The sequence below is a fragment of the Tetrao urogallus genome (assembly GCF_951394365.1).
Source record: "Tetrao urogallus genome assembly, chromosome: 5".
Taxonomy (NCBI): Eukaryota; Metazoa; Chordata; class Aves; order Galliformes; family Phasianidae; genus Tetrao; species Tetrao urogallus.
Window position 1 is genome coordinate 21504713 of NC_136818.1, and position 113786 is coordinate 21618498.

Sequence of the window (113786 nt, forward strand, 5' to 3'; positions counted from 1 at the left end):
CTGAAGAACAGGTATTTTAAGATGAAATTTCATCTTCTAACATCAAACTGTCTTGCACAAAGCTACTTCACAATTTCCAATATTTTAAGAATGTTTGTGATTAAAATACTATTTCCTTGGAGAAATCTATGCGTGTATTTGCAAATCACAGCCTCACAGACGTGAGCGAATGCTTTTTCTTTGACGCTGTTTCTCTTTATTTAACATAAAAGCCAGTCTTTTTGTCTACGTGAATATTCCAGTAAGTAGCAAGAACACTCAGCATGAATAGGTATTGGGACAAAAAGGATTAATACAGTTAAATTTTGCCCTTAGCATTTTAACTGTAAAAGAATTCATGCTGAAAGTACCACCATGACCTGAAAGTTCAAGAACATTTTGTTTCCAGAAGATAATTACTGTAGCAATGCCAGCCGCTGTAATGGATCACTTAGCGCTACGTAATTTTCTTTGAACTAAAGCCTTCAGGTAGCATAAAACAGGAAAAAAGGAAAAGTGTTATCTATATTTCAGCTAAGTCAGAACTTCTGCTGACAATTAGTCTGGATGCTCTGCAGACTTCCAAGAACCCATATCGTGTTCAGCACAAAGTAAATAATACTAGCAACCAATATCTGAGAAGGTAGTTATCTAGAGGAAAAACAAGGCAGAAGCACATGCTAAAGGCATTGAATTTAATTATTAAAGTGGAATGGGAAGAACTTTTTCTGACTTTAGGCCAAAGTCAGAGGTCCAACTTCTGCTTTAAGGAGAACACTGGAAGTCAACTCTGAATTCTGCTGGTGAAAGGAATCATGCCCACAGTATTTTTGGTTGGCCATAATTCTTTATGTTTACCTCTCAAACCAGGCACTGGTATTGCTTTCAAATGAGAACATTACTGTAAATGACCTCCAGTAACAATCTGACTTTTTGCCATTGAAACATCTCCCAGGTATACGCAGAAATATAAAATCTTACGTAGAAATAAGGATGTTGGCTATCCGCATGAATATTTCCACGCCAGGCAACAGGAATGGAAAATTCTGGTCTTTGATAATTCAGTAAAGACTGAAAAACACCGGTATCCCACTACCACAGGCATGGACAAGCAAGCACAGCTCAGACCTGCTCTGCACAAGTCTCTGGCCTGGCTACTCCTCAAGGAAACGTACTGCTATTGGCTGCTCTTACAACTTAACGATGCCTATTTTTATTCACTTCAGAAGCAGCCTTTGAAAGAACTGACAGATGAAATAATTAAAAAACTGACTTTACTGTGCAATTACAGTGAGAAACGAATTTGAGTGTTGGATAATTCTAGACTTCAATTACAAAGCGGGAGGGTTGCGAGCACAGCACAACAGCCACGAGGTGACGAATACTTTGAGAATGTCCGGTATTTTTATTGGAAGAAAGAAAGCAGTATAGGAAGGTCACGCACAGCTCCTGGGTGCCACCCACGGCTGATGAACAGCTGCTGCGGAGCGGGACAGCTGCTGGGCCCCAGGTTCGGATCCCGCGCCCCCGTCTCCTTCGTGGTAGCTCGTGCCGCTCCCACAAGCTGCAGCCAGCCGCTGCCCGCCGCTTCTAGCCCAGGAGAGCCGTGAAGGAGTGCTTAGGAACGCGTAGGAGACGCTGTAGCCGCCAAGTGATGTTACAGAGAAAACGCTATTTGTAGTGTGGAAGTTTCAAGTCACGCGCGCGGGGCAGCTGTTGAAGCAGAACGCCACTCGCTTTTTCACGGTATTTGAACGCTGGGGCTCCCCGCTGTCGGAGCAGCTGTTTGAGATGTCACCGCGCCCACAGCAGCCCACCAACCCAGCGCCGCCAGCAGCACGCACCGCAGCCCGGCCGGCAGGGGGCGCCGCGCGATAGATGGCATCGGCGCACGCTCGATAGCGGCAGCGTCGCTGCCTCCCGCCCGCTGGCGCGGGGAGCGCGGCTGCGCGCTGGGCCGGGACCCGGAAGCGGCGGAAGCGGTCGCGGGGCGGTGCGGTGCGGGAGCAGCGGCGTTCAGCGGCCGAGCGCGTCCACGGAGCGCCCGGCGTCGCGCTGGTGCGTGGGGCCGCGGCGGCGCGGAGGGGGCGCGCCGGAGGGCGAGGGAGGGCGCGGCCATTTTGTGCCTCTCTCGGCGGGCTGGGAGAGCCGGTGAGGGGGGCGGGCCCGAAGCGCCCTCTTTGCTCCCGGGCGCGGTGCCTTAGGGCCCCGTCGCCGTCCTTCGGGCGAGGAACCTCGGCCCGAACCGGGGCTTCGCGGCGGGTTTGCCGGAGGGGAACAAAGGCGGCGGGCCGGGTGGGGCCGGGCGAGGCGGGGAGCGGCCTGGCGTTGGCGGTGACAGGCGCGGGGACGGGGCCGCGCCCGGCGGGACGGTGTTGGAGGCTGCACTCCGTGCGGGGCTGTAATAATAATAGCGCACTTGGTGCGGTAAGAATAGCGCGCTGCCGTCGCGCAGTATTTCACGGGCTATAAGCGTCTGCAAGGCTGCGAGCTGGCCGCGTCGCCTCCCGCTTCTAATAATAGGCGGCAGCAGCGCGCTCGCTCGGAGCCGTGCGGTGTGGCGGCCTGCAGTGGGACGGGGCCGTCCGGGCTCCGAAAGTGCTTCAAGTGCATTTAGAGCTGAGTGCGGTGTGGAGGGCCTGAACCTAAAGGGAGTTATAGCTGAGTGCCGAATGTTGTTATTGTAATTCTTTTGCAGATTATGAAATTGCTGTTAGGAATTTTCTCGAGGAGGTCTGGCGTGGAAGCAAGTCTCCAGGGGAATTCTTTGTCAGTCACCTATGAAGCTCCTGGTTTTAAAGTTGTGCTTCTGCAATGAAGAAAAGGAGACGGCTCGCTGCAAATGTAAACGAAAAGGTTCGCCTCGGCCATGAGAAAGTTGCTTCGGATCAGATTCTTGTAGTAGACTGTGCCCAGGAAATTGTCTCCAAGTCTGCAGAAATAGCTCCTGCAGATCAGCTTGAATCTGCCCCAGAACTTTCACCCTCGTCAGAACAAAGGAAGCTCCTAAGCTCCTTACAGTACAACAAAAACCTGCTCAAGTACCTAAATGATGATAGACAGAAGCGTCCGTCATTTTGTGATTTGCTCATAATCGTAGAAGGAAAAGAATTTAGTGCTCACAAAGTTGTAGTGGCTGTTGGGAGTAGTTATTTTCATGCCTGCTTAAGCAAAAATCCAAGCACTGACGTCGTCACGTTAGATCACGTAACTCATTCTGTCTTTCAGCATTTGTTGGAGTTTCTGTACACCTCTGAGTTCTTTGTATATAAAAATGAAATTCCGCTGGTGCTGGAAGCAGCAAAATTTTTAGATATTATAGATGCAGTGAAGTTGCTGAATAACGAGAGTGTTTCTAGCATACAGTCCGATGTGGTAACTGACACACCTACACCTGTAGAAACGCTAACCGAGCTGACTGGTAAACTGTTGAATAGTCATCAGTGCACTTTCTGTGGTCGAAGTTTCTGTTACAAGAAGTCTTTAGAAAATCATTTGGCTAAAGCCCACAGATCCCTTTCGCTGGAGAGAAAACATGGGCTAAAAATGGTTGAGAAAGCAGGCTTTTCCACTCGACGGTCCACGAGAAACCGTAAGTGTCCGGTTAAATTTGACGATAGCGATAGTGAAAGTGATGATGCATCTGACAGCAATTTGGAAAAAGTCAGTTCTGACAAGGAAACATCTGATAGAAGTGAATTTGAAGACAGTGGAAGTGAATGCAATGCTGATGAAGAAGGACAGGAGGAAGAAATGTCAGGTGAAGATTCAGACACTGAAGAGCAAAGTGAAAAAGAACATGATACTGAGGAGGGTTCTGAGGTAGCTGATTCCGTGGCAAGTATTCCTGAAGGCTTAGCTCCGGTCATCATTCAGAGCAGTAACAAAAAACTGCTGCAGTGTCCCAAGTGTGACAAAAAGTTTGATCGAATAGGTAAGAACAAGCAAGTTGGGTAGCTCTCTTTCCATTATTCCATGTGGGAATGCTAATTGTACAGGGGATAAACAGAGCTGTTTCACGGGGTGAAGATCAGAAGTTCTGGGTGACACCCTTTAGATCACGGTAAGTGGGAAAAGGACCATTCCTCCTAGCAGCAGGACTTTTTTTCTTATAATAGCCGCGTTGTTTCTTTCATCATTTTGAAAGTTTATACAATGGGAGGTTTGTGGTATGTTCCTACTTAGAGCAGTGTGTTTAGCTTGCTCTTGTTCTAAAAGTTGTTCGATACAACTCTTAGAACTGATTTGTTGTCCTGATCTGTTTGTTTTCTTTTTAATTGACTATAGCATAAAAAACATACTTGTGAATTATTTTGACTCTTCTATGCAACTTGTCATTTTGAAAGTACTTTGGTTAGTTGAGTTTATAAACAGTTGTGTCTTTAGAGTTATCCACATTTTATAGAGGGGATACTGCAACTGAAGTGAAATTAATTTCCCAAATCCGAAGTTACGTAATAATAGCTGTTCAGTATTAGAATGTCAAGACTTAACCTGTACTTCAAATGCCATGTCTTAAAATTAAAGGAAATCAGGAAAATTTCTTGAGATGACACGTTTTCTTTAAATATTGAGAAGCTATTGTGCAGAAGTAAATGGCTTGTGAAGATGTAGTGTTGTGTGTTTTGAACTTTCGTGCATTGGAGGCTCTTTCTGCCCTTTTGTGACTAAAAATTCTAGGTTTTCTGCTCAAAAAAAAAAAAAAAAAGGCATGAGAAATAACATTAACTCAAGGGATATATACAGTATTTCTTTGTAAGCTTGTGTTTCCATAGGTTTTATTATTTGAAAATACCTTTCTTAAAAATACCAGTTTGCTGGTAAGGTGTTTCTTGTTCTGAAAAGGCACTTCACAGTCAGTGTAATGAAAGTACTCAGTACGTCCGGTGCTTGGGGAGTAGAGTAGGCTGTAGGGTTGAACTGGTGGGATTCAAAATTCTTGCACGTGTTTAATAGTAATACAGAGCAATTGTATTTTTACTTAGTTTTACAAATAGCTATGATGGAAGTGTATGGAGGAACCTTGCATGAAATCTGTAAGTGATCATCGTGCAGCTTTCAGTGGCATACACCAATAGAAATCTGTAGATGTGTGTGGGAGGTACCTAGACCTTGACTGAATTATTCTAGAATTTAGAATCAACCCCCAAGCTTTTTTACTGTACATGATACCTCTTATATTTATGCTAATAAATATATATTTTTTTTCTGTTGTTATGTAGGCAAATATGAGAGCCATACTCGTGTACACACAGGTGAGAAGCCTTTTGAGTGTGATATATGTCATCAGCGCTATTCGACGAAGTCCAACCTGACGGTGCACAGAAAGAAACACTCTAGTGATACAGACTTTCATAAAAAGGAACACAAGTGTCCCTACTGCAATAAGCTGCATGCAAGCAAGAAGACGTTAGCAAAACACGTGAAGAGGCAAGTATGAGCTAATTTGACACATGTTTCTGAGGAATTGTTTGTGCAAACAGCATTTTTTTTGCTTTATTTATATAATTGATTCTAAGTATCTTTTCAAAGGCCCTAGGGATTAGCAATGTCAAACTAACTTGCCATGAAGACTGCATGAGAACTAATTAAATAGCAGTTCCTCAGCAGTTCTGTAACTATTACAGTACCATAGGTTTTTAGGTAAGTATTAGAATGCTCAGATTAGCTATTAGAGTCAGTCAGAACACAAGTCTTCATAATTAATTATCTGTTTGGTTTTTTTTTTTAATTTGAAGGAAGGATGAAAGGCCATTGATTTTATATGTTAATACTATACTGTTGGTGATAATGGATAAACAATTTCTCCCCAAATTCTTTTAGATTAATAAATTGTTTATGACAAGTCTAATTAAAGGTGTTCATATTTATGTATCACTTTTTTCTCTTTCTTTGTAAATATCCACAAAGTGTTCTAGTTTAGATGTTCTTTGTATCACCAATTGTCCTGTGAGATTCTAAAGGTGTCTACAGTCAACGCTGTTTTCAAGATACTTGTGCTTTTAGAGCTGCTTAATTACGATTGTCCTGTTCTGCTGTTTGGCCAACTCTTATGGCATACGGAGTTTAGGAATTGATATTTAGTACTTGGGTGATCTTCATCTTATAAAGTTAAGAATGCTTTCTGCTGCTGTCCTTTCCCTAGGTTTCATCCAGAGAATGTGCAAGAATTTCTTTCTATTAAAAAGACTAAGAGTGAAGGCTGGAAATGCGATGTAAGTAGTACTGCAGTTTTTTCCTGTAGGTACTAAGCTGTTTTGTGACCTGAATGCTGAAGTGAAAATAAGGTATATGTTTCTCTGAAATTTCAGCAAGCTTTATAAGTATAAACTTCTTCTTTATGTGTGGATTTAGAGGCTGAATTTCGTTCTTTGTGTTCAGTTTGTGTCTAAATAGAGCACCAAGCTGAATTCTAAAATAGTTTGAAGGGCCTGTTTTTTCATGTGATTAGCTATTACTTTTATTGAAGTACATCAATTTGCGGATGATTAAACTTGAGAGTTATGAATACTTAAACAATGGAGTATTTGTTCTTCTGTTAATTACACACTTCAAGCACTGACCTTAAAGTATATGTTTTAGGAATGCTTTGAAGGTGTACGTTAAGTATGAGATGTTTTTTCATTTAGCTGCGCATGCATGTCAAGAGAATTGAAAATTTGTGTGAAATCTATTTCTAGATTTAAAATCATAGGATACTTTCCATCATTTTCTGCAAAAGTGTGTGTATGTGAAATGATATCTACTGTAAAAAGAAAAGTGCAGAATTTCCATTCATTTTCTATCTGCTGCAGATAACATTTTAAGGTTTTAAATGTGGTTTTCTGTTTTTAAGGTAATCAGTGTGCGTTCATTTTTGGTCAGGACAGTTGTTTTTGTTTTGCTAGCTGCTGTAAGCATCTATATGTCTAATACTAGGTGCTGTAACACGATATAATTACTAGTCTTGCTTTGTTTATGAACTTTGGCTTATAAACATACAGGAGAAGGTTGGGAGATGTTAGCTGTAGGGATCAGTAGTGTTCATTCTGCTAGTGACTGCAGCGTGGTTGGAGGTATTGCATGGCTGCCTGAGGGTGTGCTCTTCCAGACGAAGTTATGTTGTATGAACATATTACAGATTCCACTTGCTCCTAAATAAGAAACGTTTTAAGAGCAGGAATTAATTGTACAACTGGGTACAGGGAGATGACTGCCTATCTCTGCTCTGCCCTCGTGAGCCCCCATCTGGAGTGCTGTGTCAAGATCTGAGGCGCCCAGTGCAGGAAAGATGTGGCGCTATTGGAGAGTGTCCAGCGGAGGGCCATGGAGATGATGAGAGGGCTGGAGCACTTCTCCTGCAAATGACAGGCTGAGGGAGCTGGGTTTGTTCAGCCTGGAGAAGAGAATGCTGTGAGGAGATCTCATTGCTGCCTTCTAGTATTTAAAAGGGGATCATAAAAAGGAGGGAAATCAACTTTTTACTAGGGTAATCAGTGATAGGATAAGGGGGAATGGTTTCAAGCTCAGGGAGGGAAGGTTCAGATTAGATGTTGGGGAAGTTCTTTACTGTGGGAGTGGTGAGGTGCTGGAACAGGCTGCCCAGAGAGGCTGTGGATGCCCCATCCCTGGAGGTGTTCAAGGCCAGGTTGGATGGGGCCCAGGGCAGCCTGGTCTTGCACCAGATCTGGACATTGGTGGACCTTCCTGTGGCAGGGGATTGAAACTTAATGATCCTCGGGATCTCTTAGAACCCAAACCATTCTATAATTCTATTCTATGATTCTGAGAGAGTCTTACTTTAATAATAGCTAATAATTCTTACTCCTTTAGGCTTTGATTATTTTAAAGTTGCAGATATTCTGTGTCTCTAATGCATATTTTGAGGTTATATTTTTCTGTTGGGATTTCTGTTCTCTCTTTAAAAACATGCTATCAGACAATTTCCCAGTCGAAATAGGGAACAGGTATGACACTAGTTCTACAGTGGCTTATGCTGCAGAAGAAGCTTTTATCACTGTCCCACATAGGTTTGTGTTTTATTGTCTGAAAACAAACCAAAACTGTTTGTTTTGTGTATATATGTGTGTGTGTGTGTGTGTGTGTGTGTATATATATATATATACATTTTTTTTTTTTTTTTTAGTAGAGTTGATTTCTTTTCAGGAAAAAGAGTGCTAAACATTAGAGTTGGTAGAAAGAGGGGAGGGTGGAGTGTATGGCTGTTTACAGGATGCCAATATGTTAGTTTGATTTCATTTGATCTATGTCCTAATTTGCATAGCGTAATATATTAGGATTTATGTAGACTCAGGTTTTTCTCTGCAGAGAGCAGGTGGAGTAAACTGTTAAAAGTTGATAAATAAGGAAAAATCCTGATGATAGTGGAAGAATTTTTGATAAAATATATTATCGTTTTAGATTTGTAAGAAGTCCTTCACTCGCAGACCTCATTTAGAAGAGCATATGATCCTTCACTCTCAGGATAAACCATTTAAGTGTACCTACTGCGAAGAGCACTTTAAATCCCGATTTGCAAGACTGAAACATCAAGAAAAATTCCATCTCGGTATAGAAACCTCCTTCTGACATGTAAACAATAGATTTAAAGTAAAACTTCCTCCACCACTGTATGTCCTGATCAGCTTGGTTTCTAATTCATCCACCCCTTTCTTTTCCAATTCCTTCTCTTTTGGATTTTATTTTTTTTAACTTTCCGTTCAGCTGTCTTTTTGAGATGTTGTATTGTATCTACATCGTTTCTACTGGGGGGAAGGATTAAGTTTTCTTCTGTGTTTTAAGAGCATTTTCTTTATATTGGTTCTCGGCTGCTGAGTCAGATTCTCCCTGAAGTTTTCCAGAGACCTTACTACCAGATATTTACACCAGCTAGGAACTAGGGAATAGATGGTGATAGCAATGGGAATTTGGGTTTTGGAGCAGATAAAGTGAGCTTGAATATTTTGACTAATCATTCTAATTTTTGCTTTACAGTCATGATACTTTCAAAATAACTGGTATTAGGAATAAAGGGGTAATTCAAGGAAGTTTAATTAAACTGCACCGACTGTACTAAGCATCAATCAATTTATTAAAGAATTTTTTTCTTTGATTTGTAAATTGATCAGGGTTTTTGCAAGTCACTAATGTGTGTATCTTGTTTGGTTTAACTGACAGATAACAATACTGTGTGTGTCTGTTTACCATTAGGGCCTTTTCCCTGTGACATTTGTGGGCGACAGTTTAATGATACAGGAAATCTGAAACGCCACATAGAATGTACTCACGGAGGAAAGAGAAAATGGACATGTTTCATCTGTGGGAAATCTGTTAGGGAACGGTAAGGAAGTGCATGACATTACAGAAATACACAGCATAAGTTCTAGCTTTCACTTTTTAATGTAAAGGAAGCCATGTCAGAGGGCTAGTAGGTCAAAACTCAGTGTAAGAGGCACAGGTAACACGATTTACTGATGACCAGTGACAACTGTGCGTAATGTAGTTATGAAGCAGAATTTTATTAAAGATGTTTTACCTCTCACCCGCTTCAGTTAGGGATCCTGTATTTGCCAGAACATCTTGCATTTGTTTGGGAAGAGTTTTCTGCCATAGATCTCTTGGTAAATGCAGTGATGAGGACAGGAAGGCAATGAGCACTGGTGAGAGTGACTGAGAAGGAATTGGACTTCTGCAAAGAGTTTCAAGGAAGATGGAATAATAAACTGCAAAACCTTTGCTACTGTTTCTCTCAATGGAGAAGAATGTTGTTAGTTTGGCTGTTTGGCAACACTGAAGTCCCAAATGTTGACTAATAAATTCTATTTTTGTTCACATGTGTAAGTAGCATGTAGTAGCAAATGCCATAAACTTTTAAATGCAGTGCAGTCCCTCAGTGCCTTGTTTCCACTTGGAAACCATCGAAATTAAACACGCATTTCTGTTCCAGGTATATGAATTTAAAAATGTAAGTTTTCATTAGTCATTATCATTGCTTCAGTGCAGGTATTAATCAGTGCAGTTTTCTATGAAAGGATGTCATCTTCAAACGTTTCCAAATACTGACTTATTTGGGTTCTGAAACCAGTCAAATGAAAATAATTTTCATTTGAAAAAAGCAAGCTTCATGTCAGTGAATAAGATTCCAGTGAGTTTTCCATAGAGAATATCTGTTGAAAAGATCGAAGTTTATCTATGCTGGAGCCTGTTTTCTTGATTTATTTTCTTAATGTCTGATAAAGTTGTCTGGAATAATTACAAAAAGAATGTTTGTCCCTAACAGATTTTTGTGATGGTATGTGTTATCTAGTACTTTAATCAGTAGGGTATACACATGTTAAAACATTCTAATGCAATAATGAAACAGTGAACAAACTGTGAAAAACAGTTCTTTCTTTCAAGAAATTACAATTCTGTGAAGTTCAATTTGAACTGCAAGAGTTTGTTTTTTTTTTAAAAAAAAAAAGTCTATATATATTTATACATTTCAAGTTTCATTTAAGTTATGCAATGCAGTTGAATATTGAAACATTACTGCTTTAATTAGAAATAACTTTTTTTGTGTAAAATGTAGAATATCCTAGACTAATAACATTTTTAATTGGGAACTGTAATAGATTGAAGAATTTTCTTTTTTGTTTAATTCATACACATACCAGTTCTGTATACTGAATTTTATTTTTCAGTTCCTTTGCTGAAGAAGGATTGCTACCGGCATGCACTTGTAGTTCTTTGCTCTTTGCAAAGGCAATAGTAAAATAAACCTGCAAACATATGTACTTACCTATATACACAGAGTAACTCTGTACGTTTAAACAAGCTCTGTGAGGAATTAAGTTAATAGATTTCCATGATCTGGATGTCCTTCCATTTTGATAATAAAGCTTAGAGATATGTAGTGACATATTATTTAGAAGATACTGTCAAAATTGATGTTTTTTTCAAAGTATGTTGCCCAAGCATATGCTGGGATGATATTTTGTTTCTGTGGTGATATTGTGTCCAAACTCAGATGCTTCAGCAAACTGTAGAGGTCTGGGATACTATCTTTGGATGTATGCGTGTGTGTATTTGCATAAATTGAGACAGTTATTTGGGTATGTTTTGATCTATCCGAACTAAACTGAGAAAATGAAGACCTATTTTACTTCAAAGTGGCAGTGACACTGCTTAAAATTGAATTCCACTGCCTTTTTAAAACAGAACAACTTTGAAAGAGCATCTGAGAATTCACAGTGGAGAGAAGCCTCATCTTTGCAGTATTTGTGGGCAGAGTTTTCGTCATGGGAGCTCTTACAGGTACAGATTTTTATCAGATACAATGCTGAAGTGTCTCATCTGGTGATTTATTCACTTTGTCAGCATAATAATTTATACCGTGTTCTGATGTATTCTAAGAGCATTAGTACATGCTTTAATCGTGCTTAAATTTTGAGTGTGCATTAATAATATGTGAGAAATCATTCATTTTTTAAAGTACAAAACATCTGAGTGGTTTCAGCACGGAATCCCGTATGAATTTTGCATTAAAGTTGAGTATTGTGCATTTGTGAAAACACTTGAATCTTTGTTAATCAGAGAGAAATTAAGTGGAGGACTGAAATGTTTTGTTAATTAATTTTGAATGTGAGAGTTGAGCTTTGTCCTCTGTTGCTTTTTCAGAGTCATTAAGAATATTTCAACTAAATGTTATTTCCTGGTATTTGCGAGAAGCTTTAAAAAATTAATTTTCTGATAATTCTGCATTGAAGTAGCAGGACTGATTATATTAACAAAGTTGTGTTTGGTGGCTGTATGACTATAAGTTTCCTAATTTTGAGCAGCGACGTGAAAGTAAATTTGTCTCCGTTGTAATACAGACTTCACCTAAGAGTCCATCATGATGACAAGAGATATGAATGTGAAGAATGTGGGAAAACATTTATTCGGCATGACCATCTGACAAAACACAAAAAAATACACTCAGGTAGGCATGTGCTTTGAAGATAGTCTCAGAAACAGCTACTTTCAACTGAATGTATTACAGATTCTCTTCAGTGTAAATCTATGTGGTGGTTTTGACCAAGTGCTTTTAAGGTCTGCTTCAGTAGGGTTAACCTTACGTGTTCTCCAAGTTTATATGCTAAATGTTTCCTCCATGTTAACCTAGAAAGCCAAGGGACAGTCAAAAACATGTAACACCAAATTGCTTTAAACTATAATAATAATAAAAAAAGCAAAAGTGAAAAAGGAGGATTTTTTTTTAATGAGTTCAGATTTCTTTTTTTTAATAGCAATTTTGTGAAACTTTAATACCACAACAAAGAAGCTGTCACAGTCTCTATCATAGTTTGCACGCTGATCACTTTAATGTAAAAGCATCCAAGAGGTGTTTCTAAAGTTCTCTGTTGTGGAGAAGGAGGAAGAAAGGAAAGTGGTGGTTGTCAGCCCTGAGAATAGCCAGAAAGAGATTATCTGAAGGAAGAAATAGAAATAGAAATAAAAATAAAAATAAAAACATCTCCCAAATGTATGAAGTCAGGAAAGGTTACAGAATGTATAGGTAGAGCAAAAATTCACTAGGCACTTTCTTAAAATGGAGTCCAAAGGGAACATGGCCTTCTACTAGGCAAAATAATTCATAGGCAGCGTGAAATTTTGAAAGTGATCAGAGTCCAAGCTTCCTGAGCCTTTTCTTTGAAGGACGGCTTCTTTTTTAGTGTTCAAAATTATGTTTGCTATAAAATAAAGAAATCTTTTTGAAAACTCGAGTACAAAAAAAAAAAATCCTCTTTTCTACTCTATTTGCTTTTTCCCCCTCTAGAAAGTTACATTCTTTGACTGTCCACACTCCTCCTACTTACATGAGAAGAAACATTCTGCCACTATTTGGAAGATCTCAAGATGACTAAAAAGAATCAAGATTCTTTTAAGCAGCAGAATAAAAGAAAAAGGTAACTATGTAAATCAGGATAATAAGATAAATGCTGTGAAGCAATTCTAAGTTCTGAAAATTAGCGGCTGAAAATATGTTTAAATAAACTTTTGTAGCTTCTGATTTATTGAATATACTACATTTCGAACTGTAAAGAAGAGAGTAGATTCCTAGTCATTCGTTCGTACCTCTTGTACAGTGAGGTGAAGTGTCCCTTAACTCATTAAAATGAATTTGTATGTAGGAATGAGGATATGGTCAGTTATACTCACAAACAAGAAATGGTAAAAATCTTTGCTCTGATAGAAATATCCTACTTTTTGAACTTTGTTCTTTGATAACAGATAATCCTTTGGTATAAAATTCAAGGAAGGTATGGAAGAGTTTGATGTGGATCTAGTCTATTTGTTACAACTATAACTCTTGGACAGTTAGTAAGTTCCAGAAGGTTTAACCAAAATGTATTGAATTTTGCCTTTAAAGGTGAAAAAGCACACCAGTGTGAAGAATGTGGGAAATGTTTTGGCCGTAGAGATCACCTCACTGTTCATTATAAAAGCGTTCATCTAGGAGAAAAAGTTTGGCAGAAGTAAGTGTTGGCAATTCTAATAACTGCATAAACGCTTTTGTAACATAACTGGTTTTGTTAAGACTTGCATGTTTGTGCCGAGCTGTAGTTATCTGTGTGTCTGTTATGGCCATTACCTTTGTCCTTGGTAAAGATACCATTATGGTTTGAAATGGATGTCAGAAAATTGCCTTTGCAATTGAAGTGAGTCCTTTTCTTTGTAGTGTAATGAAGTGTTAAAAATAAATAAATAAATAAAAAAAATTTAAAAAATCAAATTATAATTCCATAGAAGTGTATCAGATAATTGTTGTTTCGGTGTTGTTCTAAATTCTGAATGAATGGTTTGTTGTAATATTTCTCACTATCTTTACATACTAATTAAGAGTGAATTATTAGACATCATTTAAGCACTGTGATAACTTCCACTCTGAGCTATCTAAGAAGCTGGAAGTAGACTGTTGATTCTGAAAGGAGGTAAATACTTTGAAAACCTACATATTTCTATACATTTAAAATGCAGCAGGGTTTTTAAATTATTGAGTTCCAAAAATGAGCTTTTCAGAGATGTCCAAGTAAACTGAAGTTATTTGTTTTTCAAATAATGTATTTCAGCTGCTTGTACACAGCAGTGTGTGGAAGCCTTTATGTCTATGTTGGAAGCACAGTAAATTGTCCTATCATTCTATGCTTTTTTTGTGAGGAGTTTTTTTGTCTTTTTTTGTTTTTCTTGGTAGCCTGTAGGCTGAACCATTCCTAATAATTAATTTATGGCATAATTGTACCAGAGTGAAAGCCTCGAGTGGGTGTTAGTCAAAAATGGTACTGAAGGATGTATTTGGGAAAAGGAAAAAAGTTTTAGTAGTCTTTGCTCCTTGAATGTTAGTTGTCAATCCCAGGAGAGAGTATGAGTTTTAGTTTGGGAGAGCTAATTGGCTTTACTGTCACTCAGATGATGAAAAATATGAATATAATATAATATGAATATAATATAATATGAATGTAAGGAAGTTTGGAAACCAGGATTTCCATCTGTTTTGCAGTTAAAGACTTCAGAAAGGACTGTGCACATAGTTTTTTCCAGAACTACTAACAGTAAAGCTATCTAACATGAAATATATATTTTTCTTTAAAGATATAAAGCAACGTTTCACCAATGTGAAGTCTGTAAGAAAGTTTTTAAAGGAAAATCAAGTTTGGAAATGCATTTTAGGACACATTCAGGTAAAAAACAAAAATGCATGGGAACTTATTTTTGTACTTCAAAATTAATGGTATTGCTTTAACTTACTACAATTGTTAAGCATTCAGAGTAAGAGTAGCAGAATGCTGCCGCACTTATTCTTCATCATATCTGTTGGCTCTTTCTGAGTACTGCCTTCTGAATACGTGTAACTTGAAATGTTGAGAATTCTCAGCACAGGTTTGTGGTATGTCTCCACACCCAGACTGCCTGATCAGTTTAGGGGTACAGAGAATACTGTGTTTCTACTGGTAATCTGAACAAGGATCTGAAATCCATTTGTAGAAGGGTTTATGTCTTCAGAGAAAGTCATCATCCTTTCAAAATGTGAAGTATAAACTAAGCTTGTTTAGTAGTGGTGCTATAACTGTTGAAAGACAGGTTTTTTTGGTTTGTTCTATTTTTTCTTTTGTAGTTTGCTTTATATTCTGATTGTTTTTATGACAGAAATCCCAAATATTGGGAGAAGGGTTTGTCAGTATAACTTCCAAACTTTCAAGGGCTCCCTTGATTTCTGAATTGTTGTTGAAATATGCTCTTTGTTTTCAGCACGCTCATTTTATGCTGGGTTCCTATGCTACGTACAGCTCATCTATTTATGTATAAGGTGGAATTATTCAGAGTCAATTATCTTTACATCTTTTCTTTGCTTCTTTGTAGGTGAGAAACCATACAAATGTCAAATCTGTAATCAATCTTTTAGAATTAAGAAGACGTTAACAAAGCACATGGTTATTCATTCAGATGCTCGACCATTTAATTGCCAACACTGCAATGCAACATTTAAGCGAAAAGACAAGCTGAAATACCATATTGACCATGTTCACGGAACAAAGGCAGCAGAAGAGGCACTGACATCTTCTTCAGAAGAAAAACTAGTCTCTTTACCAGTACAGTACACTTCCGATGACAAAGTTTATCAAACTGAGGCTAAACAGTATGTGGAACAGTCCAAAACATATCAATCGGAAGCCAAAACTTTGTTACAGAATGTATCTACAGAAGTATGTGTGCCAGTGACTCTGGTACCCGTTCAGATGCCTGATCCTCAAGCTGATCTAGTACAGCATACTACTCAGTCACATGGCATTCTTCCTCCACAGCATGAGCAGGCAGATTATCAGCGTGCGACAGATCTGTCATTTCTAGAGAAATATACTCTTACTCCACAGCCTGCAAATATTGTTCATCCTGTAAGACCTGAGCAAATGTTGGATCCTAGAGACCAGTCATATCTTGGAACTTTACTAGGGCTGGATACAGCTCCTACTGTACAGAACATTTCAAACAATGAACATTCGTGATCAGAGCATAACATTCCACCTAATTTACTAAGCCATTAGCCAACAGGAGGCTGATATGGCAATTAAGATTTATATTTTGTATTTTATTTGGACTCGTGAGTCTTCTGCATAGTTTTTGGAAAAACAGGTTTGTTTACATAATATTTGAACATTTAGGCACACTGATGTATACAGAGAGTGTTTCTTGTGATTTTAAGAGTTTATAAAATATTATAGATGGTCTTTTAAAAATTATGCTCTGAAATATCTTTTAAGGATAGTTGCTGAGAAAATGTAATTATGTACCTGCCTATTAATTTAAATTTTTTTTTTTGCCTTTCAGCATCTCACTGAGTTAAAGTTATAAGTGTAATAGAAAGCATACTGGAAGAAAAAGGATTGTATCAAATTCATTAGAAATGGTAAGCGTAGGCAGTAATACAAAACACAAACTTCAAATTATGTTTCACGTGTAAATTAAAATTGAATCCTCAGGCATCTTTGGAGAGTTTTTAAATTTCTAAAGACTCTGCAGCCTTTAAGTTAATGGAGGGAGCTAGATAATTCTGGAAAGTGATTTAGATATTTCAAGAACACAAAACATGGAACTGTAAAGAACGCCAGACGTATAATTAGGCTACCTACATTTGGTCTGTTACTTGTTCCTTGGTCTTAATATCGACTTATGTATGAAGATTTAGACAATACTTTTGTCTAATTTTCTGCCGTTAGCCCTATGCAATTTTAGTATACATTTTTCTTTTTCAGTCATGTTTGTTTTCTAATGTGTGTCCCACACTCTTAAGTTTGAAAGAAATGTCATGTAGCCAATTGACAGTCATAAAGAACTGGCATGACTTATCCTTGTTAGAGCATCAGTTGTACCAGGATCCCCCATGTTCATTTTCAAATTATCTGTGATGAAGAAGTTTAAAGACAGTTATTTCCAGTACAGCACTCAATTGTTTTCTTTAAAAAAGAGATAATCACCAATCATAAATCTTTTGTGAGTTGCTAGTGATTTTTTTCCACTGTCTTGTGTTGTTTATAAAGCAAAATCAAGCTCTAGAGAGTATGCTATTTCTTCAGTTATTTTTAGCTTTTTCTTTACTAGAAGTAAGATTAAAAAAAAAATAACCTATTTTTAACTATAAAGTCTAGTGTAATTTACCATGAAATCTAGTATAATTTAATCTAGTGTAATTTAAGATCATTAAGCTTTCTATTTTAAGCCTAATTTAAGTCTTTCTTCTTTGTTTGTATTGTGAAAATTATGCCAAAGAAGATATTGGATATCATTTTATAACCTTCATTATTGCTCACAAGAATTACAGTCTAAGGTAAATTTTTCCCCAGCCTCCCCAGTAATCTGCTATTATTAAATTATTATATTAAAGTATCTTTAAAGTGGGTAACTGGATCTATATGAATTATTGTAACTGTTGGATTCTTCCAGTGACCTGAACACAACCAGTCTGTGTTGAAAAGCTCTTCTATCGTCCCTTTTCTGTAAACTGTAAACGCCGAACCTTTCAAGTCCTATTTAAATACTTTGGTGTGAGATTATTTTAGTTCCCATTTACTTCAGTGTTGAGCAGTTTGCAGGAGAGGGGCCAGAGCTGCCTGAATGTTCATACTTTGAAGCTTGTGCCCTATCGGATTCTTAACACACCAAAGATTTCTGTTAGCTGTTAAGTAGTGGCAGAGTTATAGTATTTTAAGTGTTACCGATACTTAAATAGGACTTAGCCAAAGAAGCACAATGAAAGTCCTAAACTTTAAAAAGTTCAGTTTTTGAAACAGGACTATGTATGTTTAACTGTTCTATGTTTGTATCTCTGAAGTAAAATGTGGAGCTGTGCTCTGGGAATGTTCAGACTGACGTGCTGTAAATATATCTGTAAGAATCAGAATACTGGCAAATATACAGCAATAATGAGGCCTTTGAATGCCACTTTCTGAAAGGACACTATCAAGTACTATACTTCCTGCTTTCTCACTCCACCTTTATCTCCTTTCCTAAACAAATCATTTTTCATCTTTACACTCCATGACTTGGAAACTACTGTTTTATCTGTAGTTTTCAAGTTTACATGTATATGTCATATTACCATGTGTTGTGCAACATGAGTTCCATCATTTGTAATTGTATGATTAAAAGTAAACTGACATCAGTGGGGTCAGTGCAGTTCTCATAGTTAGAAGCCTATTTATTATTTCTTGTCTCTTCTGGCCTACTATAGAAGTAGGTATTGTAGGATTTCGATAAAACAATGACTTAAAATTGGTTGGTAACTAATTTGTTTTCTTTCAAAGTCCAGTTCTTTTGCAAGGCGTTCTAGTAAAATACTAAAAGAGAATTTAGAGCACGTCTACTTGATAATGTCCTTTTAATTTGTTTTGTTTTGTTTTTTGGTGATTGTGCCTTTTACGTATATTCTGATAATGGCTTTTTTCTGTAATTAGTTGATTATTCAGAAGGAGTTAAGGTCAATATCTTCTGAAGGGCTTCATGTTTTTGGATGCCCAACAAGGAACAGATTATAAAAATGACTTACTTTTCAGGAAAAAACGAGCTCTGTCTTCACTGTTTGGATGGCCAGAAATACTAGTCATTCCTGGAAAAGAAAAAACAACACAATATACTAGTTCTTTGACATTCTTTTGTTTGCAGATAATCAGACTAGTTAATGTTTTAACCTGCTGGTCAGGCTGATTGTTGCCAGTTGACAGTGAATAAAAATAGGAAATGTTACATTGTTTTTATTTTTAATATCATTAGCTGCAACTCCTGCAGCTTTACATCTATTCAGTATAAGCTGTGTAAATTATCATAGGCTGGTACTTCATGTGGTGGATGGAAGTAGCTGATCTCTAATGGCAGATGGTTCCTTTTGTTCTGGAGTTGAAGGACAGAGCTCTGAACCTCACATCTGCGTGGGTCAAAACTCCTTAGGTATCTAGTACCTCCATTTTAATACGTGTGTGTACTCTTAACAGTAGTCATATCCTATTAACCCAGAGAGCATTTTTACAATACAAGCTGTGTTGTATCTGACAGTAATTGAGTCAGTTGACTGTTAATTGCCAAAGAAGGAAGCAGGTCTCTCAAAATGTCTAAAGAATGATGAGTGGCACATTGAAAGATGATGGTCTTTTCCACGTGCTGACCTTTGGGGAGAGGGATTGGACTCCACAGCGGTGCTCCAAACTCGTACGTAGTTCTGAGAACTTAACTGCACTCATTCTGTAAACACTGAATTATGTGCATTTTGCTAGACAAATTTAGTAACTTTTAGCTGTTGACTGGATTGCTGTCCTTTCCTTAAAGTGATTTGTCTATTCAGTTTTATTTATTTATATTGAAATTTACTGCTTGAGCACTGACACTTTTCCTACAGGGTTATCGTTGTCATGGCTTGTTTTTGTTTTTTTTTGAGCATCAGTAATTGTAATGGTGATGATACATCTTCTGTAAGGTTCTGGTTTCCTTAAAATATTTAGTGCTACTTCAGTCCGCATTGTTATTTGGGTAGCTATTTTTAAAGATGGGTCAGGCCAAAACACTACTGCAAAAGATGGACTTGCCGTCATTAAAGAGCTAAACTTATTTTCATAGTAATAAATATGAAAGAATATTTGGAACGCTGAGGAATGACTCTTCAGTTCAATTAAAAATGGTAATAGTTATATTAGTGTAGGAACTCGCACAAAGCAAAATGACTGAATTTTGAGAAGGTTAATGGTGGCTTTTTTTTTTTTTTTTTTTTTTTTTTTTTTTGCAAACAACTGCAAAAAATGTTATGGTTTTTTTTTCCTATGTTGAGCATACACACATACTAGATTGCACTCCACACGTAGTACATTTATCATAGTGTATTAGTGCATTGTCCCTTTTTTTTTTTTTTTTTTTGGACTTTATCATCTCACAGTGATTCGGTTGTTTCATCATATGCATCAAAGAAGAAACTTGCAGAACATAGTGCAGGGCAGTCACTGTGTTAAGCCCATAGCGATCCTTTGCATAGTTTGTAAGAAATGGTTTGGTATAAAGGGATTTGAAGCATTAAATGACTTTTTTTTTTTTTTTTTTTTAATCCCCCGGTACCATTTTGCTCATATTTAAATGTTGGTTCTTTTATATGAAACAATAAGGTGAAAGAAGCTCAATATTTTGTCACTGGTATATGAAATACTGTGTTTTAAATGTGGTCTGTATAGGTTGGTAATTTAGGTGGAAGTCTTTAAAGTTGTGTTTTTAGGAGAAATTATTTGCTGTAAGGAAAAGTTAGAAAGTGTACTGTAAATGTAGGGGTACTCAGTCCAACGTGTAATTTTGTTTGTTATGGAAAAGTAAAGTTCTTTTGTCTTAACATTGCTCGCTTCACAGGGCTTCTTGCAGTGGTGCTTGCTCTGTTTCGCTTTCTGCCTTTTCACTTTGAGCAGCGTAGGAACACAGTATGGAAACAACGCTCTGCGTGTCTTTTTACTTTTACAACTCCTGGAAGATAAACAGAGATGAGGCAACGTTTTTGTCACTCTTGTGTGTGTTACTTTTTATTTTAAAATATTTTGTAAATTAAATTTATTTAAAAAAAAAAAAAAAAAAAAAAAAAAAGCTTCTGTTTGTTCGTACGGAGAAAGCGGGGGGGGTACTTTAATGTAATGTTTTGTCGATTTATTTCTGTTACTGTCCCATTTTTAATTAACCCCCGTCGCTGGGTCCGCCCTGCCCCCACGAGGAGGCGCCCTGAGGAGCCTCCCTCGCGCTGCGCTGACCGGCGCTGTCGGCCGTTTAAATAAAACGCCCGGCGCTCATTGGCGGAGCGGCGGGAAGGGCGGCGATTGGCTGAGGCGCCGGATTTGAACCGGCGGGCGGAGGTGCGGCGGTTGGGGTGGTGACGCAGCGCGGCGTCCCGTCCCCGGCTGTGAGGGGAGCCGCAGCCCGGTCCCGCTGCGTGACCCGCGCAGGGCATGGCCGCGCGCTCGTTCCCCGAAGCGGCGGCTTGGCAGCTGAGCCCCGCCGGGAACCCCCGGAGGCGGCGCTGGGCCGTACCGCGGCCCGAGGATGACTCGGACGAGGAGCCCGCCGTGCTGGTCCTCAGCCACTTCTCGCGGCCGCCGTACCTCAGTTTCGGCAGTCTGCGCGTCGGCTCCTCGCGTACTCGGCTCCTGGGGATCGACAACCCCAATGCGGAACGCGTCGAGGTGCTCGTCGATCGCTTTCCGGCCTCCGCCACGGGCTTCAGCCTTGAGCGCCGCCGCTTCTCTGTGGAGGTACGGGGCTGCGGGGGGCACGCGGGGGTTCCGAGCCGTGCTCGCGGGCGGCTGCAGGCGGAGGGGGCCGGGCTTCTCTTCACGGGAGCCTCCGGTCGGCGTGAGGTGCTCCTGCGAGTCGTGGACTCGTGCTGCCCAGGGAAGACAATTTTGTGATTCTGTGATTCTGTGAAGAGCTTCTTTTCCCACTCGTCATAGAATGGGTTCGATTGGAAGGGGTCTTAAAGAGTATCGAGCTCCGATCTGCTTGCCGTCTGCAGGGTTGCCAGCCCTCGGGCTGCCCAGGGCTCCATCCAACCTTGAACAGCTCCAGGGATGGGGTTTCCATTGCTTCCCTGGGCAGCCTGTGCCAGGGCCTCACTGTAATTCTTTGTCAAAATGTAGGATGTATTCTGTATTCTGTCTGTCTGCAAGATGCACAGATAGTTGATTTCGGAGAATGTGGCTTTTAAGACAGAAAAGACCCCTAACGTCATCACATCCAAATGTCCACCTATCACCAATGTTTCCTCACTAAACCATGTCCTTTAGTACACATCTAAAAGTTTCTTGAACGCCTCCAGGAATGGTGACTCCACCACCTCCCTGGTGAGTCTGTTCCAGTACCTGCCCACTCGCTCTTTGTGAGGGAAGAAGGTAGCTCTCTGAAGATCACCTGCAACAAGAAGCTTACAAAAGCAGACTGAAATCCTGCTGTGAAGTATTTAAAAGATCCTGTTGAAATTAATAAGTATTAACTATTCATAGAATCATAGAATGGCCTGGGTTGAAAAGGACCATAACGATAATCAAGTTTCAACCCCCTGCTACGTGCAGGGGTGCCAACAACCACATCAGGCTGCTCAGAACTACATCCAGCCTGGCCATGAATGCTTCCAGGGATGGGGCATCCACAACCTCCTTGGACAACCTGTTCCAGTGCGTCACCACCCTCTGAGTGAAAAACTTCTCCTAATCTCTAACCTAAACATCCTCTGTCTTCATTTAAAATCATTCCCCTTGTCCTATCACTATCCACTCTCGTAAACATCCGTTCCCTCTTCTGTTTATGTATTCCCTTTAAGTATTGGAAGGCTGCAATGAGGTCTTCCTGGAGTCTTCTCTAAGCCAGATGTGCCCAGTTCCCTCAACCTTTCTTCATAGGAGAGGTGCTCCAGCCCTCCGATCATCTTAGTGGTCCTCTTCTGGACCCATTCCAAGAGCTCTGCATCTTTCTTGTACTGGAGGCTCCAGGCCTGGATGCAGTACTGCAGATGCGGCCTCTCTCCCCAAGCAGAGAAAGACAATCATCTCCCTCTCCCTGCTGGCCACCCCTCTTTTAATGCAACCCAGAACAGAGTAGGCCTTACAGTCTGCACGCGCACACTGCTGGCTCATGTCCAGCTTCTCGTCTATCAGGACCCCCAAGTCCTTCTCCGCAGGGCTGCTCTCAAGGGCTTCTTCGCCTAGTTTGTATAAACCTGAGATTGCCCTGGCCCCATCATTAGGTTCACATGGGCCCACTTCTCCAGCTTGTCTAGGTCTCTCTGGATGACTTCTCTTCCTTCCAATGTATCAGCTGCATTTCTCTGCATGGTGTCATCTGCAAACTTGCTGAGGGGTCACTCAATGCCGTCTTCTATGTCATTGATGAACATGTTGAAGAGCACTGGTCCCAAGACTGACCCCTGAGGGACACTGCTTGTGACCGGCCTCCACCCTGACATAGAATCATTGATGACAACTCTTGAGCTGCAACCAGACAGCCAATTCCTAATCCATTGAACAGTTCATCCTTCAAATCCACACCTCTCCAATTTAGAGAGAAAGATGTGAGAGACCATGTCAGAGGTTTTGCGCAAGTCCAGAATAGATGACATCTGTCGCCCTTCCCCTGTCCATTGATGCAGTCACTCCATCATAGAAGGCCATCAGATTGGACAGGCATGCCCTTAGTGAAGCCATGTTGGCTGTCTTGAATCACCTCTTTATCTCATGTGTGCATTAACGTAGCTTCTAGGAGGATCTGCTCCATGCTCTTTCCCAGGCACAGAGACCAGTAGTTCCCCTGGTCTTCCTTTCTACCTTTTTTAAAAATGGGAGTAATATTTCCCTTTTTCCAATCACCAGGGACTTCACCGGACAGCCGTGATTTTTCAAATATGATGGACAGCTGCTCAGCAACCACGTCAGCCATATTGTTGACAGATCTTGCAGTATAAGCATGTATAAGCATGTGTTGAATTAGTGTGTTTTCCGGAAATGGATCTGCTTAAAGAGGCAGAACTCCTTGTTCAAATGCTCTAAAGATTGGTAGCTTTCACGCTGTTTTTGAATTTGATAGTGGTATAAAAGTGATTTGGTAGGGCACTCTGCATGAGCAATCTTTACAGCACACACAGAGCTCTGTGGCTTTCTTCTTTATTTGCAGATCAGACCCTCAGTGTTTTCACTTTTATTCAATGAATTATTCAATGAACTTGTCTGTGTAATCATATCTCTGCAGATCGTTTGACTTAAAAAAAATGATGATTGTGTTTACATTCAGCTAAGGTCCTGAAACTTAGCCTTGGATTACAAGTCCAAATACCATTCTCAGAAAATGACCTTATTAGATTAATATGTGCAAAAACATCATGTAATCTCTTCCATCTACCTTTACCCTAGTATTATCCTTTCTATTGTGTTTTACATTTATATGTGTTCTTGCTTGCTTTCCATTATAATTTCTTCAAGAATTATATGCCTCTTGAATAAAATGAAATTTTTGGTTGTTTACTTCAATTAATATAATATATTAGAATATATAAGGGTGAGCAGCTGACATTTAGAGATGGATTATCACTTCATAGTGTCAAAGCATGCGTTTCTTCTATATTGTGCTTTCATTTGGTTTGATTATTCTTATATTTGATGATAACAAAGTTTACATAAGCGCTTTACATTAAGCGTTTCTTTCCATTAGTCAGGACAAAGAATATTTGTTTGTGTAACATGGACCCCGTCAGAAGAAGGCAAGGTCAGAGAACTGGTAACATTTGTTGTCAATGGCATTGTAAAGCATCAGGCTGTGCTTTTGGGCGTTGCTGAACAACCTGTGAAAAAAAAGGTGAGTATGTTTTTATTGTCTTATCTCATTTCATTACTTTAATGTAGCTGAAACATACTGTTTTCATTAGTCAAAATTCAATGAAGGATTAAAAATTCTTAATTGTTGTTTGTGGGAGGCCACATTGTATTTCATTTTTTTCAGCAGGTTTGAAAAATAGGTACTGATATATTGCTGTTTAGAGAATAAAACCCTATTTTCAATCATGGAAATAAATTATAGTGAATTCTGGACTAAATGTGTTGACTTTGCCTTCTTTTTTGGACTATCTTCTTGTTGGTGCTTTTAGTACAGTGATGTATTTAGCTGCTTATTTTATGGCAATCTCAAAAAGGTTTTGATTGGAAGTGGTGAAAATTTTCTGTTCCAATCTTCTGCTAAAGGAAAGCTTTAGTCTAGCTTGTGTCGAGCCTTGAGCATTTGCGGTGAGGGAGATTGTAACTCTACTGTGGACATCCTATTCCTATGTTTAATTTTCTTCATCATGAAGATATGTGCTTTCCCCTACACATATACATAAACAGATTTAATCTTCCTCATAAGCAACTTGTGCCTGCTGCCTCTTGCTGTACTACCGTAGGTTCTTACCTCAGAATCATAGAAATATCTTGAGATAGAAGCGACTTTAAAGAGCATCTAGCTCCAATTTGCCTGCCATGTGCAGGGTTGCCAGCCACTGGCTCAGGCTGCCCATGGCCCCATCCAACCTGGCCTTAAATGCTTCCAGGGATGGGGCATTCACAGCTTCTGTAATACCTTCTTCTTAGGAGTTAGAAAACTGCAAGTAGATCCCTCAAGCTTTCTCCTTGCTAGCCTAAATGTTCCCCTTTCATCATGTCTGTGTCATATGCCTAGGTATTCTTTTTTGTAATTTTAGACTTTAAAAGAAGGTACTAATGTTCACTTCTATGCATAAATTTACACGGAAAGCCAACATACTAACGTTTATTTATGGTTCTTTTTCAGAAGAGTCTTTGGGATACTATAAAAAAGAAGAACAGTTCAGAAACATCCGTTCCAAGGAAAATTAATAAAAGAAATTCAAAAGCTAAAAACGTTAATAAAACCTTTCAAGTTTCCCAGGAGGCAGATAGACTGAGAAGCCCACTTCAATCATGTGAAAATCAGAATGCAGTGCAAAACAGTACATCACCAGTAAACGAATCTCCTGTTGGCTCAGAAAATAAATTGCCTATCTCTCCTATTGTACCAGTGCTAGAGGAACTTCGTACTACTGCTGGCACACCCCTTTCAATGAGGAGATCTACTACATTCTCAGATATTGCTGCTGCCGTAAATGAGGGGTTATTGCCTGTAATGGACAGCCACAACTTCAATAAATCAGTTGATGACCACAATGAACTGAAATCTGGAAGTGCATGCAGCTCTCCTGGATTAGGAAAACCACTGATTTCAAATGATGAAGTAATTCTCAATTGCACGCTCTCACCTGTTTGTACTCCTGAACATTCATCATCTGTGCCCTTTTTAAGTACAAGGAGATTTTTAAGTCCAGATTCTTTTGTAAATGACAATTATCAAGTTGATGGAGATATAGTAGAGCCACCCGTTCCAATTCTGTCACCTGATCAGTTTGTGAAAGACATGCAATTGTATATGCAGTCAAAGACTCCCAAACCAGAGGCAGCTTTAATATCTTGTACTACAGAGACTTACGTTGTGAAGCAATGTGTCCCCTCAAAATGGAAAAAAAATGGAGACAGACGGACAAGAACAGAGGTTCATGTAGAACGTGTGTTAAATGAAGCCTTTGAGGTGCATAGCATAGATTCACAAGGGCTTCATCATAACAAATCCAAAGAAAATCACTCCACTTGTCCTTCTATAGGGGAATTTCAAACACATTCTTCTCAGATAGAGCAACCAAAAAAGCGCCCAGTTCTGTCTGCCACTGTCATCAAAAGTAAGCCCAATGCTGATGAGAGGAAAAAAATGGGAATGCTTCCGCCCAAATCTAAGAAATGCCTTAATAGAGCAATAATGACATGTGAAAATATGGCGCCATTATACACAAAGGCCGAAATATCTGAACACCTTCCAGTCATAGGTCCAGTTTCAGCTGGAAATAAGTGTCCCAGCGACAAAATAAGCTCATCTACTGAATCAACGTCTTTGTGTCGTAAGAGGAAAAATGAATTATCTATGGAAAAAAATAGAGTTGTAGGCCCGGTGCACGTGGAAGAAGTGGAAAGAAAAAGAGCTCTTACATCCAGCATGGACAGTAAAAAGCACGCTACCGTGAGACCGTCAGCCTTCAAACATACAACCCGAGAGAGAATAGGGCAGAACAAGAAAGCTGGTGAGCTGTACTTTCATTTATCGCTTTTGGAAAATGCTTTTGTTTATAACATTTGCATAGCAAACGGAACTGTCTAGCAACAGTCAAGGATATTTCGTATCTCTGAAATGTGGGTCTTTGTAATTTCTTTCTGAGAAATTATCTGCACTGTACAAATTTGAAAACTAGATCTTTGATTATACTATTGGATTCAAATTTACTTCATTCTTTTCTAAATCTTGGTAATGACAAAAACTGGAAAAGTATTTGGCAATTCCTGAGCATGGTAATGCAAATTTACTAGAAACTTGCTCACTGTGCAATGTTGCTGTTAGGTGTACTCTTACCAGTGTGAATATTTGAATCCCTTTCTGCTGTAATGCACTTTCAAATAGTTCCTAGGTCTTACTTGTGCTGCCTGTTTTTTTACTGTCTGCACTGAGTATGATATCAGCTTTCTCCGCAGCTTACCAATACTTCGTTGCTGGAAGATCAGAACAAGCTGACTTCTTGTGTTTCAGTGTGCTCTTATGGTTTCAAAGGGTTCCGCTCCCAGATACATTTTGGAGTATGAGAGGAGTGGTAACTAAAAGAAGCATTTCATTTGCGAATCTTCCTGCAGTCTCTGTAATATAACTACCAGGAAAAAAAATTATCATGGCTTTGAGATTAAAATAGCATATGCTGTTTTCTTCAGTTCTTCAGACGACCCATTCTGTGATCTGGAATTAGTTTGAGGCTTTCAGTAATGTGGTTTGAGTTCAGGCTCTTTAAGACAGCCTTCATAAAAAGCCACTAGGTTCATGTCTAGCAGGAAAAAGCAATGCTACCCACCAGATTATTTCTATTCATCCACAGGTGTAATTGTAGATGACATAATTTTTGAATTGCGTTCTTTTTAGTACAGTTTATTTCAAAATATAACCTGTTATTTTAATTGCACGTGTAGATAGTGTAGTAGGTGCTGCTTCACAAAGAAAAATCATATTTCACTATAAAAGTTACCTTTGCAACCAGCCTCAGAATAATCCACGTTAAACCCATTTTTCTTAACAACCAAAATATGCTTAAAACTTATCAGAATAATAGGAGAGGTTGGAATAAGCACAAAAAAAAACACTTCAGCTAAACATATTGACACAGTCTGTAAACTAGCCTCTTTTTTTCTTCTAAGATAACACCTTGTCATTGGGTGTAAGCCGGGAACCAAAGTCCATTTGCAGCGTGATACCTTTTTTAATCCTTCATTTGATGTCACCATGACAAAGAGTTAGCTCTGAAAGTGTTTGTTTTCATACGTTCAGAAAATCTAGGTCTCTTAACCCTAGGTCACTTCATCTGTCAAAGCTCCATCAGGATCCGTTAGGATCAATTTTAACAGTACATTTCTTTGATGTTCTGAAGAACTGTGAAATAAAATCACCCTTCCATGCTCTTAACAGTTCTTCCCTTATTGATTGTAGACTAGATACTCTGCTTAACTTTCTTCATCATCGAGAGATTACTGCTATTTTATAGGGGTTGGGGGGAAATTACTCCAGTTCTGTGCTGTTACAAGAATTACGAATCCTAATATGGTAAGTTTCACTGACATTTTTAATTGATATTTGTGTGCTCTTTTTAGGTTCTTCCCTTCAGAAAGCATCAAAAACTACCAATAGAATTAACAAGCCCATTGCTGGATTGGCTCAGTCTCACCTGACATTTGTGAAACCGCTGAAAACAGGTAAACAGAATTCTGATATTCAGTAAATCCATTTCCATTGAACTAATTGCTCAATTGCTGCTGCTTGTAGTTGAGACCAACTGGGTAGAGTTGGGATGAAATAGAAGATTGTATGCACAATTAAATAACTAGTAGAAAATTTTGTACCTTACATTATGCATCTCATAGGAAACCTGTTGTAACACATGGTCCTTTCCTCCTGTTTTGAATACAAGAAGTAAATGCAAAAGGTACTTTATAGGTGTGTTCCCTGTATTGATTTAGCAAATCTGGTACTAGTAAGTTGATCTGGTCAGAAAAAAAACGCGTGTATGAAATGGTTGTTCCTGAAGGTAATATAACTCAACTGGATTTTGTCCTGAGATACGTGCCAAAAATGACCTATGTTCCAGAAATCATGTCTTTCTCACAGTGCTCTGACTTTATCCATGTTTTGTGACTGAAATTTATCTACTGGTGGCTGATTCACAAGTCACTGGAGATTCTGAAAACCTAGTTTTTTTCTGCTGTAGTGCTAGATGGAGTATCAGCCATTAATCTTTTCCATAACTTGCTTGTCATACATTTCAAGAACTGCTATTCTTTAAATATTGATCGAAGGAGAGACTGACGCTTTGATTTTATTTATTTCTTTTAAGTCATTCCTAGGCACCCAATGCCTTTTGCTGCTCAAAACATGTTTTACGATGAACGTTGGAAGGAGAAGCAACAACGAGGTTTCACTTGGTGGTTAAATTTTGTGCTCACCCCTGATGACTTCAGTGTAAAAACAAACACCTCACAAGGTAAGTGCAGGATTTTCACTTTTAAAGTTCTCAAATTTTTTGTTCATATTAATGAATATCTTAACACTAGTCTTACTTGTCATTTTACTTTGCATTACATTAGCTCTTATACAAAGAGTAGATCTTGTTATTTCACAGTTCTTATATTTACCTGCCTTTTAAACAGTAAATGCAGCTGCTCTTATCTTGGGAGAAGAGAACCATCATAAAACCAGTGTTCCTAAAGCACCAACAAAAGAAGAAGCATCTCTAAAAGCATATACTGCTCGTCGTAGACTGAACAAGTTACGTCGGGATGCTTGTCGTCTGTTTACATCTGACACAATGGTTAAAGCTATTAAGAAGCTGGAGGTTGAGATTGAAACTCGACGTTTGCTAGTTCGTCGAGACAGGCATCTTTGGAAAGATGTAGGTAAGAATACTATAAATTTTCACACTCTCCTGTTTTGTGAGTAGGGAAATGATTGCTCATAATCTTAGTTGGTTTAAACTAAAAGCAATTGTTAGTATGTTTTTCTATAATATGAAGTATTTACTGAATGTAATATCACAAAATGCTCTTTCGCAGGAGAGAGGCAGAAAGTCCTTAACTGGCTTTTATCTTACAATCCCTTGTGGCTGCGTATAGGGCTGGAGGTAAGTGCAGAACTTACGATCTGTAATCAAAATATTTAGAAAATCTAGCAAGCTTTCTAGAAGAGAGTGTTTCAGGTTTCTCTTTTTTCTCTTTTATTAGTCTAAGTGGATTTGATTAAGTTATAGCACATTTTCTTTCCTTTTGCTTTACTACAACCAACTTGCAATAAAAGTTGTTTATTAAAAAGGAAAATATTTAATCAAGGAAAGTGTAATGAAAGAAAGGAAATACAGAAGAGCAGGTTGCAGTTAGTTTCACTCCTCAGTGACCTATAGGAAGATGCTTCTAAGTGCAAATTCTCAAACATGTTTTTATATAAGACAGAATGTTCTGAAATTTCCTTTCGTTTAATCTTTTAGTCACTGTTTTAAAAAATGATTTTTAGAGACTAGCTACCACTTGCTGTTACAGAATGCCAGTACTATTTCCATAGTGTATGACATTCACAAGAGCATATAGCGTTTAAGGCCATTTTTAATGGTTTTGTTTTTTTTCTTCTTTCCTTTATATTAGACTGTTTATGGGGAACTGATAACTTTGGAGAGCAATAGTGATTTTATGGGTTTGGCAGTATTTATTCTTAATCGCTTGCTTTGGAACCCTGACATTGCAGCTGAATATAGACATCCCACTGTGCCTCACCTTTACCGAGAAGGTAACCAGTATTTCCAAAAATAGGCCATCTTAGCAATTAATTTTTGAACTGCCACTTAATTAGTTCTGTCATTTTAGGCCATGAAGAAGCCTTGTCGAAATTTACACTGAAAAAATTGCTGCTGTTAGTTTGCTTTCTGGATCGTGCTAAACAGTCCAGATTGATTGGCCATGACCCTTGCCTCTTTTGTAAGGACGCAGAATTCAAGGTAAGAGAGATATGATTTGATGTCTGAGTCAAGCATTGTTCTACATATGAACATTCTGTGACTGAATGTATGTTTGTTTGGTTTTTTTAATATCATGTATTTTTCTATGAGTCTTGGCTCTTCATGCTTGCGCTTTTACCTGTGCTTTTATTCTCAGTGCATGACTTCATGGTTCTAAAAAAGATTTCCTATGAACGTTTTGTGTCGCTTCTTTAGGAAGGACTCTTGTTATGTTGCATTACCTTGCTTCCCTTTCTAAAGCTAAGCTGCTGCACTGCTCTTAAGTATTGCTCTAGCGTACTGTACTGCAGCTGGTCTTAAACCAGTTTGTGGGTTTCCTGATTTTTCTTCTGTTATTTTGCTGTGATAAGGGAATATGCAACATCTGTCATACAGACTCTAATAAATGTCTTTGCTACGTTTAATTTCCTGTACTTTTGTACTGCGCAGACAAGCTGTGCAAGACATTTATCTTTTTAAATATTTGTACCTAACATATATCTGTGTTTGTTTATTTTAAGACAAGTAAAGACATTCTGCTGGCTATTTCTCGTGACTTCCTGAGCGGTGAAGGTGATCTTTCCCGCCATCTTGGTTTCCTGGGACTACCCGTCAGCCATATTCAAACTCCACTTGATGAATTTGATTTTGCTGTAACCAATCTGGCTGTGGACCTACAGTGTGGCATTCGTCTTGTGTATGTTGATACCGTATTATTTTGAACCGTTCATTTTCCTTATAAAATACTTTATTTGAGCTAAGTTAAGGTATTAAACTGTGAAATTCCCTTTGTTAGGAGAGCAATGGAACTTCTAACCAGAGACTGGAATCTTTCAAAACAGCTGAGAGTTCCAGCAATTAGTCGTCTACAGAAGATGCATAATGTTGATATTGTTCTCAGTGTTCTTAAACAGCGAGGAATTCACTTGAAAGATGACAGTGGTAAGGCCTACAAATCAGTTATTCTAAGCCCATTGCAGGAGTAGTGCATGTTTTATTTCTTTCTTTTATTTAATAGGTGCTTCAATTGACTGTAGGGATATTGTGGACAGACACAGGGAACGAACATTAGCTCTGCTGTGGAAAATTGTCTTTGCTTTCCAGGTATTACTTCTTTGTGTTTGTTGGGGTTTTTTTTCCACTAATTTGAGGTGAAAGGTAATGAAGATATCAGTCCTTTAGCAACTATTTGTTGTCTGTGTAGGCAGACCATAGAACTATTTAAACTGTAAATTCTAAGTGTCATAGAAATGCTATCTAATAGCCCTAACGGTATATTTTAACATTTTTATGCACGTTTTTTTTCTTGTATACAGTCATAAAAGTTTTTGGAGGAAAAAAAACACACAGATACTTCTGAGCATATGGTGTTAGGCTGTCGGAATTGATAATTAGACTAAAATAACTTTGGTTTCCAAAAGCTGGTAAGATCTTATTAACTGGAAAGTGAGAGGAGAATCAAATTTTCAATTAGCTTCTGAGGTTAGTCTGACAGGCAGTATAGAGTATTTAATGATATTTAATGAAGTTGTAAACATTCTTCACTACTGTCTTCTGCTTGCTCCATTGCCCGACTCCAGCACCCACTTCTGCTAAACTGCTCTGTAACCTTTTGCCATGAAAAGGCTGAGCGTGGGTTTAAGTTCTCTGCTTAAGTTCTTTACTTGGTGGAGGATGTTGCCACCTATGTTGGCAAGTCCATGTTAATCACTACTGGCTTAGTGTGGCAGGTAGTAGAGTAGTTTCTCTTTCTTTAAAAGACAATACCTACAGCTTCTGCATCCATTCAGCTGTTTTAATGATTACATAAATAAATTCTTTTTTTTTTTGTCTTCCATAATAGGTGGATATTCTTCTTAACGTGGAACAGCTAAAAGAAGAAATCAAATTTTTAAAGAATGCACGTAAGATAAAAATGCAGCTGGGTGCTCTCAAGCTTTTTTCAAGTTGCTGCAGAATACAAGAAGATAACAGCAGTAGCCCCTCACCTCAAAGTCACAGTGAAAATGTGAAGCTGCTGATGGCATGGGTTAATGCTGTTTGTGGATTTTACAGTATCAAGGTAAAATGCTTATTCTTTAGAGAGCAGAATTCTTTAAGCTATGGAATAACGTCGTTACAGGCAATACTAATTAGTTTTAAATATCCTTCTCAACTTTACATAGTCTGATTGGGAATAACCATCTGTCTGTGGATTGACCTGCAGCTCAGCTCTCCTTTTTAAAAAATAAGAGCGAAAGCATACTGCCTTCTCGCTAGTCTCATGCATAAAAATGCCTTTTAGGAATATAACATTTTAGTTGCAGTGGGTTTTTTTGTTATTATCTTCTGTTTTTTTTAAATGAGTATTCATCCTAAATGTATTTGTGCATAAATTTTTTACTGTTCACAGTAACTGTGAGAATTAAACTAATGTTTAGGCCAAGAAGGATTCCTCTCTTCAGAGGTGTCTGTTTAGAAGGATTATGTTACCAGTTGTTCTCTCTGAGAACAACTCTCTGAGAAGCCCTGTTAAGACACTTGACTTCACTCCGAATCCTGTCACACCTGATAATCTCTCTGAAGGGCAAATTACAGTCTTTGAAGCTCATGCAAGTTCATTCCTGATTTCTGCTCTGAAGACCTACATGAGAGCCATCTGTAGAAGTTTCCAGAGATCCTCCTGTAGAAACAGTGCTTTCTTTTTGAAGCGTTTCCCTTGAAGTTTCACTGTACAGTAATTCACACTTGTTGCAGGTTTCTTACAGCTATATGACAATGCATAGTGAATGTTCAAAGGAAGCAATAGTTTCTGTTCAAAATAAGCGATCAGAATTCATGTCTCATCTAGGGCCAGATGTACTGGTTGGCAGCCCCACCCACAGCAGGGAGTTGGAACTAGATGATCTTTGTGGTCCTTCTAATCCAGGCCATTCTGTGATTGATTACTTTCAAAAGTACAAGATATAAACTGGGTGTAGGATTTTCTATCAATGAAATGGTACTGGAAAACCAAGGAAACTGTATCTTACTGTATTTTATTAAACAGGTGGAAAATTTCACAGTCTGTTTCTCAGATGGAAGAGTGCTGTGTCATTTAATTCATCATTACCACCCGTGTTATGTGCCTTTGGAAGCTGTGTGCCAGCGTACAACTCAAACAGTAGAGTGCTCAAGAACTCATAAGGTGGGACTGAATTGTTCCTCCTCATCCTCTTCAGAGTCTGATACTTCTCTAAATGTTATGGAAGGACCATTTGACCAAAGTAAGTTACTTAATGTTCGGAAGCACTTGTAAAATCCATTACTCTTATGCTCGATCTAATTTGACAAGTATTTTCTCTTTGCAAAGCTGTAACTGCTTCAGTCTTGTACAAGGAACTGCTGGAAAATGAAAAGAAGAACTTCCAGCTGATCAATAACGCAGTTTCTGACCTAGGTGGAATACCAGCAATGATTCATCACTCAGACATGTCAAATACAATTCCTGATGAGAAGGTGAGATAGCTGTCTTTAGTTAGAGTTGATGTAAATGTGCCCAGCTCTCTTTACTCGGTCCTTAACTCGGCTATGTTCTGTGTTTGAATAGGTTGTTATTACCTACCTGTCATTTCTGTGCTCACGGCTTCTAGATCTACGGCAGGAAACTCGAGCTGCTCGTTTAATTCAGTCTGCTTGGAGGAAATTCAGGCTGAAAAGGGAACTGAAACTTTTTCAGGTACTCTATCTGTGCAGTGCGTGGAACTCGTACTTTGAGAAGTACTAAGTAAAGAATATAAATTCACTGTTAATAGAGTACACAGGTTTATTGGAATAATATTGGCACTAAAATTCATACAAGCAATATTATTATCAAATTATATGGACTTCTTGGTAGCATAATCTACTAAAGATTAGTTGAAAACCATTCTAAATTAGTTACATGTTAAGTGAAGTGGATGCTCCTTAACAATTCATGTCCTTCGGGAATTATTTTGTGTTCTAACTGAAATGCAGTTCCCCTTAAATCCTTTTCCGAAGTCACGTGTGAAGTTGCTGCACTGCTTCCTTGAACTGAAAAGAGCTGTTCCTTTTAAATTCCTATTCATTGTTATTTTGTTTAATTACGCTTTATGGCTTGTAAAATTAAACTTCCACATGGTTTTACTATTTCTGTAGATGCTAAACTGCTAGACTTCCCCACAGTGTTCTGAGTCAAGTTGTTTCTTGCTTTTCTAGTAGTTATGCCAGAACTTGTGATGATCGTGAAACTATTGATACCATTAAGGTTGATAAACACCTTACACGTATCTGAGATCGATATTAGAAAATTGAGCAGTGTCCAAATTTAAGAATCTGTGGCATATGATGGGGAATTTTTCATCTCCAACTTCTTTACCTTATTAAAAGAATCAATCTCGATGCTAAGATAGAAGTGTTTCCTTTATAAATAACTTTTAAAATACTTTATAGCAAAGCTGATTGTGGGCGGGCGGTGTCAAAAACAAAACCCACAGGCACTGCAGATGTTATTTTGAATTTAATCTTGCAGTATGAGCAACTCTGCTCTGTTGTAGTGCACTACGGATAGGCTACTAGTTAGGATTCTGACTGTATGGGCTTTTTACTTAGGTATTACATTGACAACTTCCTTTTCTTGTTGCCCTGATGTATACAAGTCTGTTACTACTGTCACTGGGGTACTGTAAAAACACTGCTCGGTCTATGCAGACAAAACTCTGGCTAGATGGACATGATCTGGTGAGGCCGGTTTTGTAATTTTATGTTATTTCAGTATAGCTGGATACCATTATTATGAATATCTTGAACTCTTGTGAATGAGAACTAAAATCGAGGCTTAAAAACAGATTACTTGAGGAGCACTAAAAAACTGTAACAGACGTGATGTACTGTCAAGGCAGAAAGATATGTGTACAAAAAACTTGGTGCTGAAGTAAGCATTCTGTCTCAGAAAATTTTTTGAAATAGGATAAAGAAAAGCAGTGGAATCGACAAGCCTAATTTTTATAAGATATTTTGGATGCGTTAAAAAACTATGAACAGAATTCTCAGTCCTGAGTGTTCAGTGCAATTCACTCTTTGTAGGAAAGAGACAGAGCTGCTCGGATAATTCAAAAATGCTCAATAAACTTCTTGTCTCACCGACGCCTCGTGAAGAAACACAACGCAGCAGTCATCATCCAGAAGCACTGGAGAAGACACTTAGCTAGGACGATTTTTTTAAATCTAAAAAAGACAAAATGGGAAGAAGCCAGAAGTAAATCTGCCACAGTAATTCAGGTAATTTGTTTTAAAGTGAGATTACGCAGCAGCAAGGAAACCCTCTGAAACCTGGAAGAAACAGTATTGCTCAGCGTCATTTGTTCTGCTTACAGCAACAGATATCTTTTCAGAGCAAAGTGGTAATATGGCTTTAAATCTCTCATTGTTCCTTCTTAGTAAATATTTTGTACCGGTATATCACAAATAAGCCCACACTGGGCCTTAAACCAGACAGGACCTATCAGATAATTCTGCTTTGCTTTTCTGCAGCTGTTGAAGCTAGAGATGGTTTGTCTCCTAATGTTGTGACACTTGCAGTTGGCACTTTTAGAATAGCGGAAATTAGTTACCAGTTCATAGCTAGTAACTGGATAGTTATTTCTGAGTATATGTTCCCCACTGTTACCCAAAGCATTCTTAAGATTCTTTGGAATGGATGTTAAAGAGTCACTGATGCATTACATATTTTAACACGTAATCTTTCATTGACAGGGCAATTTTTTTAATTTTTTTTTCCTCCCAGAATATAAAGCGCTTAAAATAGCGAAGATGGAAGTAATTAGCTGTTTAAAATTGCTTGTTTTTAATATACATATCTGGGCATTGGAGAATCACAGGGATAGGAAGTGACCTCTGGAGATTCCTGATCCTCCAGTCCAACTGCCATGTTCCCTGGAGCAGGTTGCACAGAAAAGCATCCAGGTGGATTCTGAATGTCTCCATAGAGAGAAACTCCACTGGGCAGCTTGCTCCAGTACTATGTGGGTTAAGTAGGAATACAGAAACTTTAAAACATCTGAGGTCAAGAGTTATCAAATTTAGACTTAAGTCAAGCTAATTTACTATACTGATACACTAACAATGTGCTAAATTTTCTATTTTTTCCCAATAGGCTTATTGGAGGAGATACTCTGCAAGGAAAAGTTATTTACAGCTAAGATACTATGTCATTTTTGTACAAGCAAGGATAAGGATGTTGTTATCCGTTGCTGCATATAAACGAATTCTTTGGGCTACTGTTACAATTCAGAATCGTCTGCGTGCAACTAAACTGGCAAAGGAACATCGGCAAAGATATGAAATCTTAAGGTCCTCAGTACTTACTATACAGTCTGCTTTCAGAAAATGGAGAAAACACAAAATTCAAGAGAGAATTAGAGCTGCTTTAGTGCTCCAGAGGTATTTCAGAAAATGGCAATCTTCAAAACTGACTAAAAGAGAGGGAGCTGCCCTTGTCATTCAGTCTTGGTATAGGATGCACAGAGATATGAAACAGTATCTACGTATTAAGCAAAGTGTTGTCAAGATTCAGGCTTGGTACAGGTGTCAGATAGCTAGACGTATTTACCAGGAATACAGGGCACAAATAGTGACCATTCAGCAGTATTACAGAGCTTATAAATTAGGAAAAAAAGAGAGAGAGAACTATTTGCAAAAGCGTGCAGCAGTAGTAGTTCTCCAGGCTGCTTTTAGAGGCAAGAAAGCACGTATGCTATACAGGCAAACAAAAGCAGTTTGTGTTGTTCAATCACTGTGGAGAATGAGACAAGCAAAACTAAGATTTCTACTATTAAAAAAATCTGTTACTTTATTGCAATCGCACGTGAGAAAATACCAACAGGTGAAAAAATACAAAGAGATGAAAAACGCTGCTTCTGTAATTCAAGCTTGGTATAGGGCACGTGTCACTTCTAAAAAAGCAGCCTCATCTTTCCAGAGGATGCGTCTGGCTGCCATTGTCCTTCAGTCTGCCTATAGAGGAAGGAAAGCCAGGAAAGAAGTTCACATATTGAGATCTGTGATAAAAATTCAGTCAAGTTTCCGTGCTTATGTCATCCGAAAGAGATTTAAAGACTTGAGAAATGCTACAGTGAAAATTCAAGCTTGTGTAAAGATGAGACAAGCTCGTAGGTATTACCGTGCCTTAAGGGAAGCAACGCTTTATGTCCAGCAAAGGTATCGGTCTCGTAGATGTGCTCTTCAACTTAAAGAAGATTATAGGAAATTGAAGGGAGCCTGCTTAAGAATTCAAGCTGCAGTTCGAGGCTATCTTGTCAGGAAGCAAATAAAAAGGTGGAGGGAGACTGCAATATTTCTCCAGGCACAGTACAGAATGAGGAGGACCAGGGCACGTTATTTAATTATGTACAGTGCTGCTGTTGTCATTCAGAAACACTACCGTGCATACCACAAGCAACTCTGTCAGAGGCAGGAGTTCCTGCAAGTTAGAAAAGCAGCAGTGTGCATACAGGCAGGCTACAGGGGTTATAAGGCACGCAAAAATCTCAAGCTGGAACACAGAGCTGCTGTCAAAATTCAGATGGCTTTTAGAGCTCATGCTACAAGAAAAAAATATCAGGCAATGATTCAAGCTTCTCTTGTGATTCAGAGATGGTACAGAACTTGCAAGACTAGTAACAGGCAAAGACTGGCCTTCATGAAAACAAGAGCAGCTGCGCTTACTTTACAAGCAGCTTTTCGCGGTTACCAGGTTCGAAAGCAAATTCGAAGACAATGTGCTGCTGCGACTGCAATACAATCTGCCTTCAGGAAATTCATGGCTCTGAAAACGTTCAGACTTATGAACCATGCTGCGCTCACTATCCAAAGGCGTTACAGAGCCAGCGTCATAAGCCAAAAACAACGGCAGGAGTACGTTGAGCTGCGGAACTGTGTAGTACGTCTTCAGGCGATATGGAGGGGAAAAGCAGCGAGAAAAAAGATTCAAAAGAGGCACAGTCTTGCCACAATTATTCAGTCCTACTACAGAATGCACGTCAATCAATTAAAATTTAAAAAACTAAGGCGATCCACTCTGGTGATTCAGAGGTACTTTAGAGCTTACCGTATGAAAAAAAAACAGCGTGCACTTTATCTAAAGACAAAGGCGGCTGTGCTAGTCTTGCAGTCTGCGTACCGTGGAATGACTGTGAGGAAACAACTGAGGGAATTAAGCAAAGCTGCGAAGACAATACAAGCAGCCTTCAAATCGTACCTGGTAAAGAAGGACTATGTAAGACTGAGATCTGCAGCAGTAGTAATTCAGAGGCGCTATCGTGCAGTTAGTCACGCTAAATGGCAAAGGCAAAAGTACTTATCTTTAAAAACAGCTGCAATCAAAATGCAAGCAATTTACAGAGGTGTAAAAGTCAGACGAGAAATTCATTCTATGCATCAAGCAGCTATTCGTATTCAAGCCATGTTTAAGATGCATCGCATAAATATTAGATACCAGGCAATTAGAATGGCAGCAATTATAATTCAAAGACAGTATAGAGCATTTTGTTTAGGCAGAGTAGAACGTAAGAAGTACTTGGAGCTCAAGAAGTCTTCCATTGTCCTTCAGGCTGCTTTTAGAGGCATGAAAGTTCGACAAGACTTAAAAATGATGCATCAGTCAGCAGCACTGATACAGTCTTATTATCGAGTGCACAAACAACAGAGGGATTTCAGAAACTTGTTGCTGGCAACCAGACAGATTCAGCAATGGTATCGTGCTTGTAAGGAGAGAAATAGGCAAGTTCACAACTATATGACTGTGAGAAGTGCTGCGCTTTGTCTCCAGGCTGCATTTCGTGGCATGAAAACAAGAAGACATTTAAGAACTATGAATCAATCTGCTGAGCTTATTCAAAGAAGATTCAGAACTTTTCTCCAAAGAAAACGTTTTATTGCCCTTAGAACAGCCACTGTTGTAATTCAGAGAAGATACCGAGCAACAAAACTAGCAAAAATTCAACGTCAACAATATCTCTCGTTGTTTAATGCTGCTGTTATCATCCAGTCAGCCTATAGAGGCTTTTTGGCAAGGCAAAAAATGAGGCAGATGCATCAAGCTGCTACGGTCATCCAAGCAACGCTAAGAATGCGAAAAATTTATATTTCTTACCAAGTTCTCAGACTTGCTTCAGTAATCATACAGCAACGTTATCGTGCTTACAGGGAAGGGAAGCGTGTCAGAGAAATGTACTTAAAAACATACAAATCTGTTTTAGTTCTTCAGGCTGCCTATAGAGGAATGAAAACAAGATGCTTCTTGAAGAAAAGGCATGAGGCAGCGCTTATAATACAGAGAAACTACCGAATGTACAGGCAGTACCACCGCTACAGACGAGTTCAGTGGGCAACCCAGCTAATACAGAGGAAATTCAGAGCGAATAACCTAAGGAATATTGCAGTACAGCGTTACTCCTCATTTAAGAGAGCAGCAATTTGTATTCAGAGGGCTTTTCGGGACATGCGCTTGAAAAAACAACATCAAGAAATGCACCGTGCCGCTACTGTGGTTCAGAAAAATTATAAAGCTTTTCGAGAACATCAAAGATTTCTCTCTCTTAAAGCAGCTGCTCTTGTCTTTCAGAGAAGATACAGAGCTTTGATTCTGTCTAGGCAGCACGCTCAGGAGTATCTGTATCTTCGCAGAGCAACTATTCGTCTACAGGCTGTGTACAGAGGAATCAGAGTGCGCAAGAGCATTGAGCACATGCATTTAGCTGCTCGTACAATACAATCAGCCTATAAAATGCACAGAAATAGAAGCGCTTATCAAAAGATGAGAACTGCGGCTATTGTTATACAGAACTACTACCGTTCCTACGTTAAAGCAAAGAATCAACAAAAGGAATATCTGATGATTAAGAAATCTGCTCTTCTTATTCAGGCATCTTACAGAGGCATGAAGGAACGACAGAAGTTGAAAATGATGCATGCTTCAGCAATTGTAATACAGTCTAATTATCGAATGTACATACAGCACAAATATTATAAACAGTTGTGCTGGGCCGCCAGAGTTATACAGCAAAGGTTCAGAGCCAAAATAGCAAAAGAAACTGACATGGAAAACTATGCGAAAATAAGGAAGGCCATCATTTGCCTTCAGTCTTCTTTTCGTGCTAAAAAGGCAAGGCAGTTGCATAAAACCAATGCTGCTGCACTATGCATCCAATCATTCTTACGAACACGTGTGGAAAGAAGGCATTTTCTTGTGAAAAAAGCAGCAGCAATAACGATCCAGTCAGCGTTTCGATGCCAGAGAGCTAGGGCCCGCTATAAATCCGTTCAGAATTCAATAGTTGCTATTCAGAGGTGGTATAGAGCGTGTCACGCTGCTCGTTTACAGAAAGCAGAGTATTCTCTTCAAAGGCAAGCGATAATAATTATTCAGTCTGCCTACCGTGGTATGAAAGCAAGAAAACTAGCAAGACAGATACGTGCCACAAGGAAGATTCAGTCTTTTCTTCAGATGGCTGTGCAACGTAGAAAATTTATTCAACTTAAAAGAGCAGCTGTTACATTACAAGCCTGTTACTTAATGCACAAAGCCAAATCACAGTATGCGAGCTATAAAAAAGCAGCTGTTGTCTTACAGCGATGGTACCGATCCCACTTGATTGTAAAACGCCAAAGAATGACCTACTTGCAAACCCAGAAAAAAATTATCCTTGTGCAGGCTGTCATCAGAAGATTCATTGTAAGGAAGAAGTTCCAGAAAATGAAAGAAAGCGCAATAAAAATTCAGGTACTTATACAGGCATGATATTGTTTGTTCTTCTCTGCTTACTTATTTGTTTTGGAGAACTGCTACGATTTCAAACGATGGTTTAAAACCATATACCTTAGAACGGAATCATGTTCTGCAGTGTATTAAGTGTAAAGGTAACCACAGCGGGGTTCGGAAATGAATCTGACTCCGTTTTGTCTTTCCTTGCTGAGGCATTCGTCTGCAAAGTCATATTCCTTTTTTCCTTACGTTTCCCCTAAAATGGTACGGTTTAAAATTTGATCTCTGATATTTGTGTGTGTTTCCGTTGTTCTTTTAAGAACCTTTTTGTCCTAACTGGCTTTCACCTGCTGAAATATTAATAGCTTAATGAATATTTTCTTTGGAATGCAAATGAAAGCCATTTAGATGTGTTGAAATAAGTGAGTTCAAGTACTGGATATCAGGTGAAGTAAAGGAGGAGGGGTGTGACTGCTGTGATTTGCAAGACTTTGATTTACCTGTGCCTTCCAAAATACTCCACATTAAGATTTTGGGTGCTTGCTTTTTTTGTTTATACCTGTTAAATAGCTCCAGACTAATTTTGGTGCCTAGATAAAACTATTTTGAAGAGGAATATGAGGAGACATATTTCATTCTTATTGCATACCACAGCTGGTACACTGGGCGTGAAACTGTAGTCTGTGATGTCTCAGATGTGCTCTAGGAAGGCGAAGTTTTGACACTTTTTCCTTCCTTCTTTACTGGATAAAATATCAGCAGGGTTGGCAAGAAGTAATCGAGAGTTAGAATTGCTCTCCATCTCTGACGTGTTTTTTTTTTGTCTTGTTTTTGAGGGTAAAGGAGGGAAAGTTTCTCCCTGTTATTTATATTGATTACAATTTGTATGTATACTGAGAACACTGTCTTTCCTTCTGAGAAAAGCTTTACATGACTTCTCATGGTGTTCTTAGTTATTTTACCCTAAGGGAAAACGAAAGGAGTCTTTCTTCAGGGTATGACTAAAATGAAGGGAGTTTCAATTCAGAAAAGAAAAGGAAATAATCTCTCATAATTCCTCACTGCTGTTTGCAGACAAGAAAACAGCTGTGCGTTCCTTGCCTCCCTTTTTGAGGAGAGGGTGCAAGTGGCGGCTTTTTAGTAATTATCTTTATCTTTGTATATCCTAAACAAGGTGATGATTTTGCTTAAAAAGTAGAAATAAGAATTAACTGGGGAATCAAAGCTGTTTTAAAATTAATTGTATTGTTAATTTTAAAAACAGGTTAGTGACTATAGCAGTACTTAAAAATAGGCAGTTGTGTTTCCTGTCAATACTGTGCAAGTGGGGAAATAGTCCGAAATTTGTCTTTGTCTTTCAAGGCACTTTTTCGTGGATTTCCTCAGAGACAACGATACCTTCAGTGCAGGTTTGCTGCTGTAGTAATACAGCAACACTACAGAGCGTATCAGATGCGAAATGTTGAACAACAAAGATTCAACCGAAAGAAAAGAGCTGCTATCAAAATTCAGGTAATCCAGGAAGGTATTTTGGTTTTGGAGGAAGAGGAGTTGATTTTGTTTTTTTTTTTTCCTTCATGTTTCTTGTACTTATTTTTTATGACATAATAATTTTTACAGGTGTGAGTGGCATTTGTAGTATTTCTCTAGCTGCTTTTTCTGTTTCATAGAAAACAACTTCCAGATATGAGGAACTCATAGATACTTCTAATATTGTACAGATAGGAATCCTTTTGTGCTAAAGGGACTTTGTCTTTTAAATTGGTTTGCTCCGTTATAAAAGAAATAGAGGTGACATTTTTGTTTTTGTTTTTTATATTTAATAGGCCTCATATAGAGGATTTAAAGCCAGGCAGTTGGCTAACAAAGTGAGAGCAGCCCAAGTAATTCAAGCCTGGTTTCGAGGCTGCAAAGCACGGAAGGAATATGCATCTATGGTAGCAGCTGTGCGCATTATTAAAAGTCACTTCAGAACAAAACGGCAGAGGACCTGGTAATGCTCAATTTGACATAGTTTTCTCTACTTCTAAAAACTGTTGTTGTCTTATTACTTTGTACTGCTTTGCACTCTGGCAAACACTTACAGATTCTCAGCTGTCCCTCAAGTGTGTATATAATGTACTTGAGTGAATCGTGTTGATGTCAGTGGAATTATTCTTTTGCAAAGGATTTTTCTTATGTTTGAATATTTTTCTGGACTAGAAGCTACTGCGTAATCTTAAATGTTATGAATTAGGGATCTGGATGGAGTAGGGCTTGATCCTGTAACTTGATTCTTCCTTCATGTTCCACTTAAACTTGAAAAGGTAAGCGTTCTCAACTTTTAGAAAAACCTAAAATGCATTTTCTTGTCAGGTTTTTGAAAATGAAGTTCTGTGCACTTACTATTCAAAGAAGATGGAGAGCAACCCTTGTTGCAAGAATGGTTCGGCTTCGGTTTCTGGCAACTAAGAATGCAGTAGTCAAGATTCAGTTGGCATACAGACAGTACAGGGCTAGAAGACTTTTAAGAACGGTATGTTTTCACTTGCACTGTATGTCATGGCTGTGTTGAGTTTGCATTGCTTTTGAGTGAGTTTTGTCCTCAATAGGTTGATGGTTTTGAGCAATTGAATTGTCCACTTATGCCAAAGAAATGAAATGTATAAATGATCTACTGGCTTTCTTGCTTACAAAGGATTAAGTTAAAGCAATAGCTTGACCCCACTTAGGCAAGGGAAAAGACCTTCCCAATTGTGAAAGTGTTTTTTTTTGTAGAGTATTGCGATGTTCATTTGCTTGTACTTCCTATTTGTTTACTTTTAAGTTTCATTTCTAGTAAAAAATTTCCATCCTAAGATAAAACTAAGACATATATGGATTGCAACAGGAATGAACCCCATTTCAATTATCAGCGAACTCTTTAAAATCTTTTCTAGAAGCACGAAGCGGCATGTTTGATCCAAGCAACATATAGGCGTTTTAAGGAGAGGAGGAAACTTGATCGACAAAAAGCTGCCGCTGTGACTATCCAAAAACATCTGAGGGCTTGGCAAGAGGGCAGGCTTCAATTTATGAAATACAACAAAGTCAGAAGAGCTGTCATTAAACTGCAAGCGTTTATACGGGGTTATTTAGTCAGAAAAAAGGTTAGTATACTTCACTTTAAAACTATGCTTGATGTAAAGTATCTCCGGAGCAATTTTGGCATTAATTTCGGCTGGCAAGAAAAGAGCTCAGATCATTAAACTCTGATTCCTGTTGACTGCTTTGAGAATTATGTGGGCCGGGAGTCAGATTATTGTTGCCTACAATGAAACTGTTCTGGCAAACACTTTGCTGTGCCTCAGTTCAGATTAGAGACCCAGGACTGAGGAAAGGTAGCGGCGTACTTAGTTCTGAGGTATTTACTTTGGAGGGCATTGAATACATTGCTGTGTGCTATGTTCTCTGCATAAATCGGCTGTCTCTGGGTATGAAAATTAATGATACTCTTTGATCTATTTTCTTCCAACAGTTTTTGGAACAGAAGCAAAAGAAGAGACTACTTTATTTTATAGCAGCTGCATATCATCATGTTTCTGCGATTAAAATTCAAAGGGCTTATAGGATGCACCTCGCCTATAAGCTAGCAGAAAACCACATCTCATCAGTTCTTATAATACAGGTTAGTCTAATTAATTTATCTAATTATGGATGAATAGTTTTGTGTAATGTAGACTGCTGAGCTGCAGCACTGCAACACAGTAGTTCCTTAATTTGTAGTAATAAAGCCAATATAGAGATGACAATTTATTAAACAATGCTGCTTATACTCAGCTAAGCATAATAGAGTGGGTGTTAGCAGACAGTAGAGGCTTCAGCAGCTCAAAGCTGAGGGTGGATAGGAAAGTTTGTTTTCTTTTGTCCCCGTCTTGCTAAGATAATCTAAGTGCTGTCTTAGTGTAGTGGAAGTAAGAAAGATCAGACACAACCACCTGTAATGCTCATGAAGCGCGTCTACTTAAAGAAACAGCCCTCGGGATGGATTTGCAGGACCGTAGCGTGGTTGAAATTACAAGGGACCTCTGGAGGTCAGCTAGTCCAACTCTACCTAGTAGGTCCATCCAGGAGCGTGTCTAGTTGGCTTTTGATAGCCTCCGAGGAGGGAGATCTACAGCCTCTTTGGGCAGCCTGTTCCAACGAGTAGTCACCTGCACGTAGCGTTTCATGATATTCAGAGTGACCATCTTTTGTTCCACTTTGGGCTCATTTTCTCCTGTCTATCACTGGGCAGCAGAGAAAAGAGCCTGGCTCGGTCTACTTTCCACCCTACCTTTAGTTTTATGTCGACAATGATAAGATCTCCCCGTAGCATCCGCTTTTCTTAGGCTGAACATCCCAGCTCTCTAAGCTTCCTCTCGTAGGAGATGTGTTCCCGTTCTTTTATCATCTTGGTGGTCTTATGGTGGACTCTCCAGCATGACCGGGTCTTTCTGTTGCTGGGGGGTGCAGAATTGGACTCAGTACTCCAGATGTGGGCTGGCAATGCTGAGTAGAGAGGAAGGATCCTCCTACTGGTGATACTTTCCCTGATGCAGCCAGCAGTGCTGTTAGCTTTCTTAGCAACGAGGACATGTTGCCGAATGATGTTCATTCAGCTAGGTGTCCTGAGGCACTCCTAGGTCCCCTTCTGCAAAGCTGCTTTCCACTTGAGTGGCTCCCAGCATGTACTGGTGCCTGAGTCGCTCCTCCCCAAGTCCAGGACTTTTCACTTCTCGTTGAACTTCATGGGGTTCCTGTCAACCCACATCCCCAGCCTGCTCAGGCTTATTTGACTGACAGCATGACCCTCTGATGAATTAATCACTCCCAGTCAGTTTTGTGTCATCGGCAGTGCTTTGTTTGGTCAGATTTTTCTGACTTGTCAGTGGCAACTAAACATGCCTAAGTTGCCGTGTCTGTAATATAAGCAAGTTTAACTTTTCTAAAAAGCAGTGTTAAAAAATCAGATCTGTAGTGCAGCATAGCCATGTAGTAAAAATTACATTCAGGATTCCAAATCAGTCACTTACTTAGTTCCACTAAGGGAAGGAGTGCAGGGTTAAATAATGGGGAGTCTGAAACGTGATTCCTGAAATAGCTATTATTTAGTCAAGGATATTTTATCACACATTTCTGCATCCACTAGGCCAGTCACAGCTGAGATGTGTTGTGAATGTTAGGGATTTCTAGAGCCCGTATTTGTCAAAAGTTATGTTACAATAATTTTTCACTTCATAAACAGTGCTTGTTTTGGAAGAGAAATGGGGGTTTAGGGAGAGGTCTTAACTAAATATGAAGCTATTTTAATTTTAAACAGAAATGGTTCAGAGCAAAAATGCAACAGAAAAGACTTCAAAGAGATTTGCAAAGAATCATTCAATGTCAACGTACGATCCGAGGCTGGCTAAATCGCAGAAATGACGCAGCAACCGTAATCCAGCGACATGTACGGAGATTCCTTGCCTGCAGGCGTAAGAGAAAAATCGCAGTTGGAGTAATTAAATTCCAGGTGAACACCTCTTACAAGAGAACAGATCTCTTTTGGTTGTTGTTGTTTTTTGTTGTTGTTGTTATTTTCTCAGAAAAGTTTACTTTGGTTTGTGAATTTGTCAGTTAAATTACAAGCCAAATCAGTTTCAATTCAATTAAATACAAGCAGACCATGAAGTAATATTAAGCAGGTACCGTCTGAGGTAACTTAGGAGGCAGTGTTTTTTGGGGGTATACTGCATACCTGCTGGTATGCTTTGGTCTTCCATCTTGCAGATCAAGTGTTTGGAAGACTAAACACTGAATGTGATTATTAGGCAATTATCTAAAAATGAAGAACCAAAGTATTTAAATACTTGATTAGACTTACGTAACATTGATTTGGAACGCTAGTAGAAGTTCCATTATCCGTTCTACTTACTTACAATTTTTTTTTTGGTCTTTGTGAAATTCCTTTTCTGTAGGCATTGTGGAGAGGATACTCTTGGAGAAAGAATAATGACACAGCGAAAACTAAAGCTTTAAGGCTCAGCTTGGAAAAGGCTAACAGAAAGAGCAAAGAAGAAAACAAATTGTGCAACAGAACCTCAATTGCTATTGAATATCTTCTAAAATACAAACATATTTCTTACATTCTTGCAGCATTAAAGCATCTAGGTCAGTATTTCACTTTATTACAGAACCATAGGATGGTTTGGGTTGGAAGTGAACTTCAAAGTTTCAATCCCACTGCCGTGGGTCGGGGTCATCTTCCTCTAGATTAGGTGGGCCACAGTCCCATCTAATCTGAGTTTGACCACTTCTGGCGAGCCACATCTCTGGGCAACCTGTTCCATTGCCTCACAGTAAAGATTTTCTTCCTTATTTCTAATCTAAACCTATTTACTTTTAGTTTGAAACTGTTATTCTCTTGTCCTGTCACTACAGCCTGTGGTGTAACCAATAGATTTCCAGGATGACAGTTAAGAATTTTTCTGCTGGGAGATGTTCATAATGACATTTATGCTTTCTGTATGATTTTGAAAAGCGAGTGAGTTGTATGTGATAAAATAGATGCAATTTGTTTTTCAAGACTAAAATTACATAACTGTGTTATGAGCAATATTAAAAGGCTTTTGTAGGGAAAGGAAGTCCTGTGCAATTGCTCTGATTTACAGGCGGTCCTTGTAATGTGTTACAGTAAAGTCAGCTGTATTTACTGTCAGTAAATGTTCTGTTTGGATTGTTTTGTGTGCTTAAATTTTAGTCTGGAACGCTACAACTGTTCTTCTGGAAATACTGGCTTAAATCAAAGTTATGGTTCTTACTTCCTTGCAAGTTCAATTTAAACAGAAAGCTCAGTTACTTAGAAAACGAATCGCGTGCGCTTCATAGTCTTTTGCAATTTATTTGTAGATTTTTTTTTTTGCAATTTGTTGTAGAGGTTGTTACCAGGCTCTCCCCTCTCTGTTGTGAAAATATGGCCCAGAGCAGAGCGATCTTCACGATTTTTGTTCTGATTCGAAGCTGCAACCGGAGTGTTCCATGTATGGATGTGATCAGATATTCAGTTCAAGTTCTACTTAATGTTTCGAAGGTAATTTTTTTTTTTTCTTTAGCGGGTTTATAAGCAGCAGCCTACTTCAGTGCAGTTTTTACTTTTCTGCAAAATTTCTGAATGAATTTAAAATAAAATTTATAATTTTGCAGAACAAAACAATATCCGAGTTGTAATTACTTCCTGGAGAAAATTAAATCATAATAATTACATCTGGTAACAGAAAACGTTTTCATGGGCAGAAAGTAATGAAATTTACTTTTAAGAGATTACATGGCAGGATATCCCCTGCTTTGCACGAAACCGTGGAAATGTGTAAAATTTTGTACAAATGGGATAGGATTTGTACGAACTGTGTAATTTTTAAAGAAAAAGTATATGTTGCAGAAGGTACACTACCTTTTCATGTCCATACCATAGAATAGATAATTTACAGAACTGATTATTTTCATAAATAATAAAGCTGGAGTAGTTTTAATTTTGAAATTAAAAGTAAACTTGTCAAATATAGGTTTTCAATCTCATATCCATCCTACAGACATTTATGTTCAAATTTTTTTTTTCTTATTTCAGGACAGAATAGAATATTGCAGCTAAACTTATTCCTAAAGTATTCTATACCCACACTGATTTGTTGTTGTTATTATGTCAAATGTAGAATCCATTTCTGGGGATTTTTACGTAAGGGGGTGGGAAGCAAAAAGTGTAGCTTTTTGTGACCTGTTAGAATAGCGTAACACGCAAAAGTTATTTTTGTCACTTAGATGCCAGACAAGCCACAGACTTAATCAAGGGAAGAATATGGATTTTGCTTTTTCCCCTAGTTGGGAAATTAATTTGAGGATCGGTGTATATGAGACCTCTTTTTCTTTCCGATATAACAGTATGAAAGAACCACTCAAGCGGTATATGAAGTAGATAATTGTATAGATACATTACTAGACCTACTGCAAATGTACAGAGGGAAAGCTGGGGACAAAATTTCGGAAAAAGGAGGAAGTATTTTCACGAAGACTTGTTGTTTGTTGGCCATCCTTTCAAAGGACTCAAAGAGAGCTTTGGTAAGACCCAGCATCTTCTTTTTGATAGTTTGACTTACACTTGCCTTTTGCTTTTCTTGTACGTTTTGGCGTCATTTGTATTTGTGGGTGATTTTTTTCTTCTCCATCTTGCCTAGTACCCGTTAGCTGCTGTAACTAAACTTTGTTGGCAGGAAAATGCATTTCAAGGTGGTAAAAGCAGTCATTAGCCAGCAGCGTTTGACTTTGTCATTCAGAGTATGACACCGAGTTTTTGATCCCATGACATCTGCAAGATGATGAGGTCATGTTTGTTACTTGAAAAAGTTTTTTGATGAATTTCTATCAGTTTCTTCGCAGTACATGAAGTTTAGTTGTGTAAAAAAAAATAGAAGACATTAATTTACTTTTTTCCCCCTACTTCTGAGAGGTTGCCATTACTCTTCAGATGAAGTTAAAATCTTTATTGCCAGTAAAAAATAGCAATACTGTGTATGCCTTTGCGTGACGTACTTTATCGTAACAGAAACAGCCTGGTTTTGAAAAAAAACCAACGTGTATTCGTTCATACTTCTGGATGGAACAGCCAACAAGAGCAGTCTGGGTTCCATGCTATAAATAGGCTTCATCAGATTTATTCAGGTTTATCCATCAGATATGAGCACTTTGGTTGTTCAGTCACTTCCAACCACGGTGTTAGTTTGTTTTGATATGAAGATGCACAAAAACACTGCTTTGTCTCTCTGTAACGCTTGTTAGAGACACGCGCCTCTGACATAACAAAACTACCTGAAATGAGAAATTATTACCATCTGAATTGCACTTCTAGAATGTTCTGAAGTCTCAGGTAGTGTTCCATGTATATATTTTGATAGCAGTAGTAGTCAGCATGCTAGTTTTAAAAAAGCATTGCCGTACTTTGGGGTAGAAGTTTGGTTTTCGAAAAAGATTTCAAAGTTTACGGTAGTATTAAGTTTGCAGTATTAACAACGTATTGTTTTCACCTTTTCTCAGGAAATCCGAAGCATGCCAAGAGTTGTTACGTGCATTCAAAGCCTCTATAAGCTTACGGCTCGTAAGTGCAAAATGGATGCAGAGAGAACGCTTGTGAAACAGAAGACAAACACTTTAATTAGCGGAATTTCCTTCATTCCAGTAACTCCTCTAAGAATAAAGACAGTTTCAAGGTACGTGCCTAAAAAGTAGTCTGCAGTTTTTACAGTGGCAATACACTGTTGTAATGATAAACCACTGTTATTTCCGCAGAATTAAACCGGACTGGGTTTTGAGAAAAGATAACATGCAAGAAGTTGTTGACCCGCTCCAAGCCATCGTGATGGTGATGGATACGCTTGGCATTGCCTGCTACTGAAATGTAAATTAACGTATTTGTACAGTAGGTATGCAGCAGGCAGCTGAATGATTTTAAAATGGAACAAATAATTGTCAAGCTGCCCTTGAACATGTTTTTGTAATTATCTTTTTGGTATTGTATAGCTTTTGAAATCCTGCCAAAATCAATTGTACAATAAAATCATATGTCCTTGTCTATTTTACTGTTGCATTGACGTGTCGTTCTTGTGCAGCTCTGAATCTTACCAGTATTGCGGTATTTCTCACCCTGACCAACTGTTGCGTAGCTGTTTGCATGCGACAGTTATGTTGGCCTGCCAGATGTGGAAGGGTGTGGGAAGAAGAGAGAGTGAACACGAGTGTCCAAGCGCTACGATATCACAAAGAAGCTCATTCTCATTTTATACAGTCCAAAAATCATCAGATGCAAATTGAAACAAATTGAGGAAGTGATGGTGGTAGTATATTACTTAGATGCACTCAAACTCCTAGTCTGACCGATAATGGTCAGATTTATGAAACCATTTATAATGCTTCAAGCATAGCGAGCACAGGTACAAAACTTTGTGCTGCATATTCCAGATCCACTATTTTGACTGAGGCGCAGGTCAAGATTTGTCGTCGGCATGGTCATTTCTGTATTAACAACACAGCAGCCTTACACCCACCTCTTGCTAGAAGCATAACAGATGATACCTGTAAGGGTATTGTTCAGATTGCATGGAGGAAAACAGTCCGCACGAAAGAGAAGGGAAGCAGCACTCTGCTTCTCCTTTACCAACTTCAAAGCAGCTACCTCAGCAGCCGGATTAGCTCAGCGCTTCCGAGCGGCTTTTGACCGCTAAGGGAAGATCAGTGTCTAAAAATCACATTGCTTATGCCTTCATCATCACGAATTTATGAACCTAGGTACAGCCACACTCTTCCCCTCTATACTTTTTGTCCTCAACCTGAACACAGCTGTGATTTACTGAGGCAGAAGCAAGAACAGAGACAGTTATTTTGCGCGTCCCAAGACAAGCTGAGGTTAAATTACTTCAATAGCCTGCATCATTAAGCCCTTCATAAAAATGAGCCCTTGCTTCTGGAAACAGAGGGACACGCTTTTTCATTCAGTAATGAAGTGTTCCGATTTAAAGAATTCAACGAGTAGAAACCGAACAGCAAAGCTCATTAAGCACTTAACCAAAATGAGTATTGGAGCGCTCGCTGCTCGAAACAGGGACGTGCTTTTTCATTCAGTAGTGTTCTGATTTAAAGAATTCAAAGAAACTGATCCGCAAAGTTTTGTTACCATTCTATTACACGAAAGGCACTTGTTGACTCACCCTCGGCATACATTAATCGTAACTCAGAGTTCCGTTCCTCCTATCTTCTAACCATCTGACCATTAGAAAAGTGACGCAAGGCGCATCTTCTGAGAGTCCAGCAAAGGGCTCTCTCTAAGAAATACCAGGTCTTCTCGCAGCGTACTGCAGCTAGTTCAACGAAGTTTGTTGTGTCATTTACTCACACAAATAGCTGTAAGCCCTGTGCTATGATGCTTTTCGTCTCCCAGGGCAATTCCCTTATAACATTTGAGTAAATTGAAGCCTTTTGCACAGCTGCAAGACGACCTGTCACCGAACCCTGCTCCTTCTCCCAGAGCACATTGCAACATATTGCACAGACTCAGCGAGATCTCTCACCTCGCTCATGGCACAACGCCGCTGTTGGCTGTGAAAATACACCTATAACAGTGTGCAGTGAAAACATTTGCAGTTCTGCAAATATAAATAATACAAATGAACACAGTCCCACTCTTGGGGTTTAAACGTAAGAATGAAACTTCTACATAAGGTGAACTTCATCACTGAAGCCTTTTCGTAGCGCTTGTGTCCATTACTGGAGATAGCTAAAATCTCACAGAAAGTCATCCTGCCAATTTATAGGACACGGGAACGTAACTCAGAGCAGCGCAGCACAGAACTGTTTGCAACGCTCCCTTTCTAATCCACCGGCCTGCAATTGTTTTCGCTAACCCATGCGGCCACCGGTCACGTTGCCGGTCCTTATTTCCACTGCCATTTATTTTGGACGAGGGGCAAGAGAAACCGGAGCGCAAATCGTCACGGCTGGGGCGTTCTGCGGAGCTTCATTCTGTCACGTCATTCACGTCAAATTCCAAGCGAGCCGTTTGAATTAGGTACAACTATTGAACATATTAACAAACCCACCAACGAGGCGAGAAGGAGAAGCGCGTAACAAACTGCAATTTGAAGCACAAATTAAGTCCGTGATTCAGATCTGGAACGCACGTGTCGAGCCGTCCGAGCCCCGGGCCGACCCTAACGAGACCCAGCCTCGCTAACGAACGCCAGGTGCCGCGGGGCCGCGCCCGCCCGCGCACAGCCGCGCCTCGTCGGGAGCTCGGGGGCGGAGCCTGCCGCAAAGCCTCTTAAGCTCCGCCGGAGGCGGATGGGAGGCACGAGGAGCTTCGCGGGGATCCTCCGGAGCGAGAGCAGGTTCCGTTCCTTCGTGCTGCCGGGGCCGAAAAGCTACGCGAGGGGCTGCTTTTGGAAGGAAACGTTGGGATTCTACGTAACGTTCTCTGTTGTTTTGTTTTGTTTTGTTTTGTTTCAGGTTGCAGCGAGACCGCGCGCATTGAGGATCAGCCCGAGCCGGTAAGCAGTTCCGGAGGTAGCGAGACGACGGAGGCAGCGAGCCGTCCGGCTGCCCTTACCGCTGTTTTCGGGGCCGGCGTAGGACTGCCGCCGGGCTCTGCCAGCTTTTCAGAGCCGGAGTACCGTCGCCGCCCGGTTTCCATCGCACCTTCGGGAGGTGCCGCCGCTCGCTTTCTCGAGTCCTGACGCGGCGCTCTCAGCCGCGTCGGGTTTTTGGGCGGTCGCTTCGGTTCCTTCCGCCGTCATCGGCGGGAGCGAGCGGGACGGGGCCGTACTGTTCCAGCCTTTGTGCTGGTGAGGGTGACACGCGACGCGAAGGGCTGCTAAGACTTAAGTTTACGTTTTCGCAGGCGGAGCAAGGGCCGCGGCGCAGCCTCTTGCCGGCCCGATCCGGCGAGCGTTCGGGGTCCCAGGTAAGCGCTCTGCGCTCGGGGTTTGCGTAGCGCCGCTGCTCGGCTACCTCAATTTCTTAGGCTCGGCACGGTGCCGTTGCCGGGCTCTCGCACAGCTTTTTAGAAGGATCGGCACTGGGCCGCCGCGGTCCCCGCGAAGGGTTTCGAGGGTACTTCAGCACATCCCGCGTCCAGTGTTAGCAGCGAGTAGGACGGTACCTTGCGTGCCCTCCTTCCTCTCCCCCAGTTACGCATAACTTCAGGAATACTATTCGTGGCAGCTCGTGTGGCTGGCGATGTTCTTTTCAGGACAGACAGACGCGGCGGTTCACGCGAGGTAGCCGAACGGACCGTGCTGCGCCCGGGGGCGAGCGGAGGAGCGCTCCGCGGCGGGTAATGCAGCAAACGTCCTAGGGGCGTCTGTTACAGAGCGGGACGAGAAAGTCGGTAAGACCTTCTTCACGCAGCTGGAGTTGGCCTCGCCGCTGCGGGGAAGAACCGTATGACGGGAGCGGCACCCGAAGAAGACTGCGGTCCCGGCGGGTGAGAGCCCGCGCGCCCTCGTGGCCGATGTTATCCCGGGGTGAGTTAAAAGGAGCGCGGGCGGCAGGGCGAGGGAGGGGACCGTCCTTGTTCCACGTGCCCCGGCGGGGCCGTATCTGCTTCTGGACTCTGCAGGTCGAGGAAGACGGGACGTTTGCGGAGTCTGGCAGAGAGTGGTGAAGACAATGGGGGTGCGGGAGCGTCTTCTTTCTGAGGAACGGATGAGAGATCAGCGACTGCCTGGCGTCCTTCTCTGGGAGTGTGGTGATCTCCGGAGAGCCCTTTTCAGTCCTCCAGCTCTGGTTCTGATCTCGCTGTGGGGTGAGGGCAGCGGTGAAGCCGTTTTTGCTGGCGATTGGCCTGAATACGAGAGTGGTTTCTTCAGTGTTGGAGTGAAAGATGTGAGCCTTCAAACCTGAGTGCTGTCTGCTTTGGTGTGGGTCCTCCCACCCAGGTGGTCCCTCGGTGCCCTTCCTGCATGTTTAGGGTTGGAGGAGGATGCTATGGAGGGATGGACTGAGGTGAGTTGTGTCCTTTTATGTCTGACCTGTATTCCTGGGATGGAATTGAAGGGTAGGACTGGGTGCTAACAGACAAAAGCCCCTTCTGTTTGGGTCCTCGCTTGAGGCGAAGCTTCACTGTGCTTTCCTTTCAGCCTGGTGGTGTGTGGCAGGTCCTCTCCTTGAGGGATGGAATTGAAGGAGAGGTGAGAAATTCTGCCTGTCCTCCTGTGTGGGGAATCTGGAGTCCATAGTTTTTCCTGTACTGGGGCAACCTGTTGTCTGCCTTGGTGAGGTCCAACACTGCAGAGCTCTCTTCTTCCTCAGGTCCTGGTGCAGCTGGTGTTCTGGGAGGATATTCAACGTCCTCGGTTGATAGCTGGGCTCTTGTGAAGCTGCAGAGGTGGAAGCAGAGAAGCTGTCCTGAGAGGTAAGCCTTGGGTGTTTTGGGTGTTGCTGTGTGCCCTGTAGGTTGTGTGTTAGCTGTGGCAGACCCCCCCCCCCCCCCCCCCCCCCCCCCACTGGATTCTTTGAGTGCTGATATAAGTTGCGGTTTCTTGTTTCTCTGGAGGTGCAGATTGTAATTTTGTATCAGTGTGGTTTATTGGCCAGTGAGGTTAAGGTGGACCTGAGTTGTGGTCTGTGTCACTTGGTTTATTTGCTTTTTGTTTGCAGTGGCTTATTTGTGGTCTTCACTTGGTTTACTTTTTTGTGGCTGTAGTAGTTTTGGTTATTTTTCTGTGAAGTGATGGTGAGTTGTTACTGAGTTTGTTTTTGTGGCTGTAATTTTAGCTCTAATTGTGTCATCATGTTTGAGGTGGCTTATGTTGATGCTGAGATGAGTTGTGGTCTGCCAGTTGCCTTTTTTTGTGGTGCTATGACTGGCTCTAATTGTGTAAGCAAGCTTGAAATGAAGGTGCCTTATGTGGTGGTATGACTTTGGCTTTAATTGTGTATTCATGTTTGAGATTGAGGTGGCTTATGTGGATGAGTTGTGGTCTTCACTTGATTTACTTTTTTTGTGGTGGTAGTACTATGTTTTGCTTATTTTTCTGTGAAGTGATGGTGAGTTGTCACTGAGGTGTTTTGTTTTTTTTGTGGTTATATAGTGCTAGCTCTAATTGTATATTCATGTTTGAGATGGCTTATGTGGATGCAGAGATGAGTTGTGGTCTGCCAGTTGCTTTTTTTTGTGGTGGTATGACTTTGACTCTTGTGTGTTTATGTTTGAGATTGAGGTAGCTTATGTGGATGGACTTGTGGTCTTCACGTGGTTTACTTGACTTTTTTTTCTGGTGGTAGTAGTTCTGATTTTTTTTATTTTTATTTTTTTTTTTTGTGAAGTGATGGTGAGTTGTTATTGAGCTTATTTGTGGTTATATAATGCTAGCTCTAATTGTGTATTCATGTTTGAGATAAGTTTTATGTTACTTTTGTTTATTTGCTTTGGGATTTAAGTAAGTTTTGGTGCTGGGAGTTGGCCTGTTTGTTTTGGGTGCTAGAGTCCAGGGTTTGCACTGTCTCTGAAGAGACATTTTTTATTTATTTTTTTTTTTTGTGGGTGGGGTGCACTGGTTGGCATTGGAAATTTTTTGGGAGAGGGGAGCCCTGCTGAGCCATAGGAGGCTCCCCCTGCATGGAAGAGCCCCCCTAGCTGGTGGGGCTCCCCCTGAGGGGGAGCCCCACCTGGCTATAGGGGCTCCCCTGAGTGGGGGTGTGGGGGGATACCCTACCTGGGTGCTGGAGTGGCTCCTGTGTCGTAATGATCCTTCTAGGCTGGAAGGGAGGGGAAGCCAGCAAAGCCAGCTCTTGGCCCTGTAGGTAAAGTCCTGAAGGTAAAGTATAGTTCACTTTACCTCTTGGGTAAAGTGTGTTTGAGCGAAGCCTTTGTCTGGGGCTTAAGTTGCTCTGTGCAGTCACTTGATGCTTTCTTCACTTTGCAAAGCAATTACTGTGTTCTCCAGGCAGCATTTATTGCTAACAGTAACTCTGTAGAATGTTAGCTTTTTAAGAACAGAGCGCATTGCTAACAATTAAATAACCACCTGGGCAAAGAAGAGATGTCTCAGCTCTTTGCTTTCCCATGTGCTTTTGCAGAACATTTGAGCTCTTTTATTTTCAAATTCAGAAGCCCTGTGTTGAAGTGCTTAAATTCTCTGTGCGGTGTAAAGCCCCTCAGATTGCCAGTATTTGCTGTCTTCCACAGACTGCTCTAATGGTGATTCTGGCTGTATATCCTACTTGGTCAGAACTCAACATTCTACTCGCACCATCCTCTGTGGCCCCCAGATAACTTTATGAATGGGCAACTGGCCAACTAGGGAATGGGGGGAGCTAAAAATTGAATCTGCTGAGAAAAAAAAGGAAATAAACATGCTTCACCACTGTGCTAAAACTCACTCACTTGTACACACTCCCTTTGCCTCTGTGTCGAAAGCAAACCTCTGCCTCTGTCCTCCAGTTTCGCAAAAGGCAAGGAGACTGAAGCAAGCACTTTGAATGTGGCTTTCCAAATGCTGACTTACTGTATCAGCTTAGTTCTCTATCAAGCTAAAGACAGTCAGATCTACATTTTTCCCCTGTCTAGAAGAATACCTTATCTATCTCCCTAGTAACTTACAGGAATTTCAACCAAGTGGACAAAGCGCTCACCTTTGGAGGACAAATCTTACCCTTTGAAGTGTCCTTAATCTCAACGAGGTGATTAAGTACAAACTGAGTCCCTACAAGTGCAAAGCCTGTCGGAAGTGGCCGCAGAGGGACCGGGTACCACTGCACTTATCTGTCAAGACTTGACAGTGAATGAAAGATTCTCCCATAAGGAGAGAACTGCTCCTCTGAGCAATTGTTCTTAAATCCAGAACACACATAGAATCCTAAATACAATAAACAACACCACCACCACTTAAGTAGAAACTGAGTTCTGATATTAAAAGCCCCTTCATTACGAAATCTACCAAAAAAAACAAAATTCTAACACTCCTTGGCTCTTTTTTTCCCCACACCAAGAACGAATAATGCCAGCCCAGCAGCGTTACTTCAGACGGGTTCCACTTCTGCAACATTGGATATGTTTCAGAGCTTTCAGTTACCTCACGCTGAGGAGGCTATGAAATTACTACAGAAAATAATACAGCAGACCATGTATGGAAGAAAAAAAATACATATAGATTAGCAAATGCTGAGATAGAAAGAAACATAAGAAGAACTCTTTAAGGATGCCTTTCTGAGAGTGCTAGAGTTCTCCAGCCCCTGCGTTAGACAGCAAGCAGAGGGGGCACAAGACCAGGGTGTGACAGAGCAATCACCTTCTGGGGAAAAAACAAGGCAAAAGAAGGAAAACAAAATGAACAGGCTGAGGAAACAGGGACGTGTAACCTGGAAAGAATACACGGATGCTTTCCAGATGGGCAGAGATGAGTAAACTGACAGGCAGATGAAACTGAACTTGGCACGAGACTTAACAAAAAGCAATTTCTTTGTGTCAGAAAGACAAAAGCCAAGGAAAGCGTACTCCCTCTGATAAGCAAGAAGGGAGAAAAGGCAACGACAGACGTAAGGAAGGCTGAGGTGCTCAGCGAGTCCTTCGCCTCAATCTTGGATGGCAGTCAGCCTTTCCGTATCTCTCAGGTCCCCAAACCTCTGGATGGTGAAGGGGGGACCTAATCCCTCCAGCCGTAAGAGAAGAGCGAGTCCGAGCCCACCTGAAGAGACTGAATGCCTACAGGTCTATGAGGCATGATAACATGCACCCCAGGGTCCTGAGGGGACTGCCTGATGCAACTGCTGTGCTACTCTCCAGCATATTAGATAAGCTGGGGCTGTCAGGCAAGTCCCCGGTGACTGGAAGAACATCACAGCAAAGCAGACGAATGCCGAGCCGTAACCTCGATGAAGAACCATCACCTGTGCCACGTCCAAATGGACTGACACAACCAGGGGAGTATTCTGCACTGCTCTCGAATTTCTGTGCATCTCCTTACTGAGAACAACTGATTTTACAAGCTGCAAAAAAGAGCTCGCTGACAGACCGAGAGGCTTGGGCTCAGTCAGTTCAAACCAGCTCTCCTTCACAAGCCTACAGTAAACACGTGGAGAGGGTTGGTGATTTCCCAGTGCCTACAGTACTGTGCAGCACAGGTGCTTTTCCAGAAGAGAAACCTACGATGTCCACTGCAGCACGTAAGGTGACTAAGCATTCAACCCGCGATGGACCACTCCCGTTCTTTGGCTTTACTCTAATCTTTACACAATACAATTAAAAACAAAAAAATCAAAATGCTACCACAAAAAGTTACCTGATACGTGTTCCCATGATTTTCAGTGTCTGCACTTCCAAGATGACGTTTGCCACCACCGAAATCCCAGCAAGGCGCAGTGGGAAACCCTCTGTTCCCCGTGTTGACAGCTCCTGCAGGTGCCTGAGCTGCCGCAGATCCCACTTGTGCTTGACAACGGCGTCCACATAAATACGAACCTGAAAAAGCAGTGATTGCCTTTCACTGCGTGCTGTGATGCTGTCAGAGTAACTGCCCGAGCTTTAACGCACCGCTGTTACTTTGACCTTTCATCCCTCTCCCTTTATGCTCCATTTCATCCTGCTTTGAGAATAGGAGCAGTAACTGCCCTCCACTGAAACTGCCCTTTTGTAACGCTAGCATGGGGTGATATTAGCAGGGTGGCAAAGTCTTTGGTTAAAGCAGACAAGAATGAACTCAAGTGCAGCAGACACAGAAAGGAAGGGAGGAAGGGAGCTGCTCAGCTTTGGAAGGGCTGAGGCAGGCAGGAATCTCTGGAAAGTGATGCCCTCACTTCCCCTGCTGACCCTTAAATGAGGTCTGGGAATGGGTGGATCCTGGCTCCACCCCTGCAGGCCTCTCAGCTGCATTGCTTGCACCTGAGCACCCCTGAATCTGCCCTGCTGAGCACCAGGTTCTCGATTACTGCTTCAGGCCATGACTTAGTTTTTTCTCTACACCTCAGTGTATCAATTACAGATTTTCCAGATGCTTACTCCAACACTGCTGCTTCTGGTCACCTTGACTCTGAACTCCTTTTCATTGTCTGATTGACTGCAGATCTTGTCGCTGATAGGCTGGTATCTTTCCCCACATTAGACATAATGTTTTATCACTGCCACTGATTTCAGCATACAGAGTCACGGCCGAGCTCATTTCTTGTATAGCTAATGCAGCTAAAGAACATCTTACTATTGACATTAGATGTTATAGGTCGCACACTTTTGATAAAATGTATGGAGCATCTTTAGCTTCCGTAGACTGCTATCTTTCTTTTAGGTCCTTGTAGGATTTGTGACTCGAACATGTTAAAAAAAAATTGGGAGTGTCCGAGTCATACTGGCTGTGCAGTTTCAGACCATCATCATCATTTATATCTCCCATTACCATTTAGACATTTCGAATTTCAAAATCAGAGTCTGAATTCTTACCTTTTTGAAGTCGACTGAATTTTTACGTTTACTTCAATGCCGCAAATTACATCCCAAATGAAATTTCCAGGTGGATTAGTGCCACGAGGCCCAAAAAACTGAGGCATTTTTCGTTTCAGTGAACACTCGCAGTCACATTAAATATTTTAAGTTACAATTACTGAATCTCGACAGCGTTTCATATTAAGGCTGCAGGGTGCTGCTTTAAGTTGGAGGACTGAGCATATGCTGAGAACTGAGTGTCCCTGTAAAAATATGCATGTCAAGTCAACTCAAGAAAATAAAAAGATTGCCTCCTGATAAATGAAAGGCTTGGCTCCTGCAGAAAACCATTCAGTATTTAGATCTTTCAGTTCATCTACAATTGCCTTCGCATCCCCTGGCTACATACGCTTGGCAGCATCGATCCGGAACCCAGCCACACCAATATCTGTGGGGTACTTCAGGTATTCTGCCATTTTGCAGTGCAAGCAGATCTTCTCCAGGGCCAAATCAAGGAGATTAACAAAGTCGAGCAGCTTTCAAAGCTTATGTTAGGCTATGTGGGATCTCATTTCGTGCCCTTCATGTTTAGAAAGCAGAACGATAAAGAAATGCTACCACAGGGATCTGCCACACACAAAAGGTAGAACTATTACTTTCAGCAAGTAACAGAACAAAATATTACTATTTCCCCCTAAGTACCCATTCATCGTAAAAATCTTTCACGACTCAGAAACGATACAGGACAAGGAGGGAATAAGGAGGTTCCTGGTCAGTTTCGCCTGGGAAACATACATAGCTTTGGTGAATGCTTAAAGCGCCCTCTGGTTTGCTACGTTTTCCTAATGTAAAGTAGCCACTGAGCCTTACCGGCAGGGAAACTGCTCCATGCCTTTGGTTACTCAAATAAGAAAATCAAGCGTCAGATAAATTTCCCAAAGCGGTAGGAATAATATATTTCGCCCCAAACAGCGTCAGGTCTAGCGTTTAAGGAGAAGACTGAATGCAGGGTCTCATTCCTCTGAAATAAGCCTTGCGGCTGCTCCAGCTTCAGCGCGAGCAATAACAACGCAAGGGGCACGTGAAATCTCCAACGCGCTCGGAAGCTTCCAAACGGTTATTTTCCACGCTTCAAGACAGGTCGAGAAACAGCAGCCACCCCCCATCTCCCCCGCGGTGCTTACCGGGCCGTACGGTACGCTGCCACGCGCTCCTGCCCGGCTCGCGGCGCCGCTCCCGGCAGCTGCACGGCGCCGCCCCTCGCGCGAATCCGAGCGGCCGCAGCGCCGAGCGCGCCCCGTAGCCGTGCGCGTGCCTGAGGGTCTGCGCCGCGGCGGGAACGGGCTGGCGGCGGGCGCGTCTGAAGAGCGGGTCATCTGCGCGTTCTTTTTGTTCCTTTGTAATTTAAATGCAGTATTTCGGCTTTTGAGTCTCGCAGCGTCGTCTTTTTCTCCCGGTCCGGCGCTCCTTCCCGCAGGTAGGGCACGCGGCAGCGGCAAGGCTCGCGCAGCATGCTCGCACAAGCGGCTTATGCAAAGGCGCCCATGACCGAGAACGTGACAGACTAAACCGTGTCCTGCTCAGGGACAGCGGAAGGCCACCGGGCGATCTGCCGCCAGGCGATCTAGGGAGCTACCCGAAATGTAATGTAAGTGCCCTTCGTGTACCGCACCGACCCGTCAGTCACACCCAGCACGTGGCCCCAGTCCCGCGGGCTGCCCCGCAAAGATGGGCTGTGACCCTGGGACATGGTCCCGAGTAAACCGCAGTGGTAATTCCAAAGGAGACCAGAATTATACAGCAAAAACTCATGCCAGTGCACTGGTACTGTTTGGTCTCCAAGACAAGTAAAAGCATTTACACTGAAATGAGACTGTCCTTGGATTTACTTGCCATTTTACCCCGAGCTATTAAGAGCCGAACATCAGACTTAGGGAAGTTCATACCAGTGCCTGTGAACGTACACCCCGAATCAGCTCGAACACGTTGTCCACAATGACAGCGAAGGTTGAGCAGAAGGTAAAAAAAAAACAAACAAGCCCTAAATCTCAAAGAATTGCAACAAAATATTTGTGTCTTGCTCCTCCTTCCTGTTCATGAACCTCATAACAACAGGAAAACGTAGCATTAAGAGAAACGAAATGATTCATTAGAGATTTCAAAAGCAAACTAACATACATGCATCATGTAAGTCTTCTGACCACGTTACGTAACATACATAACATAACATACATGGAATCTTTAAGATGAGGAAGTTTATACTCTGCCTCAAATACTTTAGAAATGCTCTAGACACAGTTCCAGAGTCCTGATGATGGTACTGCTTCCTCCCCAGGCTTGGGAACTCTTGTGTGGAGTGGAACGCAAAAAGGAACCTGGAACAACACAAAGGCGTGTTGCCAGTGTGAACAACCAGATCCTAGCAGTGCTTTCTTTTGACAACCGAATTGGAAGATGGTTCATGTGATAAGACCTCTGAGTATCTGAAAAAAAACTCAGCGGGTATAGGCTGTATTAATTTTATATTACAATAAATGAAAAATGATAATGTAATACTAAATCCACACACACACACACACACACACAAAAAGTCGCCAACGTTACCTCGTTGAAGAGAGTGATGGAAAGAACGACAGAAAAGTAACAGTGACTAATAGTTCCGTTCTGAACTCTGTTCCTGCCTTGTGAGACGCTGTTGGATTTTGGTCTGCTCAAAAACAAAAAAATGTACAAACAAACTCGACACAGACGGTTGCTCATTTGATTGATTCTATGCATTCTATTTTGAATGATTCTATGATTCTGTAATTCATACGGTAGGACAACGGTGATCAAACACATTCTAAAAACACATCCAGCCTTTAATAACATTAATAATGGCTTTGTGACATATTTTAAACCAACATATTATTCTAATGGTTTATTTAAAGAAAAGGACGACGTCCTCACTGTGAGCCCAGCACAGCTCCACACACGTCAGTGAAACACTTCTAGCTCAGACAAGCTAAGGAGTTGTATCGAAAATTAAATAAATTATATGACCTTTGAAGAGAAAGGTGAAAGCTGCCTTTTCAGATTAGGAACAGGAACGCTCGTTGCAACTGTTCACCCAATTGATAGCTCCTCTTTTTTTTTCCCTTGAAAAAGTGCTACTTTTTAAATCAATAGATTAATTCAGGCTCTAAAATGCCCGAGCTCTTCCCCAAAAGGAATAAGAAGGGAACACTTTTGCACAACCTTGTTCCTAACAGCTTAAAGTCGAGGCTCATTCGTCTGCTTTCAACAAACAGTACAGAACGCCTGTAAAAACAACTCATTTAATCTAACTAATTTAATCTAACTTCTCTAGACAACAGTGTTGTTCCATTTTTCTTTGCTTGAAAGAAAGGTAGATGGCTATGCTATGGAACATAAGGACAGGAAAGAGCAGTGGCTATGTGGTTATGTTCTCATAAATATTAGGGCCTCCAGAATGAATTACAGATAGAATGCAAAGGAGTGTGTGGGAGGGAATTTTTTATTTCTTCTTGCTGCGGCCAAGGTAAATAGTAACCTGATAACGGAATGCCCTTTAAACTTGGAATTCGAGCGGTTCTAATGGGAACAGTGTTCAATTGGTTTAAATTGTTCCATTCGGTTTGTTGCCTAGTTTAACTGTTATATAACAAGTTCAGTCCCATTTACTGATATACAGTATGTCCAGTGGGAGCAGAGTTCAGCACATCTATTTGTGGTTTGTGGAGAATTAAAACAAAATTAAAGTTTTCGGGGAAGTAACTTGAGTTACAAACCACTCTGGGCATTACAGCGTTTGTGAGTAGCATTGAAAATTCAGTTAATCATTTACAGAAGTGATAGTTGGGGAGTTTTTGCAGATGATGGAAACTATTGATGGGGACGGTAATGAAGATGAGATTTAAAAGCTGTCTTTTCTTCCTAGTTATGATGAATTCAGGCAAACTCTTTGCAGAAGGTAAAAACACCGAATTCTTTTGCTGATTAATATGCATTGAACGTAGAACGTGCAGTTTAGGTTTCTAAGGCAGGGTGTCTTTTGTATCTTGACTGAGAATGAAGACTGCTTTTTAAATACAGTTCTGTTGCGAGATGGCCGATAATCGTGGATCGGTTGTTGCTGCTTGTCAGAGCTACAGATTCACACGTTGAAGCTGTATAATGGAAAGATCCAGCTTTCTATTCAGAAGGGTTTCCTTGGGAAATGTATCTGAGCTACTTTGGGGCATTATACGAATGGAAATTTGCCCTCGTAGACATTACGTACGCTGGCACATCTCAGTAATTGGGCTGTTCTGGCTAACCATCGAGCACAAGAGCAGAAGTTAAATGGTGCCTGCAGAGGTTAGCCTCGGGTGGTGTTTCACATTTCCTATCCCTGTTTTCAGTACCGCTTGAAATTCCTGGGTCTGTCTAGAATGCGTCCTGCTTGAACTGCGACTTCTGTTCTTAACCTCCCTTCCTTCAGCGAGTCGTCTTCTGTGTTACCTCCTGTTGGTCTGTCGTGCTGAATGAGCAGCTATTGCATAGCTAATTCTTGACGCTGTTTCCATTTCACTTCGGTCTGTGCATCAGAATGGTTTTTCAGTAGAAGGTGCTCGTTTCATTCCACTGATTGCATTTCTGTGAACCTAAAGAATGTAGTCAGATGTATTTTCGATGTATTGTAATTTCAGTGCATGTTATAAGACTCTTCATGCCAAGGATGAGATTTAGTAAAAACGCATAGTAAGTGTGATAACTTTAGAATAATGCTATTTTCATTTAACAGTGACTGCAAATACACAGCTTTCACCTTGTAAGCAGTGTTTCGTTCCCTCTGTAAGCCTGAATCACTCCAACTGTTTTTAAACAAATACGTTCTTAGATGTGGTGAGATTTTTAGTGAGCAATACACGTGGTATGTCTTTGCAGATAAACTTTGTGATTTGCCGCATGTAGAAAATGGAAGGATTGCCCCATATTATTACAGCTTCAAAGATTACTATTTCCCTACGCGTAAAGGAAAAAGCCTTTCCTATTCTTGTGTGGCTGGTTATACAACTGAAACCGGGACTCAAGACGGAAGAATAATTTGTACAGCAAAAGGATGGTCTCCAGTGCCACAATGCTACAGTGAGTTCGCTTCTTCATTTCATTATTGCCTCCAGCAGAAAACTATTTTAGTTCAGTTTCCTAAGCATTATGGGGACAAAAGGTGCAGAATAGTAGAGATAAAAATGCCTAAGTCAGGTCGAGGTGAAATCCGCAATGTATATTCATACATTGAACTGTTTAACACTAGTGTATGTTCTAAGGACTCTTACCACATATGCTTTTTAAGAATTTCAAGAAAGCTGCCTAGCATAACTTAACCGGGGAAAAATAATTGACATCTGAACCTCCTTAGCTCCAGATTGACATATTCCGTGGTACTACTGTCTGTTCAATGATCGCGGTAGCTTTTCGGTAAAACGAGAAAATGAAATGAGATGGAGATCATTTAAAAACCCCACTTTCTTGCCCATCAGAGACAATATTACCTTAGTTATTTATTCCTAACCAAACCGTCTCTTTTTATTTAGAAAAATGTAATAAGCCTCTTCTGGAACATGGCATTTTTTACGGTACAGAAACGTACTTCAAAATACATGAGAAATTACAATACAAATGTAATCAAGGTTACCACACTCCCAGCGGTGGCACTGAAGATACAGTACAATGTCAATCAGATGGATGGTCTTCCCAGGCAAGCTGTACTAAGAAAGTTGGTAGGATTGTGTTTCTCTCCTTTTTATTTCATATATGTTTATAAAATTCTGCTGTCTTTCCCGTACCTGCAAGGTCAAACTGCCTTTGTTAGGTTATTTGAATATTCTCGAAGTAAGTTCCCGGCTGTACCTCATATGATGAAGTTGTCAGATGTTTCACGCTGCTTGTTTTGTGAATTGGTATAGATAAAACTGCAGAATCGGTATAGGTGAGATAATTTTGTTTCAAATAAACCCATTTCTGTCCAAACTTCGCACCCAAATGAACACTAGAAAACCTATGTGAACTGTTGCATTTTTAATTGTTCATTATTTCCAAAGACTGCCTCAGATACAATCACTTTAAAGGGAAATTTTAGATAAGTAAGCTTACAGGGGAAAAAAACCCCACAGCAATATTACACGTCTTATTCATTTAAGAGTCATGCCAAGTACCCGAGTTACATCATGGCAACTACCTAACAAGCCAGCGAGAGCTCCGAGTGAATCAAGCGCTGCTATATACATGCGATGAGGGATACCACACTGCAGGAGGAAACACTACCGAAGAAGCAGTTTGTCTCACTCATGGATGGTCCCTTACTCCGAACTGCTCGAGTACGTAGTGGACTTGAAATGAATTCTTTTTGAAATGTGACACAGCCTACAACTGAATAAAAAATTTATGCTTTTTAAACTGTTGGGATAAAAAAGTTTTTTATGTTTTCTCCCTAGAAAAAACCTGCCCCTCCTTGGGTGTAATAGAACATGGAGGTTTCTATCCTGCGAAGAAGATCTATGAAGAAGGAGATGTTGTTCATTTTTTCTGTGAGGAAAATTATTCTTTTCATGAATTTGACATGATTCAATGTTATTACTTTGGATGGTATCCAGATCCTCCAGTGTGTGAAGGTACCCTTATTTTTACATTTGTGATATGTAAAATTCTCCCGCGCTTTCATGAAATGAAATGCCTTCTTTATGAACACAAAATAAAGATAAGCTCTTGTACCAGTTTTACAACCTGAGTAGAAATAAAGTGTTAGCAGAAGAGCACGAAGCCTAAATGGTGGGGAAGAGGAAATGGCGATTGGAATTAAGCTGCTTCCACCTGTTCTAGGTGGAATCTAACAATCGAGCAGGTACTGTTACCTGCTGCTTCTTCATGTGTTGTTTCTTGGAAAAGCAGGAAGAAGCAATAGAGGGGAAGCTGCTCAGCCTTAGAGTTCAAGGTAAACTGCGTTCAGATTATTTGAAGGATTATTCAAGCATGGCTTCCTGAGATGAGAGCATGCCTCTCAAGGTACTAAGAACAGTTATTTTACACCATTTCTGTCTGATGCTTGAGGAAGAAAGAATATATAACTATTTCTCCTTAAAAAGCAAACAAACAAACAAAAACCCCAGAATACCCCACTACTGTCTTAAGTGCATTTTTAAATAAAATTGATGTTTTTGAATCATTTAGGTTGGAAGAAAGACCCTTAAGATCATTGAGTCCAACCGTTCACCTAATGCTACATGTCCATCCGTGTCCCTAAGCAGCACACCCACACATCTCTCAAATACTTCCAGGGGCTGTGACTCCACCACGTCCCTGGTGCAGTGCCTTCTAAAACCTAACTGCTCTTTCCATGAAGAAATTATTCTTTATGTGCAATATAAACCTCCCCTTCTGCAACTCGAGGCTGTTCTCTCACTTTCTATCACTTGTCACATGAGAAGAGAAACGGACAATGTCTTTGCTGCAGCCTGCTCTCAGGTGGTTGTACAGAGTGATGAGGTATCCCCTCAGCCTCCTCTTCTCCAGAAAACAACCCCAATTCCATCAGCCATTTCTCTTATGTCTTGTTTCCCAGTCTCTTTACCAGCTTTCAATTAACTCAGTATCCTTCTTGTAGTGAGGAGCCCAAAGCTGAGCACAGTACTCCTTCGTAGCCGATTTTGTAGAAAGTAATGTGATTGGTACAAAGATGAAATTTACGTTCCTTTCCTAGCAGTTATGCTTGGGTTTAAAATGCAATAAAATCTCTCTCAAAAAAATGACACCTTAGTACATTCCTCAGCCCTGCATTTGTTCAGAACTGTTTCCTGGGTGAGTGCAAAGAAAGAGCAGTGCTCAGAAGAAATGAAAATGTGGCCTAAATCTAGTTTTGAGGCAATACTGATTACAAACTTCATGTGAGGATAGGAAATGAGTCACTGCTTTCACTGCTTGTGTAGTATTAGAATTGCTACATCGGCTGTGTTAAGTACTGTATTAATGAAGGGTGTGGAAAATCTGTTACCTGCATACTTTGAAAGGACATTTTACTGAGTACACAAGAGATTATTAGTTTGTTTATAACAGTGCAATATCATAATACCTCTCTTTTATATTTGCTGAAAGTAAAATCCCATTTTTGTTCTAAATCTTCATTTTAGAAAATGAGTTGTGAAGCTAAGAGGTTCCTCTGGTTAACCAGAAATGCCTTCTAAAAACATAGACTCGCACACTATATGGTTAAATGAATCGCTCTGCTTACAGGTTTGCTTAGTGGGAAAAAAAATGTGCTTTTTATTTTCAGATGTAAGAAATAAATGTCCTCCACCACCACTGCCTCCTCACGCCCATATCGTCGCAGTTAGGAGAACGTATCGCAATGGCGACAGAGTTCGTATACAGTGTCAGAGTGAATATGAAATAAGAGGATCTGGGGAAATCCAGTGTGAAAAAGGAAAATGGACGTCACCTCCTATCTGCATGGGTTAGTACCTCTGGCAGCTGATGAGAAATAATTCTTAAACAGTATCTTAATGTTCTTAATAGTCACAGTTTCCATACCTGCAAAGCTATTTGTCCTCCTCTGATAAATGCTTGAGAGTTTAAGTGCTGCACATTAAGGAAGAGGATGAGCTAGATTATTTCTTAGTGGTTTTTTTTCTGGTTTTTTTTTTTTTTTTTTTTTTTTTTGTTTGTTTGTTTATTTGTTAATAATTGAAAATGAATTATTTTCAAGGAATCTGGTTCTAAGTTTCTGCTGTGATTTTAGGATCTATGGATAAAAGGGAATCTGAGACACCAGCATTCGAGGCAGATGCATCGATAAGGGCTAGCAAAACATATCACAGTGAAGAAATGAGTAGGTGCTTTTCTATTTAATAAGAAATCCAATGCTCTCTAGTACTGTACAGGTATTTTATGACTAACCTTATTACTCTTTTGCTACCCTACCATTCCTTACTCTTGTGGATGTTTGCATATTCTTTGTGTATTGTTTTAGCAGTATGCTTGAAGGAAAGAACATTCTTAATTCCAGAGACTGTGAACTAAAACGATATTTCAGTGCTGTATATGTAATTTTTTTACATGCATTAGCATTTAGCTGCAATCACTTTGCATTGCTTCTGTTGCTATTGTCTGAATGTGCAAATTCAGGAGTATTTTGCTGATCCTTTCTTTAACAGTTCACTGAGGTTTATTTTGAACTCCATGTGGGTTTAACATTTCAAGCAACAAAACAGACGGTCTCAGCACACCCAAACAGCTAGTCCATACCGACTGTAAACCAGCAGGAGTTAAGAGTGGACATAGATGAGAAGTGTAGAATGAATAAAAATTGCCTGCACTTCAGTAGGGGAATTGTGGACCTTGTCAGACACTTTATTTGTATGCAAATTTTGGATCAAACTCCATCGCTATTCAAACAGTGCTGACACCATTTTAAAGACTTAATTACATATCTTCTTACCTTGTATTAGAAATACAGCAAAACTGTACCTCTCCACCTGTGATTAAAAATGGTGTTCTCCTTGGCCCTTTATTACCGAGTTACAAAAATGGCAGCTCAGTAGAATACAGTTGCCAGCGTTACCATTTTTTGGATGGACCCAGTACTGTTTACTGCAAACAAGGAAACTGGACAGAACGGCCTACTTGCTTGGGTAAGCCTTGCAGGAAAAAAATACAATAGATGTATCCTTCTTTCCTTCCTGTAAAAAAAATGATCATTTTTCCACTAGGATCCATTGTTAAAAGGTATTTACTTTAGGTCTTTAATCTACTGTGATAATGCAAATAAATAACGTGTCTAAGATTTAGTTATTTATTTCAAAATGAAGCGTGCCAGATGTTTAAAAAGATTTGTAGAAAACGTATCAGAAGTTTGTGTTTTCTGGGAATTACTGTTCTGAGTTGTTTTGGGTTTTTTTGCATATTAGTTTTGTTACTTTGGTCCATTTCTTTACTTTTGTATTCTTTTCCTTTTTTTAATATATTCAAAATGTTATTTCTCACAGAATTCCAAAATATTTTAGTACCATGGGTTTATTTCCTTTTTTTTCCCAACTCCTACAAAAAGGAGTTAAGAAATCGCTTGATTGTTTTTATTTCCTAGATCCATGCATTCTTAATGTAACTGATATGAATAGTAATAATATAGAGTTGAAATGGAGACAGGAAGAACTCGTCTTCCTACACGGTGATCTCATTGAGTTTGAATGTAAGCGAGGATACAAATTTCCCCATGCTACAATGCCATCCCCTGGGAGAACTCGGTGTGACCGTGGAAGGCTGAAATACCCCAAATGTGTTTTGCAAGGTAAAACCATGCTTTCCATTTGTCCTTTTGATTTCATCAATCTCAGACCTATTCAGAAACTTTTGCTTCAGCAGTACAGGCCTAGAAAGTATTATAAATAGTAATAAAGTTTAGTATCTGACTGATATCTTTACCCAATACAGATAAATTGTTAAATTTGTGTTGAATATAGTTGTTAAATATATACAAGCATAATAAAAACAATATGCCTTCCTTTGGTGGGAAGGCAATAGAAGGGAGGGAGGAGCTGTTCTTCAAGCTGAGGGAAGTGAAAGCTCTGCTGTAGAAAGACAGCTGTAAACACTGAACCGCATAAAAAGGGTTTCTCATGGTTTAGAAAGAACTCAGATTTCATTCCGATTTGAGACGTAATGTAGAAGTATTGAGAATAAACTGGGTTGATATTTATGTAGTGCTGACAGCAATTTAAAGCTGCTGACTCGTTAGTTTCTTTGGTAGCTGAATTTTTCACAGATTTTTTACATTATTCCAGTTCCCACGGAAAAATGTGACTCTCCACCGTCTATTGCAAATGGAGCTCTTACTCTCCCGCCTCTGACCCAGTATGACAATGGCTCTTCAGTTCAGTATAGTTGCTCTGATTATTACTTCTTGCAAGGATCTGAAAGAATTTATTGTTCCGAAGGCCAGTGGACTTCACCACCACTTTGTATAGGTAGGCACAAGAAGATATATAAGATATATGAGCATTTATTTCTGGTTGTTAGATGTGAACCATTTATAGATTGATGCTCAGTATTTATGGATTTTGAGTGTTATCAGCTGGAACATTATTAAGATCTCGACTGCATTTTTCAGTTAGAGAGGAATGGCCTGTTTTAATAGAAGCAAGTAAAATCTTGATTGGCTTTTTTTAAGTAAGTACATCTTATGTGCCAGCTGTGTCCAAAAATACAGTGATTTCATGTATAATAACTTAAGAGAATGGGGAATAACCTACCTTTTGAGCATTAACTCTAGTCACAATAATCTGATTTCAAAAATAATTGATTTCTTAACACTGAATATATCTCTATTCGTTAGAGCCGTGCACTTTGTCAAAGAATGAGATGGAAAAAAATAACGTGCTGCTGGAAAGTTTTTATGAGAGCCAAGTTTACTTTTACCATGGAGATTATGTCGGATTTTACTGCAAACAGAACCATGTTGGAGCAGAATCTGGTGCGACTTTATTTCAAGTGCAGTGCAAGAGAGGACAGCTAGCGTATCCAAGATGTGTTGAAAGGAGAGAATAGGTAAGTATGACTTTAAAAAAATGTATTGGAAAGATATGCATGTATGTGTTCTTTATCTAGTGTTGATTAAGGTGGCCTCCTACCTTCAAGATGACTACAGTTGACTTTGAGAAAGGAGTGTTCAGTGGCATTGTTCAATCTGAGTCGAAAAGAGAGGGAAATGAGAAAATGTTCTATAGACTGAGGACTGAGTATACAGCAGTACAACACAATATTAACAGACCGTGTGTGCAAATGTTAGAAGAATTCTATGAGGCTTATATTGCTTCTGCCAATGCATCTGTACACAAGAGAATGTCAAAAGGAGTATTTGTGTTTGTGGAACTTGGATTTTAGTTACTTTGTGTAGGCAGTACAGGTGATGAATCGTATATCACTGTATTCAGCTTATCGCTGCATTTTCACTAGGACTGTTTTCATAATACTGGTTACTATTATTAATGTTGCTCACATATTGCCAAGATTTCTTCTCATTCTGTTGCTGTCATTGCATTCAACGTTATGCATTTGTTTTTCTACCAGATCTTCAACTCTGGCTGAAGCCGGGGGGGAGGAAGAGATCCCCTTTAGTAACAATACATGGCAGATGAATGCCATTTTGTAAGGCTGCGAAGATGAGCACATAAAGTAAATAATAATGCTCTGCAGTAGCCTATCGCTTTGCATTGAAAGTACTGGCAGTGCTTTTCCTGTCATCTGGAAAGAGGCTTCATCAAAGTTGATAAACAAACAAACAAACAAGCCCAACACGCACTTCTTCTCAATATGAACGTTTAAAATACACTGTCTACCTCTCTCTCATTCCCACAGTCCAGACAGCTAAATGGAACCCCTCTGCAATATGGAGCACCAGCTGTTCCCCCAGGACACTTCTCTGCCTTATATGATCCGTGGTCCTCTAACAGAGTAACTGAGTGAGATCACCGCTGTCAAATCTGTACATTAAATGGCATTAAAGCTCAATTTCTTCTCTTTTTCTTTTCCTTTTTTTTTTTTTTTTTTTTTTTTTTGATAGTCTAAACAGAAGCGTTAATAGCTTCTTGCTACTCTCAATGGATTTATCTTGTGCAGGGGTACTTGCACCCTACACTGGAGCCCTACTGTTCTATTGGACCTTCAGCATTGATTCATCCTAGTCTTCAGCTGAAAGATTCCCTCTTCTCCAAGTTCCTGCAACAAAAGACCTGTCTGTGCAAGGGGAGTCAGCAGGCCTTTGTTCTCTTGAGATCTTATCCCAAGAAATCATGTCCAATTATTTGGTGACTAAAGCAAGGTTTTAGCTGTCCTGTAATTTCCCTCATCAGCAAAAGCAACAACAGGAAAATCAGGTACTACTTACTTGCTCTATTTTCTTAGAACTCAACTCATGTTTATACCCCTCTTGAATACCAAGACTGTTAGACTCCATTAACAGTACACAAATGCAGCATATTGCGTTGGTTAATTTTCATGAGCTTGGCTGAATGAATTCGGTGAAGTTAAATAAAAATCTCTCAGTACTGAAGGCATCTCAAGGTCAAAGAATCATCCCTTGCCACACCGAGCTGCGTGTGCTGTGCACACTACCTTTCAAAAAATTCTTAGAAAAGTGAACTTCAAGAAAAATGAAGAGCGTATCTTCTATGAAGCTCTATCAAGAAAGGCAGTAAACATGCTCCCCAACGAGCAGTAAACCAATGCCACATAAACACACTAGCTGTTCCTATCCATCAGCTGCAATATGTCACCATTGGATCAATTACCAAAAAAATAAATAAAGCACAAGCGTATCAGATCCATCAAGACAGCAATGCAAGCTCACCAAAAAATGAAAAGGATCGCAGGTCTCATTTCAGGACCTGGACTGAAGGAGTTGTGCCTAACTACATCCAGAAATACCAGTTAGTCACTTGCATCCCAGCATCTTGCCTTTCCACCAAATAACATGGAAGCTCAGGTCCTGAGTAGGAATTGGGTTCTGTGATCCAGAGATTCCCCCAGTTGTTTAAAGAAGACTCACCCTGACTCTGCCGTCATTCCCAGGCTAAGTTCCAGGCATGTTCATGGAGAAAAAGCTAGAAGCAGATGAGGCGAAATACACTGATAATCAAATTACCTGCAGGCTTTTTAATTCTTGACTCAATATGCCACTGAGGCCAGCCTACTTCAGGATGAAAATGTAAATAAAAGTAACAGGGATCAATGCAGAATAGGCAAGAGACAAGTAAGTACACTCAGGTGGATGAAATGTAAACACAATTACAGAATGTAAATAAATTTACAAAAAATGGTTAAATTTAAACAAAATCATCCAATAGTATAAAGAAAATGAATTAGCACATTCCAGCAGAGAACACTGTCTAAGCTATAAAGCACAATAAAGCAGGAAACTCTGGGAAAACTTGAGCTCAAATCACTGGATTTGTTGAAGGAGAGTTCATTTCTCCAGCTGGACTCAGTCATGTCATTTCCGTATATCCAGATGCTCCTGCATTGTAAAGAGACAGAAGGGGAAATAGAGATCTGGCTGACATATTGTCACGTTTCCCGAGAGCAGAGAAAAGCAGTTGCCAACCATGCTCCCTGCTTGAATTCAATTCCCCAGGTCCCTTGGAACAGGAGCAGCTCCTCCATGACAGATGCAGGCTGGTATGGGATTAAAGGAATCTGACCCTCTTTTTACAACAGTCCTTCTTGGCTGTTGCTTACAGTTCTTTTACAGCCCCCTGTGCCCTCCCATATGAGCTACTTACTGTGCATTGAGGGTACTCAATTACTCCATCCAGACACTGTGGGTTAAATTTCTCCGGTCTTGAAACTGCCCTACGAAACCACTTGCATGTAAAGGGAATACGTTCCTTAGAGCGATAGGTGTAAGGCTTTCTCCATTCTAGTTTAATGTTGTTCTTATCCATTTCTGACTCAAGCACTGTGCAGTCACCTGGAAAACAAAAAGCTCCGCTAACCTCGTGAAGTATTCTCATGATTTGCCTGTAGATCTCACACTGGAAGCCAAGTCTCTGAAGAAGTTGGTACCAATTAGTGCCTCAAACACTTATTCTGCTTCCCTTTTGTGAAATATAATGCAGACTGTGAAGGAAAAAAGCTCATTTCATACTCTTTAGCAGTGATCCAGTAAGGCCTGCTCATGGAAACTGTAGAAGGGGACAAGCAGAGATTTCCCTTCTGAGAAGCCTACAAAGGCTTGCAATGGGCATCAGCTGCTGTCTCTACACATATCAGAACATGGTATGAGCAGAGAGGAGCTGAAAAGGCCACAGAGGTACAAAGGGGGTCACAGCACGGCAGCAACCCAGGAGAGAAGCTCACTGGAGCAAAACCCTGCCTAAACAGGCAGGCTTGGGAGAGACTGCAATGGAATTGTTTGCTGTCCCGCCACGGTCGGGGAAACAATTTCAGGGATATCACTTTCAGGGAACTCACGAGCTCTTCAGTCCTCCCTGGAATTAGACAGGCAGTCAAAGAACAAATTACCCTAGCGTGCAACTTGGTGATTCCCTTCCTCTCAGATACTCTTGTCAGCAGCACCTGAAACACAACCCACCATGGCCTACAGCTTTATGGGATTTCCCACACCCTGGTTCTCTGTTATTACTTCCCCAGGCACACTTGCTAAAGGCTTCCCTTTCAGTTTCTGCACTAACTATGCAAAAAACAGCAGCCAAACAATGGCAAATGGAGAAGACTTACGTCCTGGATTGCACCGTGGATATTTAAATGTGCCATTAATACATTGTACTCTGAACGGAGAAGAAGTTGGGTCTTTCACATTTCCTATTTTACAATCAAATTCGATAAAATCACCCGATTCGGAATACAGCTTTTTCTCGTCCCTCCATCTCAGCTCAATGTTGTTATTGTTCATATCTTCTTCAGCCGCTGTACAGGCCGCTGGGAAAAGGAAAGAGAACATTGTCACCAATTCATACAGATGCACCACATGTAATTTTTTTCTCCCTACAGAGGTTCTTCACATCACAAAATGTTTCCAGGACTTTGCTCTGAGCCTCTGCTTTTTGCAACGGGAAAGATATCTTCATCAAAAATGAAGGGGAAAAAAGGTGATGGTTGAATCAACGTGTAGTGCTGCGGAGAGGCTGTTTCAGTGTGAGAGTCACACGGGGCAAAGGGGAAGCAGAGCCTGGGGCAGGGGAACTCAGCAGGCAGCATTCAGCTTTCCTGTACCTTTTTTCAGAATCCTCCTTATCCCAGCAAGTCTTTAAATTCATTTTCTCATGGTCACATCACCCCTGGATTTACTGCATTCAGACAGACCCAACCTCCCCATTACAGCCTGCAGACTGTGGCAGTGTCCTCAACGCGGGAGCCTGGCACACTGATGGAGATCTCCTCACATGGGCAGCTCAGCCAAACTCCCCTCCTTCTGTGGGTGAGAGAAGGCAAGGAGAGGCTGCAGGCAGCAGTGGGGACCACACAAGCTGACATTGAGAAGAAATTCCTTCTAGATAAAAGGAAGACTTGTTGCTGTCAACCACAGCAGAAGTGCTGTTTCACAAGGGAAGTGCATTGGAAACACCTTCAGGATCTGAAAAAAAGTCAGTGTGAGCAGTAACACAGCTCTTGGCCATGCAGCACATGCTTTAAACCTACCTAAGCAAACCGGTGGATTTGTCCACTGCCCATTAATACATCTGATCTGCGAAGATCCTTCCAGGATGTAGAGATTCGGGCATTTATATTGCAGAGTTTCACCTTGTGAATATTCTGACTTTGGGAAGGAAAGAATATCTCCATTTTCAATATCTGGAGGTGGGCCACATTTTCCACTCTTTCCTGGAAGAACATTAACGCTTAGAGAAAAATGCATCAGAGTTTAATTGCAGGAGCAGCCTAGCCTTGAATATTTTGGTAAACTACCTTGCCCATACTTAGAGACACTCAGAGGAAAGCAGAGAAAATTGCCACCTTGACACCAAATATCTGACAGATGGAGAAGAGCGAAAGTTTCTCATTTTTCCACTGCTGGGACTCATAACTACCAGTTCATCCATCTGTCATCTCTGGAGCATTTGCTTTCTGGAAGACTTTCACTGGTCCTACACAATAGTGCAGGATGTTTGGCACAGCTCTTTCTGCAGAGCTGGATGCCCACCAGCTCTCTGTAATGCCTGAGCAGGGACAAGTGTGAACCTCTCTGTAAACTAGAACAAATGACACTGGACGATACAATTTCAGTTAATGGTGGGGCAGACCTCGGGCTCTGGGGAGTCCTTACGTGTCAGATGCATCGCATTGCACTTACTTGCAGCTCAGAGACTGAAATTTGGAGAAGTAAATACCGCTGAGCCAGCTCGATAGCAGTCTCGCCAACAGGCTACCGGATGGAAAGACAGGAAAAGTACCTCTGCACGTGGGCAGCTCTGTCCAGTTCCCATTCTCACAGCTTATGGTGGAAGCTCCAGTCATACGAAAACCTTTCCAGCACTCATATTTAGCTGTCTCCCCAGGCAAATACTTTGACTTCTTAACACCTTGAACTTTACCACCAATGATTTCTGGAGGAGGTCCACACCTCATATCTGAAAAGAGATACTTGTACAGTTGCAGTTATAGTCATTGAGGTGTTTCCCTATGCCTATTTTAGGTAAGGGAATTGATCTCGTTACTCCCTAGCTCACACAATTTCTGTCCAGAGCTTCTAATGCCTTCACAATAATTTTTTCATATTTTTCCTCCTGGCCACAAGAGCATACCGGGGTAAAACACTGTGAACACCAGGAATGTGGGCAGGAGTGTTACTTCAAATGACAGCAGCAGCAGAACGCTTATTTGTGGACTCTCAGGAGATGGCAGTGTAAATAAGAGTGTCTAAAAAAAGCCAGCATTTCTGTAGCTACACCTTATGGCACAAAAGTTCTTTTAGTTAAGCCACAGCCCTCCCCAGAGAACCCCGGCATTTCTGAAAAATCACAGATGTAGCAGCCAAGCTGGCCCTCTGATGAACTGCAGAGCTCTGGAAGAAGTCGTCAGCCTGCACTGCACGGGCAGATACGTGCAGTCAACTCCTCAGAAGTATGTGAAAGCCAAATAGCAGCAGTTCACCCTCCAGCCACAGATTTTGGCAGGTAAAGGAAGACAGCACATTGCCTTTTTGTGGGAACGCTCTTGCCATTTCAAGACTCTAGCAGATCTGCAGTTTTTACATCCTGAGATTCTAGTGGAATCTCTATCAGTTAGAGCTTACCCTCTGAAAAAATGGCTGGATCTCTCCCCTACTACTTCCATTCAGACAGTTATATTTTTCTAGAGAAGGCCAATAACACAGTGTATTTTGGGGAATAACAGGTATCATAGTGGAAAATGAAAAATCATCATTTTTTTTAATGCCCTTTTTCTTTAAGAGGTTTTTGCTTTCAATGAAAATGTACATAGTATTTCCAGAAGCAATAAGTTCAAGTGCTGTGCAAGAAAGCAGTAGTAGGTACAAAGCTGTGGTACAAAATTAAAATATCAAGTTTTCAAGTATTTAGGTAAGCAGACCGTCTCCTCTATACTAAGGGGCAAGATGAAAGCACAGATTCCTACCTTTGCAAGTTGGTGTTTGCGACCATTGTCCATTTGTACAAGTGACATAATTTACACCTGTAATCTGAAAATTTCTGTCACATTCATACTGTACCCAAGCACCGGGCAGATACCTCTGCTGTTGAGTGCTGATAATATTAGCGCTATGAATTTCAGGTGGGGCTTCACAGGTAACATCTGAAAAGAGAGGCACATTTAAGAATACTCGGGCAGTAATGTGATGACCGTAGAATATTGCGTTCAGAGGCAGCATTATTCACGATGAGGACAGGCAGTTTGCATAAGGCAGGTTTTCCACAGGTAGGAAAGAAAGATACTGTGGTCTTTATTCTGCAGTGCTTCACCTGACAGTATACTTTTTGCCTGAAGTGACTGAAAAGCAGAAAGGAGTTGTAGAGATTAGCTGAACATGGAGGCTGGTGCTCTACAGCATAGTGCACCAAAGGATCAGAGAGTGTTCTTTTTAATATTTTGAAGGTAACTTTCATAATGAAAGTCACATTCCTAGCGATGTAAAAATAAATACGTTAGCTTACCAGTTATCCCTTTGCACTTAGCACCCTTTCCTCCATAACCTTCTATCTGTTAGATCTAAGAAACGAGTTCAATTGCATCTACTAGCTTCAGCCCAGAAGGGGAAAAGATTTCAGTTCTACTCAATGGTTCTCAGAAACCAGACAAAAGGTGTTGTAGCATCCCATCCAAATCAATCCAGTGATTGACTCCATTGTTTTGACTCACTTGTATGTGTGGGTGGGTATTATTTTAATGAATGTCTTAAAAGACTAAAAGGATTACAGACTTTAGAAATAGAACACGCACCTTCACATAATGGGGGTCTTGACCAATTTCCTTTTCTGCAAATAATTTCTGGGAGACCAACAGCCTCGAATCCTTCATCACACTGGTAGCGAATTGTTTCGCCAGGCTCATACACTTCCTTGTTTCTGCCTTCAATTGCAGAATTTAGAACATTTGGAATACTTCCACAGGACATTTCTGAAAAGATATGCAAATCTGATGCTTATGGTAATATGATACACACAGGATGAGATTATTTTTCTGACCAAACAGATGCTTTTTCTAACTAGCACAGTCAATAACAGCAGATTTTGTATAGAAGAGAGCATGAAGAAACTTCCATGTTAGTCCCCTAAATAGGCATACACTTTAGTCACTGTAAAGATTTAGATTCTCTTCCTATCAATGCCAGAAAAGTTTGGTAAAGTCTTCTGTCCCTTGCTACACAGAAGTGATATCCATCGCTGAAGCATCAAAGCAACTCCCAGTCACTAGTGGACCCTGTAGAAAACAGGTCCTTGTGTGATAAGGATGTGCCCATGACTTATCTGGTAGAGATAAACAATAAAGATTGCAAAAATACCACAGGAGTACTTAAAATACTAAACTGTTGTTACTAGTCAACTCCAGTTTAAAAGTATTTCAAATTCACTGCTAAGCACATTTCAGGAAAAGTATTATTTGACGTTACCTGAACACATAGGAGATGAACTCCAGTTTCCCATTGAACAACTTATCTCTGATGGTCCTTCTAACTCAAATCCAGATTGACAAATGAACTTCACTATAGCACCAGATAGATAAACTGTTTTCCCTTCTTTTTCCAGTTTTAAGTTTTGATTTACCAGCCTGAAATCATCAGCATGTTCTATAAGTTGTGGTGGTGAACAGGGTTTTTCTTTAAAACACAAAGATAAACAATAAGATAAAACAATTAATATTACAAAGATACATGCAGTCTAAGACTGAAAAGAAAATCCAAATTACAGAATTACAGAATTGTAGGGGTTGGAAGGGACCTCCAGAGATCATCAAGTCCAACCCCCCTGCCAAAGCAGGTTCCCTACACCAAGTAGCACAGGTAGGCATCCAGGCAGGTCTTGAACATCTCCAGAGAAGGAGACTCCACCACCTCCCTGGGCAGCCTGTTCCAGTGCTCCGTCACCCTCACTGTAAAGAAGTTCTTGCGCACATTTGTGCAGAACTTCCTATGCTGCAGTTTCCGGCTGGTTCCCCTTGTCCTGTCTCCACTCACCACTGAAAAGAGTCCGGCCTCGCCATTCTGCCCCCCACACCTTAGATATTTATAGACCTGGATCAGGTCCCCTCTCAGTCTTCTTTTCTCAAGGCTGAACAGACCCAGTTCACTCAGCCTTTCCTCGTAGGAGAGATGCTCCAGGCCCCTCACCATCTTCGTGGCCCTCCGCTGGACTCCTTCCAAGAGACCCCTGTCTTTTTTGTACTGGGGAGCCCAGAACTGGACGCAGTACTCCAGATGAGGCCTTACCAGGGCAGAGTACAGGGGGAGGATCACCTCCCTCCAAATGAAAATGAAGTGTCTTGAAAGACAGATAAATAAATATAAACGGTTCACAAAGCAAAACTTCTTTCCTTTCTCCGTCCTACAAGGGTTTTTTGTCTTTTGATTTGACCCAAGTTAGAGCCATATGCCACTTCATACAAAGAAGATACAGTTAAAACTTAGTAACAAGAACAGGTTAAAAATCATAGGCAGAGAAGCAAAAGAAACTGTCACATTTTTGGGATACTGAATGTGAGTTTCTAGAATTTTCACTAAGTTAAGTTTGTCCACAACTCACAAAACTGTACCAATATCCTGGAGATTTTCTTGCCAAAGCGGGGGAAAAAAAAAGGAGAGCATCAGAACTTATTAAGAACTGCAATCTACTTTCCCAGATATACAATGGATCAAACATCTACTAAGCCTTCCTGAGTCAAGATTGTGCCCATACTTTATTCACTTGCAGAGTGAACATGAATTATTCATTTTCAGTTACCAGTAAATTAGATTTATTAATTGATGCATCAAGTTGAAAGCATACATTTCTACTCAATTCTACGAGACAAGGATCTAATAATAATCAAACTTCCTGTTCAGCAACGGGGACTGAAAATTTTATTGCAGAACATTTATTTTATGAACAGCTCAAACATTTTTCTCTATTCTTCTCTATGTCTGCCACTTATCAGCAGAAGTGGAAACTCACAAGCAAGAACAGAGAAAAAAAACCAGCACGATGCACCAAAATTTTTCAGTTTAAAGATTCACTTGGCACGTTGTGCACGAGTCACTATCTTGCACCTCATTTGTCCCGTATTTCTATTTCCTATCCACTTCTGAAGACACTTTCTTCTATCTCTTAATGAACTTCTGCTCGTAAGAGATTATCTGTATTGGTAATGTTTTAACCATTGGCCTACAGATTCCTCAGCATATGAAGCACAAATACAGGCTAAGTGGAGAAGAGATTGAGAGCAGCCCTGAAGAGAAGTATTGGAGGTGCTGGTTAATGAAAAACTTGGCAACGTGCGCTTAAAGTCCAGACAGCCAACAGTATTCTGGGCTGCATCAAAAGAAGCATGGCCAGCAAGGCAAGGGAGGTGATGTCCTGCTTTACTCTGTTACTGCATTCAGCCCACTGCATTCAGCTCTGAGGCCTCCAGCACAAAAAGGACATGAACATGTTGGAGCAGGTCCAGAGGAGGCCACGAGGATAATCAGAAGGCTGCAGCATCTCCTGTGAAGACAGGCTGAAGGAATTGGGCTTGTTCAGCCTGGAGGAGGCTCCAGGAGCTCTCAGTATGGCCTTCCAATTCTTAGAGGAGGAGCTGGGGAAGGGCTCTTTATCAGAGAATGGAGAGATAATGAAAGTTCGGTAATGGCTTTAAAATAAAAGAGGGGAAATTTAGATCAGATATTAGAAACAAATTCTTTACAATAGAGGTGATGAGATACTGTACAGTTTGCTTGGAGAATCGGTGGATGCCCTATCCTCAGTAATGCTGAAGGCCAGGCTGGATTTGGCTTTGGGGAACCTGACTTAGTGGGTGATATCTCTGCCCACGGCAGGGAGTTAAAACTCGATGATTCTTAAGATCCCTTCCAACAAAAAACATTCTGTGATTCCTAAGGACAGACATATAGAGTTATGTCATATTGCTTATACTTGTATTTCAAGAAGAAGACACAAAAAATAGAAGAAAAAAACAAGAGCAAAGACAGAAAAAAAGAAAGTGCTACCACTCCATCCAAAATTCTCAATTGATTCACCAGGACACAATTTAAAACCTCCTGCTCAACAGACACTCCACACTGAAGTACGCTACACAAATAAACACACAGCTCTTGAGGAATTGCCTGAAAATGTTATGTGCCATCTCAGATACATCTATCTGAATAAAAAAGCCTACAGCTTAACAGTTCAACTCCATTTTTTTCCAACCAACTTACATTCCATTGCTTATCTGTACAATTACCTGTTTGTGACAGTCCTAACAAAAACAACAGCATCTTTTCGCTAATGATGACTGCAAGTACACAACACAGAAGTTCATTATAAAATAAAGAGAAAAACAAATACTACTGACCAACGCAGTATGGTGGTGACTGCCATTTCCCATTTATACATGTTATTTCACTTGCACCGATGAGATGGAAACCCTCCAGACATGAAAAAGCTATTTTACTCCCATTCTTGTAATTTCTTCCGATCGGTATCTTCTTAGCATTAGGCAGCTGTGGTGGAGGTGGGCATGTATTCTCATCTAAAGATATGCATTCATTTCATAACAGAACAGAAGATGAAGCATAACAGTTCGTCATAGATTGCAGTAGTAACCAACAGCTAAGAAAACAATAGCAGTAGACATCTCTTCAGTAGCTGTCTCAAGTTTTAATTAGTAGCATGATCATTTTGCTCTGCTTGAAAAACACTAGAGCTGCTCTCAGATGCTTACAATGCTTTCAACATGTTTTCACAGAAAGCGTGCTCAGAAGAATATACACCATGGGTGTCTTTTTCTATCTCAAAATTGCCTTCCTATCATAAACCGGTAGCCTCTCTTTTCCGTTTCACTGGGGGAGGACTGGGAAAGGGGAAGGAAAAAAGAAAACTCAGCAATATAAGATCTTTGAACTTTTCTCACATCAAAAGTGACAGTGATGATGATTCCACTGTCAGAGTAGATACTATTAAGTCTGCTTCACTAAATAGAGTTTCTAAATCTAATTTGCTGTTCAAAGGATTTCCTTAATTAGTTCACATGACTATGTAATTATATATATATATATATATATATATATATACACAAGAATGTAAGCATTTCTGTTACTGATCATGGCACAGAGATGCTAAGAATCTTCAATGACGAGCATTTACCGTGCCTACAAAAGAGAAGAAATTGTATGCAAATCTAAAATCATACCTGTACACTGAATCTCTGGAGACCATTTTCCGGACACACAAGTTGCCTGTTTAAATTGTCTGTCAGCTGGCTTACATTTATATGTTAAATGCAGCCCAGTCTCCTTTGCTTTCCTGGGAGAACCAGTGCGTACAACCACAATATCCTCTGGACGTACACACTGATGAGATGGGGCTGAAGAAAATCAACACAAGTAGTTAAAGAACAGATTTGGTTCAGATAATATGTATGCATGCATTCATAACGAAGAAGTCACCATTTTCCTAATACGTATCCATATGAAAATGTTTTTTTTTTTTGTTTGCGTGTTTTTGTTTTTTTGTTTCACTATTGTGGTTTGAAGTAACTCTTAAGATTCCTTCAGAGGTGGAGCACCTCTTCTATGAAGAAAGGTTGAGGGAACTGGGCTTGTTTAGCTTGGAGAAGAGAAGGCTCTCGGGAGCAGTGTGTGAAAGCTGAGCAGATTGTGTTTTGTGCCAGATACAGTCCTCAAAATAATTGTAAATAAAGTTACAATGTATCCAAATCATCAATGAATAAAAAACATCACTTCTAAAGAAAGGGAGAACTAATAATATAATATCATAAATGAATATGATGCCTAATAGTATAATGCTACTAATACTAATAATACATAATAATACTATAGCGCTAATAATACCATATTGATCTTTGTTAAAGTCCCAGAGTAATTTAAACAGCCAAGACGCTTTCTTATACAGTATCACTTTTTATCACTTTTTTTTTTTTTTTTTTTATAAACAAAATCACTGACTCCAATGCTTCTTTTCCTCTTAAGGCAGAAGGTTTGTTTTAGACAGCTTGCTTTTAAAAGTTTATAAGCTGTGAAACTGCATGAGAAAAAAAGAGAGAAAACCACTGACCAGAAATGGACTAATCTACATAAAAATGACAAGGATAAGGTAAAACCAGCGCACTGAGGCTATTAATATTATTTCTAATTTCCAGAGATATAAATCTTCATTTAATTAACACAACATGCACGTGACTTTTTTTGCTGGTATGTCTGAAGTTTCTGAAGGGTCCTTATTGCTGGGAAACACAGGCAAATGAGTACAAAACTACTGCTGTAGGGTGAAAGACGTGGAGCAGCCATATTGGATTTTAACCACTGTGTAACCATCCATTCCCTTCCCCAAAACTACTCAGTGTTTACAAATTTGTACCTCCATAGTCTTTCCAGGATGAAGGATGTGTTATGTTAACTTTTAAAAGAGGAGGAAATGAAAAAAAACTTTTGTTGAGATGTGAGAAACTATAGTACCTCAAGTTACCTATTGATTCCCGAAGTCCTTGAAACCATGACTATAACAGTGTTAAACTCATAACTGAAATATTACGGAAATACGAAAGAAGATTACCGTTACAAAGAGGTGAAGGCTTCCATTCCCCATTAAGACATTTTGTTCTCATTCTGCTAGCATTCCCAGAGCCTTGCTTACATCCATAGGTTACTTCATCGCCATGAGAAAACTGGACTCGATCTTGCTGGTGAAGAACAACATTCAAGAAAGAAGAAGGTGATCCACATGGCATTTTGTCTTCTGTTGAAAAGAACAGAAATATTCCACAAAGTATTGATGTCACATATGAGTGTCCAAAAGAACTTAGATAAAATAATTCATTTTGCATTTGGTGAGTAAAACCTGCTCCCATTAATTAAACGTCTTGAATAACCTTCTACACAGTTGGGGTACATCTTTAATTTAGTCAGTTGACTAAATTTCTTTCCTTTCCATCACTGAGATAACTCCAGGATGTACTCCATGAGTCATTTCGGCTAAGGTTAATTTCCCAAACAGTTTTACAAAGGTACATGAATCCTAAAGTGTAAGAAAACCTTCAGTTAATCCAACTCATCTGGATCCTTTATTCTGGTCAATCAAAAATTACATTCAATCATATACCTACACATTTGTAATGTACAATTTCAATTAGCATTACTACAAGAACTGTCTAATATCACTTAGAATTGATTAGAGGGGCTGCAGAGTTGTCTCCTCTCTGTGATAACTGTAGTTTGTGCTGCGGGCTGCCATCATTGCTGTGCTAGGGACAGCGAAGGTTGGTGGCTTGCAAAGATGAGTGCAGCGTATGAGTAGTCCTTATGAGGAAGGAAAAGGGGGATGTAAATAGAACAGATGCATAAAACTGTCTTCCACCGGAGGAAAGGGAAGACCCAGGGCAAACTTAGAAACTGGACTTGAAAAGTTCTGCACTCAAGCTTGGATCACACACTTCTCAGCTTGTGCACAAAACCTGTTCTGTGTGGATCAAGTATTGAAAAAATGTGAGCAGTCATACAGTTTTTAAACATCGGTGTTGCTTTTGGAAGATGTGTCAGAATCCAGAAGCCAGAGATTACCAGATTTCCCAAGGTAGTTGCAAGACTTTCGAGACCTCTGTAATACTGAAGAAGTTTGCTAATGGATTCTAGCTCCGTTTCTAAGGAAAGATATCCACGTGATGGCACATTCCTCTCTGCCTGTTTCCAGACCTCCACCACAGTTAGCTTCAGAATCTCCTGAACAGTTCAATAAAATAAATACTTGTGGAAGCGATTATGTTCTCACAAGCTCTGTGAAAAACAGGGGCAGCTGTATCAGGGGAATCCTTCACTGAAGAAGTTTCCACAACAGCTATACAAGGTTTTTCTTGTTTTTACTGTAGAAGCAATTTTTTTTTTTTTTCTAGTGAACAGATGGCTATAGTTAATTCACATTTTATTATCTCTGTATTGCATCACCATAGTTTTATATACATAGTAGAAGGTAGATTACCAATGCAAGAAGGAGGAGGTGACCACTGCCCATCCAAACATTCTATTTCCTTTGATCCAACCAATTTGAATTGAGTGTCACATTCATATTCCATTCTGTTCCCATGTGGATACCATTCCAGAAAGCTGCCAGTAACATTTCCATTGGTGATTTCAGGTGGAGGTCCACAGCCTCTGGGATTCTCTGAAATCAAGAGATCAAAAATATACACTACAGTCAGGACTATTAGCACACTTACATATTAAGTGCAACAACAACAGCGACTAATTTATTGCTTAAAATTAAAAAAGAGATATAGAAAAGGTTGAACAGGTCATTATTTTATGCCTATGTCTGTTTAGATACATGCTGGGGTGGAGCTCACAGAGATGACTTACGCTGGCTCAATTTTCTCTCTTACTTCTGTGCACAATCAGTTTCCAGCAATGATAAAATAAGTGGTTCATGAAATCAATCCATTTTTAATGGAAGAAAAGCATCACATGGGCATCGACTCCACTTACCTGTGTTACACTATTCTCATGGAATAAAAAAGCAAATATTCTACAAGTAACAGTGAAACGCTATTCATCCATGCAGTGCTGTGCACTGTATATTAAAGGAATTCACATCTGATGGAGTGAATGCCTGCCAAGAGAGCTTAATATGTTTTGAGCTAAAGAGTCAACTACATAAAAAAACACTTGTTTTCAAATGCAAAAATTTGAGTGAAAAGAAGAATGAGGGCATGAAAGGCAACAACATAAATGACTGAGTAAGCAGGAAGGAAGAGGGATGAGAAATTTGAATGCCCTTGTCATTTTGATCTTTCTCATGGAAAGCGTGGTCTAAAAAAATTATTTTCGGATTCCACCAAGTTGTGCTTTGTCATCAGCATGGTGAGAAGAGTAGGGGCATATATCTTCCCTTCTGCAGGAAACTGTTAATCCTACAGGATGAAATTGAGGAAATTTGTAGTAAAAACTTTCACCGAGTTTCTTTCCCTTGGGTTTCAGCTGTGTGTCATCTCCAAAATCATTTTTTCCCCTTTAAATGTCACATGATCAGAGAAAACAGCATAGAAAAAAAGTCTTTGATGAGTACCAATGCTAGGCAGTGGCAAAAGTTATTTAGGGTGCAGGAAGAGATGGTTGTACTCAAATAATTTCTGGCAGCCATATCGCACCCTATTTATGCCTTTTTGGATAAGCAGTATTTTACACTTAATAATCTGAGTGAAGTTTTGTGCAAACCATTTAAGTGAAGCTAAGAGGATAAAGACAACAAGAAAAACATGTGGCCTGGTTATCAGAATCAGGCAGATGTTCTAGATACATTCCATGTTTTGACATGCTGAAAAGTGAACTGTGAAAATTCAACTGTTTGGTTTCTTCCACATAAAACAGCAGAACATTAACAAATGATCTGAGGAAAACCAGTGCTCGCCTTTTTAGAGATAACAATGCAATAATTGTTCCTGGGTATGAGACTGACTTAAAGAACGTGCCCACAAAAGTCTTCAGGACCGAAGTATTTGCATACATATCCTACCACAATAAAGTCAACAGAGGAATTACCTTTACATGTTGGCGGTGATGGGAACCATCCAAAGTAATAGCACTGAGCAGAAGCAGGGCCCACTCTTACATAATTACGTACACAGCTGAATTTCACAACATCTCCATTGTAGTATCTGCTCTTTGCAGGATCAACATCTCTACTGGACATTACTGGCAGTTCACATTCTATTGCTGTGAAGAAAGAATATTCCATGGTATATTGCAAAACCTACAGAAAATATATGAGCTACTACAAATGGAAAAGTGGGAAACAAACTAAATATACAGAAACATACAGAAATATACAAAATATACAGATCTGACAAAACAAGCATGGAGACAGTGATGAAACTTGCCTCCCAGTTACATTAATTGATTGGATATCAGGAAAATACAGGCAACGCTTTTGGGACAATCTATCTAGACTTTGCAGCTGATAAGACCCTGAGCTAGGGGGACCCCAGATAAGGAGCAGTGTGGAAATCAGCACAGCTATGCAAGTCCACGAATGGTCACGCAGAGGGATCCCAACAAGTGGAATAAACAGAAAAAGGCATTGAAGTGTCAAGTAAACTGTGCAGGTCAGTATGCTCATCTACTTGAGCCCTGAACCTGACCACCACAGTCCACCCTGTCATCTTTTATCTTCTCATTACATCTTTTCTTGTCTATCTTGCTGCATACTCTTACTTTCAACTCCATGTGTTTGCATGCAGCAAGGTCTGAGTGCAGGCTACTGGTGAGACCTGTATATGTGCCAGTGAAAAAATGTTGACAGCTCCTTAAATCAGACCAAGGATGTAGGCACTCCTGGATTCAGGTGCCAGATATCTCAGCCAGTGGGAGTCTTTAAATTCCAGCCACTGTGGCATCCCAAAAACCAGCCACTAGAGAAACACTGGTGTGAGGGAGGCGAGCGAACGCATGCATGCTTGAGAACCCAGAGTGCTGCATTTGTGCCTTTGCTGGTAAACTTCTGTCTCTCTCATCTGGCAAGGAGGAAGAAAGAGGACATAGCTGGTCTATGTTTATGTTTTACTTGAGTCCTGTATGTAAGCACTGTAGAAGGCAGCCTCCTGTCTGTGGCATCCTGTGTGGCTGTGTCAGAGCCCCATGTCTGTGAGCCTTTGGGGTTTGTGCTCAGCTTCATTAGTAGTTGAACCCACTAAGATGGAAGTGACACCTGCAGCCCTTGGGTCTGGGCAGAGGCCCCCTCCCCCTGGGACGCCGGGCTGCACTACAGCAGCCAGGCAGGAGAGGCGGGAGCAGGCAGCCACACTTTTATCATCACTTAACACTAATTAGAACAAAAGCATAGGAATGAATAAAGCTTCACAGTGTGCGCAGTTACAATGGTTAGTGAGTACAAATGTATTTACCGACACATTGCAGTGCTGGCTTCCATTCACCATTTACATCACACCTGGTAGTACCAGTTGGCATGTTATCTGCAGTCTGATATTGCTCATGACACACATACTCAATTATATCTCCAGGCAGGTATATATTTTTCCTTGCATAGTCAGTCGAAACGTGAGTTTGTGGTGTTTTACAGGATTCTGTGAAATGAAACAAAGTTAGTGCATTTGGTGATCCTGAAATTTGCTCTTTTGAGCCACCATTTCTATACTGCAGTGGGTGCTGGTTCTACAGAATGACCGGGGATATTTAAAACAATAAAAGTTCTGCAATGTCAGCACATAAATGTAGAATATCATGGGTAGTGTATTCACATAATATTTATTGTATTCATCTTCTTTTCCTTCTACTATTTCTTCTTATTTTAATGATGTAAAATCAAATAGTTTTACTTATTTTGCCCATGAACATTTGTGAGGGCATAATAAATATATAAATAAATAAATAAAATTCTGGGTAAACATAGTCTGAAACTAAAATATAAGGCAAAATATTAGCTAAAGTTGGTCAACATGGCAACATGGTAACACTGGAAGATCAATTATCTTCTTTTTTATCCTATACTCCTGTTCAGGAGAGGATAGGGCTTCTAAGAGAAAGTCAACAAGAACAAAACTATTTTCATAAGAAAGTACTCCAGTCTTTTTTAAAAATGTAGTTTCTAGCCTTGGAGTAGAAAGTACAGCCTAACCTTTTTTCTTTTTTTTATGCACAATGATAATATCTCTTCAAATAATGAAACATGTTTCTCACTAGTCTGCTGACTTGTTCTTGGCATGATCGCTTGGCTGATAGGCATTTCTTCATAAATTGTCCCTGACAAGTGTGAAAGGTGTTCATCTTCTTGTCAACAAGATGAAAGAACTGGGATTAAGTTTGTGTGCATGCACCTAAAATCACTGGAAAGGTCAGTAAAACATACTTTATGCCACTGAGGGTCCAAAAAGGTAGCTCACCTAGAAGACAGGAGATACTTTTTCCTGCTTACTCACTTTTGCTTTCTGTCTTTATTTCTTGGAGCCTCAGAAAAGTTCCTCTCTGGAGGCTCAGTCCTCTTTTTGACTCTCCTTCCATTCAGTAAGAAAACTATACCAGTATGGATGAAGAAAATCAGAGTGCGTAGGAAATCTCATTTTTACCAGCGGCAGCAGCAGGGAACTCTGAAGCCTGAGTGCTACTCACGGATGCACTTTGGAGGCGGAGACCAGCCACTCTTTTGACATTGTATCTCTCCTGTTTCTTGTCTTTCTGGAGTTACAAAGCCACTGTAACAGCTATAGGTGACTGTTTCCCCTATATCAAATGTTGCCTTTCTCTTCACGAAATAGCCGTTCCTCAGATCAACCCACTGGCACATTTCTGAAAGAGAAAGACAGAATTCCTTCTCGTTGCTAAATGGCATACATGTAATATCTAGAATAAGGAGGACAAATGAAGACAGCAGTAGGATTTAGAACATTTTTAAGAACATGATTATTTCTGCCTCTGCATTAAGGTCCCTTTCTGGGATCCAACCAAAGCGTGTAAAGTCAGAATTCAGTGTTACCAACTGGTGCAAGGCTGGGCAGGGATTTCATTTGCAACTGTTCTTCGACATTCCAAGACTATATGGCTGCATTTGGTTTTCAGCAGAAACAAAATTCTTAGGCATGCATTTTGCATGCATCAGGAGGACGTTATGCCCCTATTGCAAGTGGGACACTCCAGAGATCATCATCATGTGCAACTAAGATCTTAGTTCTACTAAAGAGAAATCCCTCAGAGTGCACATACTGCAGGACTAAGCAAACTCATATCAAAGGATTCCATCTTGCACAACAAACCACCACTGCAGATGGACTTGGTGTTGTGCCTGATTTCACATCACTTGGAATACCTTGTATGAGCCAATCTAACTGGGTGGAAATCCATCCTCTTGTTTAGAAGTTATGGCCTTGTATCTGGGAGAAAACTTCTGTAGTATACTGAATTGTGCACTAATAAATCATTCTGCAAAGAGTTCCTTCATTTCAAGATATGAACACAATAAGAAATGGCAACAATGGCACTTATAAAGATAAAGTGTACAAAGCCTTTGAGAAATGCTACAAGATGAATTTGAGTGTTGGGAGCAGAGTTAATGATACTTCAGTGTAACCATTTCAAAAGTTTAAGTTCCATTGATAATTTGTTGATGTTTATTGCAGTAATGTCCACTACTGGCTAACAATAGGAATCGTAGTTTTATTTTGCTTCCTCACTGCTATGCCAAAATATTAGCGAGGGGCTGTTGAGAACCTTCTATCACAGGTGTCTCTTTCATGCTGGAGTTGTTTTCTAAAAAAAATGCTCTGACAGTCTGAGAGATGGAATTCGTGCGCATAAAATCATTATCTAAGGAATTCATAATTCTGGTCAGGCATTCTAGCAATTTCAGGCTTGGCTCAAGTCAGGTTCAAAAGCTGGAAACAGTTCTAGAAGAGGTAACTTTCCCGTTCCTCCCTCCTTCCAATCCACCCTTTCAGACATTCTCTCTCTCATTATATTTATTAGCTTCAATTCTGATTATATTGTATTATAGTGTGTTATCTTGCATTCCGATAATATACTTCGTAAATTAGTTTGTTTCTCCTCAGATCGGTGCCACTGTTTTAATTATTTTGGGGTCCCCTGTTTTCTTTTTTTCCGGAGGCGCGGATAGCAAACTGGATAGCAAACAAGAGATACAGGGATCAAGTGGCATAGCTAGAGACTGAAAAGAGACAAGAAATTACAGATAGGCTGTACAGAGGCACTGAGACTTAGAGTTGCACTAATTAGTGGTGAGGAATTAAAATGGGTAATGTAATCATAGATTTATTGGTTTCAGTTAGAAACTGTGACAAAAAGTAAGCACACTCACCTTTACGGATACATCTTGGAGTAGGTGACCAGCCATTCTTTGTGCACATAATTTCACCATCTTCATTGTCAGTACGATAATTTGTATTGCAGAAATATCTAGCTCTTTCACCTTCTTTGTAATAACTTCTCCAATTATTTTGGATAACACCATTTTCCACACGCTTGACATCACATATTTCTAAAGAATAAAAGTAAGTACATTTAACCACATTAATAAAAACAGCCAAAACTGCAGTAAAATAATTCCTAGGAAGAGATTTACCAAAAAAGCCTCCTTCTATCCTTGTGTCTATCCCCAAAAGAACATCAGTTTTCAAATCTGAATCAAAGCATGTTTCCTTTCACTGCCCTGTAATCACTGTATCACAAAAACAGGAGCTTCATAAAGCACTAAGAACTGGCCTAGTAAACTAAAGTCCTTACTGTAGTAAATAAGCAAGGCTGGCTAACTTCACTGCCTCTAGTGTCACGTACAACAACTCTGGTATACTCTGCTAAGTCTCTCAAATTTTGATGTCTGTGCTGAGACACATTAGGCATTTGATCCCAGACAATTTTACTATCCCTGTGCAAGTGCATCAGCCTCTCAAACCAGCTCTAGAGAATTTATCAACAGCTAAGCACGCTGCCCCTACAGCATCCTGTATCCCAAGAGCTTAGACAGATGGAAGGAATGTTGTGGCAGCGTTACTGGAGTAACTGGTTGTTTCCACTGGGCACAACTCTGCTCATTCCCTGCATTGATTTCCTGTCCACCAAGGACAAGAGAAGAAAATTCAACCTTTAGTTGATCCTTCAGGTTCTATTGGTAGGTAGGAACTGCACTGAGACTGAAGATATGCATTGTGAGAGTTATGGGTTATGGGTGAGTCCTCAGCTCACTGGTTTAAATTTGTTTCCCATAGTTGAATGATAATTCAGTGCATCTTGATCTCTTATTTGCAGACATTCTTACTCTCAGCTTATTTCAAAAGTGTTCCACCTTTCCCCAAAGGTTATCCCAAAGGACAAGGCAGTGGATTCCAGATAATAACCTCTAGACACTGCACCCAAGCCACTGAAGGAATAATACATTTACATGGAAAAGAATGTATCTGTATGCGTCACTGTGTGTACAAAAGAAAGCAGATGCATGTGTGTGACCTGGACTCTAGAGAGGAAAAGCATATCCTAATTCTTACTCTCCTTAATTTTTCTAAATCTCAGGGATAGCTGCAGGTGTAAAGAATTACCCAAATCCAAATGTTTAATTTCAAACTTATTCACTTTGCAGTGTCACTTTATCCGGTGATTTTTTAAGCCAAGAACATTGGAAAACAGCCTGAGTGCAGTTCCAGGGATCAGCTAAAGCAGTTACAATTTAATAAGCTGCTAAGCTGTACAGTACAATTTCTCCTGCACAGACCATTAATAACCAAAATAGAATTAAGCATATTTTATAAATGTACTTACTGAGGCATTGTGGCTCTGGCTTCCAGCCCCCTTGAGAACAGACAATCTGAACCCAGTATTGTTCAGTTGGGGTGAAGTAGCCTTCACGACAGTGGTAGTAAATAGTCTGCCCAATCCTCATTGGAAAGTAATTCTGTCGCCAGCTTCTACTCAATATGATATTATCTACAGCTGGGTAGTCACATGGTTTCTCTTTAAAAAGAATTTAATTGCAACAATATCAACATATGCATGTCAAAAAACGTGGTGTACAAAGTTCTAAATATTAGTCCAGATATGACTCCATGGAATGCTTCCTGTAACTAACAGAACAGGGACTACATACACTGGTAGATTCCATGGAGTACAGGAACAACTGCACAGTGCTTCTGAATTCTTTCTCAGTGCCGATAGCTATGCACATAGTTTCCTCCTGAAATGCCCTGGCCTAAAGCACAAATGCTGGAGGAAGAGGGGTCATCCTGTGAACAGACCACTCAACAGTGAATGAGGTGGTCTGAGAAAAATAACTCAGTTTCAGAATGCAAAGAGAGAAATGATTAATCTCTATAAGACCAGTGTACTTTTCTTGAATAGATCTTATCCAAATGTTCATATATATGACTGACTTCACCAGAGATTCTTTCTCCTCCTTCTGTTTTCTACACTTTTAAAAAATATATTATTTTTAATGACAAAAGATCAAAGATTAACAAACTATGAAATTAATTGCTGAGTTTTGCTTTTATACTGCTCATATTGGGCAAAAATATAATTGTAGTTATGAGAAATTGAAGGGAAAAAAAAAAAAAAAAAGCTCAACCTCATAATCAATTGAGAATATTTTGTTTTGCTGTTTGACAGATTATAATGAAGTTCTTTATATACGAACACACAACTGCAAGTAAATAACTAAAACTACGGTAACCACGGTTAAACATACCTTGCAATCTGTACTTTGGTTTAGATACTTTAACACTCATTGCATCTTGGTAACTTGTCTGGCCCACTAATCTGCAGGTGTACCACAAATCTTCCTGTCTGGGAACCCGCTATTGCAAATTAACACAGTTTCACAGATACAGTGACAAATAATACTCATGCTCATAAACTCAGTGTGAATTTAGATTATACCAATATTTTTTAAGTGCTTCTTCCACATCATCACATTAAGCTTCATAACACTAAGAAACACAATAAAGAGGCATTTTTATTTCCTATGTTTCTTAAGATTTTTCTCTTGAGTTCTTTTTTCACTGAGATATTTCCAAAATAACAATTCTGTGTGTTGTGTCTTCGTTCATGAGAGCTACTTACCAACACAACCTGGAGCAGGTACCCAGCCACTGCTGGTGCATTTTGCTACGCTTTTGGCAGTCAATGTGCTAAAATGATATCCAGAATCACAGTCTATTGTGATTGTAGCTCCTTCTATATACCTGTCTTTTTGAGGTCTGAAGTTTCCATTGCGAAATGTTGGAGGAAAGCATACAACTTCTACATGGAAAGAGAAAAATAGGCGCCAATTGAAATAATGCCTTTATGTAGTTCTTATTTACATAGTACATTGACTGAAACTGCATACATTAACAGTCAAATACAGATTTCTTAGGGCAAAGATAAGGTTACACTTCTCTCCTACTCTTAGAAATGCACAGCTCTGTAAGAACAGACTACTGCAGAATGACCTTTGAGAGATCTTATGTTTGAATATAGTCCACTATGTCAGTTTGTAACTATAGGAAATGAATATTAATTAGTATAATTACAAATCTTGAAACAGAAATTTCAAGGACCAAATGAACAATAGGGCTGACTACTTTTTACTTCTAAAGTCCTTCTGGAAGAGATCCCAGGAAGGCGGGCAGTACATAATATCCTATAACACTGCCCTACTGCCAATGTATTTTTTCAGTTTAAAGCATCCTTTGTTAACTTCTTGAACATGATTCAAGCACTAAAGATTTTCCCCAATTTTATATCAAATTAATTTAGCTAGGACATGGTTACAAGTTCCTATTTGTGGAATTTAGAGTTCTAATTGAATTCTTTAAGTGCTGTAGTGAAATGATACTAAACTGAACTTTCACTAGTTAACATGTTAAAGTTAAACCCCATAAACAGATTTCACTGAAAATGTCTTCATGTGAAGAAAGGAGGACTTCAGTAATCATTATCATTACTCTGAGAAGCTGATTTCAAATTTTCCCATGCTGTTAAAAACTTCAGATTCTTCCTTTAATTTAAATTTTTCCAATATTAACATTTTTTCCCCATCCTGCTTGCTTAAAAATTGTTTTTAGTGTCTGATTTTTTCCATTCCTTTGCTAAAATATTTCCACTGCATTTTGTAGGAGGCAATGAGATTCAGTATTATCCTTTCTATTTGTTCAAGTTAGGAATTCTTTCTAACTCAAGATTTTATGTGCTATGTTTTGTCCACTAGTCCAGATTTCCAGAATAAAAAGGAACACAGTACCTTTCTGCAACTGCTAATGCTCCAGTATTTCAGCATCAATCTATTTATGCAATATACACAAGAAATTCTACTTTCCTAGTCCCATGCACCTACGCTTGAGTAATGAAAGGCTGAATTAACTATTTTTGCCATGTCCCTTAATGAAAAACGAATATCAGGATCTTTGGCTGTTTTAACCCTTAGTCCTGCCAGATCTTCATGGTGTATTAGTCAGATGCCAATGAAATTATTATTTTTATGAACAAACTAACATTTGGCAGTACTAATCTCAGAAATTACTCCCAAAACAACTTAAGGAAGCGGCTGACCAGTGCAATAGGGGGTTGGATACCATCCAGATTCCGTACACTGTACATCTGCTCGTTCACCATACGTGTATCCTTTGTTACAGACATAATGCAGTTGCTCAGACTCCCTGTAAGTCTTCTGCGAGGAATGTACAATTCCATTTGGAATTGGTGGCACGCTACAAATAATATCTGAAGTTGAAAAAAACAAAATCCATAAATTCATATAATTTTATACAGTTTTATTTGCTGAGAATAAATCCCTACTGGAATAAAAATTAGTGGGATTTTTTTTCCCCTTTTGAATTTATTGAAATTAGATCAATAAAAACACTTGCACTCAGAAGCTGTGTGGAACTTAACTGAGAACTCTTCAGTGACATGATTGTGGGTGCCAAGTATGCTGTAGCACAGCAGGAGTAACAAACTGATTCATAAGACAGCTTTCAGGACTATGATTAATTTTTTAATTGCTTTTAGAATTGTGTACAAGATAAGGGATTTTCTAAACTAAGCAACTAGGCTAGCTGAAATTTAAGATTTTTTCATTTTTCTCATCATTTCATTTCCTTGTAATTTCCAGCAAATCTAAAGCTCTCTCATATTCACCAGATAATCAATAAAATTATAGCATTACCAGAAAAAAAAATACAGCATTAAAATACATCGTGAACTGACACTAGGATACCTAACTATCTATAGAAAAACTCAACATTCTCAGTTTCTTGCCAAACTCAGAATATCACCAAGATTTTGCACTTTCTAAAATTTGCATTCATAAAGCCAGATAAAATATAAGATTTTGTTTCCTAGGTCATAGAGCAAGACACCAGAGGGTTGTCTTAGATTTTTTTTGCTGGATTTATTTTATAATTAGAATGAAATAAATCTCAGCGGAATTGTCTTTGTTTAATAAAAATCACTATATTCTACAAATAGTGCTAGCACGTGTGATTTAGATCACTTTATCCTTGCACTCTACTCAGCATTGGTGAAACTGCATGTAGAGTATTCTGTCCAGGTCTAACCTCCCCAGTAGAAGAAAGTCATAGACATTCTGGAGCTGGTCCAGTGATAGGCCAAGAAGATAATTAATTTGCTTAAATAAACACTGAAGAGACTAAATCTTTTATAGATTATTATATTATACATCATATATATATATATATTATATATATATATTTTTATATATATATATATATTATATATATATATAATATTTTATACTGAAGTTAGTTTCAAAGAAATTGAGTGCAGCCTGGAAAAACACAGTTTGCAGTGAAAACGTGGAACAAACAGGTGTGGTCCACTATGACTGTACTGATACATACAATGCTCTCAGATTTTACTTATCCTATTTCTGCAAATATACAATGGAGACTGTTTAGAGGCAACCTATGCTTCATTGCTGTGGAATGAAATTAAAGCTTTGTAACAGTTCCTAGAAGTCCATGAGAATAAAGTTTCTTATGGATAATAGTGTTTTACCTTGGCACTGAGGTACATCACTGTCCCATTTTCCGTTAGAAGAGCAATGTATTGCTTTAGATCCAACAAGCTTGTAATGTTCATTACATTGAAACTCTATGACCTGGCCAAAGGAATACTCTTGGTTTAGCTCAAATGCACCACTTACAACTATTCTTCCATTTTCTGGTGCTTTTACAGGTAAACACTTTGCAACTGGAAAGCAAAACAAAACAAAACAAATAAACCAAAGGGAAAAGCAATCACTTTGAGGCCTATCACTAAAATAAATTGGTACACACAACAAGTTAAAATATAGATAGATCACTGAGATTACCTTAAACATTTTTAACAAGTGTTCAGATTTATTATGCATTCTAATACTATTTGCTCGCTTTCAACTGAATAAAAACTTGTCAGTCACAAAGGAAGAAGTTTATGAGGACTTAGGAATTGCAGTACTTTGGCAACATGTGATGAAAAATATTGAAGCCATTGCTCTGAATTAAGCAGAGAGCTAGGTGTATGCCTAAATTTAAGGACGCTCAAATTCCAGTAAATTGAATGTGTAATACCTGAGACCAGCTGTTAGGAAACATCAAAACTCACATATTTAATATTAAAAATTACTTTTTAAAAGTTAAAAGTTATCTCTGGGGAGAAAGGATGATTACTTCCATAATCATACAGGTTTGAAACTGGTGAAAAGGTTTCCAAATTCAGTAACTAGTACTATCTAAGCCATCCAGTCTATTCAGGTCTGAGGACTAGGTCTTTTATTCTCTTTATTTCTTACTAATGTCAAACTTCTAACAAAATCTTAATGGACACAATATTCATAAGGACAGAGGAGAAAATAAGCTACAAATACACGTATAAATATACATGTAAAATGCCTTATCCCAGCTGACTTTTATAACTATGTTTTGCAGATACTTACTCTACATACAGAGTCTGTACATGAGGTAGAGCTTTAAGCTGTCTGGGAGTGACAAGACTCAATTTTGTGAGCGATTTTTGGTAAAAGTTTGAATAATTATTGGATTAAAAAAGCTGGGTGGGTATTGTATGAGTTTCACTGCTGCATAATTTGAGTTTAGACATACGTACATCTGTGCACATTAATATTAGGAGTTTAATCAGTGAATATTCTTGAGTAGTTATTTACAACTTAAGCAATCATAGTAATCACAATAGACAATAGAAGTGCCACAGAGATTAGTGAGATCACAGACAAGTTCTAGATAGTATCAGACAGATAAAAAGTCAGTTTCGTAAGGAATGAAGTGTCAATTTCTCTTTACCTTCACAGTGGGGGATGTCATTGCTCCATCCCTCTGCAAGACACTCACGGTAATTTTTCTGGCTAAGCATTCGGTATCTTACAAAATCAAGTGAACAAAAAATTACAGTCTTAGCAATACTGCTGCTTTGGAAACAAGGGAAGTAGGTTTCAAATGTTCTAGCATAGACTAACCAAAACATGATTAAAAAAAACAAACAAACAAACAAACACAGTTTTCCTGCCCATCTTTCCTATTTTTGTTTCTTTTTCTTGCATATGGTAAAAATACAAAAAAATAACACTCATAAAGTAGATTTCTAATAGGTAAAACATTAACTGCATTACAGAGGCATCAAGCTCTACATAACAAGTAACCTAAGGGTGATTTACACAGTCATTAGCAAGATTAAATTTCTTGTGGCCTGTGTTCCACTAAGACTGAAAGCCATGGGACAGCATCAAAATCAGACATAACCCAAGTCATATGCATCCCATGCTTCACTGAATTAGTATCATCTTAGGCTTGAGGGCATCGTAGACACAATGACACAGCTTCTGCCTAGTCTGGAATGTATTCAGAAGATTACAGCTAGTCTAAAATGACTATGAAGAACTGTCCGCATTTAAGAGATTAAGGAGAATATTGATTTCCTAACTCATATATGTACATCTTCCAGTAACACAAAGTCTTCAAAAACATGGCTAAAACACTGTACTACGGTTATAGCTGATTTGCATTTCATGAAGAAATAATCCAATTATCAGCATACTTACCTAAACACAACACTACACATCTGCCTTGCTGCAGCTTTCATTGGAGAAGATGAACAGAGATAAGAGAATTTCTTCCAAGCAGTAAGTGATGTTACTCAATCTACCAGAAACATCTTCCTTCAGTAACTCTCTCCTTTCATAACTCACAGAAATGATTTAAGGAGGTTTGATGTGTTGTAGTTTAGAATAGACGATTCCATTGTACAGCCTAATGACTTCTCCAACATAACTGCATAACGACTGCCTACTGAGAGTACTAATGGCAGTGCTGAAGCTGCATTTCCATCTGAACTGGCTACCTTGTCAAGTCGTTAGCCGGCTTTCAGGCAGAAAATTCGTTTTGCTTTCCACTCAGGCAGCCATAATTTCAAGTGAGCTACAACCTTATCTGAGACTTGGGATGACAGCTCCGTTTGTGTGAGGTACAGTTGTTCCAGTACCACTAAACTTCTGACCAGACATAGGAAAAATTTACGTTTAGTACTGTAATTACAGTATTTTCAGTTAAACAACAATTTCTTATTCTTAAATATGAGCAAGTTGGCAGCTGCTTTACAGACAACAAATTTATAACCAGTATTTCTATTAATATTAAAACCTTAACTCCTAATATTGAGTTAAATAACATTACCCATCATTACATCTGTATTCAACTCTGGCACCAAAGACAAACTCGTTTCCAGCAGTAAGCTGAAAGGAACCAAACTCAGTATCTCCAGGATGTCCACAGGGTTTACCTGGTAAGAAAGAAATAGTAAAAAAGCAAGTACTTAACCAAACACAGAGGAATGAAAGTGTGAAAGGTAGCACTTTTCTTTTAATTAATAGAGCGTGTATTGAACTATTCAATGCAAAATGTTCAGCATTACCTTGATTAACCTTCTTTTCTTTTAGTCATTGTTTTCAATAAGAACATAGTAGAATGAGTTTTTTTTTTTCTTTCTTTTAATCTAAATAGCAAATTAGGAGCCTTTGCTCCTTTAAAAAAGACTAATCTCATTTTAAGCTTTATGACACATTTTAAAGACAGAATGTAACATCAGTTTTTCATATAACTTCTGACACAGACCATTCCAAACCTTCCACCACAGAAGCCATCCATGACTGGCATTTAAATATCCTCAGTCTGATGGGAATTGTGCTGAAAAAAGAGTGATTATCTGAAGCCACAGGAGTAATGTGGCTCAAGTTTCCCCTAGGACTGCTCTTATGGTCTGGCCTCAATTGGATTCCAAAACAGAATTGCAAAAATGAGAACGTGGTCTCTGTCATAGGTGACTTGAATACAAAACTTGAAGGCATATGTGTAAGTTTACAAATAACACTTAACTGGGAGGAGCTGTTGACCCCTTTGAGGAAAGAGAGGCCTTGAAGAGAGATCTTTGTCAACTGAAGAGTTGAGCAGTCCTCAACCCTGTGAAGTTTAACAAGAGCAAGTGCTGGCCAGGGGAATGAACACGGCACCAAACTGTTAGAGTTCAAGGAGCTCTGGGCACCTCTCTCAGACATAGGATTTAGATTTTGTGTGGTTCCGCATGGAGCCAGAAGTTGGATTCTGATTCTTGTGGGTCCTTCCATGTCAGACTATTCTATGATCCTATAATTCTCATTTATCTCCCTTAGATATTATAATAAGGACTGCAAAATAGATTGCATGGCTAAATTTTACTAGGCATCGTCAGAAGAAATCCTTCCTAGTCTCTATCAAACAAGGCATTTTCATTTCTTGCTACACATCAGCATTCCTGTTTTTTTGTTTGTTTGTTTTGTTTGTTTGTTTTTTAATCCAAATAAGATATGTTTGAATAGGCCCTAAATTTCTTTCAGTGTGATTCAAAGAAAATAGATCTCTCCATTGTAAATTTTGCTACCTAGTGTGATCTGTCATGAAAAGTGAATATGAGCACATTATCTGTACCAAATCATCCTTTTTTCCTCCACATGTATCTTACCAGTTTCAGCATCAGTTCACAGGGTGGCAGTATTCACTAAAGTATGTAACTAAAAAAACTACACTAATTTTAGTATAATTGGAAAGATTTCTGTGCACCAAGTATTTATGCAAATGTATTTAGAAGTAAGAAAGTAACAAAAAAAACCCACCCCAATTTGAAATATAAAATAAACTACCAACAAGTCTATTAATTATTTTCTACTTAAAATATCTATTGATCTCTGAAACTTAATTTTGTATGATTAAGCCAAGTAGTTGTATTGAGATAGACAAAATTTCTATGAAATACACGGGAGAAAAAAGCTCAAATGCCTAATATTTATTTGTGTTTAGTACTCATTCATTATAGAAAGTATCTTCTGACTAACAATAATTAAGTTCCACTTCCTCAGTGAAATCAGTATGAAAGTGTGAGACACTTCTAAACTCTTAACATGGTACAACAGAAATAATAAGCAGCAGCTTTTATCCTCACCTGAGTTTTCCTTTATAGTTTAAAAGAAATGGCATGGGAAAATAAATTCTATAATTTTTTAATGCCAAAAAGTCCAATCAACTTCCAAGAAGCTGTATCCTTTAAAACAAGTTGAATAAAGTAAAGAGAAAAAAATAATTTCTTTGACTTGCATTCAGAAGATAGGTTAGTGCTTTATTTTGCTTAGACTTGAAGTTTCATCAACATTAGACTTGTAAAATTCTGGAAGTGATCGCTCAATACTTACTCCTGCATTCCGTGTTGCCTTGTTGCTTCCACTCTCCATCAGCACACTTGACCACAATTCGTCCTATTTTCATATATCCAGGCCGACATTTGTATGTTACTAGAGTATCATGTGGATAGGGAGGGTTGTCCCATGCTTCAGTAGGTATTTCTTTAACTCTCCTTGGAGGAGGTTGTTCGCAAGCTAGAAATTATAAATAAAAATATTGGTGATTGAGACACATGCTACATCTCCAAAATAATTTTACAATAGAAAACGTAGCAAGAAATCCTGGGTATATTTGTGATCAAATGCACATATCTTTTCTACTTCGTTATGAAATGGGAAACTGTTAAGAATCCACATTTTGTAGGGTACGAACAGACATTTTGTAGGACAGGATGGAAAAACAGTCAAGCCAATGGAAAATGCAAACACACACTGGGCACCATCATTCAAAATAAATTTCAGTTACGAAGACTGCAACCAGAGATTAGCGCCTCAGTTCAAACCAAAAACACCTGCTACCCCTGCATCTGCAGAAGCTCCTCCATGCCAGTCCTTCTGCTGTTAGTACTCTTTTCCAGCTATTTTATTCTGCAGCCACCACCATCCTTACTGATGGTAAGCTCATGCTCCACTTGGTCAAGATCTGTCAGACTTCCATTTTAGATCCCCTAAATTTTCTGTTTGGCTAAAGCTATGATCTTCTAAAGCATTCTATAAGGTTCTTATGACATGCTACTTGTTACACGGTGTAATTAATTCTGAATATTCACTTTAATCTTCGTAAGCTTTAAAGTATTTTGATTCAGTTTGGGTTGTGGAGTAGGAGATATCTGATGTTTTTCATTAACTCAGTATTATGCAGTCTTCCCCAAAAGCTCCTTATGAAGCTTTCTTTGGTGTCTGTGAAATGTGCAGCCCATATGAATTTTTAAAAATGGACCTGAATTAATTTTATTAAGAGCATTTTCAACAATTTAAGAATAAGAAAAGTGAGACTGAAGGGGGAAAATAATAAAAAAAAAAAAAAAGGGAAGTTGTTAAGAAACATAACCTCATGTCAAGAATGTTAAAAAAATATTTTGTGTGTGTTTGTAATCATTAACTTAATTTCATTGACCTAGTTTCAATCTCTCTGCCTAGATGACTGAAATGCACTTTAAAGACTGAAGTTTTACCTACAGTAACAGACTCTGGACAGTGTAGCTGATTAGTTATAATGCTGTCTATTTTACATCTGAACATCAAAAGTGAGAACTGATGAAAAGTGATCTCTGAGAAATTAAAACTTAGAAAAGAAATGGGAGATGTCTGCTAGAAATAGAAGTTTCTTGATGGAATGAGATTCATTGCTAAGTATAGAGCTGGAACCGAAACCTAAACCAGTTTAGTTATAGGACTCCTGGTCTGAGAAAGCAGCAGTGCTGATGGTCCAAGGGCTGCCTGAAAGTGAGAGTACAGGAAAAATATTTAGGAACTTAAGGGGATAGAAGGGCCATCACAGTCAGAGATTAAGTAGTGCGATTTCTAATACAAAGTGAGCAGAAAAAAATCCTAATCCTTCTACATCAAAATGTAAAAATTCTAAAAAGTGTAATTCTGTAGCTGTGGCATTTCGAAAGTATAAAGAAAAGAATGCTCACTGGGAGATCTAATAACTTTCTTTTGACTGGCATAAGTAGGTGGGAGAGGTAGGCGAGCTTTGAGGACACCGCTGAGGTGATAAAGGAAGTGTTAGACCTCCCACAGGTTCATCATCTTCCCAACTATTTCAGTTACTCTGAAAACAATGATGTTCCTTGCAACCAGCCATCCTGAGAAGATAGCTCTGTCCACTAGAGGGTACTCTACCAACAAAAAAAGTGGCAGGAACTTCCACTCTCATTTGCAAGATACATTCACATTTTAATACCTTTTTTTTTTCCTCCAAAAATCTAGGAGTAAGTTAAATGAAGAGTATTCCTCTAGGTGGCTCCATCTTGCAAATATGTAAAAAGTGGTTATTTTGCCCAAGAAAGACTGTCTGCAGGGATGGAACAAGGGATTTTTTCTGGTTCTGCATAGAACCAGCTCTCTAGAGCTTGTTAAGCTTGTTAATACCAATGCTTTCAGTTTGTGTGTAGAGAAAGCACAGACCAAATTCTACGATTTCAAGAACAGCTTAATAGTTATACATGTAACTAACTTTTCTTGTCTTCTATGCATACACCTGCTTGTTAGCAACTGCAAGACTATTCAGACAACAAATCAACACCTCAATCATCTCACATTCAAACCAACACACCAATTTTAGATCCCATTTATAAAAAGTTCATAGAGTAATTGCACATGGGTGTCTTAGCTGTCTCTTATTCAGACATCTAAATTTGTTGCTTTCAACCTCATTTGTTTAAAAAAAAAAAAGCTTATTTTTTTCAGGTTTTATACCTCATCATTTGACCTATTAGCCTATTTTTCATTTTGTACCTACAATAAATGGTATGTAAGAATTTGTTCTAGGAATCGACATTTTCAATGTACCATAATGTCCTCCATTGTACATTTGAGTACTTGCTTAAAAAACAACCACACACACAAACAAAATCCATACAGTTTATCATGACATAGAATGATGTGACATAATGACATCATTGAATTTGAAGATGCTATGATTTCTCCGAACTGTGAAAAATTTTTCATATGACAGCAAGTCAGTCAGGCTGAAATTGAAGATAGTATGGGGCAATGTTGGATGTCCAGACTGAACTGACTTCTGCAAGGACAGAATTCTGCAACAGTGCACATCTTGCACATCCATAGGCTAGGCAGGGGTTTTCAGCAGAGGAGAGCTTCTCTGCTGTATTCTCCTCTTATTTCTATTTTCATTGTCTGTTGTGCAGAGTGGGGATTCTACACCTCCTTGTTTATGTTAAAAAACAAACAAGACAAAAATGATCTCCTGACAGTCTCTTAACCACTACATTATGTTTCTCCCTGGATTTCATTTCAACTCTCTGATCGTTCTTCACTATACTGCACTGATATCAGTCTATGTGACAGCAAGTGTTACTGCCAAGTGCTGTAGTATGCATATGTATTTCTGACTACAATTCGTTAATACTCTTTTTAAATGTGGTTTCTTAGTAGTTTGAGCTGGCAAGATGTACTTCAAAATTATATCAATTACATCATGCACTTTGATCTGTGTACTCAACAAAATTGGGATTTATTTACTTTTACATTAGCACATACAGCTTAAATGCATTCCTTCAAACACTTCAGTGGGAAACCAGAACAGCTGTAATTAATCATTTATTAAACACATGTGACTTGATCATGATTAGAAATAGCTCAAATTACTTTCCCACCATTATTACGCTGGTAGCAACTTCCAGAACGCCCAGCACAAACTGCAAATTCAGGTAGAAGTACTCAAGCAGTAATCCAGCTCTCAAATGACTCACACAGTCTTCCAGTATGAAGATTGAAATAAGAAAGCTGCAGGACACATGGTAAGAGGTGCCCCAAAACAAATCAAATGTTGCTAAACTGCTGCCATTCCTTTGCAAACTTCTTGAGCTAAAGAAAGCACCGTGAAAAGGTAATGCAAATTCAAGCAAACTCCCTTTACAAGTTCCAGGATCTTTCTAGACTAATTTGCAAATGAAATAGGCTTTTGTAGTTGCTTTGGAGCAGTATTTATACACTGTAAGTCCATATTAAAAATATGCTAAATTTCAGTAACGTCCTGTTTTTTTTTTTTTTTTGTTTTTGTTTTTTGTTTTTTTTTCATTTTCAAAGTAAAATGCATCATATTGTTTTGATTAATAAAGTCTTCATAATCTTCACCCAAAGTTAACAACAACCTGAACTGAACTAAGATATACTAGCTCAAAACCACATGGTGCCTTTTCCCCAGTCTTTGTACAAGAAAACAAACAGACAAAGCAAAACAAATTACTAAAAATCATATTAAGCAATATAAATACAATGTCAAGGAAAATAAATTCAACAGTGAAGCAGAAAATATTACTGCAGCCTTCTGGAAAGATACCCAGAATAGAAGCTACCTCTTTAAACAAGTCTCAGAGTGTATCTGCATGCATTTATCTTTTCAATGGATGAAAAATACCATAGACCAAACCTGTCATTTAATGGATATTTTATAAGCTTTTCAGTCAATCTAGTAACAGCTTCTTTTTCTCAGATTATCACACAGGCTGTTTCAGACAGACAGAAATACATATTTATTGAATATAATCTATTTTAACCTACCAACTTTTTACAAGTTTTACATCTTAGAATAATTAACAAACAGAGCAAACAAATAATTCATCTAACTGTAGTTTATAGGGGTAATAACCATTTAAAAAGATATGCAACACTTTAGTAATAGCAGTAGTTATCCGGCAAACAGATGAAATAATACCCATGACAAAATACTAAATACTGGAGGTACTAAATACTACCAGAAGAAACCTCAATTATTGTTGTCAGAAGTTCATTAAAATAGGCTTCAATTCAAGCAGTTTATTTACAAATTGGTTTAATAACTATCTTTCCATACACTTTGTTGTCTTTTTTTTTTTCTTTTTTTTTTTTCTTCTCAGATTAAAGCTTACCTCTCTCTGCAGTACAATACATCCAACATAGCAGGAGAACTGCATAGCCCAGGAAAGGCATACTAGTGATTCAGGAACTCAGAAGTAAGTGCATTTAGTACTGTAGCCAGTTTTTTTTTTTAATTACTTTGAGTTATATGCACTCCTAATTTACTCACTGACTGCCTCCAAGGACTGACCTTGCCCCATTTATACTGAGTGATTTCAGCAGTCACTTCCCCTAATCCTCTTGCAACACACACTTGCTGCTTTTTTTTCCCCTCTCCAAACTTTACTAAATAAATAAATAAATGTCTAACAATTTGGGTTGACGTTCCTCCCTGCAGTCTGCTTATTCTTGCATCATAACTTAAAAAAAAAAAAATAATAATAATTAATCCCTTCCATGCGCAGATAAACTTTCTTTTACTACTCAAAAGTTGTACAACTATATACATATTTTTTATTGCCTGTGTTTTGCCTTTGTCAAAAAAATCAAATTCACACTAAATGCAGATGCTGGGTCTGGTCTTGTTCAATATCTTGAACATAATGTCCACCCTGATTAAGTATGCCAGTGATATACAGCTGGGAGGAATGGTTGACACTCAGCAAGACCTGGACAGACTGGTGAACTGAACAACAATAAACCAGATGAGGTTTAACAAAATCTTGCAGCTGGGAAGGAATAACCACGAGTATCAGTACAGGTTGTGACATGACCTGCTGGAAAGGATCTTTGTGGCGAAGGTCCTGGCGGATGACAGGTTGGTGATGAGCCAGCAGTGTGCCCTGGTGGCTAAGAAGGCCAATGGGATCCTAGGGTGCACTTAAAGGAATGTGGCCAGGAGGTTGAAGGAATTGATCCTCCCTCTCTACTCTGCCCTGGTCTGGTCAGGCCTCACCTGGAGTATTGTATCCAGTTACAATATCCAGCACAAGGAAAACAAGGATCTCCTGGAGAGAGTCCAGTGGAGGGCCACAAAGATGACATGGCCAATCTCTTTTCTGCAGTCTGTGGGGACAGGACAAAGGGAAACAGTCATAAACTGGAGCACAGGAAGTTCTGCACCAATATGGAAAGGAATTTCTTCACAGTAAGGGTGACGGAGCACTGGAGCAGGCTGCCAGGGGAGGTTATGGATTCTATTTCTCTAGAGATATTCAAGACCTGCCTGGACACCTACGTGTGCAGCCTGCATGAGGGAGCCTGGACTCGATCTCTGGAGGTCTCTTCCAGCCCCTACAATTCTGCAATCCTTTGAAAAATACAAACTGATTTACTAACCCTTTGGTTCATGCTTAAGACAGCCAACCACCCAGAAAAAAGGAAACATACTTAACCACATAATCCTTGGTGACATTGAAGCATTTGTTTCAGTATCACATGCAAAATTTTATGATGTAGGAGATACGAATGAATATAATAATTGTAATAAGAATAAGGAAGCATCAAAAAGAATAATACAAACTGCAGAAAAAGAGGAACTATGTGGCAAACTGGACTAGCAGAGGAAGTCTTTGTGAATTTACATTAGCAACAGTCTTACTAATATCTTCCTTAAAATGCCTTAGCTTTAGAAGTGCACTGCGTTGGAAATGTGGACAATATAAGGGCAATTATTTGACACTTGAGAATTTGGGAAAAAGTGTAAAAGGGTGAAGTGTTCTTGAGAGCTGGATACAAAACAGCTGACCTCATATTCTGTATTGGTGGCATCTGACTCATATGAAAAATACACTGATTCGTCTTCTGTATGCTCCCAAAAGACCACATAAGAGACCCTTAAGATCACTGGCTTGGTTAGCCTACTGATGTAGGTTAAAATTGAGTATGTTTAGAAGACAGATCTCAAATCAAACCTGAAATCCAAATCAGTGATTTTTTTTTTTCTTCTCAAAATATGGGAAGAATAGATTTGGTTTTACCTAGACCATGTTTGCAGTTACTGATTCAAAGAAGTAGTCTTCATGAAAAATAGCTTCCAGCTGTCTCACCTACAAGAAATCTACCAGGTATTAAAACATCTTTCCTTTCCCTCCCTCTTTCTCTTGTCAAATGACTCATAAGTGGAAGATGAACTCTTGCCCTGCTCCATGTCTCTGTGATGAGCACACTGAATCAATTTTGGACCTATTAGTACACATTTGATCAGTCAAGATAAATGTTTATGCACCTAAGTTAAGATTTATGAAATAGCTTGTCACAGGACAGTACTGAACAAATCTTAAATTCCTGTTGTTCTGTGATACAGAAAAAGGTCCTTCTGCAGACAGCAATGCTCTTAACTGCACCAGAACACTTCCATTTTTCTTCTCTGCACCAACCTTACTGCACGCATTTATGTGTTTCAGTACCAGGGAATTGTTAAGTACAAAAGCAAGTTTCCTTATGGTGAGAAGAAATGACATCACTACAGACTGGGTGATGAGTTGATTGAAAGCAACACTGCAGAGAGGGACTGGAATACTGGCTGATGAAAAACTAGATGCAAACCAGCAATGTGCACTTGCGGCCCAGAAAGCCAAACAGGCTACCTGAAAACAAATGTGGCTAGAAGGTTGAGGAAGAAAGCTCTGGGGAGAACTTACTGTGGCCTCTCAGTACATAAAGGGGGCTTATAAGAAAAGTGGAGAAGGACTAACTTCCAGGCTCACAGTGACTGAGCAAGGGCAATGGTTTTAAAGTGAAAGAGACTATATTTAGATTGGTTACAAGGAAGACATTTTTATGATGAGACACTGGTATGGGTTGCCCGAAGAAATTGTGAATGTCCCGAAACTGGATATTGTGGATGAACTGGAAGTGTTCAAAGTCAAGCTGGAGGGGCTTCAAAGTCGAGCGACCCAACTTAGGAACGGTTGTCCCTACACACTGCGGGAGTGTTGGAAATAGATGGTTATTAACAGTCTCTTCCAAAATAAACTATTCAGTGATTCTATTCTAAGAACTTAAGATGGTTTCCAGTCACAGCTGCAGTAATAACTGCTTTTCAAATGTAGCAGCGTCACTGCTGTTTCCTAATTCCTTCACCTCTGTAGAAAGCTCAGAGAGCTGGAAATATGTTGAGACAGAGTGCTGGGAGACACATTCCATCCTAGAGACTGTGGTTCAAACCAATTACATGTGAAAATCTATGAGGGAGGCATAGGTTCTATCATTTCTGCAGTTTTGATGCTGTATCTTCTGATGTCAAAAATTTAAAGAAGATCAAGTTTATCGAACTGCTTTTGGGTTACTAGCCAAAGTATTATGGGTATGAACCACAGTCAGACAGGCATACTTTGACCTAAAGCTGAACTGAACCTGGAACTAAATTGAAAATTTACCATAAAATCATCACTTGCTCTCTATGAACACTGCGAATGTTAAAATATTTAAAATGAAAGATAAAATCAGCACATAAAAGACAAGTATAAACTTACTTCAAAAACATTTAAGCTAAAAATTTGAAGAAACACCTTAAAAGTGAGGCTCTGAAGTATTTTTCAAAGAGGAATAACGTAGGCAAAAGAAAAAAACCAATCACAAATTGGAGAATGAGACTCAATTCTTTCCAGTCTCATGCTCATGAACTCTGTGGGTTACTGACTAATCTTATCCTAACCAAGTGGAAATAAAAATTAGGAACTTAATCCTTCTTCTTTTCCTCACTCCTCTATAGTATATCTATTGATTTAAAAGCAACTTCTTTTATCGTATCTGACTTACACTCATCTCTGGCCTTTAAGAAGGTTGAATTGAACAAGCAAACACACTAACAAAGAAGTATCAGCTGGACCTCTACAGTAATGAGAATTAATCTCTAAAGTACACTTACCTCCTGTTGATAACAAAGGCAGAAACATTCAAGTAATTAGTCAATCAAAGGCAGCTGGATCTTACCTCTAGAAGAACAACTATTGCTAGGAGAACTTCCGTAACTGTGCTTAAATATTCTCTTGGTTATGGCCAGATAGGCATGATATTACCATGTACTCCCTGTACTAGCAAAAGGGCACGTCTAGATACAGGATCATAGGAAGGTTCAGGCTGGAAAAGATCTCAGGAAGCAGCTTTGTCTAAAACTCCTTCACAAACCAAGTTACTCAAGACTTTATTGATTCCCTACTCAGTCTGGGGACTTAAAACGACATTTCAGCATGTTTGCACAAACCTGATTTGTTTTGAAAGAACAGACCTGAGAAAGTCAGTCTTCCAGCAGGCAACTTGTGATGCTTAATAATAGGACCCAAGTTTACTCACTACTGAAACAGCACTTCTGACCATTATAAGGTCAGAATGTTCTAACAGCATGCTTTCTGTATCACCTGGATGTAATTATATAATTAGGGCCTGCAGCACTCCAGAAGCAGTCATTATTTTGCTCAAAAATATTCACAAAAGAGCCCTCAGTAGTGAAATTAATAGTGAAACTATCTTTTGTCAACAGTTGTCTCTCCCACAGTCATACAACTTCAATTTATAATGACACTATGTCTCATGTAATATCTGCAATTGCAACATATGGGTATAAAAAGGAAAGCATGCCCAGTTTACTGAACTTAAACCTAATCAGAATGAAAGTTGTTTACTGATTTATTAATAGCACATAATTAACTAGCAATAAGTGCGCTATACTTTCAGGATCAGCATCGGCAGTACAACAGATAAGACACTTAACAGAAAAAATGCAAATGAACACCTAACACCCTAAATGTAGGTCTTTTCATCACTAATCTCCCAAATTCATGTTCAAGCAGAGAGTTGTTGCCACCCACCTATAGAATTATATGCACAGTTCTCCTCTCCCATACCTCCTGTTGGAGATGTGGGATCTTAACGTGCACCTGTACTGCTTGCTAAAATCTGCAACTTCACATATTGTCAATTAAGTACCACACAAAGTCACACGCACACACAGGTGCACGTTAAGTCCCCACACCTCCAACAGGAGATATGGGAAAGGGAGGCTCTGCAGCTAACTCTTTGTGCATGTAACTGCATGCATGAGTAGAATTCTTAGGGGAAGGACCTTCACCACACTTCCAATTACTATTAATAGCATCTCATTCTCCTAGTTTGAAATTCTTTAGTCAAAAGAAAAGTGAAAATCACTTTAAGAAAATGTTCTTCTCAAAACAAACAAACAAACAAAAAAAACAAACAAAAAAACCACCACCACCACCAACAAAAAAAAAACCAAACCAACAAACTCTATATAAATAGAAAAGTAACTGCCACAACCTTTAGTTTAAACAAAGTCCTCCTGCCCACAGCTGAGTGGAGATTTACTGGAAGGCAGTTCAGAGGTTATCACCATTGCCTCCCACATCACTCTCCATTGCTGCAGTGCTGCCATTCCTCTAATTCTCACAGTTGCTTTCCTAGTCACCACAGATGTCAGAACACTGTGGTGTACAAGGGCTGGGGGTAGCCCTGAATTGGATACACATCCTTTTTTGGATAAAAAACAAAGATCAAGTCATACTGAGTGCCATGTCTGAAATAGTCTTACAGGGATCTTGTTTGCATCATGTATGCAATGTATGTCTTAGATTCATGTCTCTGAGACAGTCATACTCAAGGGGCTATGGAAAACATGCCCTCTACCATCAGTTTTGTTAGACAATAAAAACGAAAACAATGAAAACAAAACTTTCTCTAACTATTTGATTCTTTCAGAGGAATTACCAAATCCAAAATTTCTCCAGTTTCTTCTATCCTAGCTTACAAAAACCTTAAAACTCTGTTCTCACTTTGGGCTATTTCAGTCTGTTACTGTTTCTGAATCACTATCAAACCTTCCTCTCCTTCAGAACAGTCTGTGTTCTGAAGGAACACAAACTTCACAAACACTAAAAAAAAAAAAACTTCACAACTTCACAAACATTAAAAAAAAAAAAAAAAAGAAAAAAAAAACAGTGGAAAAACAGGAGGACTCCATGAACACTTTTTCTATGAAGTTTAAATAAATGCTTTCCTTGTAGTTTTTATATCACACACATTACAGCATTGTACTCTAGTAACTATATCAGACAATAAAAAGAAGACATGGGCAACTTCTGAACGTAAAACATACAATAAAAAGTAAATAGGCTTATTAAAGCTTTAAAGATACATAAGAATAGCCAAGTTTGTTTAGAAATAAATATCTTTTTTTTTATTTTTTTATTTTTTTTAAATAAGCTGGAATAATCTGGAGCTTGTGCTGCTGTTAGTAGTTATGATTAACAGCTTTTGTAAAGCTTCATGTTGTGTTAATGTAATATTCTGCAAATGGCTGTGCCTTCTTGAAGGGCAATAAGATCTATCAGCAGCTATTCCTGTATATTCCCATTATATACAATATAAAGGTTAGATAAGCAATGTATATTGACTGCCTCCCTGCCCATCCTCCAGGAGTTCACTGTAACATTTAGAATGAGCCAGAAATGGACCTTATATCTAACAGCTAAGAACCCAATAAAATGTAACAAATGTACATTTAAACAACCAAACAAAAGAGATGAAACCAAC

The 113786-nt window shown here is 39.5% G+C and overlaps 4 protein-coding genes across 4 annotated transcripts; 3 read left to right on the plus strand and 1 right to left on the minus strand.

Annotated features, from left to right (window-relative positions):
- Window positions 1-2793: 2793 nt before the first annotated feature.
- Window positions 2794-15983, plus strand: ZBTB41 (zinc finger and BTB domain containing 41; the record flags this gene model as incomplete). Its single annotated transcript, XM_079536014.1, has 10 exons — window positions 2794-3913; window positions 5202-5409; window positions 6125-6194; window positions 8380-8527; window positions 9169-9298; window positions 11158-11253; window positions 11814-11920; window positions 13352-13457; window positions 14572-14660; window positions 15340-15983. The coding sequence occupies 10 exons, from the start codon at window positions 2794-2796 to the stop codon at window positions 15981-15983; spliced, it is 2718 nt and encodes a 905-aa protein (XP_079392140.1).
- Window positions 15984-20936: 4953 nt separating this feature from the next.
- ASPM (assembly factor for spindle microtubules) lies at window positions 20937-50799 on the plus strand (the record flags this gene model as incomplete). Its single annotated transcript, XM_079536555.1, has 29 exons — window positions 20937-21239; window positions 24184-24327; window positions 25294-26647; window positions 28251-28352; window positions 28991-29137; window positions 29304-29549; window positions 29706-29773; window positions 30288-30429; window positions 30507-30637; window positions 31159-31334; window positions 31434-31579; window positions 31656-31741; window positions 32481-32699; window positions 33666-33882; window positions 33969-34114; window positions 34206-34334; window positions 35702-35896; window positions 36771-41396; window positions 42741-42890; window positions 43205-43371; window positions 43734-43893; window positions 44875-45024; window positions 45764-45862; window positions 46699-46890; window positions 47336-47528; window positions 48293-48447; window positions 49293-49469; window positions 50442-50614; window positions 50694-50799. The coding sequence occupies 29 exons, from the start codon at window positions 20937-20939 to the stop codon at window positions 50797-50799; spliced, it is 10299 nt and encodes a 3432-aa protein (XP_079392681.1).
- A 13401-nt stretch (window positions 50800-64200) lies between these two features.
- Window positions 64201-71889, plus strand: LOC306946739 (coagulation factor XIII B chain-like; the record flags this gene model as incomplete). The annotated part of the gene is made up of 11 exons (XM_079535842.1): window positions 64201-64282; window positions 65239-65439; window positions 65889-66074; window positions 66495-66671; window positions 66789-66965; window positions 68621-68800; window positions 69086-69175; window positions 69795-69977; window positions 70430-70633; window positions 71127-71309; window positions 71678-71889. 11 exons carry the CDS (start codon window positions 64201-64203, stop codon window positions 71887-71889), a joined length of 1875 nt encoding a protein of 624 aa, XP_079391968.1.
- Window positions 71890-72336: 447 nt separating this feature from the next.
- On the minus strand, window positions 72337-107369 carry CFH (complement factor H; the record flags this gene model as incomplete). The annotated part of the gene is made up of 24 exons (XM_079535843.1): window positions 72337-72453; window positions 74622-74809; window positions 75580-75780; window positions 76501-76683; window positions 77253-77429; window positions 78436-78612; window positions 79258-79434; window positions 79928-80134; window positions 82846-83022; window positions 83683-83856; window positions 85065-85247; window positions 86484-86666; window positions 88040-88213; window positions 89401-89580; window positions 90623-90799; window positions 92322-92501; window positions 93776-93967; window positions 95072-95251; window positions 96542-96712; window positions 98009-98203; window positions 99292-99368; window positions 100678-100783; window positions 102723-102905; window positions 107309-107369. 24 exons carry the CDS (start codon window positions 107367-107369, stop codon window positions 72337-72339), a joined length of 4020 nt encoding a protein of 1339 aa, XP_079391969.1.
- Between the last annotated feature and the right edge of the window lie 6417 nt (window positions 107370-113786).